General features: G+C 35.5%; 9 protein-coding genes and 2 long non-coding RNA genes across 23 annotated transcripts; 5 read left to right on the top strand and 6 right to left on the bottom strand.

Moving 5' to 3' along the window:
* Positions 1-10,817: 10,817 nt before the first annotated feature.
* Positions 10,818-11,995, bottom strand: LOC140977543 (uncharacterized). Its single transcript, XM_073442291.1, has 2 exons — positions 11,421-11,995; positions 10,818-11,330 (listed from the first exon to the last, which is right to left on the bottom strand). The coding sequence occupies exons 1-2, from the start codon at positions 11,805-11,807 to the stop codon at positions 11,049-11,051; spliced, it is 669 nt and encodes a 222-aa protein (XP_073298392.1). The 5' UTR covers positions 11,808-11,995; the 3' UTR covers positions 10,818-11,048.
* Positions 11,996-47,310: 35,315 nt separating this feature from the next.
* LOC140977866 (putative F-box/FBD/LRR-repeat protein At4g03220) lies at positions 47,311-49,197 on the top strand. The gene is made up of 3 exons (XM_073442595.1): positions 47,311-48,390; positions 48,477-48,665; positions 48,753-49,197. The coding sequence occupies exons 1-3, from the start codon at positions 47,311-47,313 to the stop codon at positions 49,059-49,061; spliced, it is 1,578 nt and encodes a 525-aa protein (XP_073298696.1). The 3' UTR covers positions 49,062-49,197.
* Positions 49,198-49,406: 209 nt separating this feature from the next.
* Positions 49,407-49,769, bottom strand: LOC140977694 (calcium-binding protein PBP1-like). Its single transcript, XM_073442438.1, has one exon. The coding sequence runs from the start codon at positions 49,767-49,769 to the stop codon at positions 49,407-49,409; it is 363 nt and encodes a 120-aa protein (XP_073298539.1).
* Positions 49,770-64,207: 14,438 nt separating this feature from the next.
* LOC140976729 (protein SHORT ROOT IN SALT MEDIUM 1-like) lies at positions 64,208-76,298 on the top strand. Of its 4 annotated transcripts, XR_012175309.1 has the most exons (20): positions 64,208-64,436; positions 64,573-64,668; positions 66,336-66,626; positions 66,936-67,033; positions 67,334-68,029; positions 68,126-68,183; positions 68,873-68,965; positions 69,045-69,100; positions 69,349-69,466; positions 70,496-70,707; positions 70,787-70,850; positions 72,217-72,390; positions 73,454-73,484; positions 73,565-74,661; positions 74,768-74,842; positions 74,984-75,058; positions 75,148-75,475; positions 75,653-75,873; positions 75,957-76,168; positions 76,221-76,298. XR_012175309.1 is itself a non-coding variant. In XM_073441003.1 (19 exons), the coding sequence occupies exons 1-19, from the start codon at positions 64,356-64,358 to the stop codon at positions 76,107-76,109; spliced, it is 4,011 nt and encodes a 1,336-aa protein (XP_073297104.1). In that variant the 5' UTR covers positions 64,208-64,355; the 3' UTR covers positions 76,110-76,298. The 4 variants fall into 4 exon arrangements, 3 of the variants coding, with proteins under 3 accessions (XP_073297104.1, XP_073297105.1, XP_073297103.1); XM_073441003.1 differs by having other exon boundaries at positions 66,942-67,033; positions 75,957-76,298; XM_073441004.1 differs by having other exon boundaries at positions 75,148-75,465; positions 75,709-75,873; positions 75,957-76,298.
* Positions 76,299-77,540: 1,242 nt separating this feature from the next.
* On the top strand, positions 77,541-92,907 carry LOC140976727 (uncharacterized). 7 transcript variants are annotated; one of them, XM_073440997.1, is made up of 10 exons: positions 87,143-87,498; positions 87,583-87,838; positions 87,940-88,201; positions 88,308-88,484; positions 88,551-88,658; positions 88,742-90,018; positions 91,567-91,622; positions 91,701-92,221; positions 92,355-92,614; positions 92,686-92,907. In XM_073440997.1, exons 1-2 carry the CDS (start codon positions 87,289-87,291, stop codon positions 87,817-87,819), a joined length of 447 nt encoding a protein of 148 aa, XP_073297098.1. In that variant the 5' UTR covers positions 87,143-87,288; the 3' UTR covers positions 87,820-87,838; positions 87,940-88,201; positions 88,308-88,484; positions 88,551-88,658; positions 88,742-90,018; positions 91,567-91,622; positions 91,701-92,221; positions 92,355-92,614; positions 92,686-92,907. The 7 variants fall into 7 exon arrangements, with proteins under 7 accessions (XP_073297101.1, XP_073297098.1, XP_073297096.1 ...); XM_073440998.1 differs by having other exon boundaries at positions 87,266-87,498; XM_073440995.1 differs by having other exon boundaries at positions 88,551-90,018.
* Positions 81,714-84,626, bottom strand: LOC140977542 (uncharacterized). Of its 4 annotated transcripts, none has more exons than XR_012175420.1 (5): positions 84,226-84,626; positions 83,861-84,124; positions 83,652-83,749; positions 82,463-82,540; positions 81,714-82,397 (listed from the first exon to the last, which is right to left on the bottom strand). It is a non-coding gene; the product is annotated as an uncharacterized lncRNA (long non-coding RNA). The 4 variants fall into 4 exon arrangements; XR_012175421.1 differs by having other exon boundaries at positions 83,861-84,278; positions 84,361-84,626; XR_012175419.1 differs by having other exon boundaries at positions 81,716-82,397; positions 83,861-84,626.
* Positions 84,717-86,012, bottom strand: LOC140976728 (uncharacterized). The gene is made up of 3 exons (XR_012175308.1): positions 85,795-86,012; positions 85,379-85,668; positions 84,717-85,290 (listed from the first exon to the last, which is right to left on the bottom strand). It is a non-coding gene; the product is annotated as an uncharacterized lncRNA (long non-coding RNA).
* On the top strand, positions 91,864-92,799 carry LOC140977693 (uncharacterized). Its single transcript, XM_073442437.1, has 4 exons — positions 91,864-91,927; positions 92,040-92,221; positions 92,381-92,614; positions 92,686-92,799. The coding sequence occupies exons 1-4, from the start codon at positions 91,864-91,866 to the stop codon at positions 92,797-92,799; spliced, it is 594 nt and encodes a 197-aa protein (XP_073298538.1).
* A 369-nt stretch (positions 92,908-93,276) lies between the features above and the next one.
* Positions 93,277-97,273, top strand: LOC140976726 (uncharacterized). Its single transcript, XM_073440993.1, has 5 exons — positions 93,277-93,657; positions 94,516-94,638; positions 95,298-95,394; positions 96,134-96,246; positions 97,027-97,273. The coding sequence occupies exons 1-5, from the start codon at positions 93,364-93,366 to the stop codon at positions 97,216-97,218; spliced, it is 819 nt and encodes a 272-aa protein (XP_073297094.1). The 5' UTR covers positions 93,277-93,363; the 3' UTR covers positions 97,219-97,273.
* Positions 97,274-97,481: 208 nt separating this feature from the next.
* On the bottom strand, positions 97,482-101,635 carry LOC140976725 (phytosulfokine receptor 1-like). The gene has a single exon (XM_073440991.1). The coding sequence runs from the start codon at positions 101,372-101,374 to the stop codon at positions 98,162-98,164; it is 3,213 nt and encodes a 1,070-aa protein (XP_073297092.1). The 5' UTR covers positions 101,375-101,635; the 3' UTR covers positions 97,482-98,161.
* Positions 101,636-119,979: 18,344 nt separating this feature from the next.
* On the bottom strand, positions 119,980-123,397 carry LOC140977692 (uncharacterized). The gene is made up of 5 exons (XM_073442436.1): positions 122,989-123,397; positions 121,681-122,898; positions 121,463-121,593; positions 121,308-121,383; positions 119,980-121,241 (listed from the first exon to the last, which is right to left on the bottom strand). The coding sequence occupies exons 1-5, from the start codon at positions 123,395-123,397 to the stop codon at positions 119,980-119,982; spliced, it is 3,096 nt and encodes a 1,031-aa protein (XP_073298537.1).
* Between the last annotated feature and the right edge of the window lie 20,782 nt (positions 123,398-144,179).

Here is a 144,179-nt window from a genome sequence, read left to right as displayed (position 1 = left end):
GAGGGTCTCACGAATCTATATTTATGAGACAGGTTGACCCGATCTATATTAACAATGAAAAATAATATTTCTAACATAAAAAAGTAGTTTTTTTTAATAACTCAAGTCGGATCAGAAGTCTGTCTCATAAAATTGAACTTTGAGAACGTCTCATAAAAATTTTTGTGTAACACAATATAAGGTGAGTTGTTTTCTTTAATAATCAATAATCTTAACACTTATATTGAGAGTAAGAAAAATACATAATGGGAACAATAATTGTAGAAGGAGATGCAGAAGATGTTACGAAAATGTACCAATATTATATAATATAAAAATAAAACAAAATTATCTCGACCTCTTGTTTCAAGTGACAAAATCATAGTCCAAACCCTTTAGACAACAAAATCTCCTATTGCCGATTGTAATAAATAAATAAAATTGTATTTTCTATTTCGAAATTTGAAATAATATTACTTTTATATCGATAAATATAGGCCAATTACCATTCCACGCAATAGCATAAAAATATATTGGGAATATTAATATATTTATACCACATACAAAATCTACCACAAGACCATACCCACTTTTTTTATCCCCTTTTCTTTAGGGTAGATCAAATTCTTCTCTCACACTCCATTTCAAGATTCTTGATCAATATTTTTTAGAAAACAAAAAATACATAAACATTTATCCTATCAGCATTTATAACAAAATAAAAATAAAAAAAATCCCATTAAATGTTCTAAATATTTTATTATAGTGATGGTGATAATAATAATGAGTAGGTAGTGATGGTGATAATAATAATGAGTAGGTCTCTTGTGAGACGGTCTCACGAATCTTTATCTGTGAGACGTGTCAATCCTACCGATATTCACAATAAAAAGTAATACTCTTAGCATAAAAAGTAATATTTTTTCATGGATGACCCAAATAAGAGATCCGTCTCACAACATACGATCAGTGAGACCGTTTCGCACAAGTTTTTGCCAATAATAATATGACAGTGTCTTGATTATTCTCATCGCAAAGCACATTTTTTAGTGATTAATTGTTTCGATTTAGTCGTTAATGACATGCTTAGAATATTATATGTTATAATTAGGAGACAGAAAATTCAAGATTTTTTTATAAAAGTGTGATAATTAGATGTGGTTGCCGGCCATGTGGTAAGGATTAAAACTATAAAAAAAAAAAAAAAAAGTAAGTTTCTTAAAAGACGATCTCACGGATCTATATTCGTGAGACGAATCAACACTGCTTATATTTACAATAAAAATAACAATTTTGACATAAAAAGTAATAATTTTTCATTTGTGACCCAAATAGAATATTCGTCTAAGAAAACTGACCCTGAGACCGTCTCGCAACAGCTTTCGTGAATATATAATAATTATTTGTAAGCAATCTTTAATGGTTTTAGCTATGAGTGTGGGTACAAACAATCAAGTCTTGAGATATTTATTTATAAAGGAGCAGAAGTAGAGCCCTATATATGTTTCAAATTTTGAATTAGAAAAAATAGAGGGCCAAGGCTGTGGACCAGAGAAATAAAGCAAGAAATAAGGTTCACTAGTTTGGGTACTACGTCAGGCATAACAGCTTTGTGACTTGTATTAAAAGCTAGGAAGACAAAATTGAAGGTTTGAACAAAGTAGTAAGTAGTAGTACTTATTTTACAGTTATTCCACCCACCGAGGCTAGGCTCTCATTTGAACCACTAATTAAATTAAATTAAATTAAATGGCATTTTCATTATTTATTATTTGGTACGCGATTTTGTACGTGTTACCTGCATATAATTTTAAATAAAATTTCACTAAATTAATTATAAGTTAGTATAAAAGTCTTACGTTTGATACGTGTGATAGGATAAATAAATGATTAATAATTAGAGTGATTAAAAAATGAGATATATGGATTAATAGTATGGTGGGATAAATAAAATGGTGTTTGGTATGATTTTGAAATGATGGATTAATTTTGTAAATTTTATTGTAACGACCAAAATGCTCCAAATGCTAATTAAATATGCATTCTTAAAATAATTGGATAGATAATTAAATATTTATTATTATAATTTACATTTATTAAAATTAATTTAAATATATTTATTAGAAATAAATTTGTAAATATGCATTTACTTTAATAATTAAAATTGCAATAATATTTTGAATGTTAATGTTAAATAAAATTTTAGTAATAATTAAAAAATTATTGTTTTTTCTTAAAATAATTATAAATATTTTTAAAATAATTTGATTGATAATTAAATATTTATAATTATAATTTATGTTTATTAAAATTAATTTAAATATATTTATTAGAAATATATTTGAAAATATTACTGTAATCATTAAACACAATAAATTAGAATTTAATAAATATTTATTTTCATAAGAGATAAGAGGATAAAAATGTGATTTGTGGTGTGTTGATAATTTATCCCACTTAATTTGTTAGATTAATAATCAAATAATTAATCATAAAATTTGGTCTTAAACCGGGTCAAAATGATTATTAATATATCTTAAAATTTTAACCAAACATTAGATAAGTTTATGATTATTCATCTATCCTTAGTTAATCACATCGACCAAACTCACCCTTACAGTACATATATTGTAGGCAGATGATTGATACAAATGCAACATATCCATGCAAATAAAGAGGTATTAGCAAGCAGGCAGGCACTCTATGGATTCGTTAAAACAACAATTCTTGTGAGACGATTGTACAAGTTAATTTTGTGAAGCAGATCTTCAACTCGATCCGATTTATGGAAAAATATTAAATTTTATTCGAAAAATATTAATTTTTTATTTTTAAGTATTATGAATCGAATTGACGAGTTTTACAAAAAAAAATATGAGATGAGTAATGTGAATATCAAATCCAATTCATTTAAGAGCTTTTAAAATAATTTATCATTTCTCACTTGTTCTTATTGTTTCTAAACTTCAGTATTTGAGGTTTATGACGAAAGTCTTATTTTTCACTTCAAATATGAATCAAGTTGATTCGCGAGACTGTCTCATTAAATATATATATGCTCATCTACATATACCCCTTTTTATCACATTGAATACAAATATATTTAAGTTTACTTGGTTTGATAAGATTAATAACCAAATCCAATCATTTGTTTAGATGAAATTTTGTGAATTGAGTATTTTATCACACATCAATTTAATCGTTGAATTAAAACTATAAAATTATCCTCTATATCTAGGAGTGTCAATCGGGTGGGTTGGGTCGGGTTTCGGGTCAACCCGCGAAAATTTTTTTATTTTTTTTCAACCCGAACCCGAAGCAACCCGAAAACCCCCAACCCGAACACGAACTCGTATAACCTGACTCAACCCGTCTAACCCGAATTTTATTTATTTTTTTTAAATTTTTTTAAAAAAATTCAAAAAAATAAAAAATAATAATAATATTTTAATTTAAACACATAATAACAAAATTTCCGATTTAAATTTGAAAGTTTAATCGTAGAAAATTAAAAGTATATTTACTAAATCAAATAAAAAATTGTTAAAAAAATAAAAATATGCAAAATAAATATTAAATGATGAAAATTTATCATATAAATATACAATCAATTTTGTTCAAACATACAATATATAAAAATATAGGTAATATTTTCAAAAAAAAAGTTCGCGGGTCAACCCGCGACCCAACCCAACCCAACCCGAAACCCGCCTAACATGTCTCTAACCCGAATCCACCCAACCCGAACCCGAAAAACCCCAACCCGAACCTGATTTTTTTCGTGTTGGGTCGTGTCGGGTTGACGGGTCGTGTCGCATTTTGACACCCCTATCTATATCTTTTTTTATTATTCATATTCTTTAATTATTGAAAAAACAAAAACAAAATTGTAATCCATCATATAATCACATATTTAATCAATAATAATATCAAATAGACTTCACTTCCATTTTTACAAACTACAACGTAAGTCCGATAGTCGGACAAGATCTCAGATACAAAATCCAATTATAACTATTTTCCAACTAAATCTTATATATAAATTTTTGGTCACTTAGATCTCTTGATCATAACAATAATTTCCTCCTACTCTAATTCTAATCAGATCCATCTCTAGAGTTCACGCACCTTTTGCCGTGACTACGGCGTAGTAGATAGATCTCTATAATAAGTAATTATTTCAACGTGCCTTTGAAGTTTGAAATGCTCTTATTTACACTTTTATTTTTCTATTATAATTTTTTTTTAAGTACTTCTTTTTATATTAGTATGATTTTATTACATTATTTTAATTACTTAATGATACCCCAGGGATGAACCCATCAAGATCAGGCCCAAACTCCCGGCCCATCTATAGAGCCCACAGGTGAAGGGCCCATGAGCAGCTCAGGTATTTTCCTATAAATATCAGGTTTGAGCGTATGATTTGGAATTCACTATATTGTTTTCATCAGCATCCTTAGCTGCTCCCCCCATATATCCTCGGTCTCTGACTTGAGCGTCGGAGGGGCTACGCCAGGACACCCTCCTGGCCCCCTTCTAACGATCTTATTCGTGATTTCAGGCTCAGTGTAATTTAAAACCTGCGTCTGGACTAGTGACACTTGCTGGAAGCGGACCCTAAAATTTCCCGTGAGTATCACTTGGCGCCGTCTGTGGGAAATCTTAAGTTGAGACGTAGAGATGGTAGGCAAGAAAGGAAGTAGAAGAGCTACCTCAGCATCATCGCGTCCTCAGAGGGAACCCGAATCATCTCATGTGGAGACGAGACAGGAACAACCTCGTCAAGAGACAAGAGCCGAGCAGCCCCTTCACGAGACAAGGGTCGAACAAACCCGTCCTAATGAGAACGTGGGGAACTTGACCCTAGAACAGCTGGACCAATTTATCGCCCGGACAGTGGATGAGGCCATGAAAAGGAATCAAGAGTCTGTGTTTGTAGAGGAACAGGCAGCCCGTCAGGAGCGTGAGGAAGAGGCTAAGGGCCACCAGAGCAGGGTTGAAGAGCCACAGCCCCACCAAAGGGGGGAGATTAGTGAGATGGGAGAAATGTGGAAGGAAATACAGATGTTGAGGCAGCAGTTGGGAAGCAGAGCGCCGGCACCCAAGAGAGAAAGTCCTTTTTCACTAGCCATTTTAGAAGAAGGGCTTCCTCCAAATTTTCGACAGTCTAATGTGGGTGAGTACGATGGACATACTGACCCCGAGGAACACTTGGGGAGGTTTGAGAATGCGGCCCTGTTACATCAATATTCAGATGGGGTCAAGTGCAGGGTGTTTCTGGGCACGTTGGTGAGGTCAGCCCAGCAATGGTTTAACACCTTGCAGCCCAACTCCATACGATCTTTCGAGGATTTTTCCGCTGCTTTCTTGCACAGATTCGCTAGCAGCAAAAAACACCAAAAAAACTATTTGAGCCTGTTTGTGGTGAAACAACAAGAAGCTGAAACTTTGCGAGAGTTTGTCCAGCGTTTCAACAACGCAGCGTTGGAGATACCAGCGGCCACTCCTGACATCATGATAAGTGCCTTTACCCAGGGACTTAGAGGAGGAGAGTTCTTTAAATCGTTAGTGAAGAAACCTCCATCAAGTTATGATGATCTGTTATCTCGGGCGGAAAAATATGTAAATCTCGAAGATGCCCAACGGCATAAGAGGATGGAGCAGCGACCTGGGAGAAGTAGAGTTGAGGGAGCGGAAAGAGGAAGTAGGAAGAGAGGCGCGGCCGAGAGGGAGGATGATAAGGCTAGGGGCAGAGGACAATTCTCATCCCATGTTCCTCTGGATGGGAGTCGGGACAAGGTGATGGAAGTGAGGGAGTCCGAGGGGAGGTGGGAGAAGTCGCAAAGGGTTGAGTGCAGTGCTAGATTGCCTTCGCGGGATAAACGAGAAGGATCCTCATCCAGGAGTCAACAGAGGTCTCGCTCGTCCCCTACGCGTGGTCAAGGCCCTCCATGGATAAATCAGAGGATCGAGGAGCAGAGAAGGGAAGGTCGATGTCAAGATGTCCCTCAAGAGCCCGTCGAACCGAGTAGTGGAATGAATGAGGATAACCACCCTACGAGAGGAATGCTTCATATGATCTCGGGGGGTGCTACTGATGGAGCCTCGGGGCGAGCTCGGAAGGCACGTGGGAGAAGGCTGGAGAACTTTGAGATATCTAGGGGTGCAGACTTACCACAAGACCCCGCCCTCAGCTTTGGACCGGAAGACCTCCGAGGTGTTGTGACTCCACATAACAATGCCTTGGTGGTAACGGCCACCATTGCCAATTATGATGTGGCGAGGATATTTATTGATAATGGAAGCTCCGTGAACGTCTTGTTCAAAAGCACGTTGGATCAAATGAAGGTGGAGGGATTTGAGTTTGAGCCGGTCTCCACCGCGCTGTATGGGTTTGCAGAACACGCCATCCTGCCTTTGGGTCAGATGTTCATCCCTCTCTCTTTGGGACACGAACCTCTGCGTATAACAAAGATTATGACATTTACCGTGGTGGACACCCCATCCGCTTACAATGGAATTCTAGGGCGACCAGCCCTAAAGGATTTCAGAGCAGTAGCGTACATATATCATCAGAAGCTGAAGTTTCCTGTGGGGAAGGGGGTTGGAGTCTTGTGCGGGGACCAGAAGGTCGCGCGTCGGTGTTATGAAAGAATCGTGAAGGAAGAAGAAAAGAAAGGTCGCGAGCATTCGCATGGAAGCTTAAGCTCAGTCTTACAGTTGTAGAGTCATTCGGAAAAGCTTCTAAGTGGGTAAATTTGTCCTGTGGAAGTACAAGAGGAGCAGAGAGGAAAGTTGGAGAATGCGCTGTGTAAGGCTCTAAAGAGGCCCGGGAACGCTTACCACCTTAGAGAATATTAATCTCGACTTTATTTTTGGTGTATTTCGTATCTGAATTTGTCTTACGTTATCAGTTGAAATTTAATAAAGCTGAGTTTTTATATTAAGTTCGTGGATGTTGTATTATGAGGATGATATGAAGTAAATTTTACCGACTTAGGCTGATCCTAGTAGAGGAGTCAGGGGTGGGAAGGTTGGAGCTTGATTTTTCCTGCTAAGGCATCGCCTAGCAGAAAAGTAGAGTTGGGTGGAGAGAAATTTTATTTTCCTGCTAAGGCATCGCCTAGCAGAGGAGCAGAGTGGGGGAGGAGAAGTAAATTTTATTTTCCTGCTAAGGCATCGCCTAGTAGAGGAGTTAGAGGGTGGAGGGTTGAATTTTTATTTTCCTGCTAAGACATCACCTAACAGAGGAGTTAGAGGATGGGGTGTGGAATTTTTACTTTACTGCTAAGGTGTCACTTAGCAGAGGAGTTAGAGGGTGGAGGGGTTGAATTTTTATTTTCCTGCTAAGGCATCGCCGAGTAGAGGAGTTAGAGGGTGGAGGGTTGAATTTTTATTTTCCTGCTAAGGCATCGCGTAGTAGGGGAGGTAGAGGGTGGAGGGTTGAATTTTTATTTTCTTGCTAAGATATCACCTAACAGAGGAGTTAGAGGATGGGGTGTGGAATTTTTAATTTCCTGCTAAGGTGTCACCTAGCAGAGAAGTTAGAGGGTGGAGGTGTTGAATCTTATTTCCCTACTAAGGCATTGCCTAGTAGAGGAGCAGAGGGCAGGAGAAAAATTTCATTTTCCTACTAATGCATGGCCTAGTAGAGGAGCAGAGGGCAGGAGAGAAAGTTAATTTTCCTACTAAGGCGTCGCCTAGTAGAGGAGCAGAGTGAAGGAGAAAAATTTTATTTTCCTACTAAAGCATCGCCTGGTAGAGGAGCAGATGGCAGGAGAGAAATTAAATTTTCCTGCTAAGACATCGTCTAGCAGAGGAGCAGAGTATTTTCCTGCTAAGGCATCACCTAGTAGAGGAGTCAGAGGGTGGTGAGGTGAAAATTTATTTTCCTGCTAAAGCGTCGCCTAGCAGAAGAGTCAGAGGGTATGAGGTGCAAAATTTATTTTCCTGTTAAAGCGTCGCCTAGCATAGGAGTTAGAGGATGAAGGTGGGCAATTTTTATTTTCATTCTAAGGCGTCGTTTAGCAGAGGAGTTAGAGGCTGTGGGTGGAGAATTTTTATTTTCCTGCTAAGGCGTCACCTAGCAGAGGAGTTAGAGGGTGAGAGTGGAGAATTTTTATTTTCCTGCTAAGGCCCGGCTAAAGTGTCGCCTAGCAGAGGAGTTAGAGTGTGAGGGTGGGGAATTTTTATTTTCCTGCTAAGGCCCGGCTTAACAGAGGAGTTATGAGATGATGAGGTGAGAGTTTGATTTTTCCTGCTAAGGTCCGGCTTAGCAGAGGAGTTACGAGATGATGAGGTGAGAGTTTTATTTTCCTTCTAAGGCATCGCCCAGCAGTGAAGTTAGAGGGTGAGGAGGTTGAAGTTTTAATTTTCTTGCTAAGGACTATTTTGGCAAAAGAGTCAAGGGCGCGGGGAAGTGTGAATTATTTGCCTTCAAAAGCTTAGTAGAGGACCTCGAAGATGGGGGCAACGAGAGCATACCGTGTTAGAAAAATTTATTTCGCTTGTCGATAACGAATGATGTTTGCCGCTGCGAAAATTACGGGGATCGACCTGCCCGGTCAGGTCGTGGGGGCTTGGGGGCAACGCCCCCAAAAGCTCTTCAGGAACCAAGGGGTGCGGGCGAAGGGAGAGTGCGAGGCGCTGTGCTGGGCGAGCTGGAGGCGCTGGGCGAGCGGGGCACTCAGCGAGGGCGAGGCGCGCTCGTGCGGGGCGAGGGCGCGCCGGGCGAGCACTTGGCGAGGAGGTGAGCTCGGCCGGGGCGAGGCGAGCGGGAGAGAACGAGCGCTCGACGTCGGGCGAGCGTGGAGGGGCGCTCGGGCGAGTAGGCGCTGGGCGAGCTGGGGACGCTGGGCGAGCTGGAGGCGCTGGGCGAGCGTGGCGCTCGACGAGGGCGAGGCGCGCTCGTGCGGGGCGAGGGCGCGCCGGGCGAGCACTTGGCGAGGTGGTGGGCTCGGCCGGGACGAGGCGAGCGTGGCACTCGCTTGGGCGAGGAGAGGCGGCGTGAGGCGAGTTGGGAGATGGCGAGGGCGAGCGTGACGCTCGGCTAGGGCGAGTAGGCGCGCTAGGCAGGACTGCACGGCGAGTGCTCGGCTGGGCGAGCAGACGTGCGTGAAAGGGCTAGCGTGCGGTGGGCGGCGTGTGCGCGCGGCTGGGAGAGTGCTCGGCTGGGCGAGCAGACGCGCACGGCGAGGGCTCGGCGTGGACGTGCAGGCGAGGTCTCGAGTGTGTGCTCGGCTGGGCGAGCAAGCGCGCGCGACGAGGGCTCGGCGTGGGCTTGTGGCGAGGCTTTGTGGAGGGCCGCGAGGGCTGCCGGGTGGGGGCGAGGGCAAGGCTTCGATACTTTCGGCTGGCAGGCGAGGGCGTAGGACGCACGGGCGGTCGAGCAAGGGAGGTGCACGCTCGGGCGAGGCGTGGGCAGGGTGATGAAGCAAGTGCGTTGAGCATAGGCGGGAGAGAGCTGCAGAATCGTAACTTGATTTGTTTCCAAATTTTTGGAGACTGACAGATGGCGGGAAGAAAATGCACAACTTGCACCCGGTAACCCGATAACAGCACAATTAATCGAACTTTGAACCTACGATTCAGTTCGACTCGGGAGGGGGAGTCTGGTGATACCCCAGGGATGAACCCATCAAGATCAGGCCCAAACTACCGGCCCATCTATAGAGCCCACAGGTGAAGGGCCCATGTGCAGCCCAGGTATTCTCCTATAAATATCAGGTTTGAGCGTATGATTTGGAATTCACTATATTGTTTTCAGCAGCACCCTTAGTTGCTCCCCCCATATATCCTCAGTCTCTGACTTGAGCGTCGGAGGGGCTACGCCAGGACACCCTCCTGGCCCCCTTCTAACGATCTTATTCGTGATTTCAGGCTCAGTGTAATTTAAAACCTGCGTCTGGACTAGTGACACTTGCTGGAAGCGGACCCTAAAATTTCCCGTGAGTATCACTTAAGTATCTGTCATATGTTTTTAATGTAATTTTCATTAAAATAATTTAATGTTTTAGTTATTCAGAATCTAATCAGTATGCATGTTTAATCGAAAAGCATCTTAAAAAATCAATTAACTGATAATTAATATCAATTTCGATCATTTAAACTTCCTTGCTAAAAGTATTAAGAATTATGTATATCTATACTATTATCTATACTATTATATTAACTGTGAGGACATGATAATAATTACTTAGAGAGGATACCAATTTTTTTTTTCAATTTTACCCTTATATGATATTAATATTACACTTTTGTTTTTTGTTTTTTTGGTTTTAATTTCAAAACACACTTTTATTTTTATTTTTTTTTATTTCAACAATTCAAATATCAATTTAGTCCTTCCATAATTTGTCAAATTTCACTTTAGTCCATCGATAATAATAAAAAAGATTGTACACATATGCATCGCGTGTGCATAATAACTAGTATTTTATTAAAGTTGAACACATGATAATAACTACTTAGAAAAGACACAAACTTTTCTTCCAACTTTACCTTATATGATACTAATATTACAATTTTGTTTTTTGTTTTTTTTAAATTTCAACGCACATTTTTATTTTTATTTTTTTATTTCAACAATTCAAATATCAATTAATGTCTTCCATAATTTGTCAAATTCCACTTTAGTCCATCGATAATGATAAAAAAAATGTACACACATCGCGTGTGTAGAGTAACTAATATATATGATTGAGATCGATTTGATTTATGTTTTCAATAAAAAAATAATATTTTTGTTATATAAAATAATATTTTTCAATAGATCTAAGATTTAAAATTCGTACTCCAGTAGATTTTTTGAAAAGTATTGAAATAAATAACAAAAAAATATAAAAAAAAACTTAAAGTCATAAATCAAAGCTAATTACAATGATCCATATGCCACCAAACACGACTCTTACATGTTTATCTTCACCCAAAATAAAAATTAAAAAGCTAATCTTAATCCTAATTGTAAGCAACCCAAACCATGTGTTCATAATAAAGGGAAAATTCCCGTACGATTACCTCAACTAATTAATTATTATTGTGATTGATTAATTGATGAAATCCAACGGCTACGAAGAGTCGCAGGAACTGAGATCAACGGCGCTGGGACCATCTTCGCTTAGAGTGTAGCATTCCGCCATTTGTAGTCCGGAACCCAATTCTTCGCGATGAAATCTTCGAAGACTCTCCAAGATCCCCGATTCAGATATCCCGATCTCACCCGTTTTAAACGACGTCGTTCTCCGCACTTTCTGCGGCGGTGATGCTTCCTTGTTTAGAACGCACGCCACCGCTGCTGGCAGCGGAGCGCGGACGTTGAACTTATATGACGAGCAATATTGATCATCATCCTGTCAATGAATACAAATTAATCGCCCTTGTTAACCATATATATTAACAATGGTGGAAAAAAAATAGTTTCAGGAAGATTGATTTTATACATCGGACGCAACAAAAGAGACATTCTCGAGCCTGCGCTTCCTGGAAAAAACCGCTTCAGCACTACACGAACTACTCTCCGACAGAAGCGCAATCTGATTCTCCTCCTCCTCCACCACCACCTCCTTCCTTTCTTCAACTTCAGCACCAGTTATTCCTCTCTTTCCGTCAACACATTTCTCGCATACCGCCATAGTGGGGCTCAAAACAGCACCGGTAGCAGCCCACGTCGTCGGTGACCGGCACAGTCCGCATAGCAAACATCTGGAATGCCTCGCCACCAGAAAGTTGGCGGAATGAACCCTAGCGTCGCAACCCCAGCACAAGCTCGCCTTGTCCGATCTACAGTAAATCGCAGCCTTCAATTCACACAACTCACACCTCTTCATCTTCGAGAAAGAGAGTGAATATGAACTCGTATGGGCGAAGAATTCGCAGATCGGTGGAGAAAGCAACGATGAACGAGGGTGAATTAATTAAAGAAGCAACATCTTTGCAGTCAACACCACCAACTCAAAGCCCCGTTTTTAAATCCAAATTACGAAATTGCCATGCCAGATCCTTGTGGTGGATGTAGATTGGGGAAATTGCGCTGGGAAGATATTCTTATTTGTGTGGCGCAAACGACAGCGTACTTGAAATGGCAGAGAGGACGCCACGTGTCAGACCTAGGCACCCGGCGCCTTCCCTTAATATATTTTGATCAGCTGTTGTGACGTGGCGAGATCTGATTTGCCTACGTAGACACTGCTGGAGACGTGAGGTCANACTTTCATTTCCTTTCCAACGACGATTCTCAATGCAAATCGTCTTTTTCTTCCCATCAATTCTCGATACAGATCTTTCCAATCTAAGCAAACTCAATCGAACAAATGACTGACAAAAATCTGATAATATTAACGTTTATTTCGATTTATTGCTTCTGTTTCTTCGACTCGCTTGAAGAAGAAAGAGTCGACCTACAAACCGTAGACCAAAATTTTGATTTACCCAACATTTTATTTGAGTCGACCAAGATTTGTTCTTGGTCGACCAAGCCCGACCAAGAGCTTGGGTTGAAGCTTGGTCGACCAGGAGCCGACCAAGCTGCTCTTGGTCGACCAAAGAGCTTGGTCGACCAAAAATGTTGGGTAGACCAAGCTTATGGTCTACCCATTACCAAGCTCTTGGTCGACCAAAGAGCTTGGTGAGCTTGGTCGACCAAAGAGCTTGGTCGAACAAAAATATTTGGTCGACCAAGCTTATGGTCTACCCATTTGCTTGGTCTACCCATGGTCTACCCTTATGGTCCACCCATTTGCTTGGTCTACCCATAAATGGGTAGACGGGTAGACCATGGATAGACCAAGCTTATGGTCTACCCATTTGGGTAGACTTAAAATTTGGTCTATCCAACATCGACCCAGCTTGGGTCGACCTAGTGCTTGTTGATCAGTTTTTGGGTCGATCATGGTGATTTCTGGGTCGGCCAGGTTACTTCTGGGTCGACCTTGTTGATATTTGGGTCGACCATGTTAATCTCTGGATCGACCAAGGTTGCTTTTGGGTCAACAATTTTTCTAACATATGAATCCATATATTTGACAAATATGACCGATAATTACTTAATTTTGAAGGATAATTACACAATTTTGACCAATGTTGCATGTTTTTAACATATGAATCACATAATTTCACAAGTATGTTCTATAATGTTACATGATTATGTTACATGTTATGACATATGAGTCACAATTTCACAACTATGTTACATGTGTTTTGACATATGAGCTACAATTTCATAATTATGTTATATGTTTTAACATAATAATCATAATTTCACAATTATATTATATGTTTTAACATACGAATCACAATTTCACAACTATGCTACATGTTTTAACATATGAATCACAATTTCACAACCAACTATGTTACATGTTGTTTTAACATATGAATCACAATTTCACAACTATGCTACATATTTTAACATATGAATCACAATTTCACAACCAACTATGTTACATGTTGTTTTATTATATGAATCACAATTTCACAACTATGTTACATGTTTTAACATATGAATCACAATTTCACAAGTATGTTATATAATATTACATGTTTTAACATATGAATCACATATTTAGCTGGGTCGACACAAAGTAGACCTTGTTGTTTTTGGGTCGACCTTGTTTCTTTGCTTTTGGGTCGACCTAAAGGTATATCCTACAAAATTCAACAAAAATTAAGAGAATAAGATAATTAGAATAGATAAAAATTAATAATAATAATAAAAAAAACAAACCTGATATAATTGTAGATTTTCTTAGTCAACCAAAATTAGTTGACCAAAATGAATTTCTTCTTGGTTTGGTCGACCAAAGTGAAATAATAATAATAAAAATAAACATGACATAATTATGAATTCTTCTTGGTCAACCAAAATTAGTTGACCAAGAAGTCGACCAAGAATTCATCTTGGTCGACCAACAAGAATTCTGGTCGACCAAGAAAATTAATCTTGGTCGACCAATTTTTATGGGTGGACTCTTATTTTTTCTCAAAGTAGATTTTTTGTCGACTAAATTGATTTTGGGTCGACAGATCCTGATTTGGGGAAAAAAGGGTAGATGACATGTAAATTTTAATGGGGGAAAGATGTGTGTCGACCGAGGAAAAAAAAGATGAGAATTAATTAAGTTAAAGAGTTTAATTACAGTTAATATAATAATCAAAAGTCAGCTCCTTGTTTCTTAAAAAAAAGTCAGAGTCCGTGTTTTTTAAATACTTTCTCTCTCACTCCTGCTTTTTTAATTGGCCCTATGAGAAATCAAGTAAAAAATTGTATATTTTGTTATTTTATGATTTTGAACATTTATATTAATTTTGTATTTTTTATGAATAGTGGTAAAAATCACATGTTAATAGTTTCATACTCCATCGGTTTTAAATATATAGTCAAATTTTCTTATTTAGAATTATTATCTTTATCTTTTACCAATCTCCTATCATCATTAAATACATGAACTAATTCCAACAATTTTTTTATCTTATTAAAATATTCATTAAATGAAGATAAAATGAAAAATTTTACTGTAAAATTTAATTTTTCAATAAATTTCTTAATTTGTGTGAAATATTTCAAAACACACATAAACTTAAATATATTAGACGGATGAAGCATTAATATTAAATTTGTAACTATTGTAGAATTACTTTTCTGAGCCATGATTGTAGTATTGAGTAGGTATCACAGTGATAAGTGGAAGTTATGCACTTAATTAGTGATAAGAATCTGGTTCAATTATGTTAGTTTTAGACATAAATATGCTTGATTTTGTTTAGTGTTGTGTTTGCCAGATAAAAGAAATTAAAAGATAATTGAGATGTTTAAAGGAGGAGATAAGACTAAGAAGATGAATAATGAAGAGTCTAAGGAATTCAAAAGATGTGTGAAGTCAAATCTCAGTGCCTGCCCACAAGCGCTTAAGCGTCAAATTATGGAGAAAAAAATCGTTGTGGCGTCGGCGCCTCAGTGCCAGACCAAGACCCCCAAGCGCTTAGGATAAGTACTTTAAAGTTCGTAGAAGAAAATTAGGCGTCTCAACGCCACCTGAAGCGCCAAATACTCCTGTGCGAAATTGATTTAGAGTCCGTCCAAGTATGTGAAAACTCTATCGCTGAGGGTTTTATTCGAGATATCATTAGGTCTTTAATAAAAAGGGTAGGTACATAACACAGAACACACGTGAAAACACAAGGAGAGAACGAGAGAATTGCATGAGAAAGATTTTGAAGGCGAAGAACTTGCAACAAAGACGAAGACACCGATTCTGGGGACGGAGAAGCAACTTTAGCTTCGTTACTAGTATTCTTATCTTCTTAAATTCTTTAGACTGATGTTTAGATCTATAAACATGCATTGTTTTTTATTTATATTACATTATAAACCAATTTTCTATTCTAGAGGAATGTCGTAGTTTGGTTGGAAACAATATTTGTGACTTTTTGATTTATATAAGTGCATTACTCTTTGTCTAATTGTGGTTTCTTATTCTTAATGCTTTCAATGTACTAATAATAGATTACTGATAATAATTGAGGTCGAGGTATTCTTTTGTTGATATAGACCTCACTCTCATACGCCATATTAATATCTTGAAATCGATTGGTCAGTTTAGCTGGATTAGTTGACTTGTCAGTTGATATTGTTTCATCAAAAACAACGTGAACAGATTCTTCAACATTTAAATTCATTTTGCTAAATACTCGATGAGCTTTGCTAACTGAAGAATAATAAAGAAATATACCCTTATCTGACTTAGAATCAAAAGCAGCCAGATGATTTTTACCATTATTGTTAATTAAGTATTATTAAACAAATATTTTGAAATAGGATAACACAGATTGCTTGCCATGTCAGATCTGATATGGTGTCTTGTCATGTTTATTAATCATTGATATGTTATGAGTATAGCATGCTTCACTGTTTTGGCCCAAAACTTTTGAAAAATACCAGACTCAGAAAGTATTGTTCTAGCAGCTTATTTAAGAATTATATTCCTCCTCTCAGCATTTCCATTTGCTGAGGTGTTCTGGCTATAGAGAACTCATGCCTGATTCTATGGCTTTTCTAAAAAAGTAGACAAAGTTCGGTTGACAAATTCAATTCTTCTATCAGATATGATTTTGTCAATCTTTTTTGATTTTTCATTTAATTGTTTTTTGAAAATTTTGATTGGTTGAATAAAAATTTGGTCTTTTGATTTTAAAAAAATTACCCAAGTAAACCTTGAGAAATCATCAACAATAACCAGAGTTTATTTCATTCTCCCTAAGCTCATGACTGATATAGGACCAAACAAGTCCATATGCAACAGTTCTAAGCTTTGGGATGATGAGTTACACCTTTTATTTTTAAAATATAATTTAATTTACTTCCCAAACTAACAAGTTGAACAGACTTTGTCTTTAAAAAATCAATTTTGGGCATATCAGTGGCCAAAGAATTATTGCTTATATTTACAATGGCTTTGAAATTAAATGATTTAACCTCTTAAGCCACAACTAGTTCCTTGGTAAGTTAGAAGCAATGAAGCTCACTGGTTCACTAGGTTGAGTAGTCCAACTGATTTTGTATGTATTGCCACATATGTCACATATCATTATAATGCATCCAGAAGTATATTAAACAGTATACAAATGTTTATCTAACTCAAATGAGTAGCCATGATAACAAAATTGACTTATGCTAATAAATTTATATTTAAGATGTTCAAAGTTAGTACATCTTCAATAATAATGTTATTATTAATGAGCTTACTTTTACCCACGGTTCTACTTTGAGAAGTATCTCCAAATGTGATTTAAGGTCCAGAATATTGGATCAGTTGGAATATCAGTTGGGATTCTCCAATCATGTACATTGAACATCCATTGTCAAAGTACCAAGATTAGTTTTTGATTACTTCAACATTCAATCGCAAATTAAAAATAACTTTTGATCCCCATTCCTGCTTGGGTCCAGACTATATTAGTCTTTTTGGAACCCAAACTTATATCAGTTTAATTGAACGACCACTTGTTGTGTTCCAAAAAGGTTGTACATATGCATGTGTGTGGTATGTTCTGTGTGCAGTAGATACAAAATGTTTGTTAGCCCAAATTCGTTGATTTTCCTGTATTTTTTCTGAACAAGTTTGTTGTTAAAGTATCATTTAAGCTTTCATTTCATTGAGTTATGCCTAACAAAACTGGTTTGGTTAGGCTGCCAGCTTATCTTAACATTGGAACTCTCAAACACATAATCAACACTAAACTTTCCGCCTTTACTCATATTTTCATCAGGTTTTGCAAATTAAGGGATGAGTTCTTTGTGTTCATTTAGCAGACTGGATCTAACAAAATCAATATACTTTTCTTATCAGATTTCCAGTTTTGGTTGATTACTTGTCTCAACAATGCTTTCATTGTTGTTGAAACCGAGATCAGTTTTGTCTCCAAATAGTTTCTGCAACTCTTGCATTTCAGCTAAGGAAACTGAAGACTTGTTCCAAGATGAAACTAGTTTAGTTAGCTTCATATTCTCATATTAACCTCTGGTTCTCATCATGTATTATTTCATTCTCAGTTTTCAGTTTAACATTATCTATTTTTAGACTCAAAATTTCACTAGACTATTCTCTGTCAGGTTTAGTTTGGTTGTCTTGTAGATTAGTTTGCTTAGCTTTAACTTCTTCGAATGAGAGAGAAATTCTTTGGTACTCATTTATCATCTCATGTAGTGCAATGACAAGAACATCTCTTGTGAAATCAGTTGAACTAAAATCGTATATCTGTTCACTTGTAGATTCCAGCTCAGCGTCTTTGTTATTAAGCACTTCACTTCATCATCATCACTAGAACTGCTTGAGCTTTCTGGTTCAGATGTCTTAAAGTCTAAGTCAGCCCACTTTGACTTTCTTTCCTCTTACACCAACAACTTATACTTCATTTTGAAGGAATTCTTCTCATCTTTAGATCTACTTCTGTCTAAGGACTGTTTGCCTTTCTCAACTACTCTCTTGTCATCATTACTTGATTTGGTAAAGTCAGCTATAAAGTGCCTAGTTTTGCCACAATTGAAACAAGCGTTGTAATTATCAGTTGATTGCCTCTTTTGACAAGATATTCGGTGGGAGCCTTGAAAATTGCCTTAATTCTTTCTTAGAAACTTGCTCAACTTCTTCACAAACAATGACATGGCATCGCAGCTCAATTGCTCGGCTTAATTCTTACTCAAAACTGATGGTTCCAGTTTTACTGCCGTTAAGGCCTTGGTCAATTGAAATGTAGACTGATCATCCTCTCTTGTTTGCAACTCAAACTCGTACGCCTTTATGTCCACAAAAAGATCGTGCAACTCCAGTTTATTCAAATATCTAGATTCTCTCATTGCCTTTGTTTTCACATCTTATTCCTTGGGCAAAAACACGCATCACTTTTAGGATAACTTCTCGGTTACTGTACATTTTTTCAAGTGCTCTCAGTTCAATTGTAACGTCCCGAAAATTTAAAGGTCCACGCAAACCACATGCATGCAATTATTAAATTCTCTTGTATTTTAATTAAATGTTTTAATTGCATGAATTAATTATGTTGTGCATATTTGCATGTTCAAAAATATATTTTTCTACATTGTTGCATTAAAATATATTTTCAAAGGTTATTCGAGTTGCGTTGCGATCGAGGAACGAAGACCGATGGCTGAAAAATAGAAAATGTTTTTATGAAATAGTTGTTTTTAATTATTTAAAATATGGGTGATGCTTTTTCTTATTTTTGAAATTATGGGGTTTTGAGGTGATTTTATAAGCCGGGACCTAAATTTTATCGGTGTCGGTTTTCAACAAAAAAAAATAAATACGAACTTTTTGACAACCCGGCTATTTAATTCACAAACTATTTTTACCAAAACTATTTTAATATTTTAAATAAATCTTAATTAAGACTAATGGGCTTAAATTATGAGCTTAATAAGCCTAAGCTTAACTAAGGGTTTTACTAATATATAATAAGCTAATTACCCCAAACCTTACGTACCAACTCACGCCCCAAAGTCTGAAATTCTCTCCCAAAATACCTCAAAACACACGGCACACTCAACACAGTTTGCAGAAGAAAAATCGTGAGGTTGCAAGGAGGATTTCAAGCCAAAGGTCTTGCCCCGTTCTTCGATATCGTCAACGGTTTTCTTTTCGTACGTTAATTACGTAAAGACACGCCTATTCTTTCCTTCTAAAACATCATCACACCATATTATATTTTCCTTCTAAAACATCATCACACCATATTATATTTTCGTACGTTAATTACGTAATTACGTAAAGACACGCCTTTGAATTATTTTCGAAATTTCATGTTTATGGGTTCGATATTTGAGTTGTTGATCACCTAAAACATGTTTATGTATTGTGTAAGAAGCTGCCATGATTAGGACTCAATCCAGTACTGTTTTTCACAAATATTAGAGTCCTAGTTCATCACCATATACCCTGCAAACGAAAAACACGAAAGATAGAAGCATGTTGCTGTCATGGGAAACAAGGGGTTCGGTTTTTGTCTTCACGGCTAGGCTTAGTGTTGGCTTGATTCCAGGGCTAGCCAGGGCCGTAGGGGAGTCAAGGGAAGAGTCCTAGCCATTCTAGGACTCGAGCTAAGGGGATTGGGAGGAGTCTTTGACAGCAAGGACTCCTACCCGAGAACATTCAAGGGAGGCGCGCAGGGTTCAGCGCTTGCTCGGGGGCGTGCGGCTTGGCCTGGGGTTCGAAGGCTGGGTTTGAGTGAGTCCTTAGGGTCCTATATATTGATCAGCTGTGGTGACGTGGCGAGATCTGATTTGCCTACGTAGACACTGCTGGAGACGTGAGGTCACCTGATACCCACCTCAGGTCATGTGCACCTATTGGTTTCTTTTTTTTTGAGTTGAACCATATAAATTTGGGGTTATATCCGATTCAGTACCTATTATGTTTGAAGTTAGAACCCAATATATGGAGAGAGAAAATATCTTGAAAAATGCCATTTATACCATTTTTCTTTATTTGATTTTAATTGATTCTCGCGCTTCTCAAATGGTATCAGAGCCTAAGGTTAATTTATTTCAAACACATAATTTACTATTATAAAGAAACGAAATGTTTGAGGAGGAGAATTTCGAAAATTATGAATCCGAACTTATGTTCGAGAAAAATAATTTACAAGGTTTATTCCAATATTTTGGAATATATACAAGAGCATCTAACTACTGTTAGATATCAAGAGAAGAAAGAAATTCTTCAGCACCCTCAGATAAACCTATGATCCAAACAAATAAGTTTATGAAAATAGTACCAGATTCTTCTAAGATCTCTTCAGATCTTAGGGAAATCCAGAAGACAGTACAAAATTATGACAATATGCTATAACTTGGTCATCTTCTCAAGAACCACCAAGGGAAAGTGTGGGATCTCAAAATATAAATATGAGAGAATCTTAATCTGATTTCCATACTGGTGGAGGATCACACCGAGCGGGAACAAGGACAAGGAGAAATCAAATTCCGTTGCACCAAACACCATGTGGAAGAACTATTTTAGATCCTATACATCCTTACGGGGTTATGCTTAACCTTGATGTATTAGATTTCAAAAACAGAGAAGAACTCATAGACGATTGGACATCTGCTATGAGAATCGCATCAGGAACATTTGATCTCAATAAAGAAGGATTCATTAAACCTTTAGAAATGAGTCTTATGGGATCAGTGAAAATTGCTTGGGACATGACTTCATTAGAAATGAAAGAGTCCGTCCTAGCTGGTGAATCTCTCAGTGAGATTGTTGGAAAAATGGCTACCTTATTTAAAGCACAATTTATAGGGGTAGACTATTTTAACAATCAAGATACAGAGAAGAGGAAGAAATATACTCAAGCTCTGTATAGTATTGAATTACGTGACATATGTTTAGTAGATGAATACATTATGTTATTCACTAAATATAGAAGAAATTCAGGAGTCAAAGAAGATATAGCCATGCAGTTATTCTTCGCCAAGATGCCAAGTCCCTGAAGAGAAATGCTCATAAGAGAATATGTACCAGGAAATCCAGATACATTGGCAAGAAGAGCCTCTTTCCTTAAAGGAAAATTGGCGGAATGGTGCCATTTGGCAGCATTACAAAAAAATTACAAACGATTAAGGGGTATTAACAAGTGTACTCCTTTGTATTGTAAGGAAAATGATCTTCCAACAATTATTGAGAGTAAACCAAAGAAGCATAAAAGGAAAAGTTTTAGGACTCATCTTTATGCTAGAAGTGGAAGAAGTGGTCTAGACAGAAAGCCAGATCTTACAAATCTGGACAAAGAAGCAGACCATCAAGAAGTAGGACATCCTCCCAAGCATCGAGTACATCTCGAAGCACAGGAAGAAGACCTACAAAGAAAACTTTTAGAAGAGCTCATACACGAGCTAATGAAAGTTTTAAGGATTGTAATTGTTGGACATGTGGAGCAAGAGGTCATATCTCAACCAACTGTCAAGAAAATGAAAAAAGAGGTATTAAACGTTTCGATCCAACTCCGGATATTGAAGAAGTAGTTTATTACCAAGATCTTATTCAGGTATACCAATTTGAAGACATTGCCTCAGATGAGAGTAAATATGAAGAAGAAGAAGTTCTAAGTCAGGGAGAATCCGATGGAACTGAATCGGAATCTGACTGAAGACGAGGTGTTTCGACATGAAACACATGAGGATTTGTCTGGTTTCTTTAGCCAGACAACAATATCTCAAAACATGGTCCAAAGGATCATGAAAGAAAATCATAGTCTACAGAGATATCAAGGATTCTCTGTAGGACAACTAAAAAAGTTCTTAGGAAATCTTGGCCTAAGAAACAGAAAACATCATCTAATCTATAAGGTCTTCAGAAGGGAAATGGCAATCCCAATGGAACTTACTGGAAATAGAATGGAGATGCAATTAATTCCTTCTGAAGAAATTAAGGAGGAATTACAAAAACTCAAGATAGAAGTAGCAAAGACTATGTTTTGGATTCATATTGAAGCAATCCAAATTATGATAAAAGCTACTTTCAAAGAAGATATAGATTCACCCATTGATATTGCTATATGCGATAAAAGAATGGGGAACCTTCAAGATTCTTTACTGGGAACTATCTCAGGAAATCTCTGTATAGGAAAAATTGTAGGAGTAATCTATCCAAGGATATCCTACAACCTAGCAGATCGAGATTTCAGTCGAGCCTTGATATTGCATCAAAATTTCAAGGAAAAAAGGCTGATGAAGGAAGGTAATAGACCATATTCTATTACCTATCAAATCTCATATGCTCTATCTAATACACATCATTCAGAGTTGTTTATTAGAAATGAGTTTATTGAGATATCAGAAATATTCGGAAAAGTTTCTCAGGCAATTTATCCAGAACGAGTTGAGTTTCCGGTAATACAGGAAACAGATATCCAAATACAAGACAAACCGATTCTACAAAGGAATCAAAGTCTTAGATTGGAATCAAGAAGACTATCTTTTCAAGGAGATATGATTACAAGCTACAGATGGGGAAAAACCCCTATCCAAGAAACCCAACAGGAGCTAAAATTTTTTTTCAACAATAGGAAAGCTTAGATGCCCAGAAGGGTGGAAGGAAGTCGAAATAGTATTTGATATTACGAAACAAAGGAATCAATTTCCTTGTAATACCATATACTATTTAGAACAACCTGTGATAGGAACTTACCAAGGAATGATCCAGGTTGGAGAATTGGAATTTAATATCACAGGAGTTCCAGAAAAAGAACCAGATCAACTAATTCTTGGACTAGAATTTCTCGAGGAACACAAACCTTGGAAACTTTAGAGTATGGAATGGAGTTTATGGCAGAAGATAAGATGTGGAAAATTCAATTACCACAAGTCCATTCTCCATATACATTCCAGTAGGAATGTTATATGAGCAATATAAGGCAGAATATTTTGCTGCTTATATTGATTCAGGTGATGGAATCTGTACAGCAAAACGAGAAGTTTTTCCAAATAGTTTGGAAGAAGAATTACCTAAGATTGCTGGAAGAGATTTTTCCATATGGATCTTAATCTTATGTAAAAGGGATTAAGATGAATGAAATCATGATTGGCAGTGCGGGGGAAACACATTGGTACAAGGTGAAAACACTACCAATTTATTTCCATAATACCGGAGCTGATATTTTGTTAGGAAACAATTTCCTACAAATGTTCAAGTCCTATACTCATGAAAATGAGACTAGAATATTAGTGTTTACAACTCTTTTTAACCACAAAATCATAGTCCAGAGACTACGAGAGGCATTTTACAAAAAATTGCCAATCCAATTTCGCAGCAAGCGTGGTGATTCAGGACAACTTCTGAACCCAAAAATGAAAGATTCCAGACGGTTCGGAGAAACAATGCACCAGTTAAGAGCAGATAAACATCTCCAACCAGAAGAAATAGAATGCCTTAAGATAGCTCTACATAAGAATGAAGTAGAGTTTGAATATAAGGTATCTTTAGAAGATGTCAAGAAAATGATCAAAGAAAATTACAATGAAGATCCTTTGGCGTGGTGGGACAGAAATCAACTCAAAGTTTGCCTTAAAATTAAGGAAGGCAAAGAGTATGAATTTGTCCGTTGCAAGCCTATCCCAATGAATATCATTGATCAAAGAGATATGCAGATTATAATCAAGGAACATTTGGACTTTGGTTTAATCAATGCAGGAATGTCACCATATAGCAGTTCAGGTTTTCTGGTAAGAAATCATGGTTAGATAAGACGAGGTAAACCCAGATTAGTTATTAATTATCAAGAAATTAATAAGATTCTGGAGTTTGATGGGTATTTTATACCTAGTAGAGAACATAAGTTGTATACGCAATGCTAAGATATTCTCTAAGTTCGACCGTAAGTCTGGATTTTACCAGATTAGAATGCAGGAAGAAAGTAAGAAATTCACAGCTTTCTCCACACCACAAGGACATTATATTTGAGAGGTATTACCAATGAGATTGGCTAATTCACCTCAGATATTTCAAAGAAAGATGGATAATCTTTTTAAAGATTATTTTAAGTTTATATTGACGATGTTTTAATAGCGTCTAAAGATATGAATGAACATGTTAAACATTTGGAGATTTTTTCCAATGCTTGTAAAAAAGAGGGACTGGTCTTATCTGAAAAGAAAGCAGTCATTGCAACAAGGAAGATTGAATTCATCGTAATTGAAATCGATGAGTCAGGAATAATTTTGCAAGAACACATAGTGGAAAAAGTGCATAATTTTCCAGAAAGTCTCAAAGACAAGAAGCAACTTCAAAGTTTCTTAGGAGCTGTTAATTTTGCTGGGATGTTTATAAAAAACCTAGCAAAACACATGAAAGTGTTTAGTCCATTGTTGAAAAAAAATGCTAGATTTATATGGACAGAGAACACACAAAGGGACTATGCCAATTAAAGGAGATTTGTAAGAATCTTCCAAAGATTGCTATTCCTCAAGATGAGGATGATCTGGTATTATACACAGATGCCAGTGATCATTGGTGGGCAGCAGTTTTTACTAAGCTCACACCAGATGGAGAACAACCAAGCATGTATTGTAGTGATTTATTCTCAGATGCAGAAGCCATAAGATGACATATCAACGAGAAGGAATTTTATGCAGTAAAAAGGGCTTTTGAAAAATGGCCATTATTTTTACTTGCAAAGAAATTCACTTTGAAAATTGATAACACACAGGTGAAAGCTTTCTTACGGAATAGAATAGAATCTAAACCTGAGAAGGCCAGATTATTAAGATGGCAGGCATTATGTCAAAATTATATTTTTGATATTGTGATTATTAAATCTCATGAAAATATTATTGCAGATTTTTTAACAAGAGATGGACAGCTGACATTGATGCTATTATCAAGATGCAGAGGCGTTTGAGGGAACTCCTTGAAATGATTCAAACCGAGTTCAACAAGTTAACAATAAACGCAGAAATTGCGGGAAGGCTTTAACAAGAGGATAAGAGAATTGTCTCTGACCGAATTACAGGATGTTTACAGGCATACACTCAGTTATGGTATGTGACACAAAGGCCTATCCTCCAAGGCATTGAGAAACCACTGGTTTCTCAAATGGAGAGTTTTCTAGTACAAGACTCTATACCTGGAGCAGTGGATTCAAATACCCCTAGCACAAGTGTTAAGTCGGGATCATCTTCAGATGAGTCGGCTGAAACAAAGATCGAGACTCCAGATTCTTATCTCGAGTCTTCAAGTCAAGCCTTCACGTCTCGGATTGAAGAGGAAGAGATCAATCTTAGGCCTCGTATTGACAAAGGCAAATCTAAGGTTGGTACTAATGAAGTTGCAATTTCTCCATTTTAGGTTTACCAACAGAATTGAGAGAAATTAAAAAAAAAAAAGAATAGGCATTAACCCAGCTACCAACAGGGTTGATGTTTCAAGAAAATATCCTAGGGTATGGATGAAGCCTAATTCATATCCCAAGGATGTTAAAGCCTGGTACGAATTCCGGGCTCTTGCCTCAATTTATACCACATCACCCAGCTTTCCGGAAATTTCAGGTCTACCAAAATGGATCCAGGAAGCTGTTCACGAAACTTGGGCAAATAATGATTATTTGTCCAGAGGAGATGTTTTGGGGCTATAATTCTTTAGTGCAGCACTAGAACCAGCTGAAAAAGGCTCTCACGAAGCCTTTCATTTAATCAAGTTAAGGAGGCCGTATACAAATATTCAAAAATTTATCAAGGACCCTCCGACAGAAGAAACACCCCTAGTTGCTTCAATAACTGAAGACGACATTTCAACCAGAAGAGCATGGGGATTATGGGTTTGTCTCACTGAGATTGACAAAGTCAAGTTTCCATTTAAGTTTTATCAAAATTATTTAAATGGATCGTTCCATTTAAATACAATGACAGGAAAAACTACAAGTTTTGCAGAAGAAATATTTGAAAAGAAAAGAAATCTTCTGTGGAACAGCAAGCTGCCGGCCAGTAAAGAGACTCGCCGAAAGTTCTGTAATATGGCACATGTAAGAAGATGGTCAGAAAACATCTGTCCTGAATGCCAAAACCAGAAAGAACCGGAACTCGGTAAAGGTTTTAAACCGAGATCTGATCGGAAACATTTTACCGAAAACAGGACAAGTGGAGAAGGACCACAAACACATTTTCCTCGAGGATACAAAAAGCCGAAGATTCCTCGACAAAGATAAAAGGGACATGTGACCAAACCCACTAACAAAAGAAAGACCACCATGTGAGTGGGGAAAACAGGACCACCGATAATTGGTGGTAAATGACAAAAGAGCATTGGATACTCTATTTTAAAAGAGGAATCTAATGAATAAAACAAGATAATTGGTCCCAACATTCACATCTATTAATAAGAGTAAGATGGGAATCAGTAAAATCACACAAGAACGAAACTTAAAATGTATTCTACAATCTTTAAAGTTTCGAAAAGAAGAATCAAGAGATACAGAGATTAGCTGCCAGCCCTTAGAAGTTTAGTCCAACATTTTAAAGAAAAGGGAGATGAAATTACAATGGATCTATTCCAAACTCATATCTACTGATATTGCAACCAGATTAAAGAAGAAGAACATGTTGTTGCTAGATTCATAATCTAGAAAAAAGACAAAAAGAAGGGACCACTCAACCACTGCATGGTCCATATGCAAGCTGTAAAGGCTTATCAAGATTTGAAGTCCGAGTTTCAAATCCGAAGAAGCCTTCTATAAATAATGCATGAAGAAGGAAGTGAAGATCATCGAACATTTTCTTCATTTCTTTCAAAAACCAATTGCAATATTTCTCCTTCTAGTTTATGTGTTTTTCAAGTTCGGCTACTATAAGTAGCTAAGCAAATTTCTCCTCCTCTACAGGAGGTTTCAATGTAATAATAAATTTTTGTGTTTGAATAAAGAAATCTTTGCTCTAGCCCCTCTCATGTATTATTTTCAAAATTTTATCTTTTACTGTACACTCTAAGGTAGGAAACGAATTAAAGTTGTGCCAAGTGCTGCTGAAGAAATCTGTGTCAGTAACCATCGGTTGCGATCGTGTGGTTGGACTGTGAGGAGCAGTTCGTAAAATATGGTGGATATAACCCGGTGGCACTCCGGTCAAAGAGGTAAAAGATTTAATTTAATTTTACGGAAGCATGATGGGCCTTTAATTTAAAAAAATCATATATATATATATATATAATTATTAAAATTATTCAATTTTCATCTGAGAAATCAAGTAAAAAATTGTATATTTTGTTATTTTATGATTTTGAACATTTATATTAATTTTGTATTTTTTATGAATCGTGGTAAGAATCACATGTTAATAGTTTCATAATCCATCGGTTTCAAATATATAGTTAAATTTTCATATTTAGAATTATTATATTTATCTTTTACCAATCTCCTATCATTATTAAATACTCGAACTAATTCTAACAATTATTTTTATCTTATCAAAATATTCATTAAATGAAGGTAAAAATTAAATTTTACTGTAAAATTTAATTTTTCAATAAATTTCTTAATTTGTGTGAAATATTTCAAAACACACAAAAACTTAAATATATTAGACGGATGAAGTATTAATATTAAATTTGTAACTATAGTGGAATTACTTTCTGAGCCATGATTGTAGTATCGAGTAGGTACTATACCAAAGTGATAAGTGGAAGTCATGCACTTAATTAGTGATAAGAATCTGGTTCAATTATGTTAGTTTTAGACATAATTATGCTTGATTTAGTTTATTGTTGTGTTTGTCAGATAAAAGAAATTAAAAGATAATTGAGATGTTTGAAGGAGGAGATAAGGCTAAGAAGATGAATAATGAAGAGTCTAATGAATTCAAAAGATGTGTGAAGTCAAGTCTCAAAGCCTGCCAACAAGCGCTTAAGCGTCGAATTATGGAGAAACAAATCTTCGTGGCTTCGACGCCTCAGTGCCAGACCACAACGCCCAAGCGCTTAGGATAAGTACTTTAAAGTTCGTAGAAGAAAATTAGGCGTTTCAACGCCACCTGTTTGGCGCTTAAGCCCCAAAGACTGCAGTGCGAAATTGATTTAGAGTCCAAGTATGCGAAAACTCTATAACTGAGGGTTTTATTCGAGATATCATTAGGTCTTTAATAAAAAGGGAAGGTACATGGAAAAAAACACAGAAGATGTGACGCAAACACACGTGAAAACACAAGGAGAGAACGAGAGAATTGCATGAGAAAGATTTTGAAGGCGAAGAACTTGCAACAAAGACGAAGACACCGATTCTGGGGACGGAGAAGCAACTTTAGCTTCGTTACTAGTATTCTTATCTTCTTAAATTCTTTAGACTGATGTTTAGATCTATAAACATGCATTGTTTTTATTTATATTACGTTATGAACCAATTTTCTATTCTAGAGGAATGTCGTAGTTTGGTTGGAAACAATATTTGTGACTTTTTGATTTATATAAGTGCATTATTCTTTGTCTAATTGTGGTTTCTTATCCTTAATGCTTTCAATTTACTAATAATAGATTTATTGATAATAATTGAGGTTGAGGTATTCTTTTGTTAATATAGAACTCACTCTCATACGCCATATATAATATCTTGAAATAGATTGGTCAGTTTAGCTGGATTAGTTGACTGGTCAGTTGATATTGTTTCATAAAAAACAACGTGAACAAATTCTTTAACATTTAAAGTCATTTTGTTAAATACTCGATGAGCTTTACTAACTGAAGAATAACCAAGAAATATACCCTCATTTGACTTAGAATAAAAAACAACCAGATGATTTTTACCATAATCGTTAATGAAGTATTGCAAACAAATATTTTGAAATAGGATACCACAGGTTGCTTGTCATATCAGATCTCATATGGTGTCTTGCCATGTTTATTAATCATTGATATGTTATGAGTTTAGCATGCTTCACTGTTTTGGCCCAAAACTTTAGAAAAATACCAGACTCAGAAAGTATTGTTCTAGCAGCTTATTTAAGAGTTATATTCCTCCTCTTCGCAACTCTATTTGCTGAGGTGTTCTGGCTGCGGAGAACTCATGCCTGATTCTATGGCTTTTCTAAAAAAGTAGACAAAGTTCAGTTGACAAATTCAATTCTTCTATCAGATACGATTTTGTCAATCCCTTCTGATTTTTCATTTAATTGTTTTTTTGAAAATTTTGATCGGTTAACAATTTAGTCTTTTGATTTTAAAAAAATTACCTAAGTAAATCTTGAGATATCATCAATAATAACTAGAGTTTATTTCATTATCCCTAAGCTCATGACTGATATAGGACCAAACAAGTCCATATGCAACAGTTCTAAGCTTTGGGTTGATGAGTTACACCCCTTATTTTTAAAAGATGACTTAAGTTGCTTCCCAAACTAACAAGCTGAACATACTTTGTCTTTAAAAAATTTAATTTTGGGCAGATCAGTGGCCAAAGAATTATTGCTCATATATACAATGGCTTTGAAATTTAAATAACTTAACCTCTTATGCCACAACTAGTTCCTTGGTAAGTGAAAAGCAATGAAGCTCGCTGGTTCACTAGGTTGAGTAGTCCAACTGATTTTGAATGTATTTCCGCATATGCCACCTATCATTATAATGTATCCAGAAGTATATTTAACATTATACAAATGTTTATTTAACTCAAATGAGTAGCCATGATAACAAAATTGACTTATGCTAATAAAATTATTTTTAAGATTTTCAAAAGTAGTACGTCTTCAATAATAATGTCACCATTAATAAGCTTACTCTTACCTACAATTATACCTTGAGAAGTATCTCCAAATGTGATTTAAGGTCCAGAACATTGGATCAGTTGGGATATCAATTGGGCTTCTCCAGTCATGTACATTGAGCATCCATTGTCAAAGTACCAAGCTAAGTTCTTAATTACTTCAACATTCAATCGCAAATTAAAAATAACTTTTGGCCCCCATTCTTACTTGGGTCAAGACTATATTAGTCCTTTTGGAACTTGTTGTGTTCCAAATAGTTTGTTCATATGTATGTGTGTGGTATGTTCTGTGTGCAGTAGATACAAAATGTTGTTTAGCCTAACTTCATTGATTTTCTTGTATCTTTTCTGAACAAGTTTGTTGTTAAAGTCTCGGTTAAGTTTTCCTTTCATTGAGTTATGCCTAACAAAACTGGTTTGGTTAGGCTGCCAGCTTATCTTAACATTGGAACTGTCAGACACATGATCAACACTAGACTTTCTGTCTTTACTCATATTTTCAACAGACTTTCCAAATTAAGGGATGAGTTCTTTATGTTCATTTAGAAAACCGGATCTAACAAAATCAATATACTTTTATTTTCACATTTCCAGTTTTGGTTGATTACTTGTCTCAACAATGCTTTCATTGTTGTTGAAACCGAGATCGGTTTTGTCTCCAAATGGTTTTTACAACTCTTGCATTTCAGCTAAGGAAACTGAAGATTTGTTCCAAGATGAAACTATTTCAGTTAGCTTCATATTATCATATTTTAACCTCTGGTTCTCATCATGTATTATTTCATTCTCAGTTTTCAGTTTAACATTATCTATTTTTAGACTCAAAATTTCACTAGACTACTCTCAATCAGGTTCAGTTTGGTTGTCTTGTAGATCAGTTTGCTTAGCTTTAATTTCTTCAAATGAGAGAGAAAGTCTTTGGTACTCATTTATCATCTCATGTAGTGCAAAGACAAGATCATCCATTGTGAAATCAGTTGAACTAAAATCGTATATCTGTTCACTTTTAGATTCCAGCTCAGCGTCTTTGTTATTAAGCACTTCACTTCATCATCATCACTAGAACTGCTTGAACTTTCTGGTTCAGATGTCTCAAAGTCTAAGTCATCCCACTTTGACTTTCTTTCCTCTTACACCAACACCTTATGCTTCAGTTTGAAGGAATTCTTTTCATCTTTGGATCTACTTCTGTCTAAGGACTATTTGCCTTTCTCAACTACTCTCTTGTCATCCTTACTTAATTTGGTACAGTCAGCTATAAAGTGTCCAGTTTTGCCACAATTAAAACAAGCGTTGTAGTCATCAATTGATTGTCTCTTCTGACAAGATATTCGGTGGGAGTGATAGGCTCATAATAGTTGTATTTTTTTGTTGTCATATCTCTCATTGTTACCACTTCCAACGTGCTTAATTGACACATTTTTGTGTGATTTTATTGTAGGTGAAAGTTTTCTGCTCTTGCGATAAATCTGGGCTAAAAAAGATGATTTTATATCACAATTAAAGTTGCCGATTTGATCTTAGTGTAAGACGTAGAGCAGAAAAATTCAGAATATGTTTTTGGATAAGGCGTGACCACGCCTAATGACTACTCCTCGGCTGCCTAGTGAGAGTTGAAGAATTTTCATATCAAGGAATAATACTAGATAGAGTTTTTTCCATAAAAAACCTCTATATTCTTGAAATATATTTTCTAAGTATTTTATTTTAGTGATTAGGTTATAATTATTGGGCTAATATATTTTTGGATAAAAATTTTTCCTTTCAACCTACAAAATCTCACGTGAGAAAGGAGGCAACAGATTTTTTTCTCATTCAACTCACAATTCCTTCCACCCTCATCACACGTTAAGAGAAGAAAAAGGCGCAAGGATTTTCTCCACACCTTTAGCCTAAGTTTTATTTCTGATTTAAGGGTTGTTTTTACTGTTTAATTTATCACTGTGAAGTATTCGTTCTTAAATTCAATATTCTTTTTATTCCAAGTATTTGTCGATTTATTATTTAATTATATGAATATTGTATATCGATTAATCTGCAATTTAATTCGATATATGATTTTCTACTGCTAACTATGAATTCAGTGATCCGTAATTGTCATGAATGATTGGTACATGAGTAGCATAGATTAGATGTGTTGTGCTATCATAATATATTTAATCTAAATAAACAACAAAACTGGATTTATCAATTGCAGCTATCTCGATTGTTAGATTTCAGGACTAACTGTTTTCACAAATCTAAAAGCTATCGTTAATTAATATGGAACGCTATCGTGCCCAGTTGGTTATTGATAAGTTTTGACTGGATGCTGGGTTCGGTCAATTAATTTAGGAAAACACATGAATTTTAGCGGCTATCCCTATAATTCTAAAGTTAATTGTTTGGAATAACTTGAATAAATTATTTGTTTGACGATGAACATTGATTTAATTAAATAGTAAAACTCCCTTGAATCAGATCTTTCTCGTATTAAATTCTTCATTTTAGTCTAGTAGATAAATTATCATTTAAATTTATTGTTTTCTTTTCTTTGATAAATTTAGTTTATTATTTTATTAAATTCATATTCAAAAAATCCCCCCTTTTATTTGTATTTTTACTCGAAAGAAATAATCTCCCGTTCCCTGTGGATTCGACCCTGCTCACTATTACACTAATTTTACTTAGAGAGTAGGAATTTAAGTTTGGTGGCTCAACGACAGCACACCAAATTTTGGCGCCGTTGCCGGGGAACGGTGCAAGGTTAGTTTTTTTTCGAGTTTTGTTATTGTTATTTTTTTATGTCTCGTTCTTTTTGCACAGTTGATTCATCAATAAAAGAAGAATTTGAGAATTTTTTGTTGTGAAACAATTCGAGATGTTTCATCGACAAGTATTCACAAGTTTTGCCCAACAAACCGCAGAGCCGTTCTACACAGCATGGGAGAGATTCAATTATTTAGCAACAACATTCAGGAATCATGATTTTTCTAACTATGTTCTTATTCGACTTTTTCTTAAAGGTTTGGATACAGTTACACGAAGATGGGTATTTAATGGAGCACTAACAACTAGTAGTCCACTACTTAGTCGACGTGAAGACAGTGTCATATATTTGCTAAATGATATGGCCGACTTTGACTACCATCAGTATTGAGATCTTTCACTGCAGAGTTGGAACCACCAATACACTCCAGAAATTAGCCAATCTGATTTTACAGACCAACTTTTCGAGCATCAAGAAGATGAGGGATATAGTCATGAAATAATCATAAGTCGATTGAATGATATGGTAAACAAGCGCGTGGCATTGAATGAGGAAACTGTTGAGCCTCAGTTTGAAGAAGTTTTGGAAGAAATATCAAACGAAGATGATGCACAAATGAAGTTGAGAGATGAACAAGCTCCCGAGACTATCGATTTGAGCTCATCGATAATATTATCATACATACATATAGGAGATTCTTGTCTTTCTCCATTGCCGATTTCAATAGATTTTGTTCTTCAAGAGCCAACGATGATATTCTCATCCCATACCTATTATTTAAAGTCACGTTTTGTTGAGGAGACGAGCTTACATTGCATACATCAAGCCAAACTTGAGGGCACATGGAACCAAGACCCATATATGGTGTCATATGACACGTACTTTGGGCGTCAGCCGCTCTTTGAATGAGTGCTTTTGAGGGTCAAGCCGACGACTAAAAATCAAGCGCTTTTGGGAGGCAACCCAAATTTTTGTTCTTATTATTTTTAATTTCTTTTAATTTTATTTTTTTTTCAAATAGTAAAATTTTTGTTACCTTTGTGCAGAAGATGTCTTCTAACAAAGCGTGATCACACCTTATAAGAATACCACTTCTGCAAAAAAAAAAAAAATTGTTCCAGTAGAGGTTTTTGCACAAGGCGTGGCCACGCCTTGTTGAAACACCTTTACTGATTTTTTTTTAAAAAAATCTCTAAATGCAGTAGATGTTTCCTAACAAGGCGTGATCACGCCTTGTGAGAAAACATCTTCTGATTTTGAAAAAAAAAATTTACGTTCTTTTATCTAACTGTATTTGTTCTCACCCATTTCACATCTTCTCTCAGCAGCTTCCATTATCTATCCACATTTTCCTCCGCCACAACAATAGAAAGCTTTGCTATACGATGCTCAACAAATATCGGGGGAGTTCTCTAACTTCCCTTGCGTTTTTACTGTCTGCATTGTGTATCTAATTTTTGTGTCATTGAGGACATTGCCACATATAAGTGTGGGAGGGGTATATAGCATTATTTCTCGTTTTAATTTCTATTTTTCTCATTTTTTGCATGTATAATTAAAAAAAAAAAGTACGGTAGAGTGAAGTTGTTTGATCCATAAAGCATTTAGTGTTTATTCGTTATCTCTCTCATTTGAATCTCGAATGCCTCTGATGCGAGTTTATGAAAAAAAACTAATGTTTTCTTTGTGTGCAATTGATTTTGCATTCTTACTACTACATTTATGGGTAGTTTCTCTTGATGATGTGTTGAAATGATAAGTGTATGGGATCTAGCACACATTCCGTTTTCTTTGGTGAGCTTTGAGCCTATGAGCAAACATTCTATCATGCTCCATTTTATTTGATTGTGTGTTGGTCATGCATTGTTAATTTTTCTAGAACTTGCATTGTTATACATGTCTTTGTTGATACCTTGTGATGGATTAGGTGCATAAACAAAGTAAAGGGCATTTGGTTCAAACCATTTTCTTTCGCATCATCAGTGCCGTTCTTTTGAGCCTACCCTGATTCATTTACCCCTAGTGAGCCAAGTTCGAGCCTGAGCCTATTTGTTGGAAAATAACCATGTTACAAGCCATGATAAATCTTTTTTGTTGGTTATTCCTCTATTTGAACCTTGAATTCGAGAATCATACAAACTTTTCGCATTTAGCATCGCTTTGAGCCAAGAAAGTGCAAATTGTTGAGATCAAGTGATTAATCCTTGAAATCGTTGTCTCAAAAAAAAAAAACTCCTTATGAAAAAAATAAATAAATAAAAGAGAAAAAAGTACATATTTATAATGAAAAGAAAAATGAAGAAAAAAAAGGGAGTGAGAAGGAAAATAAGAGCAACGAAGAAAAAAATGTTCTTGGATGTTATGATGAGATTGAAGATGTTATTGTTAGCAGGATGCAATTGTCTTTGTGGAAAGTGTGTATGTGTTCTTCAGTTCCATAAACCGTTGTACTTATTTCCTACCTGACCTCTAGTCACGGTACAACCCATTTACAGCCCTTGTTTGTGCATTTCAATTCATTCACTTCGTAGATGATATGATATATTTGCAAGTTTATGGTAAAAATTTTCAGTGTTTTTACATGAGAGTTCCTTAATACATACCTAGACACTTACGAGTGAAATGAACGAATCCTATGAGGAGTGTTTGGACTATATGCATTTTTATTTCTAAACATTCGGATGGAAGCAATTGCTCATGATGTTGGTAGTTAGATGTTTAACAACTAAATTGCTTTGGTGCATGAAAAAATATTTTACGGACAAGTAAATGAAGCAGAAAGAGGATAAAGAGTTGAGATAATGGATCGATTCTTGTATGCTTGAGGACAAGCATGGTTTAGGTGTGGGAGATTTGATAGGCTCATAATAGTTGTATTTTTTTGTTGTCATATCTTTCATTGTTACCACTTCCAACGTGCTTAATTGACACATTTTTGTGTGATTTTATTGTAGGTGGAAGTTTTCTGCTCTTGCGATAAATCTGGGCTACAAAGGATGATTTTATATCACAATTAAAGTTGCCGATTTGATCTTAGTGTAAGACGTAGAGCAGAAAAATTCAGAAGATTTTTTTGGATAAGGCGTGACCACGCCTTATGACTACTCCTCGGCTGCCTAGTGAGAGGTGAGGAATTTTCATATCAAGGAATAATACTAGATAGAGTTTTTTCCATAAAAAACTCTATATTCTTGGAATATGTTTTCTAAGTATTTTATTTTAGTGATTAGGTTATAATTATTGGGCTAATATATTTTTGGATAAAAATTTTTCCTTTCAACCTACAAAATCTCACGTGAGAAAGGAGGCAACAGATTTTTTTCTCATTCAACTCACAATTCCTTCCACCCTCATCACACGTGAAGAGAAGAAAAAGGCGCAAGGATTTTCTCCACACCTTTAGGCTAAGTTTTATTTCTGATTTAAGGGTTGTTTTTACTGTTTAATTTTTCACTGTGAGGTATTCGTTCTTAAATTCAATATTCTTTTTATTCCAAGTATTTGTCGATTTATTATTTAATTATATGAATATTGTATATCGATTAATCTGACAATTTAATTCGATATATGATTTTTTACTGCTAACCATGAATTCAGTGATCCGTAATCTCCCCTTTTATTTGCATTTTTACTCGAAAGAAATAATCTCCCGTTCCCTGTGGATTCGAACCTGCTCACCATTACACTAATTTTACTTAGAGAGTAGGAATTTAAGTTTGGTGGCTCAACGAGAGCACACCAGGGAGCCTTGAAAATTGCCTTAATTCTTTCTTAGAAACTTGACCAACTTCTGCACAAACAATGACATGGCATCACTGCTCAACTGCTCGGCTGAATTCTTACTCGAAACTGATGGTTCCAGTTTTACTGCCATTAAGGCCTTGGTCAATAGAAAGGTAGACTGATCATCCTCTCTTGTTTGTAACTCAAACTCGTACGTCTTTATATCCACAAAAAGATTGTGCAACTCCAGTTTATTCAAATCTTTAGATTCCCTCATTGCCTTTGTTTTCACATCTCATTCCTTGGGAAAAACACGCATCACTTTTAGGATAACTTCTCCGTTACTGTACATTTTTTCAAGTGCACTCAGTTCAATAATGATGCTACTTACTCGTTCATCAATTCAGAAATTGATTCTTCATTTTTCATTTTGATGCTGTCAAACTTCTGTGTAACAAAAGAGAGTTTGTTTTCTTTTGTTTGTTCATTTTTCTCGCACAACTGAATCGGTTTTTTCTAAATTTTCTTTGATGTCCTACACATTATGATTTTCCTGAAAGTATTCTTGTCAAAAGTTTTATAAAATATGTATTTAGCCACATTATTGAGGTTGGCTTTCTTATTATCATCGTTTGTCCATTCATCTCTGGGCTTTTCAATTTTCTGAGGTGCCCCATAAGTTATAACAACAACAATATTTTCTTTCATATTTGTCATTGGCCAATCAATAATTATGTGTCATATATCATCGTCTTGTGCAGCTAAATGAGCATGTATTCTTATCTTTCAACCAAAAAATTCTTCTCTGGAGAACATTGAGATTTTGTTGAATGAAGTCATTTTAAAAAATGTTCAGAGAAGAAAATAAAAATTTCTTTGATACCACTTGATAAGATCATATAAAGTATTTAGAATGGATGATTGAATTAACACTTCCTTAAATTTCTTTTTCCAAAATAATTCAATCTGGTTAGAAACTGAACTTGATATTCTTTATGTCAATATTAGTTGGCTAACAAAATATATGAGGAAAGAAGCCAAGCCGACAGATTAGAACACTTCAAACAATGACTTGACTATGTAAACTGCATGGTAAACTGAAAGTCAAATGTACGCAAATTTGTTTCTAGATGTTCTGAGAATTCAATATCTTACATCAACCTTCTTCCTTTTGGGAAGGCTCACACTAAAATATTTTGATCTTTACAAGAAATTTGCAAAAACTCAATTCAATTGGTCTTAACACTGCCAAAAATGAAACTCCTAGTTTGGACTTTGTAAAGTGTGCCTTAGTTTATAAGGAGTTTTTTTTTTTTTTGAACTTGGTAGCTTGAAACTTAGTTGTTGTAAGTGTATATCTTTTTGTTCTTGTAACTTGGTAACCTCGCGATCTTGTAATTTCATCACACATGCTCAACTGATCTGCATCTCTATTTACATATTCTGAACATCAACGCTCACAAACTTCAAAAAAGACCAGTTCCAAATAATGTGGTCATTGCTATGCCTTTTGTCCTGGTCATCATCCTTGACATTCATACAAAATGTAATGTAAATGATTATGGCTGTCTAAGCAAGGTACGGAAAAACTTATCTAAAAATCAGTTTAACCCTCTGATGTAAACTGATGTCCTTGAGACAGAAGAATGATAATTGATAAATTGATAAGAGCGTTAAGATATATTTCATTTTAGGTCCGAGTCAGTTCTGCTTAACTAGTCTAGTTTATGTAAATTAGTTTACTTATAGAAATAGTTAGTTCTATTTGGTTTGAAGTTCAGTTTAGCTTGGATCAGTTTTGACTTAATTATTTATTAACAACAAAACATAAAGTTTTGTTCCAACAATATCTTTCTACATTTATTTTTGAATCTCTCTTGATTTTAAATATCCGTTTGCAACCAATTAGCTAAACACCTTTAGGAAATTGGACAAGATTCCACACGTCATTGTCTTTCATGGATTTTATTTCTTCATTCATGATATCAGTCCACTTCAGTGAGTTAGAAGTTTCCATGGCTTGACAGAAGTTGATAAGATCATTCTCATTCCAATGCCTACTCATGTTCTTGAAATAATACAATATAATCATCTAACATTGCATTTGTTTTTTTTCTAGTGGATCTTCTTAATGACAAAGGTTCTGAAGACGCTTGAGTTTGTTCATCTGGAATAATGTGTTGAATGAGAAGATCTCCAATATTATCTTGATGTATTACTTCTTGGTCAAGATGAGGAATATGTTCTTGATCAATTCTCAAAAAACCACTTAGAATATTGACATATTACTTTTCAAAGACCATATTCCTAATCGTATATTTCCATACAAACTCAGCATCCTCAAAGAATCGGGCATCTCCCAGCTTGAAAACGACTTAGTTGTGGATCATAAAATTTGTACCCCCTGGATATTTCAGAGTATTCAATAAATTAACAACTAATTGTCCATGATTCTAGCTTCTTTTCATTAGGCTTATAAGGCTTTGCCTCATCCGAACATCCCAAACGTGTAAATGCTTAAGACTAGGCTTTTTCATGTCCAAAAGTTCATAAAGGTTTTGGTTGTTGCCTTAGTTGGAACCTTGTTTAGGATATATGCTAGAGTCTTTAGTGTTTCTCTCCATAGTGATTCTGGTAAGAAAGAATGACTCATGTCCATAAGCATTATACTACGTCTTTCAGCAACATCATTCATAGCAGTGAACCCGACATAATTTATTATGGGACAATACCTCCTCTAGGAATCTAGCAAAAAGTCCTGGATGTTGTTCACCTGAACAATCATAACTATTATAGTATTCACCACCACAGTCAGATCTAACACTTTTAGTCCTTAAGATAAGTTGATTTTCAACTTTAGCTTTATAGATTTTTGAATACATCCAGTGACTGTTAATTTTATGAATGAGATAAATGAAGTCACATCTTGAAAAATCGTATGTGAACGTTATAAAATAATGTTAATCATCATTCCATGACACCGAAAAGAATGGTCCACAAAAATCAGTGTATATAAATTCTAAGACGCTTGAACATTAGCTTCAAATCTTCTTTTATTAATTTGTTTTTCTTTTTACAATTTACACAATTATTAAAATCTATGTAATCTTAATGATTGAGAATTTCGTCTAACATAAGTCTCTGTATTCTCATTTCATATACATGACCTAATCTCTTGTGTTATAACGCAGCTGAATTCTCACTGATTAATTTTATTTTAGTGTCTCTACTGATTTGTAGAGATTCATTAAATAAATCAATAATATTTAGCAAATAAATATTATCATAGCATGATAAATACTCGAAAATGACTAGATTTAAATCGTGAAACTAACTAAATATCTCATTTCCGGAAGAACAAGAAAACTCGGATTTGTCTAACTTAGAAATGGAAATCAAGTTCCGCCTAAAAACCGGTACAATAAATTTTTCAACAAAATTCAAGTAAATTTCAATATTTAACAACAATCTAAATTTTTAAACTGCTTCAACTTTAATATTTGTTGTCATTACCGAGATAGATGAAACCATATTTAGAAGCATATATTTCTTAGCACACCCATCATGACAATTGGTGCATTACTTCTTCATACACCCATAACTTCCACAAAAATAACAGCCATAACCTTGAGAATCGATAAGATTCTTCTGTTGCTTCTTTTGAAGTTGTGTATTTGAAGCTTCCCTATCATTTCTTTTCTTTCATTTGTCATCTGAGACAATGTTTTCATTTCCAGACAAGTGATTGAACCGTTTTACTTTAAAAAAGGTCCAAACGGTTGGGCCAGTTTCACAGACGGTCTTGACTGATTTTGACCGGTTTGACAGATCCGATTTTGAAAACACTGCTTTGTGGTATGGGCAGAATGCGCACTTTCTGTCTTATCTTGCTTTAAATTTTCATCTTCCTGAACATAGTGTGATTTGAGTTTATTCAGAGATCAAGTCTCTTTCTGACAATTGTAGTTTACTTTATTCAAATTGATTAAACTGTGTTGGAAAAAATATTAAAATCAGATGCACTAGAAAGTCCTCATAGGTTTTCAAGCTTAAGTGCTTTCAATCTAGAAGTAAGATGAGACATTTTCATAATGCTCCCTTATATTGCTTTATCACATACCTGATTGAAACTAGATTTGCCAAGAGTGTACCAATTTCAGATTGTTCAATCTTTGCAAACCTCTTTCCAATATCCTCAAGAAATTCTTTAGCTTTAGAAATGTTATTACACATCATGCCCCCGAAGGTTTTTGGAATGAATTTCTTCATAATCATTATGCACATGCGATTCGACATCTCTTACTTTTCCAATTCCCTATTTCAATAGAGGTACTCATATATGCAATAACAGGGAGAGTCAATCATTAATCGCAACATCCAAATCTATGATTTTAAGAAATATAAGAATATTCTCGTCATGATTTGAAGTTTGAGCAATTTAATATAGAAATTGAATTAATGTTGGAACTGATATTCATATTCGTCATATCTGAGCATAGAATAAAACCACAACACTACATGATCAACAATTATACATATAAAATAATCAATTAATTCAAACAAAGTAAACCTCATAACATGACACCAAACACTCCATTAATATGCCATCTTTGGATTAAACATTAACTTATAAGTGATGTACTAGCGCAGCAATCAAACATTAATGGTAATTAACATGTCAAATAACAATTTTTTTGGGTCGATTTATTATTCACTTGTAAAGAAAAACCGAATAACTATCGTAAATATATTACCACGAGTACATATGTAATAATATTAAATATTAAACTTCATTTGGACTAATCAATATTCAAATAGATTATATACACAAAACCTGTTATATTTCAAAACAAATTAATTTACACAAAATAGTAATTTTGGTAACTTTTTGTTTCAATCAATCTATTTTAAAATTTATAAAAATTACATTATGATTATTTGCATGATTGCAAATTTAAAAACTTAAACCGAAAAAAATTGACTGAAATGGAGCCGGGTGTGCCCAAAATTGGGTTCCATTGTGCCTTCACTTCTGTCGTGACTGAAAGGAGCATGGGTGCACCATAAATTGGGCGTCTGGCGACTGTAACCCTAGTTTTGAATTTTTGAATATTTTATAATACAAAGACATAAGTTCGAAATTATCATATTGAAGCCATGAAAAATATGTTTGCAAGCAAAAAATGCTTTTTCGTTCGAATTGAAAATGATATGCATCTGATTTTTTTAAAAAAAGCGAAAAATCTCAATGATTTATCATGAGTGATTCTGACACCACTTGTTGGAAAATAACCAAAGAATAAACCTAGAATTCATCATGTCACATCATCAAGAATTTAAAAATAAACTATACCGGATGTGAGGCCCAATACCTAAACTAGGCCCAGCCCATTACCATTTAATTTTAAATACCCAAACCCATTTGATAGAAATCAGATCGTTCAATTCCAGCAAGCTTTTCGCCAGCCTTGCCCGTCGCTTTTCTCCATTTTCTGCTTCAGTCGCGCAGCGCCACCGGTGATCGGAGAATAGTGCAGCAGCTTAGCAAACTTTCTTCCTCCATTCTATTAGCTTCTTTCTTGCCTTGAATCGGAAGGTTGCAAGCTTGATCGGTCTTGTTTTTCCAGCAACAGTTTGTGTGAGCTTCGATTCGGTTCTAGGTAAGATTTTCGGCTTCAATTCTTAGTGGTATTTTGGTGGATTAGTTTGTATAGTAAAGTACTAAGCTTTCCCCTAATTTCCAGCTCGTTTTTCAGATCGTGAACAGTGTTTCCGGCGACATTTTCCGGCAAGCCATCTTTGCGAAATTACCGTTGTGCATTCTAGTTTCGTTTATTGAGGTATTAAGATTGAATTCAGATTGTATAAGATTTATATAGGCTGCCCGGATTTCGAATTTTAATCGAGCCGATTTATTTTGGTTTAGTCGTTTGGAATGCATTGTATTGAAGTGTATAGCGAATGTTTATTGTAGGTTTTATCGTTGGACGAGTTCATCAGGAAGTCCTTAAGAATTTACTGTGGTATTATAAGTTTATAATTGAGGTACGCTAAAACCTATATCATTATGACGCTTATATTGGTGTGTAAGAATATTCGGTGAAAGTTGTTTGCTATTACGTGCTTTGAATGTTTATTCTGATGCATTCATGCATAAATTATATTGACATAACATATTGAGCCTTGACTCCTTTGACGGCGATTTATGTTGATTCTGTTGAGATATATTGAGTCATCAGAGGGACGAGTGGGTTAGGATTAGCCACATTCCCAGATGACAGCTAGGGACGAGCGACTTAGCTACTCGCATTCCCGATGCTACGTGCATGGACGAGCGGCGATTTGATGCTGCATTCCTGGCACGGGTGGCCACTGTTACTGTTGATGATGCTATTCGTTTGGACTCCATTTGGTATCCGTTATTCCATTGTTACCATTCATGCATCGCATATCATTGCATTTACTTGGTATTATTACATGTCTTTTATATACGTCGTGATTTTACTGGTTTGTCGTACTGGGGTCCGACCCCTGTTTTCTTTTTATGTTGTGGTTGTTTTTGATGCCATAGCAGGTCATTCCAGGGGATTTGACGCGTCTGGTGGAGCGTCAGCGAGTGGTACCCAGTAGTCAGTCGGTTTGTGTCAGAGTTCCCAGATATTTATATATATTATGCTGGTTTGATACATTTGCCAGGGAGATGCCCTGTGTAGCTGTATGGTGATATTTTTTATGTTGTTTGGGATTTTAATTGTGGTATGTCGTGTCTAGTCCTGGCCAGTGCGGCTGTAGGATGTTTGTGTGGTTGATTGTGAACTTGATGTTATTTTCGAGCGTATATTATTGTTGTTGTGTTTTGAGATTTTTGGGATGTCCTACTTACGGGGAGGTCATGCCGAAATTTCTATAGGCCCTAATGAACGTTTCTAAACTCGTTTTCGCTGTTTACACCAATTAATCCTTATTGTTTGATAATTAAATATTAATTAAGTGCACGGGCCCTCACACCGGAAGCGTACCTGAAGCCAAAATCCTTAAGACTTTAGAACAAGAGGTTGATCTTCCAGATCTACGTGTTCTTCCTTGAAAACCCTTTAGTTTCTCCCTGGATTTATTTCTATTCATGAGATTTAGAGACAGGAGAACGTGATTCCCGAGATCTAGATCGAGACCACAACCTTTATATAGATATATCTTTTGATATTTCTATTTTATTTCATCATTAAAATTAAAATTACACTTTAATATCTATACATTAAAGATCCAGAATCTATTGGATACATTAAAACTCATTGACCAAAAACCCATAATCCGCATACAAGCTCATATAATATTAATTGATCTAACACTCTGAACCAAAAATCCAGTGCTTTAAATCCTTTGCCCATCACTTATAAGCAGTGAAGATTCATGGGTTTTTTCTTTTAATAATGTTATGTTGTGTTATCATCACGTATCTAGATTACTTAATTGAGATAACTGATTTTTAAAAAAAATGGGGATAATTACAATATATGTCCCTAAACTTTGTCCTTCCTCCTGATTTCGTCCTTTAGTTTCGCAATTGTCAATTAAATCCCTCCACTTTTGTATTATGTGATATATGTGAGTTCATTCCTCCCCAACCTAGAAGATGCGGCAACCCTACCTAACCCTAATTTAATAGTGCCCTTAATACGAAATTCCTCTTCCTAAGTCCACGATTTCTTCACCGAGCTCAGCTAGAGACGCTGAGGAAAGCACGATGAAAGAGCAAAATTAAGTGGGGTGTATTCAATGTAGATATTTAATGACTTTTAATGACTTTTTTTAAATGATAGATTTTCAAAGATTTGTAAACAAAATTTCATGGACTTTTGTAAACTTTTTTCAAGATTTTGATAGATATTTGCAAATATTTGATTTNTTCATGTCCCTAAAAATACTTATTCATTTAATTTATAGTCTATCCATTCCGAACGCTCTTCAATTGTCATTTTCAAGAAATCCTTCTTCTTTGATCTGGTGTTAAGCAAATCAAGAACCTTGTATCGAATAAGATTATCCAAATTTGGGACTTCCTCGAAAAATGGAGGCTTGTATGAAGATTCTTGTTTATCACTTTGTACGAATTCACCACTATTATAATCAAAGACATAATCATGTAATAAATTAGTTTCCTTATTTTCTTATATCTCAAATGTTCTTGCATCAGTGTCATCTCCTAGTCCAATTGAGTATTTTCCTATAGCAGTTCATGTCCCAACCACAATTCTCAAATCTTCATAATCCTCAAAAGTGTTTGTCCGATAGTGTTCATGTTTAGGATGAGACTGGTAAAGAATAAAAAATATCAGGTGTTAAAACTAGTTATAATTATAAATATAAATCTTGTTATTTTAACTCAAAGACTCTTATCTTAAAATAATCCTCCCATACTTCGTTTTTAGCCGTGAATTTCTTTGTAACGGAATCACATCCAAAACCAGAGTTATGACGTATAAGCTTACAATAATTGTTGTATCGTTGTTTGAACCACTTTAAACGACTTTGATATTGTGTAATAGTCTTTTCACATCCAAGTTTTTCATTTAGAGCATGAAGTATTTGTTTATCTATAGTTTTTTTTTGTTAAATACTCCATTTTTATCACGCCATCCTCGAATTGCACCATCAATCACATGTTTTAGCAATTCATTACTCTCTTCAGTCGTCCACACATTGTATTTTGCTTGTGAATCTTCCATAGATAGTATTAATTGCATGAGATATAAAAGATACAATAATAAGAAGCTAACAAGCATATACATTTTATAAGGTATTGACCAAAAGAAGCAAATAATAAATAAGTCTCCGACACAAAATAAAATCAATGAATAGTGATATGGATCAAACTCCTACAAAAACCGTCATAAAAAGCTAACAAGCATATACATTTTTTAACATATTTTGTTAAATTACCTCCAATTTGTTCATCTCGGTACAACATATGATGACCCATTGTTGATAATTTCTTAGCTTCAAAAGAATGAAATATAGAAATTGAAACAAATTATTTTTTTTAAGAAACTGATAGACCGAAGTCTTCCATGGTTGTTCTTTTCACATATACATAAATTTCCATGAAGATTTCTTTTTATTTTTCTAAAGAATTTATTTGATTTAAGAATTAATTATCCAAAAATGAACATTTCAATTTTTATCAGTTTTTTTTTAAAATAGCAAATAAAATAAATAATATGGTAAAAAATCAACAAATCATAATGATCCAAGAAAAGAATCATATATAAACAGATATAAACAAACAACGAACGGAACGAAAGAGATACATAAAAATCATAATATGTTTTTTTTCAAATCAATAATGATTCAAGAAAGGAATTATACCTCTGAAATTCGAGGAACCCTCGACTTCTCATTAGAGAGGAGAAAAACGTCGTTTTTGAATGAAGAATAGAGATATATGAGTGAGAAAGATATTTTATTCAATTAAAAGTCTACCAAAATCTCTAGTGTGGGTAGAAGATAATTTTTGAGTTTTTATAGCTGTATCTAGAGTTTTAAGGTTTGTACATAAATAATTATATTAGAATCATTGTAAATCTATGGAAATATTGGATACCTATAGATTTTTATAGATTTTAAAAAGTCAAGTTTGAATACCACTAGATTTTTTAAGATTCTAGAAAAATCTAATTTGAATACCACTAAACTTTTACAGAGTTTATAAAACGGGAAATTGGCCTTCAGTCCCCAGCCGTCGTTTTTTTTTTGTGTTCAGTCACTGGGTACTTTTTTACTACCACATTTCCACATGAAGTGTACCACATTTCCACATGAAGTGTACCACAATTTGTATGATATAGTACCACAATTTTGTGGGTAGGGAGTGAACCCAAAGAAATGTTTTGATTGAGGATTTTTCACCAACTTCCCTTTTATAAAAGTCTATGTTCAATACCTCTAGACTTTTAAACTCTACAAAAATCAATAAAAGTAATTAGTTTTCTAAGATTGAATACACCCCCTTACGAATAGAGCGGGATCACGTTTACAATTGTCGATGGAGATTCGCGTCGTGCTTTTTCTAGGTGTCGTAGGCTAAGATCGACGAAAAAATCATCGGCTTGAGAGAGGAATTTTGTAGAAATCAAGGTTATTGTTGTTGCATCGTTTAATTTCATGGAGAATGACTCGTGTGCTATTTATATTTGAGTGGCTAATATAAGCATTGTGTGTAATGTGTATATATACGATTATTATATTTTTACTATAAATATAAAGTTAAATAATTATTAATGGAAGCAGCTTAAAAATGGACGAGATTGAGATTGATAAATAAAAAGATAAAATAATTAGGAACATGATATGGTCAAGATTTTGTTAGATAAATGCATAAATCGAAGCAATCAAAATTAAATTGAGATAATTTAGGAATAGATTTAGTAAGAATTTAGATATATAAATAAATTCAAATAATTTACTATCGTACAATTTTATTATTAAAAAAAATGTGATTATCGATCTAAGAGTGAGTCTCATGTGAGACCGTCTCACGGATCTTAATCTGTGAGACGGATCAATCCTACCCATATTCAAAATAAAAAATAATACTCTTAGCATAAAAAGTAATACTTTTTCATGGATGACCCAAATAAGAAATCCGTCTCATAAATACGACCTGTGAGACCATCTCACACAAGTTTTTGCCTCGATCTAATTAAAAATACGAATAGGGATAAAATATATTAAACACCTAACCAATCAAATAAATCATTATTGGCAGTAAAATAAAATAATTCTAAGTATATATCGATTATATTGTTCGAAATATTACTAAAATTTATATAAAAATTTATATAAACTTCCTAATAAAATATTAATAAGTAAAGTAAATAATATTCCTACGACATTATTTTTAGAATAAAAAGGATATGAAAAGATTTTTATGTGATAGTAAAATGAATTCAACTGATCTCGTTTTATCAGCAAAACCATTTCGCTACTTTGAAAGCTTCAAACTCCAAATCGTAACAACCCGAGAATTTCACCAATCTCATTCAAACCGAATAATCGATCAAATCTCATTAAAACTCGTATCAAAGAAACTCCCACTTTCGATGAATGGGATGGAAACAAGATCCGCCAAGAGAAAGAAGTTTCTCAATCTGAATGCAGCAGAAGAAGGCACAGTTCCAACGAAACATGTTCAAATTCAGGACAGGATCAGTGATCTTCCAGATGACATTCTTCATCACATTCTTTCGTTTCTACCCATTAAATCCATTGCGAAAGCCGGCATCCTGTCGAAGCGTTGGAGAAATGTATGGTACTCGTTTCCCAATCTTGACTTCACCACTGCCAACGCTGTTGCCGAATCATTGTTTCCCTTTGTTAGGAAGCCGAAAATGAGAAGAAAAGAACGTTCTTGCTTCTTGAGAGGATCCAAGTACATCGACCAGATTATAGGCCTACTCGAGAAGCATTCGGGTATAAGGGTCCTTAAATTTCGGTTTGTCGTGAGTTTTTCCGGGCTGAACAGTCTGATTCGTGGTGCTGTGAGGCACGATGTACAAGAGCTTGATGTGGAGGTTTCTACGTTTGATTACTTCAACTTCCCTCGGAGTGTCATAAGTTGTGAAACGCTACGAGTTCTCAGATTAAAGTCCTTGTATCCTGGTTTTAGGTTGCCTCCTGCAGAGATCATGAAACATGGCTTCAAATCACTCTGTACTCTATCACTTTCAGGTCTCTTTTTACGTGATCAGCCATCCATACTCGATTTGTTCACTGATTCGTCGTTTCCTTCGCTTAAGAACCTGCATTTAGATGCTTGTTCGGGGTTGAAGAACCTCTGGATCAAGTGTCCTAGCTTAGAAGATTTATCTATAGATGGCTGCCATCAGATGCAAGATTTGGAGATTTCGGTCAAGAAACTCAACAGAATAAGGGTAACAAGGTGCTTCATTTGTTCAAATCGTACACGTGTTATGATTGATGCCCCGATGCTCGCCAATATTCTCTGGTCCGATAATTCTGTCACCGATGAAAGTGTTTTGCAGAACTTAACTTCGTTACAAGAAGCCCGTATCGAATTCTTCATTCGTCAAGGTTGTCAAAGTCCGGCAAAGATCAAAAGTGCATTGAATTTTCTGTCTGGAATCTCTCATTGCCACCAGTCTTTGAAACTTGAAAGCCAGTGCATCGAGGCATGTATAATGTATATATACTTTAATTTTCTCGACATAAAAGTTCGTACGTATATCTTTAAATTTTAGATCCTGAAAACGGACAGGTTTTATCAAGCAGCAGTAGATTTGCAGGAGTTCCATTAAGTCCTTTCCATAAACTTGGATCCTTGGAGCTCTTCATGACAGGATTTAACAAGCATAACATCCCCGGAATGGCGAAAATTTTCGGGAATTCTCCCACCATTCACACTGTCATTATCACCATTCGTGGTTATCGTCATCACGAACAAAGAGTAAGCCATTAATCTCCCACCATTTCTTTTGTTTGCGTTTAGTTTTGACGACTCGATCGGTAATAAACGATTATCTCTGAGCCACAGCCCTGGAATGAAGAACTATGGGAAACGTGGAGTTCTGGAGAGGAAATTAAGTACTGGGAATCACAAATCCAGTGCGTTAAGCCCTTTTCCCACCACTTAAAAGTGGTGAAGATTCATGGGTTTATCGAATGCGGACTCGACCTTAGTTTTGTGAAATTTATATTGAAGCATGGAAAGGTATTGCAGCAAGTGTTTCTTTACGCTACTGTCTGTTCCAAGCAAATGGATTCGCTTCTAAGAGAAAATTTCATATCTCAAATAATGGGTTTCTCAAGGGCTTCTCCCAATGCCAGCATTGTATTTCCATAGGCCTGCTTGATTCCCAGCTCTATCGATCTTCTGTTATCATTGAGTTCAGAAAATGCATGAATTATTAAACCTTGAATTTGCTTAGTTTCTTTTAATAATGTTGAAGTTATCATCACATATCTCCTTCAAAATTAGACGTGAGGGTGTAATTATTTGTAAGTATATATGGGACGGGACTTCTCGCGTCTACAAGACATGCTTGCTATCTTTTGAGTCTGATGGAAAACGAAAATGATCTTATATTATTCAAGAGTATACATTTCGAAAATATGAATAGAAAATTGGCATGTTCCCCTAATCCACCAATTGAACACCCATGAATCAAATCAAATGTAACAGAAAATGTTAATTCTGCCCATGATGCAAGAACTCCTGGTAAAGAGCATGTTCCAGCCATTCTTCAGATCTCTCCATTAGTTCTGGGCTCAACCTAAACATGAGTACACAGAACTCCATCTCCTCAATCCCCCCATCCCCATCAAGATCTCCTTCTTTGACCATGCTCCGCAACTCATCATCACTGAAACCTTTCAATCCAAGAAAATCCGAGTTTGTCTTCAAGCTCTCAAACGTGATCACCCCTTTATCCCTATCCATTAAAAGGCTAAACCCTTTACAAAGTTCTGCTATTAGCCCCTCCCCTCCTAACTTATCCGCCATTCTCGCCAAATTGTCTTGAAATCCATTCATCTCTCTCGCACCCTCCATTGATGCCAAATAGATAGATCGATGCATGAGGGCTTGATCATTCGAGATGTATATATAAGCTTTAAACGTATAGAATATGCCAGCCAATGTGTACGTATACACAGCAGACATTACATGTCGGTGTATGCTTTGGTTCTTGCTACCTGAAATTGCTAACCTCTTTCTCAGAAGAGGCCTTGACAAGCTGTACGCAGACGGGGATGTGTGCACAGCAAACTTTTAATAGTACGATATATTAATGTTAGGAACAGATATTGATCTGGTCTTGTTTAAGTCACATATTTTAATGTCAGGAACAGATATCCAACCTCGTATGAAACTAGCCCTGACGAGACGAGTTTAGACCCGATCAAACGGATCTCAAGCAGATCTTGGAGTTCGATGGATCGGATCCATATCAAGCGGTGTTTTATTAAGAATATATTTATTCTTTGCAACTTGCAAGAGTTGGATGTTTAGTTTATCAGGGAGCATTGAATAACATGCGGCTTGTATATATATATATATATATTATCTATTACATATCTATCTATTACTATTATTAAGAATCTCTATAATAGAGACAAAATGGTGTTTTGATCTGTTTTTTACTTTTCCAATTTTGCTCTTACGTGATATCAATATTACAATTTTTTTTTTAATTTCATCAAACACTTTTGTTTTTATTTTTTTTAATTAAAACAATTCAAATAGCACTTTAGTCTCAAGATAATTTGTCAAATTCCACTTTAGTCCCTCGATAATTATAAAAAAAAAAACTGTACAGACACGCACCGCGTGTACAAAATAGCTAGTAGATATAAATTGCATTCACGTGATAACAATAGCTAATGTTGGGAAGCAAGGAAACCGGAGTAGGAACTTGGAAACTAAATATGCAATGTGTACTTGTGTTTGCACAATATTTGATTTGCGGGCGTGTCAGGTGCGAAGTTGCACCAATTTGTGTGAGAAAAACAGTAAAATCTAACTTCTAACTATTCAAGCGAAAGCGAATCCTAAATTTGATTGTAGTTCTCATATCTTAAAACAAATATGTTGGAACATTTCATGTTCGCAATCTTGATTTTGATGTTAACAAAATTTGTTATTGTGTTTCTAACATATTTACTCAAGTGTAAAGTTATTAAAACAAGAAGCAAGCTGAAACTGAATTCTGCACAAACTGAATTTCTGGCAAGCTTCGATATTTTGATGATATCTCTCAATTGAATGATTCAAATAACAATCCGCCAACATAACTGATGAGAAAATTTAATTTGGAACAAGTCTTATTTCACGCTAGTTGGGCAAAATCGGATGTTATCTAGGTCAAACTGATCGTAACTGAACGCACGAAGACAACAATCAGTTGGGTTTGAGCAGCTGCGGTATTTTGGTTATATCTCTCAGCTCGGTTATCGAAATGAAGCGATTTAGTATGCGTTGGAAAGATAAGACGATGATCTACAAATCATCTTCAGAAGTCAAAGTCTGAATCGAAGATTAAATGCTGATAAAGGACGATAAAGCTATTAGTTTTGCACAAACTGAAATCAGCTAGGCTGATTTCAGCACACCACGGAAACTAAGTTCCCACTCACGACCCATGTAACAAGCTACACCAAGTAAGAAGTGTAGAACGATTAGTTCATAAGGACCACCGTTGTATAACCATTCATCAACGGATGCTGCTTCCCAGATTGGGTAAAAGTGCAAACCGATAGCTGCAGAAGTAGGAATAATGGCACCTGAAATAATATTGTTTCCGTAAAGTAGAGAATCAAAGTGGATTTGCCAATTAATCACGAAATGTGATGGTTCTTACATATCATTTCTTAATTTCTTCAGAAGTAATTCGAAAGATCATGCACCTTTCTTTCATAACAAAGAAATTATCTACTCCATCCGACTAGTTCCGGGTTCGACTGCCGGGCAACCCACTGTCATATCGAAATTATATAAATGCATTTTTTCTAGCTGACTAGCTGAACTGAACCAGCAGCTGACTAGCTGAACTGAAGCAGCTGCTGACTAACTCAACTGAACTGGACTAGTAGCTGACCAACTGAATTGAACTGAACCAGCTGCTGATCAACTGAACCAGACCAGCTGAACTGAACCGAACCAGTTGAAACTTAACCAGACCAGTTGAATTGAACTACATCAGTTGAACTGAACCAGTTGACCAGAGTTGACCACTCGGGAAAATGTCCAGTAAGGCGAATTTGACTGTTGCAATCTCAGAAACAGTACAGAAACTTTTCAAACGGTCATATTCTTGTGTCTAACGTATAGATCATTGTTGGGACTTATAAATACAACATTTTGAAGATTAAACAAGAGCTTTTGAAGAGGATTCAAAACATGGGCAATTAGCATACAAAAATCGGCTAGTTGAGAGCACAAGCCCTTGTGTGAGGATACATTTGAGATGTACACTATAAAGGATAAATTCTTCACACACAATCACTCACACATATACAAGAGAGTTGAACTTCAAAGATTAGTAGAGTGGGTCTTGCACAAAGACAATAAACTTGTGTATGTAGTCTTTGCATATGAGACATTAAACAACATGCTGATTGTGAGGTTCTGCCTATAATTTTGAGTGCTTGGAGTTCAGTTAGGCAGTAGCGTAAGTCCTAAGCTGAGTGAGTTTGTACAAATAGTTGTATAAATCAAATTCTTCTAGTGGATCCTTCCCAAGGGGAAGAAGGGGTGACGTAGGAGCATTTGAAATCTCCGAACATCCATAAACAAATTCGTGTCTATTTATTTATTGCATTTACTTATTATTTCCATTGTTTTGAAGATGCATTGTTGAAGCATTTTATATGTTTTTCAAATACTAAAATATTGCATACAAAGTGTTTGATAAAATGTTTCAACTAAAATATTTTTACTCATTCAACTTGCATATTTTTAAATGCTTTACAAAATATTTAATCGAATTCTACGAAGGATTATTTCGGGTATTTTCCACTTGTTTGAACACCAAACTCGATTTAATTCATCGGTGTTCAATATTTCAAAAACCGAGCTATTGTAGCTCAACGATTTTCACTCACAACCGACGCAAAAACGAAGAAAACTATTGAAATTTGAGGAATAAACCCCTGACATCGTTTATATTTTAAATAAATAGTATGAATTTACAAGATATAAAAATATAACAATTAAAGTTGCTGAAATCTAAAATGACAAGATCCTAGAATGCTAGAAATATACTGGAATGCTTAAAAACTAGTGCTTGAAGACTGGAAATCTACAGAGAGTATTTGCAGATTTTTTGTACAGAGAGTTGTGTGTCTGTCTGTTGCTTTGGCCGATCATTTTCTTCTGAATGCTGAGCAGTTTTCCTATTCTCCCATGATTCACGTTCTTCTGCTTTTCATCCCACGATATCCATCTCTTTCCTCCCACGATCTCTTCCCTTTTCACCGCTTTGCGATCGGTTTGAATTGATAAGAATTGATCCGCTGTGGACTTGTATTATTTAATTGAGCTTCATAATTTAATGTGGGCTTTATAATTTAATTATTTTAGCTCAAACAATTGCCCTGCAAGCATTGGCTCGTAGGCCAAAATGCTTGTATATAAAACCCATTTTGATTTTGTTTGATGACCCATTTTGATTTTATTTGATTTGGGCCATTTTGATTTTGTGATTTGGGCCATCCTTGTACGGGCCGAATAGCCCATATACTTCCCAAATAATTTGAATCTGCCGCTCATTTTACTCTCTTGAACTCGTTTCCAGGCTGACTGTCGCTGTGATTCAATTTCCTCCTCCTTCTTCTTCTCTCTCTGTTTTTTTTATAAGAAAATTCCATCTACTTTCTCACCTACTATGGATCATGATTTTACACAGGAGAGTCTTCCTACATCGAACGTCGTCAATGTCGCTTCCCCTGAAGCCAAGATTTTCGTTCCCAACCCAGTTGCTGTCGCTTTCGGATCTTTTGCGAGAGTTCAATTGAGTCTTATTCGACAAGAACGAATGCATTTCCCAGATTGAGCCGACTCGTGACTGCTTCGGTCTTTGTGGAATCTCTGGCTCAACCAAACGCATATGGAAATTCTTCGCCTTTTACTGATATTGGTAACCTTATTCCTTTTTCTTGAATAGTAATTTCTTAGCTCCTTGTTTATCTGCAAAATTGGTTAGCCACTATATTCATATCTATGTTCAAATTTTAGTATAAAAAATTACCTGATAATTGCTTATTGCCTTGGTTGGAGTTGCATCTCATTCTTCCCGCTTTGCATGACTAATCTTGAAATGTGCGAAGTCTTGAGGTATGTTAGGAATGAGCGTGAATTCTTGTACAAAGGGTCTTGTTTTGCCTTGACTCTTCTCCGAGAATTGCAAGATAAATGATTGTGCTTATTTGTACGGCCCGTTTGAGTTGTCCCTCTTTACTCATTTATGCGGTACTTTTGCGGGAGTTACTAATTTGGGGGCTGCTTGGCCATACACTAGCCTTTGTCTTGTGGGTGTCCTAGGGTTACCATTGCTTGGCTATATTGTGTGCATCAGCGGAGACCGACATCTTGCATAAGATATGTGTGTAGTGGTTTTTAATCCAGACTCATCTACTAGCTCTACATTTACCTCTGGTTTCATTTCCACATGCAGTGAAATGAATAGGTGTGTAGTCTCTTGTTGTATATGCGGTTCGCATGTTTGCTCTTCACAGGTAATACTGGATTGAGGATTGGCCATGGGTTGGCCACAGTTCTTTAGTGCATTCGACACTTAAGCCTTGGTGCCATTTGGGGCTTCTTGAAACACAGGTGACTCTCAACTCTTACGTGTTCTTACGTGCTCTTACATGCTGCATCCACTCAAGACGACTCCCTCGTCCCTAGCATTTATGCATTGCACTTCAGTTAGACCCCTTTCCCGCATACACGTATATGCATTTACACTTCAGTCGGACCCTTTTTCCGCTTACACATATATGCATTTACACTTCAGTCGGGCCCCTTTCCCGCATACACGTTTACTTGCTGTTCTTGCATGCGGTGGCTCCGGTTTATATTTGTTGACTATTGGTTTGGTGTTGTAGTTGTTGGATGATGGACGTGAGATGAAAATGAGTTGAATTTGATGTTGGATGTTGGTTGGGGGAGAAGTTTTCTGTTGATTCTTATACTCCGATCCAAATAATCCCACTCATTTTGATAAACCAATATGTTGGCTTAAAACTCCCCGCTCACAATCATTTCCTCCCCTAATTCCCTATCGAAGCAAAATGAATCCAATATGATAAAAGTGGCCTCCTGGCCAACTTTAATTGATCGTTTTCATTTTTGAATCATAACCAACAAATATTTACATTGGTGGCCCTAAGGCCTACTTCAAATAAACTCTTACAACATGAAGCTAAAACATACAAAAATGGTTGGTTAGCATATTTTTCTTCCAAAGTCAACTTTTGGGTCCTCTTGAGGTTCGCATAGCGCTCTTGTTATCTTCTATTCTCCTTTTATTATTCGTTGTTCCGCTCGGTGAGCTCAACTCCCCGCTCAGTGCGTTTCTTTCTTGCCATATTCTAAGTTGCCTGAATGCCTACTTCATGGGTCTGTCACTCAGTGGCCCTAAGGCCTACATCATATGACGTCTTGAAATAAAGAACTAAACCTATACAAAAATGACCCCGAAGGCCAACTCCATGCTGGATATCAGCCTTCTTGTTCGCTTTACTCGATCGTTTTTCTATTTATTCTCTCATACTTGGAAAATATTGCTTGAGATACTTGTCATTTATGCATCTTTTGTGTGGTTGGTCTTCTAAACTTGATAGCCAATATGCATTCCCATCCAGAATCTTGTGCACCTTAAATGGCCCTTCCCAATTTGAGGACCATTTACCTAAATCTTTGTCTTTTGTCCCCAAGGACAATATGGTTTTTCACACAATATCTCTTTCTTGAAAGCTTTTCTTGTTGATCCTTTTGTTGTATATCCTTGTCACTTTTTGCTTTTGCAACAACAAAGCGTTATATGTTTGGATTATCAATTCATCAACTTCTTCTAACTCCATAATCATTGCTTCAATGTAATGTTCAGGGGAAAGTTCGTTCTGCTTTGCCACTCGCATTGATGGTACCATAATCTCTAATGGTAGTACCGCATCGTGGCTAAAGGTGAGGGCGAATGGACTTACCCCAGTCGCACCCCTTTTCGATGTACTATATGCCCACGACGTCTCTGACAGTAGCCTTGGCCAATCCCTGGGATTTTCCTCCATCATCTTTTGTAGAATCCTTATCAACACTTTGTTTGAAGCTTCGGCTTGCCCGTTGGACTGTGGGTAATGAGGGGACAAGTTTATCAATTTGATTTCATAGTCTGCTGCAAACTCCCTCATATTTGAGCCCGTGAACATAGTTCCCTGATCTGTGGTTAGTGACTCTGGAATTCCAAATCTATGAATAATATTCTCTTTCACAAAGTTAATGACATCCCCTTGTTCCGCTTTCTTCAAAGGCACTGCTTCTACCCATTTGGTGAAAAAATCTGTGGCCACAAAGATGAACGAGTAGCCTTTAGACGATGCTGGGTAGATTTTCCCTATTAAGTCCATGACCTAGTCCTTGAACGGCCATGGTTTGACAACACTGTGGAGCACATCCGCCGAAATTCTTTGGATGTTCCCGTGTTTCTGTTATGGCTGGCATCCCTTAACATATTTGATGCAATCTTTCAGGATGGATGACCAATAGTAGCCATACCTCCTTATCAACCATCTCATCTTTACTCCAAATTGATGTGCTCGACATACTCCCTCATGAACTTGCTTCATGATCTCCAATGCCTCTGGGAGACCTATGCATCTGAGGAGCAGGCCATCTAAACCTTTCCTGTACAAATCTCCCTCCACTAAGACGTAATTAAGAGCCCTCATTTTTAAACCATGTAGAATATCTCTCCCGGTTGATTCTAGCACCTGTTTTATGTCATCCCTACAGTCACCAGCTGAGTTTATATCCAAGTTGAGCGTGTCTACCTGAATCCCTCTTTGTTGAATTGAAGGGTGGTTTTTCTTCTGATTTAACACTAGCCTGTGTGTAAGTTGTGGAGACATCTTCAATCTCGAAACAACATGTGCCAACTCGTCTGCCTCTTAATTTTCTTGTCTTGGGACGTGTACTAACGACACTTCCTCAAAATCATCTAGAAGTTGTGATGCTGCAGTATAGTACGGAGCCAATGACAAACTTGTGCATTTGAACTCCCCTGATAGCTGTTTGAGTACCAGTTGAGAATCCCCTGATATTAACAGCTCTTTCACCCCTAAATCTTTCAGAATTTCCAATACAATTACAAGTGCTTCGTATTCCGCCTGATTTTTGGTGCATGGAAAACTCAAATTAAAAGATAGAGCGGTTTTCACACCTCTTGGGGAGGTGATCACAATACCAGCTCCGGCTGCTGTTTCTGTGCTTGATCCATCGAACTTCAACTCCCATGGTCAAAATTCCACTACACAAACTGGAAAACCAACCTGCTCTCCAATAGACTCATCAAGTGAAGGATGATCAGCTAAAAAATCAGCTATAGCTTGGCCTTTTACTGATTTTTGGGGCTAATAGGTCAATGTAAACTCGGCCAATGCTAAAGACCATTTGCCAATCCTCCCAAAGAGGATGAGTCTATTAAGCATATATTTAATCAAATCGATTTTTACATGCATAATACAGTATTAAGCATAGCTTCTCAATCACAGAATATTTTACGTCTACTGGAGTAGGGAATCTACTCAAATAATAGATGACTTGCTCATTTCCTTCATGATTATTTTGAACTAGTAAACATCCAATTGACTCATGGGCAGCAGAGATATATAATTTAAGGGTCATTCCATACCTGGGAGGCATAAGAACTTATGGATTGGATAAATATCCCTTGACCACATCAAATGCTTTCTGATGCGAACTTTCTCATTTGAACTCCCCGCCGTCTTTGAGCTTCAACAATTGTGAGAACTCTTTTGTTTTCCCTGCAAGGTTTGAGCTGAAACGCCTCAAGTAATTTACTTGCCCAAAGAAGCGTTGTAACTCTCTCTTGTTCTTGGGTAGATTTGCTTCCATAATAGCTTTGGCTTTGTTTTTATCCACCTCAACTCCCCTCTGATGTACCAAATCCCAAAAAGTTCCCCACTTTCACACCAAACACACATTTCAATGGATTTAGCTTTAACTCATGTTGCCTCATTCTTTGGAAGCTCTTCCTCAAATGTTCGATGTGATCAGCAGCTTGTTTAGATTTCACAACGATATCATCTATGTACACTTCAATGTGGTGCCCTATCATATCGTGAAAGATCGATTTCATAGCTCTTTGATACGTGGCCCCTGCGTTTTTTAGCCCGAATGGCATGACAAGCCACTCACACGTACCAACAGCTCCTGGGCATCTGAATGCTGTTTTGTGAGTGTCTGCCTCTGCTATTTTGATCTGATTGTAACTCGATAATCGATCCGTGAAGGATAACAACTCATGCCTGGTCATTGAATCAATCAACATATCAGGTATCGGCATTACATACACATCTTTGGGAGTTGCACAGTTCAAGTCTCGGAAGTCTATGCATATTCTGACCTTGCCATTCTTTTTCATGACTGGCACAATGTTCGAAAGCCATTCGGTATATCTGATTGGTTTTATAAACTTGGCCTTTAACAGTTTCTCGACTTCTTCTTTCACTTTCAACTCGACTTCTTTTGACATGCGACGAGATGGCTGTTGAAATGGTTTAAAGCCTTATTTGAGTGGAAGTCGGTGTTCGACCAATTTCTGTTCCAACCCTGGCATGTCATCATAACTCCATGCAAAACAATCTTTGTATTCCTTCAGCATACTGATCAAATCATGCTTCAACTGCTCTTCCAGTAGCTTACTCACATACACCACTTTTGGATTCTCAAGCTCCCTCAAGTTGATCTCTTCTAACGGGTCTTGTACTTCGTGTTGGCCAACTTCCATTTGAGATGGCGTCATCAACAATTCATCAACTTGAAGTTCTTCCTCTTCGTATTCTCCTTCTTGGACAACCTCGTTTTCATAGGTGTCCTATGCTTCATCTTCCTCTAATTTGTTCAATAATTGCTGCACATGCGCCTTCCATATAGAGGTGACAGCTACCTCCTTTCCCTTTTGATTCAACTCAATCATCAACCTCCTCAATCAGTGGTTGAATTATCAGCCTAGACGGCACGATAACTGTAGGCTTGAGGATTCTTTCCAACACCGAGCTTGGAGTTGGTGTTTGCATGTATACTGGACTTTCTTTCTTATTATTGCTACGAATTCTAATGGGCCCAAAATCCCCATTGTAATACCTGGCCTCAACTGCACTCGCACTTGCCAGGAAGGGCTGTCCATCTGCTTCGACAACCTCCACATCGTCCCCTTTCCAGAATAACAAAAGTTGGTGCATTGAGGATGGGATGCACTGGTTTGCATGGATCCAATCTCTGCCCCACAACGCTTGGAAGTCGGCGGACGAGTTCACCACAAAAAATGCACATAAAGACGACATACTCCCCACTGTAACATCAGCGGGAATATTCCAATGGTCTTGGTGGTTTCCGCTGTAAATGCAGCAACCGAAACTTCTGTAGGAATCAAGTCTTCTTCCGTTTTACCCATATTTTTTAACATTCTTGCTGGAAGAACATTCACAGCTGAACCATTGTCAATCAAAACCCTAGACACTGGCTTCCCATTCACATGAGTTTTGATGTACAACGGCCTTATGTGCTTAGTCATGGCCGGTGTAGGCTTCTCAAGTATCACTTGTTTAGACTTATTTGGGTGATCCTCCTTAATAATCACTCTTGAACTCCCCTCAAGAAGTTTATTTGCGTGATATTCCTTTTGCACCGATTCCTTGGGTATCAACTCCCCATTCTCCTCTTCCATCATTTTAAATCTCTCTGGTAGTATCACCACTTGTGTGGTACAATCCACAGTGATGTGAAACTCTCCAATGCAAAAATTGATTGTTTTTCGTCTTTTATCATCCTCCTCACTTAACAGATCATCATTATCTTCTACAAACTTATCCTCAGTAGCCTATCTTCCAAACTTGTACTTACTCTCCACCTGATCCCTGGTGACTGGAATATCAATTGTGGGTTCTTTTCTCTATTTAGCTGACTCTTCTCTTCTTGCAATAGCTCTTTCTCTCAACAGCCGTCTCTTCTGAGTCCTAGTCGGTGGCCTAGGGAACCTTTTGTGCTGGGCCACCCTCCAAGACTCACTGAACTCACCTCTAGCTGGAAGGACGTACCTAGGCTTTGCGCTCCTGTTCTCAATCATTTTTCCTTTTGAGATTTCATATACACGCCGTTCTCTGCCTTGATCAGCTGATACTTTCTTGGTTTCCACCTTTTGCGACTCAACTTTACATATGTTTCTCATGTCCGAGTATCTCTAGTACTGCTCACGAGATGATTCCCCTCTGAACCCTTGATTCTCATGCACTGGTCTCTCGAAGAAATGTTGGTTCCTCGGCCTATAGGCCGCGGATTCACCACCATTTCTGGGGAAACGTTGCTAAGCCGTTCTTACTCGATTAGCACTATGCCTTCTATGAGCTTCAAACAGTTGACCATTCGGGATCTTGCATTTCTTGATTATTCGGTCCTTCACTGCAAAGGATCGACTTCTTTTCTCATTGAGAAGATCCCTCAAATTTGTCACATCACATTAACCAAAGCTATCGGGGGAAAAGGATCATTATCCGCTGCCATGGACTCTTGTTTGTTAGGAAACTTCACGATCCCCTTGTTAATTCTGTCCTGCAAAATGTTCTTGAACGCTTAACAAGATTTAGTAGCATGGTTGTAGGAGTTGTGGTACTTACAATACTCTAAACCTTTCATCTCTTCTTTGCGTGGCATCCTGTGATCAGGTGGAAAGGTGATGAATTTTTCTTTTACCAAAAAATCGAAAACTTCCTCGGTCTTTGACACATCAAATGTATACTACATATCTTTGGGGAGTTGGGAGCTGTTCTTCTTTTCAGGTTCTGCCGACTTCTTTTTTAGTAGGAGAACTGTGCAAGAACCAGCTGATTGAATTTCTGCCAATACCACATCTTCCACCTCCTGATAATAAGATCCCATAGCAGTTATCTTTTTGTATGACTCTTCCCGCAACAGTTCTTCGTATTCAGCAACTTTGGCAATCAGCTCAAAGAAGTACCTGAACTCCATACCTTTGAATTTCTTCCTTAATTCAAAATCCATCCCTTTTTGTGACATCTTCACGAACTCGGTCTCAGGTAGGAACACCTTGCACCTATTCTTCATCTTTTTGAATTTGTCGATAAAAGACTCTAAAGATTCTCCTTTCTTTTGGGTGATTCTGGATAAATCGGCAATACACACTTCTGGCTCTGTTCTATAGAATTGGATGTGAAATTGTCTTTCCATCTCTTGCCAACTCATCACTGACTTTCTGGGGAGTGAGTCATACCATGCAAATGCAGTCCCTGTGAGGGAATTCGGGAATAGCTGCAACTTTAAATTATTGAAGTTCTCGAGGTTGGCTAATTTCCAGCACTGGATGGTAAACCTTGCTATGTGTTCCATGCTGGACTGGCCATCCTTCCCAGAGAATAAACTGCAATCATGAACTCTATAACCCCTTGGGTACGGGTTATTCACATCTATGTAGTCTGGATATGGTTTGTGGAACTCTGGACGACCTATCTGTCTCAAAGCCGGCCCATACAGCTCCTGAACAGTTTCCCTCACCACCTCAGGATCGATCATCGCTGCATTTATGTTGGGGAGTGGATGGTGATAATAGTATGTCCCCCGAGCTTAAAACCCTACATTTAAACTAATACTACCTCCTGAGAAGCCCCCATCTACTCATGGATAATCCATGTGTGATATGTCATCATAAGCTCCTGGTTGGTACAGAGGATTTGTCACACTGTACACTTGAGTAACTGGTTGTTTCGAGCTCCCCACTCCATGAGCACGTGAATATAGCTGTGCTCTCCCCTCCTAAGGTTTCTTCTCTCCTGTGAGGTGGTGTATACCTTTTTTCTGGCTGAGTTGGGAGAGTGAACTTTGGGCGGCGGAGAACACCAGCCCTTGAGTTTCTTACTCCCTGGTCAAATTCAGGGACTTGGTCGCTTCCCTGATCAGTCTCTTTGACAGTAGTATTTTGCTCTTTGTTGGTTGATTGGTTTGGTTTACCCAATACTGTCCTCAAGCAATCAGACACAGCTTTGGACAGTGTTTGTGATATTTCTTCAATTTTCATTGCAGTCAACTCTTCAACCAAACAGTTTGAAATATGAGCATACACTTCTGGAACATTACTTGGATGCAAATCCAACTCCCTAGTCGGCTCTTCAGTAGCCGTCTGCTATGTCAACGGAGCGTGAACCTCTTCTTAGTTTGGTTGAAATTCCCCATCCCCTTGATTGACGTTTTATTTCCTTCTTGGCGGCATAATAGTGGTCCCACCGGGCGTGTCAAAAATTGTTTGCACAATATTTGATTTGCGGGCGTGCCAGGTGCGAGTTGCACCAATTTGTGTGAAAAAATAGTAAAATCTAACTTCTAACTTTTCAAGCGAAAGCGAATCCTAAATTTGATTGTCGGTTCTAATTTCTTAAAACAAATATAACGCCAAAACGAAGAAAACTAATGGAATTTGAGGAATAAACCCCTGACATCGTTTATATTTTCAATAAACAGTAGGAATTTACAAGATATAAAAATATAACAATTAAAGTTGCTAAAATAAAAAAATGACAAGATTCTAGAATGCTAGAATTATACTGGAATGCTTAAAAACTATTGTTCGAAGACTGGAATTTAACAGAGAGTATTTGCAGATTTTTTGTGCAGAGAGTTGTGTGTCTATTTGTTGCTTTGGCCGATCATTTTCTTCTGAATGCTGAGCAGTTTTCCCACTCTCCCATGATTCACGTTCTTTTGCTTTTCATCCCACGATCTCCATCTCTTTTTTCCCACGATCTCCTCCGCCTTACGATCGGTTTGAATTGATAAGAATTGATCCGTTATGGGCTTGTATTATTTAATTGAGATTCATAATTTAATGTGAGCTTTATAATTTAATTATTTTAGCCCAAACAACTTGTTTTAAAAAGGTTGAATTTGTTTTACCTCATAAGATTGCATAAGATTATATAAATAATATGAAGTTAATGGAATTTTGAACCATCTAAACTAGTAAATCCAACAACATATTTACATGTATATTAAATTTAGTATAAAATATAAGTTTATCATATTTGTTTTTTAATATAAATATATATTATTGCATATATCTATTACTATCTAATAAAAATCTCTCTAATAGAGACAAAAAAGTTGGTCTGTTTTTTGATTTCTCAATTTTGCCCTTATTTTATAACACAATTACATTTTTGTTTTTATTTTTTTTTTAAATTTCAAAAAAACTTCTTTTTTTAATTTTTTTTAATTACAACTATTCAAATAGCACTTTAGTCTGTCGATAATTTGTCAAATATCAATTTAGTCCCTCGATAATTATAAAAGTCAAATATCAATTTAGTCCCTCGATAATTATAAAAAAAATTGTACACACGTACCGCGTGTGCCAAATATCTAGTCTAATATAGTGGTTGAGTGTTGTTTGTATCCGTCGAACCGGTTAGCTATCAATTGGCCCGTTGACATGTTATGGGTCCGATTCAGGTCACGGGGTGTGTTAAGGCTAGTGTTCTAAAAAGCTCGCTTAAGCCTCGCTTAAGCTTTAAGCTCGGCAAAAACGCCTCGCTTCGGAGAAAGCGGAAAAAAGCGATCAAAGTGTAATTTGATCGAATTAAGTATAATTAAGGTGGTTAATTAAACGTGCTTAAGTACAATTAATCGCATCTATTTATTTTTTTAATTTTTTTATTTTGAAGGTATGTCTTTTTATTTTAAAATAATAAATTATGTTTATAAATTTATATGTTTATTTTTTTAATTTTAATTATGATTAAGCGTGTCTGATAATGATTTGACAAATATTTAACATTTTTAATGTGGTCTAGTTGTAAAAAAAATAAAGATTATAATTTTGATATTTTTATGATTTTATAAATATGAGAATTAATGCATCAGACTTAAATTTATCATATTTATGTATAATTTTATCTATTTATTGGTTTGAGATAATTACAATTACATTAAAGATAAAAAACGCTTTTTCACGCTTAAGCCTGTGCTAATCTCGCTTAAACTTGAAAAACTTGGAGCTCGACATCCGCGTTTCGGGGCGCTTCACGCTTTTTAGAATCTTGGTTAAGGCACATACACGATAGGGATCGTTACGGTCCCATCTGGTCCGAAATTGAATTCTTAAATTTAATATGAATATTTTAGTTGATCAATTTGTTTTTTTATTTTTTTTTTATTCAAATTATCAATTGTTTGGCTGATGGATAAATGAGCAACTAAGCCTCACCAAACAACATAATAGGGTTTTTGTTTCTGTAGTTGTACGCTTGCTGCCGTCGCCAAATCAAAAAATCTCGGGAATTGATCGTTTCATAGCTTGCTTTTCTATCGATTTTATGTTGTGTGAAGGGAAAGATGTATTCTTCTCGAGGAAGCAATAATACCTATGGCCAGAAGCATCCCTACTCTTCCCAATCTTCGTATGCCTCTCAAAACGTATGTTTCTATGCTTACGCGGATTATGTGTATCTATGAATTCTGGGATTTTGTATTTCAATCCTTGAAAGGTACGAAGGGCGAAGCGTGTGAAACGGCCATGTTTGTAAAATTCGTTTGATTTTTGTTATTGTAGTTAGGCTCTGCATATTCAGGCCATCCTTCGGCTGCGGAAAAGCCGTCTCATTATGGGGGACAGTATAGTTCGGTTTATGGGTCCGCCGCACAGCAGGTTGTATTATCGCCACATGTTTTTGACCACTTTTTAATCCGCGTTTTATCAGTTGGTATTCGACCCAACTTCATATGAAGAACGTGTGACACTACAGATTTTGGGACAATCTATTTAATTATTTGCTATTATTTCATGCCCATGACATGTGTTACTCTCATAAATTGTGGTCTGCACAAAAATAGTTGCTTTGGTCCTTGCGTTGCTGCTGCTTTTGTGTTTCAATGCCTGAAATGTTTTGGATGTGGCCTTTCTGGAACGATAAAATTGCAATTTCAATGCTTTTACCTTGAAACAGTTCTTGAAACCTCGTGAATATTAACAGTTGTTATTGTTATTTTCTTGATAAATACTGTCAATTTGTTGCAGGTGAGAACAGTTTTGAAATCACATGGTCAATATTTTGTGTTGTTTCGCATTCTTCAAATCAAATGGGTTAACCATATTTGTTCATGTGACATTGTTGACAAGTCTTTGGTCTCTTTCTGTTAGTTTAATTGGACTAGTGCTTGTTTCATCGAGAATTGATGGTCAATTGTTTTAACTTGATAATATGGTATGGTACCATGGTTGATAGATTTTGTGATCTACTTCACTATATGTTCTTTGTGGTCGCATCACATCATTCAAGCAATAACATCAAGCCAAGTCTGTGCAACAGTGATAAACTTCTTCAATTTGATTTTAATTCAGTGTATGAAAACATGAGGCATGGAATGAGGAGACTGAAGTACATAGATTTGTTTTCCCTTTTAAGGATTAGAATTTGCACTTTCCTTGAAAGGATAGCAATTACTGTGATACAGAACATTGAATTGGTTGTAGAGATGAGGATATAGTCTACTTCAATCTTAGGAAGTTCTAATTTGTGGGTTAATGCATAGAAGAAATGGTACATTCTTTTAGGAAAGCGGATCATAGGTGCCATTTAAATGGCATTTTAACTCATCTTAACTAAAAAAATTAGCAGTTCATTTTTTATTGTTATTTGGATATAAGTTTTTCCACGTTGATGTTATTTATAATAGAGTGGTATTGCATAATGGTGAACGAAGAAGGGAGGTTTATCCCCACCTGAGAAGAAAGAGACGGAGGGATGAAACTATAGTTGTTTGAAGAAACTGGAGAGAAAAAATATGCGATTTTTTAGTAATAATACTTTAAATAGTTTATTTGAAAAGTGATAAAATGATGTGATTTAAATTTTTGAAAAAACTTTATGGAATGGAGCTTTTTTTTATGTATAGACGAAATTATAAATTTTTCGGTTGAGTTGAGTTTGAGATCCCAAACAAACAATACTGTTGAGAAATAGGATATATCACCTAGAATTCGGGCTCACATACATCTGAAATGCTGGAATATGTTCTTTGATAATTTTTTACATGTCCTTTATAGCTGCTTATCAAGTTCTGTTACAAACTTACAGGTTGTTTTTTCTCAAGATTTTTCCCTTATATCACGTTTGACTTCTCTTTCTTAGACTGAAGAACCTCACTCCAACATCAATCATGTTATCTTTAGCTCTAGCATCTATCTCAGTTCCTTATGTATCTTGTTGTCCATTTGATTTAAGCTTTTGAGAGGGTATGAATGGTTCAATCGACTGTATTGTTGTTTCATATCTGGTTGGTTAAAATGGTGTATTTACTAGTTACTGTCTACAGATATCTCCAATGGTTGCAAAGGGATCTGCAACAACCACTTTAGAAGGCCGGAGTAATTATGGATCGTCCATTCCAGACTCACCTAGGTTCACGTCAAATGATTATGTCTCATCTTCGAGTCGTGACTATCGGCAGAAAGTTGACCAGCTGTATTCTGATAGAATATCTGATTATCCCTCCATTGATAGACATCAATATGATGGACGCCACCGTTCATATGTTGGGAGGGATTTACCTAGTGAAACCGTCGGTAGATACACTGGTTCAGTTGCTTTTGGCCAAGAACATCAGGTATTGAAATTGAATGTTGTGATTTACTTCTTTAAATTATTGCTTTTGTTACTTTGGTCTAAGTTATATAAATTGGTAAGTTGAGCTTGGTATAATAATCATTTTTTTGTTTCCTTATCCTTAGGGATGATTTATGTGAATTTTTTTATGTCTGATTGATCCGTTTTTGTGTTCATAATATATGCTTAAATTGTTTATTATTATATTTTAAGTTCTAATCTAGCTGTGTTTTGTGACTTTCGTTTTGCTCTTTAGGATCAAATATCTAACCTTTTTTATTTGTACTCTGTTGATTTTTATTGTTCACACTCTAAGATGTATGATCGTCTGGAACAAGCAACAGTGCTTAGGCAAGAACAAATGCTAAAGGCTCATACAATATCTTCCTCTATTGAAGGTGGAGCTAGGTAATGTACTGTTAAGCTAGTATCTTTTTTTCCCTTTTTTTTGCATACTAGTATCATTCTTTTTGGAGTAGATGAAGGTGTCAGTTTCATCAGTTCTCGTCTTAGGAACTAGGTGATGCTAATTTTATGCACTCCACTCATAAAACCTCTGATCATGTGATGAGATTGAAACTTAATTTAGCTTTGCAAATAGTTATTTCTGTCAAATGAAGGCACCATTTTATGATAGTGGACTGGCACACAACAAATGTGTGTACGGTTTCATACCATCAGTTGTGCTGAGCAAAAAATTTCTGGCAGACAAGCTGATTACCTTGCAGCGAGGGCCCTAGTACATCGTCCTGCCCAAGATCCTATTGCATACGGTGGAAGAATTGATCCTGACTTGCGTAGTTTAGCATTGGTTAGTGGGTCATCTTATAGTGGACAGCATACTTCGTCAATCTTAGGAGCAGCTCCACAGCGAAGTGTCGATGATCTTATTTATGCTCAGAGTTCAAATCCTGGCTATGGAGTTAGTTTGCCTCCGGGTAGGGACTATGGAGCAGGGAAGGGCCACATTAGCACATTGCTTGAATCAGATTACCCAAGCAGCATGTTGGCACACGTTGGTCATCCAAGAGTTGATGATCGGAAAGATAACAGGAGTAGACATGGTCGGGAGCTGGAGCAGAGAGATCACGAGAAGAGGGATTACTTGCTCGAGCGAGAGAAAGATAGAGAGAGAGAGAAGGAGCGACTACGAGAACATGAGAGAGAAAGAGAAAGGGTCCGAGAAAGAGAAAGAGTCCGAGAAAGAGAGAGAGAACGAGAGAAGGAACGTGAAAAGGAACGGCAACGAAGGGAGAAGGAGAAGGATCGAGATCTCAAACGGAGCCTGGAATTGTGGCGTGAACGTTCTCCCCCCAGACTCTCCAGGGACCGTAGAGGTTTCTCACTGGCAAAAGATGTCAGATCTGTGCGGCGCGAATCCCCACGTCATGAAATTTTGCATAGGTGGATCATGTTTAATTGCATTCTGTTCTAGTTATGTGTGTTACACAGCTTATCAATCTTGTAATCTACCTAACTTGGTGTTCTACGATGCTGAAGGCCTCAATCCCAGCATCAATCTCCTGTAAGAGAAAAGAGGAGAGAGTACGACTGCAAGGTAAAAACAACTATCCCACAGGCTGCCTGCTGCAGAATAGTCGGAGAAATTGATATTAAATAGCATTTGACTTCTCTTCGAGAACCTCAATTCAAAATTTGCCTGTCACCAGTTCATTCCTTATTTCAGACTGTCATGACTGAATACTATCACTTCTGTCTCTTTTATTCTTGGAAAGCCTACTTCAGTGTTCCATTTGCACGTTGATATGTATCTTTTCACTGCATCTCAACGTCTCCAGTTGGAAACCACTTTGACTCCTCTCGCCTTCCTTCTTTTCGTAAAGTTCTTTGAGTCTTCCACGTGTGGCATCAGCAATTGCTTTTTGTACGGTTGAATATTTTTTTAGTTTTTAGAGCTCATGGTTATGGGTTTACTTCTTGTTTTGTTGACATTCTTCATTATTTCTCATCAAATTAGAAGCTGCTTGCAATGCGAAATTCTTTGGTATTTTCTCTAATTCACTCTCAATTCTACGTTGTTCAAATCTTGTAGCTGCCACTAACGTAGTTGCGTTGATGAGGATATACTATTTTTCCTCTTTATAGCTTCACCTGGAAACCTTTTGCTTTTGATGATGTAGAGAAGATGCCAATGTGTTTGAAACTGGACAACACTGTTGAAATGTATTCTGGAATCCATTTACTGATAGATGCACCCACCCTAATTCATGGCATTTTTTGTTGTAGATCTTTTCATTTAGCTTTGTAGAAGTTGAGAGGGATTATTTGTCATTAGATAAGCGATATCCTCGGCTTTATGTATCTCCAGAATGCTCAAAGGTATTGCCAGTTCATCTAATCAGTATAATTTTCTTGCTTTGACCTCTGCTTATGACTTCACTTTGTTGGCTGGTTGTAGGTTACCGTTAATTGGCCGATGAAGAATGTGAGGCTCCACTTATACACTCCTGTGAGGTAATTTACCCTACGGCTTCTTCTTCGGTGTCGTTATTCAACATATCATCTTGAAAATAAATTTCACTTCCGATCACGTTGATGCTTTTTATTAATATTGTTATAAAGATTGTGCTTTAGCGTCATTATTCTGATGTTGTAGTCTCTTAAATTACACGATGATGTAATAATTTTAAGTTATATTTCGACTAAAAATTAGGCTTTTAGAAATTTGAAAATGATAATAATTACTATACTTGATGAAATAGTTTTGAGCATGACTTTGTTGAAGAGATGACATCCACGGAGAGGACAGAATCACCTAAACAACTGGGAACTGATGTATCAGTGACAAAAGCAAGAGGAACTACAGTTTGGAATGCGAAGGTTAGTTCATAAGCATTAATTTATGCGTGTGTAAATGTATGTCTGTATGCATAAATATTGTGGTATTTTATATGCCATGGCTACTTAAAAATTTATGGAAAAATCTACTTTTATGTGGGACGTTCGGTGCCTCAAAGCCTGGAAAGACCCAGATTCTGTCTTCACAACGTAGATCGGCTCTAGTCATCTTACTGAGATTTTAGGCCATATTTACCACCAAAACTTTCTCCCATATTCCACTTGAGGTGAGGCTGCAATTCTGCAAATGGAAAACGTAATGCCCCTTGTTGCATCCATTAAAACTTACTGTAATCCACTCCAATTCTCCAGTAACACCCTAGGACTGAAATCCAGTCCACTTCTCCAATAACACCCAAGTGATGACACTGCCACTAGATTTTCTCAGATGCCATTTGTAAGGACACCTATCATCATAGTTTAGTGCCAGTCAACTCACTCAACCTGCTCAATCTTATTTAAGACCTAACAAATGTGGCTCACAAGCCATTCACTTATTTCTCCAACAACAAATGGTTTGTCATTACACTTCCCTTCAAGATTTAGTTGAGGTTTACATCATACAACTTCAATTTCATGTTAAAAACGGTCGGTACTGAAATTTTTGGTACATGTTTCCGGGGTACTTTTAGTTTCTTGAGCTTGCTTTAACGCTTAAAAGTTCTCTGCATGAATCACATAGTCCAATTAAGTTAAAAGAGGACCTGCAACAACTTTTGATGGTTCATCTAATCTCTTGTATTCCTGTTAATTCTAGTGTTTAGTAAATTGGAGGACATTATGTTGAATTGTTATTTGGTTTGCACAATAATCCTCCCAAAAATAAGGGGGTGATCTTAAGTTTATGTGCTATGCACTAACCTTTTTGTATATTTTTAATGTTATTATTGGATTTTGTTTACAACAATTATCACTGCGAGAGCGGGCATTAAGGGAATGTGATGATTATATGCCAACCTAAATTTTTTTTTGTAAAACCTAATTCTTCTCTTGCTTTTTCTCTGGTATCAGATTATTCTGATGAGTGGACTGAGCCAAAATGCTCTGGCAGAGCTGTCATCTGAAAGAAACTATGAGGACCGTGTACCACATTTTTGCAATATGCTTAGATTTTCTGTCCTTAAACGTAATAATACTTTAATGGCAATTGGGGGCCCATGGGATGCAATTGATGGTGTTGATCCAGCATTTGATGACTCCTCATTAATTCAAACAGCTCTGAGGTTTGTCTCTTGAGTCTTGAGGAATTTTCTTGATTTGTTTTTTATTTTCTAGATTGTTCTGAAATGGTTCTTGTGTTAGGTATGCAAAAGATGTGACTGATCTTGATCTGAAAAACTGTCAGCTCTGGAATCGTTTTCTCGAGGTAGTCTTTTATCTTTTCTGTCAATAAGCTACGTTTAATTTCAAATTGAAGACTCTTATAGTGCCATTAGATCCAGCCTAAGATGCACGGTATTTTGGTTGCTCGTACTGATTTCAAACTTTGAAAAGAACAAATAATTCATTTTTAGAAATATGTTTTCAATAAATAACCTGATATTTTTGTTGTGTACCTTTAGAACAAGCGTATCTAAGCAGTTATTGGAAATGTGGCTCATAATATTAGAATCGTTAGTTGTCAAGTGTCCCCAAAGTCCAAACAATATTGCTAGAGTACCCACCATGCCTTGCACCTTTAAAATGCCATGAATGGCAGTTCTACTCTGTTTCTGCAGAAGATAATGAATAGAAATGACTATAATATTCAACAAACATTGTCTCTCCAGGAGTTAGAAAACTCATCTAGATTGTTGTTATCCTCAAACTTATTTGCATGGTTCAGGTAACGGTGTGAATTGACTTGACATTCTAGATTGCCTTATCGTATAACTCTCTTGTTAGACAAATATTGCAGAAGCTCTGGCTTTGTTTATTTTGCCTTGAAGTTCCACTTTTGTGATTCTGTGGTGTTTTTTTTTTCTTCTCCTTTTTTAGCTTTTATTCTGGCAAGAACATGACTGAGTCAAAAGAGTTTGACCATAAATAGTTGCATTCCATTATAATAATACTCTCGATAGAAAACTCTTATTCGTTAAAAATGCTGTTTTATCTAAAATGGTGAGTTCTTTCGGTCCTTGGAGTGAAATTTATTTTCTAGGCAGTTCGTAAATAATTCAATTTCATGATGAATTTGTATGTTACTTTCATTTGCCCCTTACACCTGAGCGTGCAAGTTTTAGTTACACTTGTTGAACAAAGAGAGCAACCAACAAAACCTTTATAACATGGTAATGAGTGGAAATAATTCACATAAGTAGTTTCAGAATTTGTAAACGAGGGAGTATGCCTATGATTTTCCTATCAAATCAAACGTTCTCATGAAATTGACTGAGATGTTTGTCGTTAAAGTCCTTATTTTATCTCTATAAAAGTGCTAGGGTTTATGTTTGTTCATCGGAATGGGGAGGCTGCAGTTCTCTAGACGTTGCTGCATTTCCTTGGAGGAGTTTTTAATTGAAGAAAAAATGATAAAAAAATGTACTTGTGAAGTTCTTGGTAGATATGGCGCCATAATGATCAAAATTTCAAATATCACTATAGTACCTCAATTTGAGCCGATTTGCAATAAACAACTAGAGGATGTTTTCATTCTTAATTTCCAGACATTTTTGACATAGTAACTCTTGACATGTTTGACATAGTAACTCTGACATGTTTGCCCACTTGTCATAAAATATTTTGATGTGCAGATTCATTATCAGAGAGTTGGAAAAGATGGGCTCTTCAGTCACAACGAGGTAACTGTGTTGTATGTACCTGATTTGACCCAGTGTCTTCCTTCCATGGATTCATGGCGAGAACAGTGGGCTAATCACAAAAAAGCAGTTTCTGAGAGGGAGTTGAAGCTCACTATGAAGAAAGAGGTATGAGTTAATTTTGTATGCATCAAATTATTCGTCCTAAACTTTACAGAATATAGAATCCTAGAATTGTATCATGAAGAAATCGAATAGATATATTTATATACACAAATGTGAAGCTGATTCTTGACTCTGAATATCTCTATCTACACATATTTACTTACAGTTAGCTTCATTTATATTCTTGCCTTTTCATTGAAACTTTTTGTGCAGACTATTTCTTATCTCAAAATTAATCTATGAACCTCATGCTTGATTGAAATTTTATGCGTTGGAAGGCATGCATTGCTTCGCTTTGTTTATTGAGTGAGATCCCTCGCTTCCTCTTTGATCTGGAGTTCAGAGACTGCTTTTGTGCCCTGATATTCAAGGACTGTGGATGAATTGCATTGTTTTAGTCAATCTTAGAGAATACATTATTTCTGTTAGGCATAAGACTAGTATAGAGCGTATCCTCCTTTAGAACTACGATATTAGATTGCATCAATTAGAGTAATACTATTAACAGAGTATAACGATCTTCTAAACTGCTGCTAGGCTATATGTTATCTGCCTGAAACCTTTTTCCTTGAGAAACTGTGGCCTAAAATAACTGTGTAGCTGGGTAAGAATGTCATGGCTATATGTTATCTGCCTGAAACCTTTTTCCTTGAGAAACTGTGGCCTAAAATAACTGTGTAGCTGGGTAAGAATGTCATGGCAGATTTGCCATTCACTCGGAAAAGGGTTGGACTGGGTTGGTGATGATCATATACATTGGTTGGTTACAAGTGCCACCCTCTGAAGAGAACGTATAGAGCTTTTCTGAGCCCATTCAGTGGTCACAACATGCATGTGCAATGAATTATGGTTTATGTTTTACTTGTTAAGCTAGAAACAGGTAGTATAATATGCTTTTTCATTAGATTATCCTTGTAGTTCAGATATTGAAATTATGGTGTGTACTTTATTGAGCTGTCCAGTCTTATTATATTCTCGCACTACTCATCAACCACCTCAGCCTTGTGTGTCTCTTCCATTCTGTTTATAATTTTAAGGTATTGATTTTTTTTGGGTTACAAATTAGATAACTGGTGACAAGGAAGGAGGCACAAAAGGTGACAGTCTTAACTCTGGAACTGTACATTTTATGTTTTATACATTAGATTTACTCACATTTCTTTTTGTTATAATAAAGATAAGAAAAAGCTACATTTGAAAGATGGAATGTCAAAAGCTGGACAACTAATAAAGAAAGAGTCTTATTCATGGCCGTCTGCAGAGCATAAAGATGCTGACACGACGGACGTTGAAGGGAACCTGGTTTCAGAAGAAGGCGATGAGAAAAATCAATTTGTTGAAAGTAAAGAATTGATTGTAAAAGTTGAGGAGGAGAATAATGTTGCAAAGAATGTTCAAGGAGAAAATTTCAGTGCTCAGACAGCTGTTGGCTTTAAGCCTGGAAAGAAGAAAATCATAAAGAGAATTGTGAAGAAAAAAGTTGAGAATAAGAAAAACTCCACAGAAAATGCTACTAACAAGAATGATGAATTGAAGAAAGGGGATACTGAAGGAAATAGGGTTCTTTCTGAAGAAGTTGGGCAACAGGAGGGTTTATCAGCTGAAGTTCCAGCTATTAAAACTTTTGCAAGGAAGAAGATCCTGAAAAAGCCAGCGAAATCTGCTGATAAGCAAGACACATGCAAGACCATTGAGGGTAACACAGCAAATGAATCAGGGAGCACCCTGGATAAAACAACGGTTAAATCAGAAGATAACACTTGTACCGTTGTCCAAGAGGGTAGCACCAAAGTTACTGTAAAAAGGAAAGTAATCAAGAGGGTCCCAAAGAGAGAGGCTGCCTCAGCAGATACTGGCAGTATTGTGGCTACAAAGGACATGGAAGAAATAAAGATAATTCAGCCAGATGACAATAAAGAAGCTGTTAACAGTGAGATAAAAGAGAGCATCTCCAAGGATAAAAGCAGTCCCAAAATGAAACAACAAACAGTTATTCCGAAGAAGCAGGAGAAAAAGGAAGAGAAGAAGGCAGACAAGAAACAATTATCTGGGTCTAAAATTGGTACTGATATTGCGAAGCAGAACGTTTCTCAAAGTGACAATCAAACAAAATCGAATGAAAAGGCTAAGCCCAAGGACAAGAAAATAGGGAAAGATCGCCTTGAAAAAGATGAGTGCAAAAACAAAGATGTGGTGAAAGAAAAGAAAAAGAGCGATGATCCCCCTCGACATCCTGGCTTGTTTCTTCAAACAAAAGGGAGTAAGGATTCAAAAGTAAGTATCATGTGCAACACATTGTCATTGGTATCTGTATAATTTACTCCAGGTGTTCTGTGCTTGTGCACCAGCATGTTCAGTGGTATTTTCTTTGGTCTAACAGCTCCAGTCATTATCACTTTCGCTGGATTCACTCTTGGATTATAGTGGCAACGATATTGAAGAATCAACCTTTGAGGTTTGTCTCAACTGTTGTTTGTGTGTATAAATAATCTGATACTTTGACCAATGTTACATTCCATGCCATGTTACATGTGTTATTCAGTCTCAGTGTTTGCCATATGAGGTACTGAATTGGACTTTAATTTCATTTGTGCAGTTATCATTATTTGCAGAATCCTTGTATGAGATGCTACAGTATGAAATGGGTTGTCGTCTGTTGGCTTTCCTTCAGGTTGTCTTGAGCCATCACTCTTGTTAGTTTGGAAACTAAACTGAGTTTATTTATGTTTTTCTCTTTCTTATCTTCTTTTTAAATTTTAGAAGTTGCGCACTAGATTTGTTGCAAAGAGAAACCAAGGAAAGAGACCTAGAGAGCAAACTTCAAAGGAGAAAAATAAGGATAACTCATCTAGCAAACGCGTTAAGACAGAAGATGTCGAAGCAACAAAGGGTGAAAATAATGACAACACTCACAAAGATGTTGTCACAGAAGAGGCGAATATTACTAATGAGGTTGCTGAAGATAAGGTTGAGGATGAAAATGAGGAGCAAGAGCCTGAGGAAGAAGATCCAGAGGAAGAACCAGAGGAAGATGAAGAAATGACTGATGCTACGCCACATCTCAACTCATCTAAAGAGGCAAGTCCGTGTACTACTTTCTTTTCGCTTCTGTGTAATGTGAAAGGACAAAATTTAAGAAGACAAGAAAAAGGTAAGTTTTAAATGTTATAGATGCGGATGGGCCTCTTCTGCTCTATGTATGCTATCTTCATGCTCAAGGCATTTTCAATTCTTTCAAGTGTCATTTATTGTTATTCTCTATGAGATGCGGAGAAGACAGATCATAGCATTGTTAGTGAATCCATTGCTCTTAAAAAGCAGAATCGACAACAGGAAACCACTACTAAAGCTTCAAAGACCGATACTAATATGGACGTGAGCAACAAGGGAAAGGTAGCTGAAGAGGCTTCGAAGGCAAACAAAGTCGACACGGAGCTGCTTCAAGCTTTCAGGTTCTTTGATCGAAATCGGACTGGACACATAAGGGTAAAATTACTTTCAACTCTTATCCTGGAATGGAGTCATCTCAAGTACATGATTATTTGACACATACTTCATTGGTTTTTCAGGTTGAAGATCTGAGGCTGATAATTCACAACCTAGGGAAGTTCCTCTCGCACCGGGATGTCAAAGAACTTGTGCAAAGCGCACTCTTGGAAAGTAATTCAAGCAGAGATGACAGGATTCTATATGATAAGCTGGTGAAGATGACAGACATTTGAATGAAGTTTTCAAAGTGTGCTCGACACTTGGTGGGTTATCTGTCAGCCGGACTTCATTAGTTCCACTGTTTTTGGTTGGTCTCGTTGTGAGAATTTTGTTTAAACTCTAAGTAGTTGATGATCTTTGTCGGATGACCAGTTTTTCTTTTTTTAACTAAATTTTATTTAAACTACAAAACATGGTCTTTGCACCGTTTTTAAGATGAGTCAAGTGCGTAGGTCCCGCCAATTTGTTCTCGTTTCCAACTCTGTAGAAAAAGTTGTTTGTGGTATATGTAAACTTTGTCTAAGATATGGATTTTACGTAAATCCAAGTAACATGCATCTTTTATGTATGTGCGAATGAAAATGAAAGAATGTTTTTTGATTCGATGAATTTGTTTACATTGGTAAGTTTGATTCGATTTATATGGTTTTGGATTGAAATATATCGATGAATCATACATGGGACCTGACTTCAAATTTTAAAAACACATTATATATATTTATTGGATTATTGCAAGAAAAAACATACAAAAGAAAGTTATGCCAACACAATTTTCTTTATATAAAAATAAAATTACACATCATGTGTAAAAATCGCTAGCATATAATATAATTAATTCACAAGTTCATTCAACCAATTATTCATTTGTGGTAATTGTAAAAGAATAAACTTTAATAATATATCTAATCAAGGAGGCAGCAACGGTTTCACTATTTATAACTAACTAATTGCTGTAATTAATTACTTTCATGGTTTCCCAAAAATGTTCAAAAACACGAATTAAATGATGGGTGCATGGAAAAATAAAATAAAAAGAACTTGTGTTCATATTTAGTTCTCATAATTTCAGTGGTTCTATGATTTATCACTTCATAAACCCTAATGTTGTATTTGGATATATGGATTCGGATTTTGATTATAGTTTTATTTCTAACAATGAAACAATAAATAAAATATTAAATACGTATATTACTTAAGTACACATTAGCTACATAAAATATAATGGATTTTAAATGACTCCAATATTAGGTGAAATTTAAGTTCATTTTAATTAAAATGAAACGCTATATAAACATATAAGGAGAGATTCAGAGTTTATGGTTTTGTTTATCTAAAATGACAAAATATATTTGAAATATGTCAATCCAAATACAACCTTGTTAAATCTATTTATTTATTTCATCATAATTCATAAAGAAAACTTCTTACAAATGTAACTCACTGCTACTTTTGACATCTTCTTTGCATTTATCTTTTCCCCTCAAAACTTATGCAACTCAAAAACACAAAATTGGAATTTTTATTTTATTTTATTTTTCAAATTTAAATAACTATAACAAAAATATCTATTCTCAAATGATATATTCTTTTCTCTTATGAATTCCTTCTTAACTTTAATTTATTAAATTTGTAAATAATAAATAATAATTAAAGTTGCNATGCCGCGATCCCGCTCCTTGCCGGAGACGCTCGACACGCAGGCGACGGAAATCGGGAAATTCATACGCAAGATGAGAAACAGTTTCTCGGCCGCGATTACGAAGCGCATATCGTCTTTGAAGAGCGGGGAGGAAGACGATTACGACAAGGTTAATGTGACGCAATTCAATTTGGTTGGGTTGAAAGTGATCGAGAAGCTCAAGGATAACAAAACGGAGCTAAAGGGAAGAATAAGCTTCTTTTCCCGATCGAATTGCAGGGATTGAACCGCCGTCCGATCCTTCCTCCGTCAGAGGAACCTAAACTTCGCCGAAATCAACGTTGACGTATACCCCGGGAGGGAGAAGGAGTTGAGGGAGAGGACCGGCACTGTATCGGTTCCGCAGATATTCTTTAACGAGAAACTGATCGGCGGATTAATAGCGCTAAATTCGTTGAGGAACGGTGAGATGCTGGACAAGAAATTGGAGGAGATTTTGAGTGTGAAGAGACCAGATGATGCTCCGGCGGCGCCTGTGTATGGGTTTAACGAGGACGCGGAGGAGGAAGAATCTCCGGTGGACGAGATGGCGGCAATTGCGAGAGTGGTGCGACAGAGGATTCCGATTCAAGACCGTTTCGTGAAGATGACTTGGATTGTGTTCGCAACAAGGTACACTTTATTCTCGCATCACTCTTTTTATTTATTTATGTGATTAGGTCATTTGTTAGATGGTTTATATATTTATATTTTTGTGCATAATTATTGTAAAAATTAATATTTTTTATAAATAAGATCGGATCGAATCGGATATACATGGCATAAAATTGATTCATATAACTATATCATATAAGGATATATATATATATATAAAAGGTTTCTTATTAATTAAATTATTTAAGTTACTAATTTTGAGGNATATACAGTGAAAAAGTATGATGAATAATAAAAATACGTTAAAAAATAAAAAAAATATATACTTTGGCTAAGACCAAAAACTATGGGAATAAGTGTCAAGATTAATGCCTATGTACCCACATAAATATATCTTATCTCCTTTTTATTTTTTTTTTAAATTTTATAGAGACATTTCTTTTCTTTATTTCATCATCATCATTATCATTCAAACATTTATATAGAAATTATTATTTTTTCTTGACTATTCAATGTAGAGAAAAACGGTTCAGAGACCTCATTCTTTGTGGAAAACAAATTGAGTCATAATTTTAATGCAATTTGGTTTGGTTTGAATCCAAAATGGAATGTGTCCTAGCTCCACTTGGAGAAATTAGACTTTTTTTTTTCTAATCTAGAATTTAAGCAATAATTTATGGATAATCAAGGTGAGATATGTACGTGTTTTTAGGGTCTACTATCTATATTGAGATCTTTAGAGTGACTAAATTTTGATGGCATAGTCTGTTTTAATAATTCTTTCATTTTTCTATTTTTTTTAATTCATATATCAAAATTATAGTGTAGTTTTTCACTATTTGTTATAATTATATTTTGATCTTCATTTAAATATAAACGAAATTAATTATAAAATTTTTTTACAAGCACGCAACACGAGCGTCGGTGCACTAGTGACTAAGAAAAAATCAAACGATAAATATTAAACTACGCAATTAGATAGTTGATTTTGGTACATTCGAATCTTTATTGATAAAAATAGGCAATTGGAGTAAATATATTTTAATTTAGATGAGCATAAAGATTATTTGGACATGTGAAAATCTTATATTTGCATCATTAAAACTTGAATTTAGAATTATCAATCACCCCCACTATCAACTTAATGTGTAACATGGAAAGGTGGTTGTTCTTGGCATGACTTCTCCATCCGTCTACATTATCATGTTATTTTCCCTCTGAATAGTTCATGCTTTGTGCATATTGTGTTAAATTTTTTTTTTAAAATCATGTTTATAAAAATCTGTGAACATGATAAACAATATGCGAAAGTAGATCGAGAGTTACTTACGAACATCGAATACTTTGTAAGTTTTCTGTTTTCTTTCAATTGAAACCTTCTAAGCACTCCAACACTATCTGTAGATGGTGTATTTTGTTCTTACGAGGTGTGCTTAGTGACCTTAATCACCGGTATTTATAGGCCTCTCATACCATCAATGAGTGATTGCGAGAGCCTTATTGTCAAAAGAAGAGATGCATGCTTGTCTCAATTTTCTAAAGTTGAGGCGGAGCATGTACCTTTTTTCAAAATTGTAAGCTATATTCTTCTTCTGATATGAATTGATATGTGTCACTTTTTCTTACATTCTTCCACTTGGCTCATATCTCATTTTCCATAAGAGAAAACAAAATACATGAATCATGGCGATAGGTCATTTTAAAACGAGTATTATCTTCCATGTATCACAATGCATTATGTATCTCAAATTTGTATAACTGAATGAATAAACCCTATGTTTATTCGAGGTCCAACTTTATTGATATTTCTCGAATCAATGAACGTGTACAAAATAAATATGAGAAAAATATCACATCATAGTTTCATTAATTTGTTTTTACAACAAAATTACATAAAGGAATCAAGTCCGATTCTTTCTGTATGATCCTTAAATTTCAATGGTGACATGGCTTTAGTCAAAGGATCTGCAAGCATCAATTCAGTGCTAATGTGCTCGATAATTAATTTCTTACCTTTAACACGTTCTCGTATGGCCAAATATTTAATGTCGATGTGCTTGCTTCAACTACCACTTTTGTTATTTTTTAGCCATAAAAATAGTAACTGAATTGTCACATTATATTCTTAATGACCTATATATATAATCCATAATGCGAAGCCTCGAAATGAAACTTTTCAACCATACACCATGTGAGGTTGCCTCAAAACAAGATACGAACTCATCTTCCAGAGTGGAAGTAGCAGTCAATGGCTGCTTTACACTTATCCAAGATACAGCTCCACCAGCTAGCATAAAAATATATCCTGAAGTGGATTTTCGTGAATCAATGCAGCCAGCATAGTCTGAATCAGAGTAGCCAATTACTTCCAAATCCTTAGTTCGTCTGAACATAAGCATATAATCTTTGGTCTCTTGAAGGTACCTTATCAATTTCTTTGCAGCTTTCCAATGGCCGAAACCTGGATTACTCTGATATCTTTCTAACATCCCAACAACAAATGCAATGTCAGGTCTAGCGCGAACCTGAGCATACATCAAGCTTCCGATAGCAGAAGCATAAGGAATGTTTTTCATTGTTCCCGCTCTAAATCATTCTTTGGGCAACAATCTTTCATCCGATATCTCTCTAAAACTTTGTTGATATATGTTTCTTGAGACAGACCTAGAATACCTCTGATTCGGTCTCTATTTATCTTAATGTCAATTACATAAGATGCATCGCTCATATCCTTCATATCAAAGTTTTTAGAAAATCACAAGTATATCCTAAAATACACAATGACGCACATGATCTATTTAAACACCTACATAAGAGTAGACGAATTCGCTCCATTCACTTCTGACTTCATCATATTAAGATTGGTTGTAATATTGGTTCTTGATTGATCCTGCAAATTACAATATGCATTAGATTAATAAGATCATTCATCCAATGATAGTTGGCAAAACCTTCCCATTTAGGTTAGACTTTGCCACATGCACAAGGGAGTCGTCTTGTATATTAGTCTCAGACCCAACAGTGATGTTATTCACATCACCTACATTCAGGAATAAGTCAAAGAACCAAACTATGCCACATCTTAAAACACAAATGTTCTGATTCAAAAAAAACACAAATGATCAAATTCTCTTAACACAAATGTTCTGATTCAAAACAGCAACAGAAGGTAGAAATTGAAAACCTGTTGGTTGGCCAATCTCATGATGATTAATCCTAGTCATACCAATATAAATGAGGAAAATGCCATTCAGATCCCGCAAATAGTGAAAGCATGATACGTGTATTGGGTTTTCAATGGCAAAGAAATGTTCTAGAGTCTACATCACAGATGCAAAATCACCATATCTCATCCTTCGCATGTCTTATTGACCATAGTATTACCCAAAACTTTCAGTCATTCAGTACACAAACACAATGAGGCAAATATAGCTTCTAAAAGAAAATATTTGTAAAGTTTATAACAAGAAACTTATATCAACAAAGAAACAACAAAACTGGGCATATATCATACAAATAAAGACCAAATCATATGCAAATAAACAACAAAACTAAGCAATCATAAACAACAAAATAAAAGGCAAAACAACATATCAATTATCATAAAATGCATATTATCATATGCATATATATCTCAACGGAAACAAATTATCCCAACAATTAATTCTAATAGCACAAATTTCAGAATTAATAATTATATAGATTTCATGTGCACATATCCCAATGGCAGCAGTTTATCTCAATAATAAACCAGAACATATCATAAAGAAGAAACTTACCATCTTCTCCAACTGTGGATTTACAGATTCAACTATCTCTTTCATGTACATCATCACACAATATCCACATTTAACAGAACTACTTTGTTTTAGATTACCCTATATATAATGAAATTGAAAAGTTAATGCAACAATCACAATCCAAATAATAAGAACTATCCATTCATGTCTTCATACATAGGCACAATTCATACCGTCAATTGTTTAAAACATGGCCTTTGAGAAATACCCTTCGAGACATTGTATTTTTTGACCCCACTACATTTTAAAAAGTAAAAAATTATATTTTTTTCCATATTTATAAGTGAATGCATTCAAAATCAACATAATCTGCTACTTACTTGGTCACTATAGTTTTCCATGCATCGTCTCGGTTTCTGTTAGTCGTAGAGTCCAATAAATATATCATATTTTTATCTTCATTGATGATAGTCAAGATCCAATGGTACCTACAATAATGAAAATATAGCATTGACTAGTATGTAGTAGAAATCAATAAATAACTAAACTCTACCAGTGTTGTATGGGATAAGGCAGATGCTGTCTCTACACACTGCTTCCAACTTATCAGCAACATGTCGTGATCAGTGTTCTAAAAATCCCCGCTAAGGACCGCCTAGGCGCGCTGGACCGCCCCGATTTTAGGCTAGTCGAAAGTTCTAGGCGCCACCATATTAATCGGCCGCCTAGGCGATTTTACAATTAAAAATCCGCCTAGGCGGTTTACACTTAAAAAAAACAAATTATGATATTCCTAATTATAGTATATATGCATATCACCGCTTAGCCGGATTTCTATTATTATAAACGTTGATTACAAGTTCTTCCGGTTGTGAGAGAAATTAGAGTACTTTTGAGCGAGTAAGTACTTAATTGATTATTCTATACTTATTATTATATATTTTTAAATATGTATTCAATATTAATATTTTTTAATGTAGATCCATACTAAGAAAAGAAATAGACTAGATATCCGAAGGTTGAACAATTTAGTTTATGTTCAATTCAATGCCAAGATCATCAACAAGAAGAGGAGGCAAGAAGAAAAAGGAGTGGATGTTCTACTTGCTAGTGAAGCAACTATGGCACAAGGATGGATTGTTGATGGTGGAGATGAAGACGTTGAGACAAATGTTGAAGATGTAAGGGAACTTCACGAAGAAGAATTTGTATCGGATGAAGAGGAGGAAGAAGCCATGAATTTTGAGTTTGAATCCGATACAGAAGAAGTATTGGAAAAATATGGAGATGAACTAGAAGAGTTAGATGTTTAGGTTTAATATCAATATATTATGTTGGAAAAAATGTTGAACAAATTTAATTTTCATTGTACAACGGTTGTAGTAAAGTAGTAAACTGATGTGGATGATTCATACATAAAAATTTATTAATATATATTTATTATTACAATTTTAAATTTTATAATAATATATATTTCATATACAAACATAATACTCATGAACAACTTAACGAATTTAAGCTTTAAAAAAAACCGCCTAGGCAACCGCCTAGGTCCCGCCTAGTCGCCTAGGCGCTAGGCGGTAGGTAACCGTCCGCCTACCGCCTACCGCTTTTTAGAATCACGACCATCTTTGCCAATCGGGCATGTAGGTATGCTTGCCTAGGCCCCGCCTAGTCGCCTAGGTGATAGGCGGTAGGTAACCGTCCGCCTACCGCCTACCGCTTTTTAGAACACTTATCACGACCATCTTTGCCAATTGGGCATGTAGGTATGCTTCCGGGATCCACAAATGAAATATAATCAGCCCTGTCTTCTTCTCTCAAATATTTGTAGAGGTGACTGCACTCAAATATTACATAACTTGGTTATAAATGTTTCAAAGTATGGACAAGTTCCACATAAATAAAATATTAAATATGCAAAAAACATAGTAAGTTAGACATAACATACCCCTTGTAAACCAAAATTTGTCTGGCGCCTATCTCTCTCATCTCCATAAAGCGTAAGATATCTTTTCTTTGCAACCATATGTTTTTAGGACGTCCAAACACAGCGCCCTCAAACTCTATATATGGTCTCCGATTCATTCATCAATCTAACAGCATGTGAGTAGATATACTTGCATGCCGCGGGTAATGTTTTTTCAATATCCTTGAACTTGTCGAGCTGACCGGGAACATCCGAAAGAGCAAATAGTTGAGGTTTCCCCTTCTTCTACAATTTAGAATATTCATACAAGTATTCTAAACTAAACCATTGTCCAAGCAACATATATGAAAATTTCAAACACAAAATCAAGAGAAAACTTAAAGTACTTGTGTCGTTGGAAAAATTATCAACTCTTTAAGCCAACCAACAGTGGCTCCAACTGCATCATTGATGATTCTTGGTCCAGACTTAATTGGGATTGGAAGTTCTGCTTCTTCATCTAAGACAACATCAATAGATACCTTGAATTTTTGTTCCCCAAGTGGAACATGGTGAATCATGATATTTGGACCTCCTTCTCATATTATTGTGCCATACGTCACCATGTTTTCACGTTGTTTTACAGCCATATGACATTTTTTTCCCTTTTAGGAACAATAAGATATTATATATATAAATATATGATTGTGAAAAAAATAATTTGACTTGAAATCAAGAAATATAGAACCTTCATATTTGAAGTACCGCATTCATAACCTTCTTCCACATCATCTGACAGTTTTGGGTCTTTCATGTCTGAGCACTTGTTTGATGCTGCGGTCTCGGAAGTTCGATCACTGATGACAGGCATAACACTAGCNTTTTTGTTCCCCAAGTGGAACATGGTGAATCATGATATTTGGACCTCCTTCTCATATTATTGTGCCATACGTCACCATGTTTTCACGTTGTTTTACAGCCATATGACATTTTTTTCCCTTTTAGGAACAATAAGATATTATATATATAAATATATGATTGTGAAAAAAATAATTTGACTTGAAATCAAGAAATATAGAACCTTCATATTTGAAGTACCGCATTCATAACCTTCTTCCACATCATCTGACAGTTTTGGGTCTTTCATGTCTGAGCACTTGTTTGATGCTGCGGTCTCGGAAGTTCGATCACTGATGACAGGCATAACACTAGCAAGTTGAGCCTTCAATTTCTCTAATTCTACCTTTAAACTCTTATTTTCTTCTAATTGTTCTTTGAAGTTTTTGACTATGGCTTTTGGGACTGATTCCCTCTTCTTTCTTGGAGTTTTAAAGAAGACTTGAGGCTTTACAAACCCTCCCACGCCTCGAACCCTTCCATAGCGTTCTTGGCTTCCTAAGGCAGTGGTTAGCACATCATTCATTCCAGAAGATTTGAACTCTCCTTCGACTTTTTTTTTCCAACAAGTCATCCTACAATTAGAGACATAACAAATCAATCCAAAAACTACCGTTTTATTTATCTAGGCAATATGGAGATTGAATAAAACTAAATATTTACAATTTTTTCGACGACTTCTGATGTCTCCACGTTTGTTATGTTGCCAGATTTGTCTTCACGGGCTTTACGCCAAAGCACCAATCTATCAACTTCATCATCTTCAGCAATTATGTCTCTCTCTCTACAATTCCAAAATTTATCAGCTTAAAAGCATGAAGAACTTGATGAAAATGATAAATAGAATGCTCTATAGCTTACTAGTTCAGCCTCCAAGCCGATGTAACCCTTGCGGGACATTCTGTGGTGATATTTACAATGCATGGTCAGTTTTTTTGTTTTTCGTGAGTAACCTACATCATTGGGTTCTTCAATTAAGTATGAAAATTATTAATTCTTAAAGAAAACATGAAAATTCTTAAAGTACCCCCATGATGGATCTCGTCTCTTAAAGAAAAAATTGAAAATTCTTAAAGTACCTCCCATGATGGATCTAGTCTCGCATCCACAAATGCTTTCCAATCTGCTATTGGGAGCTGATACTGACTTGGTGGAGAAATCAAATTTTCAGGATTTTTTCTATTCGGCGAAACAAATCTGCTAGTCAATTTTTTTTTTTAAATCTCGCCACTTTTGAGCTGCTGAACTCATCACATCAGACTCACTTTGTGGCGCTAGTTCGAAGACATTCTGCAAAAAAAAATATTAGTTGGTACTATTTCATATCGTATATATCTACATGTTCAAATGAAAATACATACATGTTCAAGTTAATATGTACATAAAATGCTGATAAAAAATATGCATATGATACTAAGATTAAAATCATCATATTACTCTTATCAACCAAGATCATCAAAATAGCACGGAGTATAAAAAAAAATATGTATCAACGTAGCAAATTCTGAAATGACAAATTATTGTATATGTCAATCCTTGATTAACAAATTCAAATGAACAACAAAATTTAATCATGTACTTTCCGAGATCTCTTCCCACACTTTTTGTTTTATGTTTTCTGGAACATCAGGCCAGGACTTTATATTGATTGGAACCATGGATCTTGCAATAGAGCCAATGTATGATTGTAAAGCCCTTCCATTTGCATTGTATGTTGGCCTCCCCATGTCATCATAATGAATCTTCGTTTTTTTCCCCATCTTGCAGCTGCAGTTAGTTTACCCATCAATGTAGGTCCTCTCTTGTTCTTCTGCACATCTACAAGACGTTCTTATTCATTAGTAAGTCCATGCAGCTCTGCATCAGTAACTCCAAGCGGCTTATCATCATTTAATTCTTGTAGCTCCTCAAATTCAGTTTTTTTATCCTCTTTTTTGCGACCCATTATGCTCTCCGCTGCAAAAGAACATGAATGAAACCAATATTAAAATCTACACAATAACATGGATAATTAAAATATCAGCCCTATATATTAAAAACGGACCATGCATTGTAAATATCACCACAGAATGTCCCGCAAGGGTTACATCGGCTTGGAGGCTGAACTAGTAAGCTATAGAGCATTCTATTTATCATTTTCATCAAGTTCTTCATGTTCTTAAGCTGATAAATTTTGGAATTGTAGAGAGAGAAAAACATAATTGCTGAAGATGAAGAAGTTATAGATCGGTGCTTTGGCGTAAAGCCCGGGAAGACAAATTTGGCAACATAACAAATGTGGAGACATCATAAGTCGTCGAAAAAATTGGAAATGTTTAGTTTTATTCAATCTCCATATTGCCTAGATATATAAAACCGTGGTTTTTGGATTGATTTGTTATGTCTCTAATTGTAGGATGACTTGTTGGGAAAAAATTCAAAGGACAGTTCAAATCTTCTGGAATGAATGATGTGCTAACCACTGCCTTAGGAAGCCAAGAACGGTATGGAAGGGTTCGAGGCATGGGAGGGTTTGTAAAGCCTCAAGTCTTTTTAAAACTCCAAGAAAGAAGAGGGAATTAGTCCCAAAAGCCATGGTCGAAAACTTCAAAGAACAATTGGAAGAGAATAAGAGTTTAAAGGCAGAATTAGAAAAATTGAAGGCTCAACTTGCTAGTGTTATGCCCGTCATCAATGATCGAACTTCCGAGACTGCAGCATCAAACAAGTGCTCAGACATGAAAGACCCAAAACTGTCAGATGATGTGGAAGAAGGTTATGAAAGCGACACTTCAAATATGAAGGTTCTATATTTCTTGACTTCAAGTCAAATTATTTTTTTTCACAATCATATATTTATATATATAATATCTTATTGTTCCTAAAAGGGAAAAAAATGCCACTTGGCTGTAAAACAACGTGAAAACGTGGTGGCGTATGACACAATAATATCAGAAGGAGGTCCAAATATCATGATTCATCATGTTCCACTTGGGGAACAAAACTTCAAGGTATCTATTGATGTTGTCTTAGATGAAGAAGCAGAACTTCCAATCCCAATTAAGTCTGGACCAAGAATCGTCAATGATGCAGTTGAGCCATTGTTGGTTGGCCTAAAGAGTTGATACTTTTCCAACGACACAGGTACTTTAAGTTTTCTCTTGATTTTGTATTTGCAATTTTCATATATGTTTCTTGGACAATGGTTTAGTTTAGAATACTTGTATGAATATTCTAAATTGTAGAAGAAGGGGAAACCTCAACTATTTGCTCTTTCGGATGTTCCCGGTCAGCTCGACAAGTTCAAGGATATTGAAAAAACATTACCCACGGCATGCAAGTATATCTACTCACATGCTGTTAGATTGATGAATGAATCGGAGACCATATATAAAGTTTGAGAGCGCTATGTTTGGACGTCCAAAACATATGGTTGCTAAGAGAAGATATCTTACGCTTTATGGAGATGAGAGGGATAGGCGCAAGACAAATTTTGGTTTACATGGGGTATGTTATGTCTAACTTACTATATTTTTTGCATATTTAATATTTATGTGGAACTTGTCCATACTTTGAAACATTTATAACCAAGTTATGTAATATTTGAGTGCAGTCACCTCTACAAATATTTGAGAGAAGAAGACAGGGCTGATTATATTTCATTTGTGGATCACGGAAGCATACCTACATGCCCAATTGGCAAAGATTGTCGTGACTTATCACGGCATATTGCTGACCAGTTGGAAGCAGTGTGTAGAGACAACATCTGCCTTATCCCATACAACACTGGGTAAGAGTTTAGTTATTTATTGATTTCTACTACATATTAGTCAATGCTATATTTTCATTTTTGCAGGTACCATTGGATCTTGACTATCCTCAATGAAGATAAAAATATGATCTATTTATTGGACTCTACGGCTAACAGAAACCGAGACGATGCATGGAAAACTATAGTGACCAAGTAAGTAGTAAATTATGTTGATTTTGAATGCATTCACTTATAAATATGAAAAAAAATATAATTTTTTACTTTTTAAAATGTAGTGGGGTCAAAATGTACAATGCATCTGAGGGTATTTCTCAAAGGCCATGTTTTAAACAATTGACGGTATGAATTGTGCCTATGTATGAAGACATGAATGGATAGTTCTAATTATTTGGATTGTGATTGTTGCATTAACTTTTCAATTTCATTATATATAAGGTAATCTAAAACAAAGCGGTTTTGTTGAATATGAATATTGTGTGATGAGGTATATGAAAGAGATAGTTGAATCTGAAAATCCTCAGTTGGAGAAGATGGTAAGTTTCTTCTTTATGTTATGTTCTGGTTTATTATTGAGATAAACTGCTGTCATTGGGATATGTGCACATGAAATCTATATAATTATTAATTCTGGAATTTGTGCTATTAGAATTAATGGTTGGGATAATTTGTTTCCGTTGGGATATATATGCATATGATAATATGCATTTTATGATAATTGATATGCTGCTTTGCCCTTTATTTTGTTGTTTATGATATGCTTAGTTTTGTTGTTTATATGCATATGATATGGTCTTTATTTGTGACAGTGGTGTATATGATATATGCATGGTTTTGTGGTTTCTTTGTTGATATCAGTTTCTTGTTATAAACTTTACAAATATTTGCCTTTATAAGCTATATTTGCCTCATTGTGTTTATGTACTAAATGACTAAAAGTTTTGGGTAATACTATGGTCAATAAGACATGCGAATGATGAGATATGGTAATTTTGCACCTGTGATGTGGGCTCTGGAACATTTCTTTGCCATTGAAAACCCAATAGACGTATCGTGCTTTCACTATTTGCGGGATCTGAATGGCATTTTTCTCATTTATATTGGTATGACTAGGATTAATCATCCTGAGATTGGCCAACCAACAGGTTTCCAATTTCTACCTTCTGTTGTTGTTTTGAATCAGAAAATTTGTTTTAAGAGAATTTGATCATTTGTGTTTGTTTTGAATCAAAACATTTGTGTTTTAAGATGTGGCATGGTTTGGTACTTTGACTTCTTCCTGAATGCAGGTGATGCGAATAACATCACTGTTGGGTCTAGGACTAATATACAAGACAACTCCCTTGTGTACGTGGCAAAGTCTAACCTAAGTGGGAAGGTTTTGACAACTATCATTAGATGAATGATCTTATTAATCTAATGTATCTTGTATTTTTTACATTTCAGTTTGCAGGAATTAATCAAGAACCAATATTACAACCAATCTCAATATGATGAAGTCAAAAGTGAATGAATCGAATTCGTCTACTCTTATGTAGGTGCTTAAATGGATCATGTACGTCATTGTGCATTTATGATATATTTGTGGATATATTTTTGGGTTGTACGTACTTGTGGATACATTTTTGGATTATACTTGTGGATATATACTTCTGGATTGGTAGATATACTTGTGGATACGTGGATTTTCATCATTTTTAGATGGATAATTTATGAATCAAATGAATATATTTTAAATTATATATGTGTGTGTGTGTGTGTGTATAGTGGTATTATTGTATACTAATTAAATTATTTTGATAAAGTGAAAATTATGTTTTTACTTCACTACTTTATTAAATTAGTGTGGTGTGATCAAGAATTACTTCGTTAAATTAAAATTGTGTTGCAATAAAATATGATTATTTATTTCAACACTAAACTAAATGATGAAGTAATAATCGTCATGTTAAAATTGTGTCGAAGTTAAAGAAAGAATTTACTTCACCACAACTCAATAATTGTGAAGTCGTTCTTTATTAATTACTTCACTATAATACAAAAAATGAACTCTTTTAAATCACTACTTCGTCAATTAATGTCAATTTTGAAGTAACAAAATATTAAATACTTCAACAAATAAAAATTACGGTGAATTTATAGAATATATTTATTTCATCATAGTTCCATGACAACGAAGTCGTTCGCATCAATTACTTCACCAAAATACAACACCTGTGAAGTTATACAAAACATTTACTTCGTCAATCAATGTAAACCATACAATTATATATAAGCTTTTACTTCTGCACTTTACGAAATCGATGAAGTAAAAAACGTTTTACTTCGGCATCGGTCTAATTCCAGACCGGTTTTTTCCTTCATTGAACCGGTCAAACACTTCGCTAATTTCTTGGGTACGACTTCGGTTATAATGCGAAGTAAAATGGTAACCTATTACTTCGCGTGCGTCTACTTCGGCAATTATCTACCTATAACTTCATTGAATATGAGAAATAAATCAAGGAAATTCTACTTATGATTTCTTAATATTATTGTGTTCGAACTTCAAACTTTAAGTTCCTTAAACAAAACTTTCATAATTTTTTTTTAAAAAAAAATTCATGATATCAGATTTTTCAAAAGAATGAAAAACAAAATTTTCAAAACAGAAGTATCATGACTTTGATACCAAATGTTAGAATTTTTTTATTTTAAAAATCATGTTTATACAAATATATGAACATGATAAACAATATGCGAATGTAGATCGAGCGTTACCTCCGGCCATCGAATAATTTGTAAGTTTTCTGTTTTCCTCCGATTGAAACCTTCTAAGCACTCCAACACTCTCTGTAGATGGTGTATTTTGTTCTTATGAGGTGTGTGCTTAGGGACCTCAATCACCGGTATTTATAAGCCTCTCATACCATCAATGAGTGATTGTGTGAGCCTTATTGTAGAAAAAAAGCGCACGCCCATTTCAATTTTCTAAAGTTGAAGCGGTGCATGTAACGTTTTTCAAAATTGTAGGCTACGATCATTGCCATTTCTTACACGTTTGTTCTTCTTCTGATATGAATTGATATGTTCCACTTTTTCTTACATATTGACCACTCACTAGGCCATTGAGGTTGGGAAGCAGCTTGCAAGAAAGCATTTCATTCACCACGTTTTCGGGTAAGATCATACGCACTTTCAAGATCACGGGATCTTTCATTAAGAGCCTAATTTTGACGTAATGATACATATGTGTAGGGAGAACACATTTGAGGATGGAAACCACCTCTACCGGTTCCTTGAACACGAGCCATTCATTCCGGCCACAATTTCCGAGGCTCGGTTAATGATTTGGAGCCTAAGGCCGCTGCTGCGTTGAGCCAGAGGCTCACCTGCATAATGTCAGATATACTTGAATCCTATGCATCTGATGATCGACGCCATCTTGATTATGTTGGCATCAGCAACAGCGAAGAATTTAGGAGGTATGTAAATCTAGTGGAGGATCTGCAGAGAGTGAATGTAATGCATCTCTCGACAGATGAGAAAAGCTGGCATTCTTTATGAATCTGCACAATGCTATGGCTATTCATGCAGTGATTAGAATTGGTAGTCCCGGGAACATGATCGATAGGAGATCCTTTTTTAACGAATTCATGCACGTAGTTGGGGGCTATGCCTACTCTTTAAGCTCCATCAAAGATGGCATTCTCCGAAACAACAGAAGACAACCATTCTCATTAATAAAGCCTTTCAGCAGCGGAGACGCACATTTGGAGGTAATTATAAGATTTTTCGTGTTGATTTTATATATGAAGAAGCGTGAAATGAATACCCTTTTGTATTAAACCGAACATAGTACAAGTTCTCAATAAAAGAAGGAATCAAAACTTAGACACGATTGCAAAACAGTTATCTGCTTGTGCTCGGTTCTGAAGTTGGCTATGGAGTATACATCAAAACTGAACCATGCTACTATGTTTATGCTGCTGGCATTTCCTGAAGTAAATCATTTAATCCATTTTGGACTGTGCAATGCAACGAGAGGAAGCCCTTCGGTAAAATTCTTCACCGCACGAGGCATTGAGTCCGAATTAAGATATGCGGCCAGGGAGTTTTTCCTACGGGACGATCTCCAAGAGTGCCGTTCGCCTCTCAAGAATGATCGAATGGTAAGTGATGACCAACATTTCTGAACAGAAGATAAAATTTAGCATGAAAATTGAGGTCCTTTAATTTGCAGGTACGTGGAGATTTTGGGCAGGAAAAAGAAGTGTTAAAGTTCATAATGGATTACTTGGATGCCAGTAAAAGCTGGTCTCTTGACACATCTTTTGAGCGACGGAGGCAATATTAAAATAGTTTACCCCAAATTTGATTGGTCTTTGAATTGATTCCATTGTTTTCCGATGCCAAATAAATGATAGGAAGGAATGTTTATTTTAAAAAATCTAGCAAAATTACACCCACGGTACATCACAATTTCTCTCTTGTAAAATCAAATTGAGTAAACTTATATCTTTAAAAATTCTATATTAATAATCTTTACAAAATTGTTTTCACATAGTTAATCGAAATAAATCGATGTATTTAACTTGAAATCATCTCCAAATTTAGATAACATTAAATTAATTTTTTCAAGAATGTATTCATAAAAACTCATTATCAGATTCTGATTTGTAATAATTTTTAAAACTAATTAATATTTATTTATGTTATTTCTTCTACATGGCCAAGGTTGATTATAAGAAAAATAATTATTTTCTACGTATTTATTTATGAATGAAATATTAAAATATAATGAATAAAAATAATAATAGTAATATTAATAGTTGAGTTGCGGAGGGAATTCAGTCCCCCGCCTACTATTCCCGCCTAATCTTTGCAGAAATCCTCCGCCAACACTCACACAAGCACTAAAATGGAAGCAAGCGGCGCTGCTCCGACTGGATGCTACAAGTGCGGCCGCCCAGGACATTGGTCCCGCGATTGCCCTTCCAATCCTAATTCAGCCGACCCGTCTGTTCCCGATTCCAATTTCAATCCCAACTCTTCTTTGCATCACCCCAGGCCACCTGCAGCTGCACATAAACCTCAGAAGGCGCCAAGGACCAGGCCGAAACTGACTCCGGACCTCCTCCTTTCCGATGCTGGCATTGGACACGTACTCCGCCATTTCCCTCGTGCTATCAAGTGCCGTGGCCGCGGCTACGAGGTCAAATCTTTATATTACATCCTCACTTATCTTTGGCTGTTGAGAAAATCATATATTTAACTATACCGTTGCGCGTGAAATTAGTTTTGTTGGAAATTAAATTGGGATAATTGGTTGTGTGCAGCTGTTCGCTGGGGACGGAATCTGAAAATGGAGTTTGAGAGGCAATTTTTTTAAAAAAAAGTTTTAGGGGGGCAAGAGCAAAAATTAGGCCCTAGTTAATGAAATTTAAAAACTGAACGGGGCGTTAGGGTGGCTCCGTCAAGGGGCCTGTTCAGTGTAATAATGAAGCTTTTGATATCCTTCAATCGTGTTTGCAAGAACCTTTTGATTCCATTTCCCATCATGTACAACATAGTTGTCGCATCAGCCATACACATAGTGTTCACTCTTTTAATTTGAACTATTTGATTGGCACATTTGGAAATATGAATTTTAATGAATTAACTTTAGGGCGACCAAAGATAAGACATTGGCAGGACGAAAATGTTACCGACTTATGTATGCAGATAAGTTACTTAGTTGAATCGTGATATGTTCTTGAAACAGAAGTTGCATGATATGTTCTTCATGAAACAGAAGTTGCAAAAATTGGACAAAGAGCACTTTTAAAACAATTGAACATCTTTTTTTTATAATCTACGATTTGTCGGATGACTGCTCTGCGTCCTCCACAGAGTCTACCCCAATCTGTGGTGTCTACTAGTGTACTTTTTCCATGCTACTTCAATGAAATTACGTATATTAGTTTAAACGTATTATATTTTAGTATTTTAAACATAAAAGAAAAAATAATAAACCTCCAGCTTTGTGGTCTTTTTGGGTCAGGTCTTTCAAGAATGCTATTATTTAGTGTAGGTTGACGATCTGGGACACCTGCTTGGACTATATGCTGAATGGCACTCGCGTTTGCTTCCCTACTACTCATTTGATCAATTTATAAATAAAGTTGAACATGTTGGTGCCACAAAACGTGTCAAGGTGAGCACTTATCTACTCATGTTATTCTCATCCGTTCATCATTTCCATCTTCTATTGATTGCTACAATATTGGATTGAAATTAGATGACATTATTATTATTTGAATTTCCCGGCAGCATTTATCAATCCCAAAATCTGTAAAATACCTGCTAGCTTGGGAAACAAACAAATGGCCTTTTTTGGAAGATCTTGTTCCTTTCTTAGTATTTAGTTTGCTTTTATGGTTGTTGAATATGAAATTATTACCACCGAATGTAGATAAAACCATCCCAAAGAATAAAATTCTTCATTATCTGTAGCATGTTAGTTTTCATCTTGATTTCAGACAGTTATAAGTTGAAGGCCACCAAAGTTGAAAGAAAGGAGTGAAAAATAGAACACACCATGCAATTCCGGTAGCATGATCTTATTCTGCTCTAACCACTTAGATTTTATTTGCATGAGTAATTTTTTGCTCTGCGAATCTCTAAATTGGCTACACTTTCATCTTAACATTGAACAATAATGATTAAGAAACTCTACTTTTTTTACAGTTAATTTGTTTGATCAATCGGTTGGAGGATCGTCAGTACTATTGTCAGAATGATGGACATGACAATTTTATTTCTGTGAGAAGGGTGCTTTCTTTAATTTTTTTATTTTTCAATTCCTTCAATTAGGTCTGCCTTAGAGATTTAAGAGACAGGGTTGAAGATGGAGTAGACCCTACAAAGCTGCGTGAGTCAGAGGTCATTAAAGACTCGATCAATGAACAAGGTAAATCAATAATCACAGTCTATATACTCTTGTGTGAAGGAGTTGGTTCAGAATGCTCATTGTGCCAGAGGCCGGTTACATGGTGCAGAAAATCAAAAGTTTGAAATATTTTTAGTAAAGAATGTTCCTAACAAATTAAATTAGTTTTAACAATATTCTTATTTTTGCAATTATATGTATTACACATGCATGCACATCTGTATGTGTGTGTATCTATATATATTTATTCATGTAAAAGCCTCTTGTTGAACGTGCAAGGAACATAGTGTATTTGGATGATGGAACTGGTAAACATTTATATCTTATTAAATTGGATGCTCAAATTTTTGACAGCTGAAGTCTCTAGATGAGTTGGCCTTGGAACATCATAGCCAATTAGATGAATTTGTCCTATGGCATCAGAGCCAAATTAATAGAAGTCTTGTTTCAACTCTAATCACTACTGAACTACTAAAAAGAGTTCTAAATGACAGGCTTCATGAAAAAATGATAACACGTATTTTCCTATTAGAGTAGTTCTGGATCAACATTAAACGTCATAAAATTTTAACAAAAGCTTTTTAATGAAGTGGTTGTTCCACAAGAAGAAAGCGTAAGTGAGTTACAATGCCTAGCAATTCGGTGTTGAGTCTCTTCCACAGTGTCCTCATTAGGTGGTCATTAGGAATTGCATAGGCTTTTTGCTTCTTTGACCGTTGGATTTTGATGCTTAGCTGATTGTTGTTATCTACTTTCATAGATACTCAAGGCGACGTAGATGAGTCAACTATCTTCCAGGAAAATTTATTACAAAACAAAAACACAAATAGTTGTCAAGATATTCTTGATGGAACCTGGAAAAATGCCACTGAGGTGAGTATATAATCTGCGTATTTCCTTAATGTTCCTTTGTTTGGTTACTTGGGTGAAGCCATGAAGAGTTGTAGCTTTAGGTTTTTGGTTTTTCTGAGAAAAATGCTAGCAACTCAACCATCTGCCTTGCGGGTATCTCATAGTAACTGGGCCTACCAGCTGACATGTGTGTTCTTCTTAAACAAAATCTACTATTAAAATTTTCATTTCGAAGTGTTTGACCAATGGTCAGGAGGGTGATCTTCCTCCTAAAAATTTTCTGGGCGATCGGGCAAGCTTGTCATACAAGACTTATACGGTGTGGTTTACGTGACTAATGTAGTTTGCAGGTTATTGCGTTCGTCCCTAGTTTACCCAGTGCGCATCAAAGTGTAACGGCTAAGGGGTTAGAGTTGATCGTAGTTGATATTTATCATATGCGTATGTATTATTTTTGAGAATCTTTTTCCGTTAGTTTCTAGCAGAGATGTCAACTAATTTAAAAACTTCAGGAATTTTCTCCATAACTTATAATTGTGTGTCTTACCTAAAATATGCCAAAATATGTCTTTTACTTGTGAACCTGATAAATTTCTTGTTATCTTGGTTTAACAAGAAAGGTGCCATCATTAAGCCGAACAAGCTTAAAACCATTTCTGAATGAACTGTACATATTTTCAATCTTTTGTTCACTTCCAAAACAAAAGTTTTGATACATAAACAACTTGATGTATGGATTAATTATAAAAACTTGTGTGGCTTCTACATTTACCATACAATGCCAACATAAGCAATATGCAGGAGACTTCTGATTCTTTGCAAGTAGAAGACGCTGCAGCTAATGTACCGGCTAATCAGAGACCTGGCAGTAGTGCTGCTAATTCTAATCCAACGCAGATCATGTCGGAGGAACAGAGAGCTCGCATTGAAGCCAACAAGTTGAAAGCACTAGAGAGAGCTGCTGCTAGAGGCCGTACTTCACGACCTGTTTGATGGCTCAGCTTTTCGGTCTGAATTTTGGAAATGTGATGTCTTTTGTCTGATTTGTAACTCATTTTTATGTGACTCAAGTTTAATGTTGAAGTGGCATGATGACTCCAGGGTATCTATATGTTTCTGCTTATAAATACACTTGATAGTGTGGACTTATATATGGATTGCTTGTGTCGACAGCCACTTCATGCTTCTTAGAAATATTACTCCACCATTCTGTTTTGTAGCATTCACAATTCACCTCTAACTATTAAAAGCGACGAGTCTGAGACGATTTTACTTCCTTTTTAGGTTACAGAATAAAAAGGTCATAACAAAATTCTTGTAATTTTGTAAGGCAAATGACAGATTTGAATAAATTAGTCAATATTTACTTTAAATATGACAAGAATTGCTTTTCCAATTGAAGGGGCCACCGCATGCGACGTACTTCCCAAGCACCTAAACCTAATGGCACCCAGTTTTCAAAATTCACCCAAAAATATCCACTTGACCGGATTAAAGTAGCAACTGCGATGTACGTAGGACAAAATTTGGCGATTTTCTTTGACTATGACAATTCCATCGCATACTTTCAACCACCAAATAATAACCAACACGTTTTTTTACCAAAACAAAATTTGGTCTTTCTCAAAACAGAAAAAAAGTGGGTTTGACTACTACAAGTCTGCAACACAGCATATATACCTCAAGAATTTGAAATTGTCAACTCCCACAATATTTTTCAATGAACTAGATCCATCTTTAGATTTCTCATCTAACTAGATTCATGAATGAAAAGATCATAAGGACGATTGGAACTCTGAAAACCAATTTCTCTGTAACATATTCATAACTGTAACAACAAAAAAATAATTCAAATTCATAGACACATGTCTGGGAGTAACATCTTCCGTATTCATTGTTAATGCGAAAATTATATACACTGGATTTCATAACTTACTCATGATAAAAGGGGAGAAGATTCATTGGGTATAAGACAACCAGTCTTGCACTGATGTGATCGAAAGCTAGTCGTCGAGTTGATGTTGTCAAGCCAAGTTACTAACTGCTGAGTACAAGGCCTTATCCTAGGACTCTCATTCAAACAAAGACAAGCAATCTCGAATACGGCTAGCATCTCCTCTGCGTATTGTTTCTCATAAATAAACAGATCAAACACTTCGATTTCCCTTTTCTCCCTTTTCATTTGAAGCACCCATGAGATTAAATCTCGGTAATCTTTTGGTCTACACATGTCCATGGGTCTCTTGCTGGTTAAAAGCTCCAAAAGAACAACCCCAAAACTATATATATCTCCCTTGTAAGTGGCAACAGATGCTTGGCTATACTCAGGAGGGATGTAGCCTAATGTTCCGACAAGATCCGTTGAGACATGGGTGTCATATGGAAGAATGAGCCTTGCAAGACCAAAATCAGCCAAACGAGCTTCAAATTTCTCGTTCAAAAGGATGTTACTCGACTTAATATCTCGGTGGAGGATGTGAGGTTCACAAGATTGGTGCAAGTAAGCAAGGCCCCTTGCTGATCCTTGCGCAATCTGCAACCTGGCTTTCCAATCCAAATAGGGAGGGCCATCATTTTTCTCATGCAACCAATAATCGAGGCTGCCATTCTCCATGTACGAGTATACTAGCAGCCTGTCATTCTTGTACTTGCTATATCCCTGAAGATGAACAAGATTTGGATGCTGAGCTCTCGAAAGAGTCTCAATTTCAGCATGAAACTCCCTCTCCATCTGATAATACTCACCTGAAAGGCGTTTTATCGCCAACTTCATTCCACAAGGAAGGACGGCCCTATAGACCAAACCGAATCCCCCACAACCGATGATATTTGATTGATCAAAATTATCAGTAGCCTTCAAAAGGTCATCCAGAAAAATTTCTTTATCGTTCTCGTTCTGACAAAGGATAACAAGACTTGAACCTAAGTTGTCAAAATCCTTCTCATTAGCAATAGCGTCCTCCATTTCTGGATCCACGACTTTTTGCCTTTTCCCCCGTAAAATAATGACAAAGGTGATAGCAAGAAAACTGAGAGTTCCTAGTCCAATTCCAACAGCCATTGCTATGGTAGCACCTCTTGGTCGTTTCTTTGATTTTTCAGGTGGTATGTTGGAGGCTGGGACACAAGGAGAAGCATGTTCACCACACAGCAGTGGGTTCCCTTCAAAGCTTGAGTTGGGAAAGGTACTGAACTGAACTCCAGGGGGAATTGGCCCGGAGAGATCATTGTGAGCGACACTGAACTTTGACAAAAAGCTAAGGCTACTCAAAGAAGGCGGTATTGTTCCATTTAAATTATTGAAAGAAAAATCCAAAGTCTCAAGGCTCCTCATGCCAGACAAACTGCTTGGAATAGTTCCAGATAAATTATTGCATTTCAAATCAAATATATGCAACTCTTTCAGATTGCCGAAGTCTGGCCAGATTGGTCCAGTAAGAAAGTTATTGCCGAGTTCCAGGGTAGGAGGAAAGCTCAGGATTTGTTTATAAGGGTACCCTCTGAGACTTGTGTTCTTTTTCACGAAAAATGTAAAATCTGGTGAAGGTTCCTCCAGTGTAATATCACCGTAGATAAGGGTCTGCAGAGTAGTAAGTTCTTCTGGAATGTGCCCAGTAAAAGAGTTGTTTGACAAATCCAAGTAAAACAAAGATGAAAAGTTTCCAAACCAAGACGGTATGGTACCCTCCAAGAGATTCCATGACAAATCCAACAGTTGCAATTTTGTGGAGCCTTTCAACCACTGGGGAATAATACCAGTGAGTCCGCAATTAGCAATAACTAGAGCCCTGAGTCCCGAAAACTGTAGACTAGGATAACTTGGCATTGATTCACCATGAAAATTCAATGTAAGAACTAGAGTGGTCAAGTTCTTGCAGTGTTGTAAAATATCCAGTGCAGCAGTAAGGTTCAAAACACTAGAGTTCGAAAGGGAAAGGTCAGAAAGAGACTGAAAATTCATGAAACTTTCAGGGACTTGCCCCTTGAAGTTAATCTTGGCGAAATTTATGGCTTCCAATCTTGGACAGGCTGGAAGGTTATCAGGGATCTTACCATGAAACTGATTAGTAGCTAAATCAAGTGAAACAAGATTAAGCATTGCTGTACAGTTGAAATCAATGGTACCAACTAAAGAATTGTTTCTCAAACTAAGAGAAGTAAGAGTTCCTGAACTTGTCAATGAATTTGGCAGCGTACCATTAAAATAATTCGATTGAGCTGAAAAAGATTTCATATTCAGGAAGTTGTGAAAAACATCTGGAATATTTCCTGAGAACTCATTGAAGGATAAATCCAAGTGAACAAGATTTGAAAGATTACCAATGAGGCCACTGAGCTGCCCAGAAAACATATTTTCTTGAAGAGCCAAGTTTCTCAAATTCGAAAGACGGAACAGGTCTTCAGGCAATCTGCCAGAAAGAACATTTGCGGCAAGAGTAAAATCCTGCAATGAAGTACAATTCCCAAGTCCCAAAGGAAGACTCCGACTGAAATAATTGGCTCCCAAATTCAGAACAGAAATCTTGGTTGAATTGCTGCAAATCCCAAGAGGAACAGGACCAGTTATCGAATTTTCAGAAACATCAAGAACCCTGATAGAGGGCACGTTTATGTCGCCAGGAAACCAACCAGAAATGTGATTATAGCTCAAATCCAAGACTTCTAACGCTGGCAAATGGAACAGTGATCCAGGGATGGGGCCCTTAATAAAATTGTGAGAAAGATCAAGGGTTCTGAGCTGGTCCAAACTTCCTAAAGATTCAGACAGATTCCCGGCAACCCCTTTCCTTCCAAGATCCAACTTAACCACCCTACCGGTGACATTAGTATCATTCAGACCAAGAGATGACGAGGAGTTGCAAGTGATACCTGCCCAACTGCAGCAATCGCGTGAAGATGAATCGATGCCCCATCCTTCAACTCCCAACTCCAGGTTCTTCCAGAAACTCACTAATGCATCCAAATCATTAGGGTTGCATATCAAGCTCTGAGAATTGATGATCTTGGCTTGTAAAGAAAACCCATAAAACACAAAGATAATACAAAATTTCAGCACAGTCATCTCACGAAAATGGAATAAAAGGGACAGACACAACACCACCCTCAAATCAAGAATCTGTGTTGCCATTCTTTTTCGATCTAAGAACATGCAAGAAGAAATTGGACGAAAGGAATGGTAATTAAAAAGAAGAGCTTTACCACAAATGCGGAGTGGGGTTAGGACTAAGCGGAAGAGAGCTACAATCAGTAGTGTCAGAATTATAAAATAAAGACAATAATTACTACAGTTGGGAGGAAGAACTGATTTTATTTTTGACTTCAAGGACAAGAACCACTTCGCTGGTCCAAATGAGGCAGCTGTAGAGTGGTGCACTGCTGCCTTTTCTTCTCCTCATATATACCCATGTATATATATATAATTATATATATGTATATGTATATGTATATGTATGTATGTATGTGAACTATGCTATGTATGAATGATCTTTTCTATTTCATAGGGATCTTGGTCCTTTATTTATAGTTCTTGCATTAACCGGTCTTGAATTAGGTGTAGCTATATCACAAGCTCATGTTTCTACGATCTCAATTTGTATTTACTTGAATGATGCTACAACTCTCCATCAAAGTGCTTATTTATTATAACTATTTCCTCACTCGGAGCCCTTGACTTCAAATCATAATGCGACCTATGGCTTCGGGTTCCACATGAGCCTTAGGACAAAAAAGAGTATAAATGTTGAATAGGATCAAGAAGGGCAGTTGAACTCATGGCGAGCCTTCTCAAGCAGCTGCTTATACTCCTGCATATTCACGACTAATGGTAGCAACATAGTGTGGATGCTTTTCACATCCGATCAACAACTTCTGCCTGCGTTCGATCACTCTCAGCATTCCCAAACACAACGAGCTCCTCTGTTGCGACTGCAGCTGCTGTGAAACCTATTCGTCTCTAATATCTATATGCACATATATATTATATACATAATATGCACTAGACTCATAGTGGCTAGTGGCTTATTTTTAATAATAAAATGGATTTGCCTAGCAACTCTAGGGTAAATTTTTTTAAGACTGACCCTAATTTATTTTATTGAAATGATTCCTATCAAAGCAAAATTGACTTGATTGATACATAACATGGACAGTTACCAATTTCACATAAAATAAATTTCAAGATATTTAATTGAATCGTGTGATGAAGAGAGTCTACTTGTCCCCTTGAACTAAATTTTTATAGACGATTTTCAATAACTTGTTGATCTCGCTTAATCGATTTATTTTACTAGATTTATTGGTTGTTACTTTCCTGGTTTAGTGTGATAAGGATATCTCATTTTAACAATGAATCAAAGCAAAAAAAAATAGAACTGACCCGAGAGATCAATCTTCATGCAAGGAATGTGGGAAATAGTCCCGGAAGAAGAATAGCCCCGAAAACTAGCCGACTGATCCCCTTGATCATATAACTGGGAGAGGGTAAGCCAAGCTTAGATGAGAAAGATTGACTTTTTTTAGTGATTTTGTGTAACCTCAATTACTCATTATGTAGGAGAGATGGCCGAGTGGTTTAACATTATAATATGAAATGATTTTCTGGGCTTTGTCGACGGAACGTTTCCCAGTCCTCCTCAGTATATTTGTTATGCCATTTTGTATCGTACGATAAATGAATTCCATTTGTGTATGTGCTCCCGAGAAAGATATGGTACTCTATTCCATTACTCAGTATTTTTGATGACCTGGTCGAGAGAGTACGATACATCGGTGTAAAAGATTGAGTTGGATCTGTGAGGTTGGTTATAGGAAGGCCTGGTCGGAAGGTGTTCTTGCCTCTATCATTAGCTCGGGTAGTCGTCGCTTCTCATTCTTCATGAGCTGATTGACTCCTCATTAAGAAAAGCAGTTGATCATAGGCGATAGCAATCTACGAACCCTTTAATGGCTGGCTGTCCCAGCAAGGACAGCGAAGGCGCAGCTGTGGCAGAGACAACAGCAAAAAAAAAAGCACTAGTCTACGAAAGCCTGCTCCTACACCTCCAGATCAAATGTTTTCTCGGAGAAATTATTAGGCGTGGTAGGAAAAAGATAGTGTGAGTTGGGGAGTGAGTCCTATCATTAAAAGTAAACGCATACACCATTATATTTGGACATCTGACTTCAATTAGGAATAAATAAAAAGGAATGAATAAGTTGAAAAGAAAAAATGATAGAAAAAAATCAAGAAAATTTATGTGAGACAGTCTCGTAATTAACTTAATAAGACGAATATCCAATATGACTTAATTGTTGAAAAAATATTATTTTTTAAACTAAAAATATCGCGTTTCATTTTATGTATGAATCGGGTTGACAATCTCATGAAAATAAATCCGTGAGATCGTCTCATAAGAAGTATCAGACCTAAGATTTTGAAACCTGAGCGCGTACAAAAAATGATGCTCTCAAAGCTTAATATTTATATATTTTTTCGTAACTATAATAAAATTTATAACATGAATTCTAAAAATAAATAAATGATACACAAAATTACATCGACCTAAATATAATAGGATTTATAAACTAAATAATGATTATCAAATCTCCCATTATCTCATGATGTTAAAATTGCATTCAAATCACAAAATTTACTGTACACAAATTTATAAATTCATCAAAATCCTTAAGAACAATAATAGAGCTATTTATAGCAATTAGTAATCATCACATGATTCCAAAACACCAAATTTTTATTTTTAAGAAATATTTTTTAGTTAGTTATATATTGACAAATCATATGAATAATCAAATAATCATATAATAACCGAATAAATCGGTCCACATTTTGTTTTATAAAATTCTAAACGTAGAAATTGAATTCTGGAGCAAGACTAATTTTAATTCATATATCTATTTTTTTTTTTAAAAAAAAAAATCAATTTACGATTACAGTATTTTATGACTTTTCAACAAATAAAATTTCGATTTACAATAGTTGATGATAAAATTTACCTTTCTAAAAGTCTCATTTTCTTATATGACGAGTTTTTTCTTCTATTCAAAGCTAGGATAATGGGCAGCTGGAATTTGGGGAAGAGACGGAGAAAATTTGTAAAAGAACTTTGTTCAACTATTTATTTAAGAAAATGACCTCCTCGTGTGTATTTTAAATACATATGATGAGATCATTTTTTTAATTAAATAGTTGAACGAGTTTAAAAAACAAAATACGCTGGAAGAGAAGAGTGGGGTGACTACCATTTCTTTAGGTCTCCTAACTATTTCACGTACTAAATTTGGAGACAATCCCAATAGAGTAAACTTAAGGCCATAATATTTTAGTTAATTTTTTATGTACAAAAATATAAATGGATTGTGGGCTTCCTTATTTATGAACCAATATTACTTTCTTTTTTTTTTTAATATTTTAGTGCCCCAAATTTTTTTGGGCTAAGGCACTAAAATACAAATTACACCATAGGTCCGGACGTGCTCATAAGAGATATGCTCAAGAAAGACATAGAAGAGATCAAATTTCAAAGGAGCTAAATAAAAAATTTTACGATATTAAAAGAAAAATAAATATAACATAATTTTGGAAATTTTCAAGATCCGTAATCTTGATTTTAATGTTAACAAAACTTGTTAATTTGTGTTACTAATAATCTACCTTAGTGTGCAGAAGCTAGGATCAGTCATGAGCTGTTTACATCGCAAACTGAAGACCTAACTGATCGCACAAACTGAATCAGTCTAACTGTTACGTCAATTGAGCAGTCCAGCTGATTGTCCAGTCGATAGGTGGTTCAGCAGGAGAACCTCAGAAACCTGGCCAGCCGAAAGAGTGTTCAACTGATGAAGAAACCCAGCTGATCAATTCGACCGAACGAGAGTGAAATCAGTTCAACTGGCGAGTCATTTGATTTCATCAGCCCAACTGAAGACCAGTTCAGCTGACCAGTCAGAAGCATTATTCAGAATCTTTTCAATTGTAGATGAAGACAAACTCTTTCAATGGATTCCAGCTGTGCGTGAAGGTACAAAGCCTTTGTCAAGTCAAAGGACAATAATGGACGTTGCATCAGAGCATTAAAGACAAAACGCTTCAGAAGGGCAGTCGAAAAGTCGAGACACAAAGTCCAAGAAACAAATTCAAGATGCAACGGATACAATAAATAAGTCTCTCTGTACGATCAGTCTTTCCCTCCTATATAAAGAGGAGATCAGTGAGGACTCAAAAAAAGACATCAATATCATCAACAACAACGCAAATAAGAGAGAAAAGAAAGGACACGCACATTGCAAATCAGCTTTCAGAAGCAATCAGCCCAAAGGGACACTTCAACATATTATCAGCTTAGTATAGAAGCTTTTATCCCTCAGTGTGTCAGAACATCCTTGTTCAGTTCTCACACACAAACACTCTCAATCACTCAAAAATCGTCTTGCACAAAGACGTTAAACTTTTGTATGTAGTCTTTGACACATAGACGTTAAAGAAGTGTTGGCTGGAGGTGCTGCCTTCAGTCGTAGCTAGGAGTTCAGTTTAGACAGTAGTGTAAGTCCTAGCTGAGTGGGTATGTACAAAGTATTGTATAAATCAAAGTCTTCTAGTGGATCCTACCCGTGGTGGTAGAAGGGGTGACGTAGGAGCAGTTGAAGTCTCCGAACATCCATAAACATATCTTGTGTATTTAACTGATTAACTGTTGTTTTCAAATTGTTTTGATCAGTTAGAGTATTCGTCAGTTCAGTTGTCATCATAACTGAATTGATGCAAAAACTAATCTATTCTTTTTCAGTTATTCAGTTTACATAAGTTAAAATATTTTTTAATAACAGTCTTGTACACAAAGGATTACTTTGAGTTTCTTCCGCTTGGTTTTAAACCAAACTCGATTAAATTCATCGGTGTTAATATTCTTAGAACACGAGCTATTGCAGCTCATTGGAGAATATAGCGTTCGAAATGCTTTCGAAGGCACTAGCACACTCGATCTTTCAATTGGTATCAGAGTAGGTTGTTCTAAGAAGAACATTTGAAGAAAATTGTGTTTTAAATTTGTTACTTTAAAATAGCGTTAAAAGCTATTTAAAAGTATTTCATATAATTTTCAAAACTATTTGAAAATATTTATATGTTGCTCTTTAGCAAAGATTTGAGTGGATTGATTCGGCAACTAACGTTGTAACCACTTTACTAGACTCTTAGCTTTGGGATTTTAATCAGCCTGCAACGGGATGAGAATCATCTGCAAAGATGCACAGCTAAACTGCTCGCTGAACAAGATTTCAGTTGCAAGCCTATCAGGTCAGCTGTTCTTCAGACGAAACTCATCCATTTTGGGATGTTGGTCGATTTAATCACCAGCTGAACTCCACGTGAGCCTAGTCAGAGTCTCCTCGATCAGTTGAGTAAGCACAGAGGTCAAGTTCAAAGCAGTCTAACTCGTTTCTCTAGCAAATTGTATTCACAACCGATGCAGCACTTCAAGCAGTCAAGCAACCAGTTGATGGTATATCCAGTTCTGTCGCATAAACCAACTGATATCTGATGTTGTTTAAATTATGCTATTGTTGTAGCAATTTTTCCTTTTTAATTGATGTATGTACTCAGATGTAAATATAAAGAAATTTATTTAATAAACATCATGTTTGTTCAGCTGTGTTTCGTTGTGACTGAATGGATATTTCCAGATCTCTTGCCTACATTGCTTGAATGATTATAACCTCTGAATGAATGACTAGATAAATATCTTTCAAATACGGGTTTTCATTCAGTATCTGAGGAGGAGTTTTTCTTTTACCCTCAAACTGAAAAATCTTTTTTCAATCAGATTTAAAATTCAGTTGTTGAGAAAAAATTTTTTTCCGTCAACTGAAAAGTGTTTTCTTAATACATTTAAGGGTTTATCAATTCAGTTTTGGAGGGAGAGTTTTTCTTATCCTCTATCTTTAAATGATTTTCAAAACTTCTTCAATTCAGTTCTTGAGAGAGAGCTTTTAACGATGTTTGAATGTACTAACACTTGAACTGAATATATTGTGCTTAACTGCTCAAGTTTTGTGATCATCAAAAAGAGGGAGATTGTTGGAACTTTTCAAGATTCGCACTCTTGATTTTGATGTTAACAAAACTTGTTAATTTGTGTTACTAATAATCTACCTTAGTGTGCAGGAGCTAGGATCAGTCATGAGCTATTTACATCACAAACTGAAGACTTAACTGATCGCACAAACTGAATCAGTCCAACTGTTACGTCAATTGAGCAGTCCAGCTGATTGTCCAGTCGATAGGTAGTTCAGCAGGAGAACCTCAGAAGCATGGCCAGCCGAAGGTGTGTTCAACTGATAAAGAAACTCAGCTGATCAATTCAACTGAAAGAGAGTGAAATCAGTTCAACTGACGAGTCAACTGATTTCATCAGGCCAACTGAAGACCAGTTCAGCTGACCAGTCCGAAGCATCAGTCAGAATCTTTCAGTTGTAGATGAAGACAAACTCTTTCAATAAATTCCAGTTGTGCGTGAAGGTACAAAACCTTTGTCCAGTCAAAGGACAATAATGGACGTTGCATCAGAGCATTAAAAACAACGTTTCAGAAGGACAGTCGAAAAGTTGAGACACAAATTCCAAGAAACGAATTCAAGATGCAACGAATACAATAAATGAGTCTCTCTGTACGATCAGTCTTTCCCGCCTATATAAAGAGAAGATCAGTGAGGACTCAAAAAAGACATCAATATCATCAACAACAACGCAAATAACAGAGAAAAGAAAGGGCACACACATTGCAAATCAGCTTTGAGAAGCAATCAGCCCAGAGGGACACTTCAACGTGTTATCAGCTTAGTATAGAAGCTTTTATCTCTCAGTGTGTGAGAACTATGTTAGCAAATTCGAATTCGAGACAAGAGAGGACTATTTGTTCTTAAGACGAATTTTCCCCACACATGGTGCTCAAGAAATATGATAATCATCTTCTAAGATATAACGACTTCCAACTTATGATAGTAGCATTACAAATCATGAGTTCCATAAACAAAAATTGAAGTAAACTCTCTTTTGAGAAGAAAAAGAAGAAGCTCAATATAAATGCAAATGTTTTTCTTTTGTTTGATCATTTCAAAGTTGATGTTATTTTTTTCTCTCAAGTATGTTAATTCATTTAAAGGAATTGATATTTAAGTCATAAATCTCGAAATTGTGACCAAAATACACCTTTTGGAAGCAAAGATCCATGGAAACTCGTAACTCTTGTCAAACAGCGCCGCCCTCACGCTTCTAGAAAATTCCAGGGCACAGATAGGTGCTTAAGCGCTTCGTTTACGTAACAGGAGGCACTTAGGCACCACTGGGTTGTTCCAGGCTGTATTTGGGGCACTTAGGTGCCCATTCCAAGCTCCTCCCTTGACGCATATAACAATCGTTTATAGTTTTTTTCATCTTCTTTTGCTTAATATCTATTAATTAAACTTTAAAAAATTCCAAAAATCTCCCATATGAAATAAAATAATGCATGAATGCATGTGACATCGAAAGAGAGTTTACAAAGAAAAATCATCGCATCAGGAGAGGTAGCTTTTAGCTTTGAACCTTCCTTAATAGAATATTATCGGATTTACATGACCACGAAGTGAATATGATATCTTGAATTTCTTGGCTTTTTGTGTAAAACCCGACAACAATACCTATACAAAAACTTTCTTATAATGTATTTTTGGTTTTTCGGTTGTGTGTGTTTTGACCATTAAACACATTTTTGGCTTCATAAGTTTTTTTTTGAGGCGGCATGTCCTCACACTTACTTAGGTGGTCTCTCATTTGAAGACTATCCTATCATACTCTGTCATTTACCAGCAAAGAAACTATTAAAAGTACAAACTTATCCTCATTACATTTGTAGGAACAAAAATTTCCATCATATGAATGAGAAGAGAGTATGTTGGAAAGTAAATTTCGGTGATTTAACAAACTGAGCGCTTATTAGATCAAACTAACTGATCAAGAAGACTGACGGTAACTGATCAAAAGATGCGAACTGACAGTTGCCTTGACTGAAGATTAATGCGAAGATAATCAAGGGCAACTGAACCAGCTGAACTGAATTACGCAGACAACTGACTGATCAATTGCTACAAACAGTTGTGAGCTTATCAGCTATTGTTTTTCAGCTGATCTTTCAACTAAACACGTCAAGAATAAAGACGTTCAACCGACAACAGTACAAAATAGACTGCAACTAATAGTGGGAGTGCCGCATTTCAGAAAAAGGTGCAATGTACGAATGTCAGAAGAATATTGATGTGGCAAACAACAGATAGAAGAGATTCAAATTGTATTAATTATTACCGTTGAAGAGAAGCCTATAAATAACAGAGAAGAAAAACTGAAAACATACGAAACTCATGACTTACTTGCAATCACTCTGCTGAAATTTTACTAAGATTCAAAGCTCACACTTATCGTATTTATTGATAGCAATCAGGCTATACTTCGAGCTTTTTTGCACAAATATTCGCTGTTGTAATACTTGATCTTAAAGAGATCAGTTGTGCTGAATCTGTTTCTAGTTCAGTTGAATGCTGAGAATTTCAATTGTAAACTAAGAGTTTCAGTTTGGCAGTGTTAAGTCCAAAACTGAAGTAGGTCTTTGCAATTATTTGTATCGATCAAAGTCTTTTAGTGAAAATCATATCCTTGTGATAGAAAGGGTGACGTAGGAGTGATTGAAATCTTCGAACATTCATAAAACTTTTGTGTTCTTATTTCAGTTTACATTCTATCTTTTAGTCAGTTTATTTCCGCCCACTACTTGTTAACTGACTGATATCGACTGACAAGATTCCCGAGTTTCAGTTTATCACTAAACTGACTCAATATTGTTAAAAGCTGTGAAAATCATTAAGCGTTTATTCAACCCCCCTTCTAAACACTCTTTCAGCTCATACCCGATCATATCAGAGTAATTATCAAGTGTTAGCACATGTTCTCATAATTTAATTATCATATTGAAACAAGATCTTGGGATCGCCAATTAACAAGAATATGTTGTCATTATGAAGCCTTTATTTTGTAAATTTTAAGATCATTTCTCTTGACAAGCTATAGACTTGATCTCCATCCAAATCTTTTTAATATGGATTTTTCAAGTTATCTCATGATTTCACTCAATCAAAATTGACAACACTACTGGAGATCATGTTTAGCATGATATATTGTATTTGACGTACATGTTCAGACCTATCATCAGTTCATTTAATTTCTGTATTGTATTTTAACATAGTATTTCTGCCTTAAATATGAAACTCCAACGCTTTGAGTTATTTAGAAGACTTTATGATATTTTTGAAGTTACACAAACTTTGAAATGCGTAAAGCGATATTAAACTTGAATTCTAAGTGTTAAAATTATAAATCCAATTCCAAGAATTAATTTTTTTCAAACTTGGATTTAATCCAATTTCTTAAAGAATTCGAAACAAACTTCTAATATAATTATAAAGATCGAATTTTAAATGCGCAACTTAGAAAATCCCAACTCAAGAGTTATATATTAAAAATTTTGGATTTAAGGACGAAAGCTTGTAAAATTCACATGTAAAATTAAATTAGAAAAAAAAAAGAGAAAGATGTAGTTCAATTACAGTTGTCAAATACTTCCCTCACAAATTTGGGCAAACATATATTTATCAGTTCTAAGAGACATATCTCTGAAATTAAAATTCAAGATATTATATCCTGTTAAGTTTTGATTTAAGAACACTTGCTTGAACAATTTAAAGTCTTCCAAGGTCTTATAAACTTAGAAATCCAAAATTCAAAATTTCAATATCTTGTTAAATTTGGATTGAATTTTAAATTTAAGAGGGATTGTTTAAAGAACTCAAAACTTTATGAAATTCTAAGAAATATGAACTTATAAATCCAAATTCATGATTTTATATTTTGTTAAGTTTGTACTTAGTCGTTCTTAGTTAAAGAAATCAAACCTTATACATTATTATCAAAATTGACAACATTGTATTCTCCAAGTCTATCACTTCACTTGTCGTTGAATTGTATAAAAACTTCCAATTTTTCCAAATTTAAATATTATAACTTAGAAATATAAATTTGGGATTTTAAATATCTTGCAAATTCAAATTTAGCGTATTTGCTTACAAAATTTGAAATTTGGAATCTTGAATTCCATTTACAATTTGAATTTTAAGCATAAAAGCTTATAAAGGTTAATTTAAGATTTAATATCTTGAAAATTCGAAATTTTAAGCGTACACAACTTACAAAATTCAATTAAAATCAAACAACAGAGAGTACAAAAATTCATCAACACATATACAACACATTGTAAATAATTGAGACATAATTCTTACGTCCATCATAATCCACTAAAGCTTCATAGTTCATTTCGCAAGAGAGACATCTTTATCTTGTACTGTCATCAATGAATATAATAAATTATTTTTTTTCTCATATTTATGGCGCCTTATAACTATCCAATAAATGGATTAAGACCATATATATTTCAATGCATATCCTATTTGATGCTGTAAAATTTTTAGACATATAATTGATTATTCATAGCCTAAATTTAAATCTTGACTGTCATTGATTAACTGTTTCTTTAGTTTCAAGAATTTTCATAAAATCAATACACAAAGTATTGAATTCTTGAGCCAAGAAACTATTTAAATTGACTTACTCATATTCATGCATTTAGCATAATCTTCATGGTTCATAATTTCCAATTTTTGCATATTGTAGAGAAAAATTAATATATTCCTAGTTTTTCAATCAAAAAATTCAAAATAATGTCACATTTAAGTATTATAACAAAAAATAAAGCAATGAAAAATTTCAAAACCTGATATTTAAAATTAAGAGATTCACAAGTCTTCGTATTTTCATAAGATCGCATAATTTTAATTCGTTCATGTTTCATAGTTAATACATTTTCAAATAAAAAATAAAAAAAGCATATCAAAAATCAAATTCGTCTTATTGTTGATGAAGATTTCTCAAGAACGCCTTCACAAAATCTGCAACCTGAAGAGAACAAGACTCAAGAAGTTATGTTAGAGAATTCTAAGTCGAGGTAAGAGAAAATATTTTGTCCTTAAGACGAATTTGTCCCGCACATAGTGCTCAAGAGATATGAAAAGACATCTAACTTCTGATAATAGTACTACAAATCACGAGTTCCATAAACAGAAAATGAAGTAATCTCCCTTTTGAGAAGAAAAAAGAAGAAGAAATTCAATATGAATACAATTGCACTTCCTTTGTTTGATTCTCTCAAAGTTAATGTATTTTGTCTCACAAGTTTGTTAATTCATTTAGATGAATTGATATTTATGCCAGTAATCTTGAAATTGCGAACAAAAGATACTTTTTGGAGGCAAAGATGAAACGTCCACTATTTTTTTTAAAATCATAAACTCGAAAATACTAAATAAAATTACTTAACATACCATAAATCATAATAATTTAACATTTGAAATCTCGAGTGCCCAAAAACCTCTAAATCGTCAACTAACCAAAAATCCTATGGCGACCTTTACAAAGATCAACTAACAATAAAGCAAAGCATAAAACTCCTTAATAAAATCATTAACATAAATCTTTATATCTTTTATATAACAAAAAGTCCCTCGGGAGTGTACTGCCGCACTCGATCCACTCAAGCGCCAACGCCTCCTCAAATCATCAAATCCTGCATCATTCAAACTTAGTGAGTCTAATGACTCAGCATGTTTTAAACATGAGTAACAAGTAATATATATACAATCATATGCATTAAAAATCATACTTTTATTTTAAATAGCTTTTAATCATAAATAAATCGTAAATCGTAAAATCATTTAATTGTAAAGCTTTCAATCCTTTATCATTTTGGTTGAAGTTTAATCCTTGAAAGTGACTAGATTTTATCCTCCGGTCGATTGATCAGTCTTCAGCTCCACATTGCCCATGGGGACGGGCATTAGGCTCGCCATGAAAATACGATCGCCGGGCTCCCTTTGGGGCCTTTTCCCTCACGACATCTCCACAAAATTGTAAGTTCAGCGTTCCTTCTTAAAACGGATCCCCCACATATCATATATCATTTGTCACAGTCAATTCACATCCCTCAAAATATTTTTACTTTTCTTTTAAAACATAAAATATCATAGCTTTCCAAAAATAGCATTTTAACAGTAAAAATTGCACAATTTTACCATAAATCATAAAATATCATATTTTCATCATAATAATCATTTTAAATCATTTAACATGAATTATGATCATTCGGGAAGTTGCCAAGCTTTTATGCATTACCCAAGTGTAAAATGACCGTTTTGCCCCTAAACATATTATTTCTCGATTTTTGACTTTTTCTTATTTTAATGACATGAACTTATTCCAAATAATTATTAAAGCTTAAATCTAATTTTTCATAATTTTATTCAGCTTAATTTGAGAATTTTCAATTTAATTCCTATTTAATTATTCGTGAGACGTTTAATTCCTGAATAAATTCAAACTTTAATATTTGCTTCCCAAACTTTGAACATAGACTTTTTATTACCTAAAATACCATTGTGAGCCTTGAACCACCCCCGTGGACCCATGGTTCGAAACTTTGTTCATTAAAACTCGATTTTGACCCTTAAGAGAACCTATTGAGCCATCTCCCTATTTAGTCGAGCCACGCTCGAGCCACCTCAAGCCAGACCCTAGCCAACCCATCTAGGTATCCTACTAACCAACCCTGACCCTTTGAACCAGCCCCTACACGCCGCACAAGCCCTGCACCGAAGACACAAGAGCTGCACGCAAGAGCTTCTCACGCCTAAGACTCCTAGTGACCCTAGGACTCTCCTACTTGAGCCACCACCAAGCCCACCTGATCCTCACCAACCTTGGACCATTTTCAGCCCCAACCAAGCTTAGCCCAAGCCCTTGAACCCTGTAGCGAGCCCGCGCTCGAAGAACAGCAGCCGCGTGTCCCTTCAAAGCTGTGGTCGAGCCATCAGCGAACCAAGCCGCACCAGCCCCTGACCCGACCCTTGAACATCTTCCATAGACCCTAAAGGACCAACCCTGAACCTCCCTGCCTTAGCTGCGAGCCCCCTTGCTCGAGACTTACCTGATCGAGCATGAGGAATAGTCCCAATTCTCTTGGACTCTTCCCTAGCGTTTCCCTTGAGTCCTAGCCATGATAGGACTCTTCCTAGGACCTAACCACGACCATCACGACCCCCTAGCCCAGCCCCTGCCGAGCCATGCATCGTGCTGTCCCTTGAATCAAGTGCACCAATCCAAACCCTAGGATTCTTCTACCATCTCTCGTGTAGCCTATAAGCGTGTTGTCCAGCCTTCGATTCATCTTATATTGTTCATGTTTTAACCATATTTCATCCTACTTTGACAGCGTACTCGTTGGAATTCATAACATGATCGTATATGCGTAAAAACTTTGAAAACTTTGAAAATAATCTTCAAATCGTTAAACCATCGTATGTAAATATTTTTCATGGAAAAAAAAATGGAAACATACATATTATGATTTGAATGATGCGTTAAAGGGTTTAGAAATCATGCCTTTGCGTTTTAAAATGCTCGAATACGTGATCGTCGGCGAGGAAGGACGATCGGGAGACGAAGACTCCTTGCTTTTCTTCCTTCCTAATTTTCGAAATTTGGTGTGTGAAAAGTGTGATTTTCAGCTGCAATATGGTGTTTTGAAGCACCAAGATAACTTATTTATAGATTTAATTGCATGATAATGGGCTTTAGTTTTGGGCCTCTAAGTATAGGAGCAATTGGGCCTACACAATTTAGTTAAACTGGGTCCAATAACTCCTATTTAATTAAAACATAAAAGTTTATAAAACTTAGTTTTCAAAAATAATATTTTTGATATTTAAAACCCCTTGTTTACCCAAAACCGACATCCTGGATAAAATCGAGCTCGACTCGTAAAATAATTCGAATTCTATCATTTTTAGAAAAATTAAATTATTTTTAATCATATTAAGAAGCCTTGAAAATATTTAGTGAAAAATATTTATTCTTGTCTTGGTCGTCCCCGGTCTCTTTTCCCCTGCCTATTATCGAATATTCGAATAAAATCCTTCAATTTCACGAAATCATGTTATATAATCATTTAATTATGCAATCATACCTTTAATCATTTAATATGCATCAAATAAACATTAAAATCAATTAAATAAAACAATTAAACAATTCAAATAATTTGCATGCATGTGGTTTATGTAGGTTTGGTTTTTCGGACGTTACAAAATATCTATAAAAACTCACAACTTTTGTCAAACAGCATTGTCAGGTGCCTAGGTGCCACTTTACTGGAGCCTAGCCGCCTTCCACATGACACTGGAAAAATTCCAGGGCACATAGTGATGCTAGGTGCCTCCCCTGCGGCATGGATTGTTCCATACCACACTGGGGAGCCTCATTCCATGCGCCTTAGCGCATAGAATAAACGTTTGAGTTTTTCTTCATCTTCTTTTCTTAATTTCTATTTATTAAACCTTAAAACATTCCAACAGAGTAAACATAATCCAGTATTTTAATTATTTTTTTAAAAATAATTTTGTTTCATATAATTTTAACTATTTATATGGTATATCATATATTTTAATTCGACGAGATAAGACCACTACTTTTAACTTTACTATGAAAAAAAGACCACAAAGAATTTTATAACAAAGTGCAGCATGAATCTTCATCTTGTTAATGTGAGTGCGTTTCATTAGAAATGATGGTTTGTCACTTTGGTGGTGTAATTTAAATACAATATTTACTGGCAATGCTTTATTTTTATTAATTACAATGTCCTATGAATTTACATTGCTTACATTAGCCAATAAATCTTTATTGATAATTGTAAATTTAGAATGAAATCATTATGTGTTGGGGAGAAAATAAAGCGATTTATAAGAATTTTTTAGCATTTGATAGTGGACTTTGACATTAGGCTCCAAACAAAAGATTTTGTCCCTTTAATTACATCATAATAAATAGAGTCCACGAAAGGTGGAAGGTTTTGAATTTTGAGACGAAAATTTAGAATCAAATACTTATATCTTATATGAAAAATCAATTCCATTCAAGTTTTCTTACCTAGAAAATCTTTAGATAAAATACTAATATTCTTTCAGAAATTTTCCCTGAGTAATGTGCTTGGATAACAAAAAAACTTTTAGTCGAAAATATCTTAGTTTTATTTAGAAATTATTTTAAATTTAGCTATTGAAATAAAAACATTTTTATAAGTACTCAAATGATAAATAAAATCCAATTAAAGGATCAGTTTTTATCAAGATTTTTATAGAATATCTTCCATTAAATCTAGTGAATTTATTATATTTAATTTATTAGTGAAATTTTAACGAGTTAATGTATCATTATAGAATTATGTACATTTTTAAATTTGAGAATGGAATTTTCTATGACAATTAGTTTTTCAATCCAATGATTAACTAAACGAGAAAGGGTTAATGTTAAGATCAAAATATTTTAAATGGGAGGTTGAATAAACTTTTCAAAATTTCTTCTAAGCTTAAGTTAACTTTAACAGTTGTTAGCTGAAAGTAAATGACACAAGATATATAGAAGTTCGAAGATAAAATATTTTTACGTCTCTTCTTTTTACAATCAAGGAAGAAAATCACTTGTAATAACACATTTCAGCCACGACTTATCAAATCCCTATACTGAAACTCTTAATATCTCTTCTACAAAAATACAAAGACAAACTGTCTATTGAACCTTAGGTCTAGACATATACAAACACAACTATCTTGAAAGAACAATTTGAACAACTAGAGTTGGTATAACAAGGTATGTGTGTGCAAGGTATGTGTGTGCTATGTAGCAGCTTGAAGATTAAAACAATCAAGAGTGATCAAGATCTTTGACAAGACATATTATAATAGCTTCAGTAATCTTCTTCAGTCTTGAAATGTGCTTTTATGTAGATGAACACTTTCAACGATCACCTGTACAAATATCCAAGGCAAAAGCAAGCTATCTTTTGTCTCGGTTTTATAATACTTCGCAATTAATGCACATTGACATATATCCAAATACGACAATTAACGGCTTTTGAAAAGTTGATTCATGAGAGAGAAAATCATACACATATTTTTGTTTATTACGAGATATTCTTGAACAACCGGAGATTTTGGTTAATGTGCATATTGATTTGTTTACTAATCTTCTAAATTGTCGAGCTGGTATGCACCATATTGTCTTGATGCACAAACACGTCAACTAGATACCAATTTGCAGCTTGAGCTCTTTACGTGGTCCGACTTGAGTCTTGAGAGCAGTTTGATCTTGCAAAGAGATATGCAACCTTACACAATAATAACTAGATATAAAAATATGTAGTCCAACTAGAGTCTTGAATAATAGGTTGTTTGGCTTGACTTCATAACATCCATCTTGAGACCTATAAATACAAGAAAATAACAGTTGGACCTATATCAGCTCGATATTGTTTGTTATCATCAAAACTAAGATATTTTCAAACTAACAATTTTCTCATTTTAGGCGATGAAAAAAATTAAGCTGCTATATACAATACAATATATTTAAAACCAGTTCAACATAATTAGACAAAATTTAGAAGGATGAAGTATTGCATTGTTACAAAAATTTGTAGAAATTTAAAAACCTATTACAACTATAGTACCTAGCTATATTCTATTCTGGCTACTTTCACTGCCACCCCTCTCTTTCTTCTGGCTTAATCATCCTGTCTTCTCATCTTTTCTTCATATTCCCTTCTTCTCTGCTCTTCAAGCTTCTTATGATCTTTTCCCTTTTTGGCATCACCACACTGCATAAAGTCCATTATTTCCTTCAGCTGGGCACCAATGGTTGATTGCATGTAATTTATCCAGGCATTCATTTGTTGTTGAACTTAGGTAAGTTGGTCGGAAAGCTCAGTAGAAGTGTAGGAGGTAGGCGCTTCAAATTATCAAACTAGATAGCACGCCGAGTCATTATGGACCAGGGAGGAGAGGTCTTTGAGGACTTGAATACCGAAATGCTCGAAAGAGAAAATGTGGGCGAAGTGCTTAGTCTAAAAGTTTCCAACTTGCATAAACACGATCTCCATCTCAGATACTGAAGGCATAAGTGGCGAATCATTGGTAGCTTCCTCTTCAATTCCAGACAGAAATCCATGATTGCTATGCTCGGATTAACTAGCTAGAATCATCTGTAGACTTGTTGGGCAACTCATTCGTTGAAGTATCAAGAATTTTCAAAGGAGTTTCTCCATCAGAAGATGAGATGAGGGGGTTGATTTCCTCGTACATATAATTAAAATCCTCCCCATTTTGAGTTGTAGGAGAAGAAGAAGCCGGAATCTGGGTGGTGTTAGATTCCGGCTCAGCCATTTCTTGCACATCTGCCTCCTCAGACATGGCTGATTATTGAATTAAATGAACGAGTGGATGACTTGACAACATCAATTAATTCAAAATAGTGTAGAGACTTGACCACCTCATCTACCGAAGTTAAGGTAATTTCTGGCAGAGGTCACATTTGGTTCTCACTGGAGGCAGTTGGTGGCGGAGAGGTCGGAACAGTAGCATAAATATATNTGTTCAAGAAGGGAATGCCACCACCCTCTGTTTGGTCACCTTGACCACCAGATTGATTTTCTTGCAGAGGCTGGTCACCAGCTGGATCCTTTGGTGGATCAAATTCAGTTTGAATCTCAATACCCACAATAATTTATTGATAGTTGGAGTTTCTGCTGTACTGGTGTCACTTTGATGCATCTGGTGGTCATTAGTCTGAGTTGTAACAGGATCTTCCTTAGTTCGATCTTCATTATCTTCGATCGACAACTCATATTCTTGTCTTTTCACTTTAATTGTCATGGAGATTGAAATGAAATTTACCTCCATTTGCCGAATAACTACAGAGTCATCGCGAGCTTGAGGACTGTGAGGGTCAAAATTGTCTCTATTTTGTTTGATGATTTCCCTCAAAAAACTTTCTCGGATCTCTAGCCCGATGCATTCCCTTCTCTGTAAAGCTTCAGATATCTTCATTTTCTGCCCAAGACAAAATATTGAATTCCAGTTCAGCAACAACCATCACATTCTTTTCTTTCTTGGTCAATGAATTGTGAACCACTGTCCGACAGTCCACCCCATGGTTCGTCAGAACTGTCGCGGAACTCGTCGCGGCTACCACCGTTCCAGTTCCAATATATCGTCACGGAACGGTCGCGGCGCGGACTTACAAAAAAAAATAATTTCAAAATGTTAGTAAAATTTGTGATCGAGCAAACTTTGACAAAAAAGTTCAACTAAAATAATATTGTCAATTAAGGCTTGTTGTGTATTTTACCTGGAAATTTTAGAATTGAAGTGAGCTATGATCAAATGCAAATGCTAATACTAAAATGACATAATATGCATAAAACACACACAATAATGATGAAAACATACACTAAACTAATGCAATAAAACACGTAAAAACAACCTATATCAATTTTGTAGAAATATATAAATTACATTATATTAAAATATATAAAATCATTAAAAATTAATAATTCAATACAAATTATTTTACAATACTAGCACATTAAAAAATATATCGTAAAAATTACACCTTACCAGAGCTAATACCATGAGGAGTGACGGGGAGGAGCTAAATCATCAATATTTTCTCCCTGAGTATCCAGTTGATCAAATTGATTTCTAACATGTGGATATCGATATAAATTATCACCAAGTTGTCCTAGGGATATTGATTTGACTGGTTGGATGAGTGGTCATTGGAATGAGATGAATGACTCTGTAAAAGTGTTTCGTCACGTCGACTGTAATACCCGAATCCACGATATCCACTAGAACTAGCAGCCGTACTCGAAAATCCATACTCAGGACCACGACGTCCAAAACCGCTCCTTATAGATGATGAATGATTAGGAAATCTATTGCGAGCACCATCAAAATAACTCTCAGATTCATTGTATCTATCACCGATATAATGAGACGATCCATAATCAAATCCACGATGTCTAATTCCACTTGTATCGGATGCTGATGTATCAAAAGAATCATGTCTAGCACTATAATCACCATAATATCCATATCCAGATGATTGATTTCCAATCGGATCATACCCAACATGTTGAGAGTCCAAATTATAACTCATCGATCCATAATTATCTCTCATTTGAATTTTCCGGTTTCCCCCCAATCCGAGGGATCTTATATGTTCTTCGACACCCATATATGGTCGAGAAGATCCAGCTGAATGTTCTTTATCACTAGCACTAGAGAATTCTGACAAACTTGCCAAGAAGCGACGTTGTTCCTCAATCCCAGGGCGATAACCATGATCAGTATCTTGTGTTGCATAATAATTTTCATCACCTTCTGCCCATGTCATACCTTGGATATGATGGTCATCGTGACGACTTTGATCATGCGTTGTATCTTGTGATCTATGATGCTTTCCAAGTCCTTGTTGATCATTTCCATCATCTGAATCATCACTATCTTCACTATCTTCTCCATCATCTCTAGATAGAATTCTTATTTCTTTTGATTTTGTTGACTTCTGAACATTTTTATTCTTTTTTGCACGACTCTGACCGTTAGTAGTTGTGTTGTGTTCATCGGAATGTAATTCTTGAATTCCTTCATCTAGCCATGCCAAATCGCCATCTTGTAACACCGGCGGTTCATTATCCCTTATCCACTCGCTTAAGATATCATCATCATGAAAAATGTGATTGAGGTCTATCGGACTGTAATAGTCATCTTCTTCTTTTCTACATGTCAAATTTCGTACCCTGAGCCGCATGTTGTAATGAACATAAACTAATTTGTGCAGCTTCTCTACAGCCAAACGATTACGAAGCTTTGTGTGTACAAGAGACCATGTACTCCAATTTCTCTCGCATCCCGAAGATGAGCATGTTTGGCTTAGAATTTTGATTGCAATTTTTCTAAGGTGTGGAGCATCGTCACCATAGTCATTCCACCATTCAGCTGATACAAAAAAAATAATTTTATATACATTTTGTAAATTATAAATTCTTTTGAAAAATACTAAACCTGGGAGAGATTTTTTCACAGCCATTTTTGCGAGTGGTGATCCAAATTCACCTGTCTGATCAGTGAATAATTTAATCTACAAGAAAGAATAAGAAAAAATCATTATGGTTTATATTTCAAATATATAGTAGGAAAAATAAGAAAAAAAATTCTACCTCACTCATCGCCGAAGCTTGCGCACTTAAGTCTGGTTCAAGTCTCTTTATTACAACCTTTAATCCTCGTTTGACCTCATCAGTATAAACACAAGTTCCAGAATACTGAAGTAATGGATTTAGAAAATATGCTGAAATAACATTTACATAATCACAAATTAGAATGACAAATATATAAATGACTTTGATTATATGCTTTAAATAAGTTATATTGTTACCTGCAGCATGCAAATGTTGGTGTAATTGATTGTACCAACGATTATCGATGACATCCCAATATGATTGCCAATCTTTAGTATTTTCTTTTATTGCCAATTTTGCCCGATCCATTGCTTCATAGATAATTGACATTGTTGGCTTTTTGTCTTGATCAACAAGTTTCAAAACTTTTACAAGTGGTTCCATTGCAGCACAAACATCACGAGCTCTCTTCCAAAATCTTGCATCCATGATAATATTAACAGTTTTTTCGGCTATTTTTCTTCTTCTGCTGGTATTATTGATTTCTTCCCACTCCGCAGAAGTGCACAATCTCTTCAAATCTGAAGTATGCCGAACAAGACTTTCAATAGAAATAAATTCTGTAGCAAAGCGGGTTATTCCTGGTCTTAACAATTCACGATCATTGGTAAATGTTTTCATCAAATTCACAAGTTTATCACTGTTGTATATGAAACTTGTGATTTGTTTGGCTTTTTCAATACACTTTTTTACCTTTTCCATCTTACCAACATCTTCCAAAATGAGGTCAAGACAATGTGCTGCACAAGGAGACCAAAACAAATGTGGTCTTTCCATCATCAATTTTGCACCTGCAGCCTTATTTGCACCTTCACTATCAGTAACAACTTGCACAACATTTTCTTCTCCAATCTCGTCAATCACTTTATTCAATAGAGATAAAATGAAATCAGCTGTCTTTGTTTTGTTGGAGCAATCAACTGAACTATGAAATACCATATTACGATCACAATAAATCATAAAATTGATGATCGGATGCTTGTTGCGCGTGCTCCAACCATCACACATAACTGTACACCCGTACTTGGGCCATTTAGATTTTAATGTATTCAGATAATTATTTATCTCATCCACCTCATCTTGTAAATAAACCCCACCAATTTGGCGTCCTGAGGGACCTTTTATTCCAGTTCCAGCCTCTGCAATGGTATTAATCATGGATTGATAATATGGTCCACTATCTGCTGCATTGAATGGAATAGCATTGTATATAAACCATTTTGAAACAGCTTTCCCAACTTCTTTGACTTTTTCAACAGCAAACCAATTTTTTATACTCTTACGTTTTGAGGGAAACATAAATGAGTCAATCCCTTTTGATGGTAATTGAGATCCATCTTTTACACTAAAGCTGCGAGGCATATCTCTTTTTAAACCAGGATTTAGGCCAAAAGATGAACTAGCACCAGGAAATCCTACAATTATAAAATTTAAGATTAGACATGCGAAATAAATTAATAATGTATGTACACACGAATTAATAATATTGTTTATATATTGTTTACCTAGACCGTGTTGGTTACGCATTTCCTCCTCAAAAACGCTTGTTTTACGGCTTTCCTTCATGACTTTTCGCAATTCTCGAGTTTCAATATCTTCTGAAGCATCTTCACTGCTACTATCACTTTCCAATCCATGTATACTTTGTTGTATTGATTCTAATACTTTTTCTTTTTTCTTTTTCAATAAATTTCGTTTTGCCTTCGAATCTTGGAGATGTTTTCGTAACATCAAAGATATTTCCTTGGGAGCTTTATAACATGTTTCGACATTTCCAGTAACGTGTGCAATATGCTCTTTTAATCTCGTAACTCCTCCGGTTACAACTTTTTCACAAAATTTGCATTTTACTGTCTTTCGATTATCACCTACCATATCACCGAATTCCCAACCAATATCGGGTTTTGGAGCCATTCTACAAAATACTTAAATTTACAGATTCACAACCCACTTCATTTTTTCACTCTCTAAATTGACAATATCAACCAAAAATATTTATTCTATAATTTTACAGATAATTTATCAACGTAAATTTAAATACTTTTTAATAAAACTAATGATTAACTAAGTGAATTATACATAATTAACTAAGTATACGACAAGGCCACAATACATTAATTAACAAAATTTCTTTTTTTTTTTTTTATCATAATCAACTACATTTATTAGTGGAACATATATAACATTATTATTATTAACGTAAATACTTCAAGATAAATATCACCTTAGTTAAAATTTGTCGATAATTAGCTTCCAAATCCAAATAAAAGCTTCCAAATCCAGATTACAAATATTTGTGTACAAAGGAGAAACGCAGCAACAAGAGAGGTTTTTAAATAGAGAGATGATTTTTACGATTTCTTAATATGAAATAGGAAGATAGACTTGAAATTATTGATACAAATTATTGATTCTTTTGCAAGTTGTCTGACACTCTTTTCTTACTCCTCTTTTCCTACTCTCGGCACTCTCGGTCCATTGTTTTAACTTTTACTAGTCTTGTCCCCACAGGCCAACTCATTAGTTTTCAAATTTCTTCTGTGCGTCCAAGTCTTCTTCATCCATAAGCTCATCCAAATTCATTTTGAACAGCCGAACCGTTCCATTCGCACCGGCCGTTCCGTTCCGGCCGAGATATCGCCTATTTCACGACACAAAATGGCGTGACACTACACTCAACGTTTTGTACTGGAACTTTGACGCGCTAGGGGCCGTTCCCGTTCCAGAACGACCGTTCCGGCTTTGACCCGGCCTCTCCGGTGAACCATGGATGCAACTTCTATTTCCACTATCTTCACTCCATTAATCACGCTCGAGATCGGACAGCTGGAATGGGTGGTGGGCGGAGATGCTCATAAACATGCTTAATGAGCTTTATTTTCTTCACCCTTGTATTTTCAGCCTTTTCTGGTTTCTCCTTCTTCTCAACTTCCTTATTTGGGAACAGAAAAAACTTGTTTCAAAGGTACAACTCCCTTGCATTTTTTGTGTCGTAATGGGAATCAGAGGACAACACAAGCTTCCTCTAAATGTTTTTAGCCCGAGCCTTGGCTGGACTGGTCTACCTTTTGGCTTCATGTTCTTCCCATTTCTATTTTTTAATAGAAAACAGCTCAACACCGGTTGACAAGTTCTTCTTCTTGAACATCTCCACAAAAGAATCATCCATGACTTTGATGGGGTGGAGCGCTTAACATCAACAAGCTCGACTTTGTGCTGCTCGAGCAGATAGCAGATAGGAACATAAAAATTGTGAGACTTACTGTCTCCCATAACCATGGCATAAATAATACAAAAAAGAATGTCAAACCATCGAATGCTGATTCCAAATGCGATTGAAGCCATAAACATGAATTTTTCCACATAAACTAATCAAAAGAGTCTGCCTTGGGTTGCAGTGACTTACTAACTAGGTCAACCAGCAGCCTAAATTCCACCTAATTGAGTTCCTTCTTGTTGCATGTAGAAGAGAGAGGGAATCTACACAGCGAGAACTCAGTTCTCTCTGCGAGGTGTTGCCCTCCGGGATAATTGCACATGTGAGAAGACCATTTTCCGAAGTATCAAAGCTCTCTGTGAACGTATTTTGAAAAATGCTGAAGTTAAGATGTCCCATTGTTGTAAGAATGGTGCCATTATCTTCTTCGGCAAAGGCGAAGAACTCATCAAGGATTGGTTCAGAAATACGAGTACCACATACAAGAAAATTCCTCTATCCAGCTTCCAACATCTTGAACCTAGCCACCATGGCCTCATCTTCCAAGCCCAAAAGAGTGTCAGAGTTGATGATAAAAATGCTGATAGAGTAGCGTAGCTAGTCATCTTGATGTATTTAGAAAGGTGAAGGAACTTTGTGTATAATCTGTTAATAAAGTTAGAAGATACAAGAGCAATGTGCAGCTTGATTTTTTAAGAGTTGTAGAAGAAATGATGTAAATCAGACATCGAGAATATATATGATCTAGTGAGACATATATGTCGGTCCACCTGTTTGTATATCTGTGGCTTATTTGGAAATTGAAAATTGTAAAAGTTCCGTAACCAGAAAAATGGTATAAACTCTCTTTCTTTATGAAGGAATAAACGAACACAAAATGAATGCAAAAATGTATTCAGAAAATTTCAGAAAAAATATGTTCAAATTATTCTTTTGATCTTTTATTTAATGTTGTTAATTTGCAGAGACATGTTTATTTCATAATTTTAGTGTCTATTAGTCTAAAAGTATGATGAAAATCATCAAGAGACACCGTTTAAGAATACATTAATCCATGAAAACTCGCATCACTTGCTAAACATAACTTTAGACACCACTTTTTGGGTACACTCCTAGGCGTCTCCCTTTTTCATTCGAGTTTTCTTCATTTTTTTTTCTTTGTTTAATTTCTATTCATTAAGTCTACAACATTCCAATATCTGGTAACAGTGTAACTAGGGCTGTTCCTATTTGGAGGCAAAAGAATCGTAAATTTATTTATAAAATTTATTATTTCTAAGCCGCTCAATAATTTTTTTTCAAGATAAATTTATTTTTCACGAGACCAATATAAACAAAAAAACATTTTTTATTCCATATATTTATTATATAATAGTGTAATTGGACCAATATAAAAGCCTATTCTCTAACTCATGGAAGTTTTATAGTGAATTAAATGAAGAAAATAGATGAATATTTTTCAATTGTTCATGTTGCTTATAAGTTATTGTTGGTTATCCTTGGTCTGCTGGTTACAATAATAAATGCAAAACGAAATTTCTCAAAGTTAATGTTCATCAAAATTTTTCTTCTCAATCAACCATAGTACAAGAAAATATTGAATGAATTGGCTATGCTATCAAATCAAAAAAAAATTACTGAACAATTTGATTTATATTTTTAGCTCTAAAACTCTAAGACAATTGTTTTTAGTGATCATTATTTTATACATGTTTGATCTTATTACTCAATTATAATAAATATATATTGATTATTGTGTATTGTTTATTTTTTTATATTGTCTTTAAGTTGGAGATTTAGTTCAAAAAATTTATTGTGAGTTTAAAAAAAATATGAATTCACGTTATGATGTAGAACCTCTTTTTAAAATTAGTCTCGAGCCTAAAAGTTTTTAGGATCGGTCTTGGGTGCTACTATAATTTTTTAAATCGTACAATAACACAAGCACCATGTTTCGATTGCTCTATTAAGTAGACACAATTATTACACACCCAACATAAACTATGGAATTGAAATCCAACCGTGCCCATTCATAAACAAATGCCATTTTCCAAATAAATCAACGCCCCTTTCTGAAATGATCCTGCCCTTCCAAGGATTATAAATATACATCATTTTCAGAAACAATTTATCAAGTTTCTTTTTGAATTATCAAAGTAAATAAAATTTATTCTCTGATTTCTTATTTGGGAAAATTTATTGATATTGTTGTCTTTCAATTTTGTTTTTATTTTGAAAATCTTGAAAGAAACTGTCATTGTATTCAACAACAATGTAGTGAGGACTATGAAATCACATTCAAGACAAAATCGCATCTTTGAATATTTTGTCTAACAATTGATTGTATGAAATTAGATTGAGAGGGTTGTTTAATTTAATCGAGTGGGTAAAGTTCATGATAATTAATGGTATGTTTATCAATTAACATACACGTTTTTAACATTAATGAAGAGGGAGTGTAAATCCACAACTGATTCTCATTTCTTGAATCTTTATATTTATCAATGAAATGATTGATTAAGATTATAATTTAGTTGTAATTTACAACTAAGTTGCACTAAAATATATTGTACTTCATATGTGTGTGTTTGTGTAACATTGTCTTTTCTTTTTTTTTTTCTTGTTTTTTGTTTTTTCAATAAATTGTTTCTCATTGTCACATTTTAAGATTACCTGATACAATTGATAAAATTACTTCAATCAAGCATTAATCAATATTTATAGTACAAGCTAAGCGCCCTCAATTATGCAAATTAATAACTACCAATATTACTACAACGATGACGTTAAATAACACTACGAAAATCGATAATACTCATAGACAAAAATCAAGCACGACACTGGAAATTTCAAGCAGCCGGGGCATAATCATAGCCTCCATCATCGTCATCTCCGTCGCCTTCTTTTATCGGATGTGGAGGGTAATAATACCCATCCACCGTCGTTTTATCGTCACTCATAACTTGTTGGTTATGATGAAACATGGACATTTTGCTCCCAAATTTGTTTATGCAGAAACAAAGAAATGTTAATAAAAGGATTTGTGTGGTTTTTTTGTTAGAATGAAATGTGGGAGTGGAGGCCATTTATATACAAGCAAGTGATAAAGGTGAATTATGTTAGCCATGTTGAGGCACGTGGGTAATGGCGGTCTTGAAGTTTGAGATTGTGGATGAGCCCAGCCGTCGATATGTGTCGATCGTTCATTCGTCCACGTCGGAATCCACTTGACAAGTCAGATTGTATAGTTGGAATTTGAATATAATGTTTAGAATCCTTTTCTTTTAAAAAAGGATATTACTTTTCATAGTTGTGGAATAATATTTATTTTGGCTTCACTTTTAGTTATTTATTATGAATCAAATCTTAAAGATGTGGATAGTTAAGTTGGCGACACATGCTAGGTTTCACTTAATATACATGAGATGTACTATAGATTACAAACCTTAAAAAGTCTTTTCGAAAAAATAAATTAAATGTAATAAAGTTTATTATATTTACATGCACGAATGAAGTTGGGTACGTACACCAACATTGAAGCAAACTTGATATTGTATACATTATACAATAATTAAATTCTAGATGCAGTACGTCATAGTTGACAATCTTGTCCTAATTAGGAAAAATAACAGAATCTTTAATAAGACATTGTTTAATTTGATTTGAATTCAGTTAACATCGAGTTAGATTATAGAGAGAAGAATAAATTTTTTTAAACCTTGTTAAATAATGTGACTGATATTGATTGTATTAAATATCAATATCATATTTTTTTTACTTTCTTAAAAAACGATCGGACCACATTATTGTGTGGAAACGGTTTGATGAATCTTATGATTACTTTATACTCAAACAAGAAATTTAAATAAGATAAATAAATAAATACAGTACGGAAATAAACAAGTGATGTTTATCGATGTTCGGAGATTCAAACTCCTACGTCATCTCCTCTTCAACTTATGGAAGGATTTCGATAGAAGACTTTGGTTTTACTAAACTTGTAACAACCCGCTTTAATCTTATCAACTGCTAGATTAAAAATTCTAGTAACTTCTTACAACGATTGAGATACATAATCTAACAATCGATTTAGAAATAAGATGATGAATTCTTCTACTCAAACTATCGAGAAACTTCTCAAATGATCTTGGCAAGAAACGGTCTAGTAGTTTGACATATACCTTTGAAGATACCTGATGATCTTAATAAATATTCTTTGGAGCGAGGACTGATGAGTAGTGAGTAAGTATCAAAGTGAGAAATACTCGTAAGTGTTCACAAGAATGCAAGCTTGAATAGTCTACATCTTTTTTTTTCTTATGTGGCATTCTCTATATAATACCTTGTGTATTTTTCCATTCAACGTTCAACTGTAGCTCAATAAATGAAATTGATGTTTTCGTTCTTACTTGTTTTATTGTACATTTTATTTAATGACCGGATAGACATATACCAAGTGTGATAGAAAAAAACAATCGACAGTATGAAGTAACTAGATCTGCACGTGGAGTTTTGTGGAAAACATTATGACCTTCTGACATCCTGTTTGTTGGATATGGTCAGTCAACCAAAGTTTCTGGAAAAGTAGGTAAGATCATTGTAAGATGTGTGAACTCGATTGTTTATAGATATTCTTGGATACAGTGAGCGATTGAGAAGTTTGCCACAAACTAATGCGTAGCAGGAGGTCGGGTAGCTTAAAATTACTAGACCCTTTGAAAGGATTCTATTAACGTGGTTGAGTTCTTGTGATACAGAGCAAACGATAGCTTGATTTAATACACTAAGTTACTGTTTGTCATTACCAAAACTAAGGGATCTAATAATTTCTTCCTTTTTGGTAATAACAAAACCTAAGCTCTAGATATAATATATGATAAAAAGAAAAATGAATTTTATTGAGATAATGAATTTAATTGTCACAGATAGAGAATAGTAAAAAAAATATTACACTTACGTAAGAAAAAGGTCTATCTCCTAAACGAGGAGCTTCCACCACCTCTATTATGATATTGTCTCTTCTTCTCTTCTGCTGCTGCTCTTCTTCTGGCTTTGTCTAGCCGTTGTTTCCTTCTCTATTATTCTTTCAACTTTTGGCATCACTTGTTTGAAAATGATCTAAAATTAATTGCATGTGCCAAGGGTAGCCAGAAGACCATCGATACGAGCCCCAAGTTTTTGTTAACTGCCCAGACAAAGTGACTATATCATCGTTGGTGTGCTTCTTTGAGCGTTTGAATTCATCCATTCAACTTTTCATATCTGATTTTAGTTATGGGACATTGTGCATGACAGCTTGGCGAAGATTAGAGATTATGAAGTCGAAGGCTAGTAGACAAGCATCAAAGTCAACCATGAGTTTCGAACCTTCTCAAGATGGAAGTTGACCTAAGAAACCTGTGCATCAGCCATAATGTGATCAGGTTGACTTGATGGTTCAACATCAAAAGTGTCTTTTGAATCCGACCGGTTGTCTGTATTGTCATTTTCCACCTCCACATACTTCAAGTCATCTGCTCCAGAGGTGCCTTCTCAACTTGGGAGGATGGGAGAGGCATATTTTTTTATTTTCAAACTTGACCTGCGAAGAAGAGATATGAGGAGAGTCAGCTCAAGTAGCTATCTTTGGAGATGATGGAAACTGAGGAGCTTCTTCTTCAAAAAAATCTCAGAAGATGCATTCTTGAGACCGGTATCTTGTTCAGTTTTCATTCAGATAGAACGGTCACCAAAAAGGTTGAAATTATTCATAGATTTCATCACATCATCTAGTGAAGTCAAAGGTACCTCAGGTAGGGACGTCTCCATATTAGCAACCGTGGAAGGCCCTGTTTCAGGGTTAATAGGAGAGGGGATAGAAAATTGTACCACCGGTTGGGTTTCCCCAGCAGTTTCAGTAGAAATATTGGTCGTATTGAATTAGTGTTAGAATATGGCTCTTCGATCGCTGACCATTCTACTGCAAAGGAATGACCCTCTCTTTTTGGGATAGCTAATTCATCCTCTTTTCTTTGATCTTATTCTTCTTCCATGCAATTTTTCCTTGAGGATTTCTTCCGCCTCTCTGGCATAAACCTCAATAGTTTTGTCTAGATGCATCTTGGTCAGTTCAAATTTCCTTCGGTGATCTCTGATCTTTGAGTTGATGGTGATAACATTGTGCTCCAGCTTTGAAATAACAGTAGCATCATCGAGAGCATTGCGACTGTTGTCATAAAAATTACTTTTTTTGTTGATTAATAATAAGCCGAAGAAGACACTCTCGCAGTTGAAAATCAATGAACGTTCAATGAACGAGAGCGACTTCTATCTTTTATGTTTAAGCTCAATCCAGAATTTGTGAAACGTCCACTATTCGTTTTTCTTTAAAATATACTAGAAAATATTTTTTTTCACCTCGGCCGAATATATATACATATATATAGACATGTATTTTTAAAATAATTTTGAAGCATTTAAAAATAAAGCAACCAACCATTATTTGAAAATCCAAGGGAAAGTAATTCGAAACATAAAATCGTAAATCGTTAACAAAACCTAACTTTAATATTTTCAGAAATAACTTAACCCTAACATTATCTCAAAAACCTCTCAAAATCATCATAAGTTATAAAATCTTAAAAGTACGTAAATCATTGGCATAAGTCATAAACATAAGTGCGGAAAACTGGCGTTGGTCCTCGGGTTGTGTGCACCTTCAGTCCAGCTAGATCAACCATCAAGTCCTCCATTAACATCAACAGCATACTCACCTGTATCGATCACACCTAGTGAGTCCATTGACTCAGCAAACCTTAACCAAGATAACAAGTAATATATACACAATCACATGCAACAGTGAAAATACTTTTACTTAAAATAGCTTTTCATGATCATGCATAAATTTAAACATTTTTCCTTTCATCATAAACATTTTTCTTTTCATCATATACGTATACGTTTCTTTTTATTTAATTTGGATCGTTAATTGCGACTTTCGTGTTAGCTGAAGGTCGATGGATCCATCTACGTGTAACCACGGTACTGAGCGGCGGGAACATCAGCGACACTCTCACCCATCAATTGAGCATTGACCTTACATATAATCGTATCATCATAATCATCGTATCATCTTATTAGTCACAATCAATTCATCACCTTCAACTTTTCATATTTCCATCACTTATAAAATTCGTGCACATATACATCATTTTTTTTAAACCAAGTATGTAACATATCTTTTAGCATTAACTTTTCATCATAAAATTCAATAAACATTTGAAATAAACGTTTTAACATATTTTACAACATTCAGGGCACTGCCAAGATGTCTAACATTTTTAGGTGTAAAATGATCGTTTTACCCCTATAAGCATAACTTTCCATATTTATTCTTAGACCTCAAAACGACGTCCCAAATCATTCCAAACTTAACCTATTACCTTAAAACACTCCCTTAAATATTCCTTAGGCTTAAAATTTAGGTTTTCGATAATTTGATCGATTCGTTTTTAAACTTAGACGTACATCCCGGTTTTGACTCCTATAAACTCGAAACTTTTCCAAACTTGCAGCCAAGCTTAATAACACCTAACTAAACCATATATTCAGTCCAAACGAAGCTAAACACGACCCATGAACAAGCCTAGGAAGCTACTGAATTTTTCTGCACTTAATTTTCTAAACCCTAGCTTGATCAAACCTTCATGTCCCTCGACTTCAACCCTTAACCACAACGTCCAGACCTTAAATCCCCATCCTAGGACCACAAATGAACCCTAGACAAGCTATTGGAACCGCCTATCCAGCACCTGCACATGCAGCCCTAAACCCGTGCACCACCTTGCCTCACGCGACCATCCTTCACCCTATGGCCGTTTCTCCTTGCACCAGCCTTTGACAAGCCATCTAGGAACATGACTCGACCACTTAGGGACCCTCTGGATGTGACCCTACAGCAGCTAAAAGCCGTGCCCCTCTAGGAATGCCTAGCCGAACCCTAACTCCATATGCTTCCCAATTTTCTTTCATCCTTGCACCCCTATTGTCCATCCCCTTTATCATGCATCTATGGACCCTTAAACATGTGTAAAAATATTCCTTCAAGTTCTCTTACCATGGCAGCCTCTTTGTGCATCATTAGGAAGAGTTTTAAAAAAAGAAAACTCTACTTTTATGCATACTAAGCCATAAAAACGAAAATAAAATAGTGCATCATATTTTTCATGCAAACATAATCAAATATACATAATATGGTGTGAAAGATGTTTGAAGGAAGATTGAGGCATGCTTTTGCGTTTATTACGCACGAAAAACGGCTTGCGATGCGAAGAACGTCGGCGGGGAGACAAGGGATGCAACCTTGCTGATTTTTCCTTCAAATTTCACGGCTTTCCTTCAAGAATTTTGTGTGGTGTGTGCTGCTGATGGAGAAGAAGAGTCCTACTACAATTCCATGGAGTGAGGCGCGAGTTTTGTGGAGGTTGGGGTGGGGTTTAGAGCCTTTTATATTAATTAAAATATAAGTGCAAGCTTAGGCCTATTAATCATAGCATAATAGGCTCATTAAGCCCATTAGTGAATATTTAAAATTTTTGGTTTAAGGAAGTTCGTGAAAATATTAGCCGAGTTCTCAAAAAGTTCATATTTTTGTCAAAAATCGAATACCGGTTAAAAATACGATTCGGAGCGTAAAAAACCCCAAAAGGTGCCATTTTTGAAAATACCATTTAAATAATAATATACTTTAAACAATTAAAAATACTTATTTAATAAAATATTTTCCTTAATATGGCCCCCGGTCTCTGTTCCTCGATCGCAACTCGAATAACCTTTAAAACACAGTTTTATGCATTCTAGTCGAAAACCATAATTTAAACATATAAACATGCCTAACATATTTACTAGATGCAATTAAAATAATTTAATTAAAATACATAAGAAATTTGATAATCTTGCATGCATATTGTTCACGTGGACTTTCAAATTTTCGGGACTTTACAATTTGGCATTCTAGAATGACCAACTTCTCTATAAGATCTTCCTCAAAATGTTTTTGAACGGTACTGATGTGTGATGTTCAAACCACTCATCGAACATCTTCAGTTTTCTTGCTACCGCATTCAATCTTGTGAGAGAATCAAAGTGACATCTATCTAAACCGTTGTAGGAGCTTTGGAAGATGGTTGTATCTTCTCCTTACCCTTGTTCTTAGGCTTCACTAGGGGAAGGAGGAGCAGTTGAAGAAATAAATCCTTCAGAGATATGGATGCCAACCACCAGTCGCGTGAGCTGGACTTGTGGAATTGATTCCGGTTGAGTAACCTAGGACACAAGCTTTATTTTCTTCTTCTTGGGCTGCTTAGCCTCATCCGACCATTTAGATGGAGCGGTCGAAGTCCTGCGCTCGGTAAAAACTTATGTAAGAGGCACATTTTCCATGTCATCATCTTCATTGGTCTCGGTGTAGAACATTTTCTTCTTCATCGATGCCCTAGCCGATGTTTCCTTTTTTAGCTACTGAGCCATTTGCTCAGATACGGCTGCTATCTCAGTGGTTGAAAATGAAACATTTCTCTTCGAAAGATCAGCAATAGTCACAACGTTGAGCCATTTCTTCATGCCCAATGTATTGGTGATTCCAAAGCTCACCTTCTGCAAGGTCGAGCAGAAAACAAATCTGCAAATCGAATCCTTCAGATTGCCCCTTCCCTTTACCAATTCACACAGTGTTCCGAATAAATTTTTATTCCAATTGATGACAATATTTTGAGGCAATCAATGCAATTAAATTTTTCTTGAATAATTTTTTCATTTTAACAAGAAATGCTTTGGCCAGTAGTCGAAATTCTACTTTTAAATTTTGCTTCTCAGTCGAAATTGAAATGGGATATCCAGACAGAGAGAACCCACTCCTCCATATGTCGATGTTGCCTCCTGGTAGATCAGAAATTTTCGTAGACCGGTTGAGGGCAGTTCTAGTGAGTTCTCAAAGAACTCCTGAGAAATAATGATGTTGGAGCCATTGATAGTATAAATTATACAATCGTGCTCAATTCTAGTAGAGAAATAACTACTTCACTATAGTCAAACTAAAGATAAAACCACAAGAGAAGAACTTCCTCAGACCGGAAGCCTCAAGTATCTCAAGAACAGATGAGATAGATTCATTCTTAATGGAGTAAATATCTTCAAAATCAACTGCGAGACAGGTCTTTTGTATAGGCATCTTGAATCTGTAGAAAATCTTTTCAAGAGCAAGTTAAAGGTAAAAAGAGTTTTTTTGATAGTAAGGAGAGTTTGAAGGCAAAACAACTTCAAAACAGATGTGAGTGTTAAAGATTTCTAGGATTGAAGATGAATTATATATATGTTTTGATGAGACAGCCACAACAGAACAAGTATCAATTCAACTATGGATTGAAATTTTAAAATTTGAAAGGAATGTATAGAGACGCCGAAACTTTTCACATTGATAATTGCATATTTAATCGATGGAATATCATTGTCGGTCAATATTTTAAAGTTTAAAGGGTATATCAACCATTTTCCTTTAAATCACATTATATTTAATAATGAAGTCATTTAAGTGCTAGCGGTCGGATAAATTATAGCTTTAAAAAGGTCATTCAACTATTTTGATTTGAGACTTTTTGTACCGGCTGGATAATTGTTTTATCATGTTTGAAATATTTTAACTTTATTTTAGTACAATGAAATGATATGGAGTATTTCTCCTAAACATATAGACTAGGATAAATCTAACAAACATAAAATATTTTTGAAATAAGAAAAATTAGTGTTTGTCAACGGTTTGGTAAGAATATATGTTGCTTGTTGATTGGAGGAGATGTATTTCAGTCAAATCTCCTTTCTGTACAAGAAGAAGCTGTAAATGAACTTGCTGAAGATGTGGACCGAGACTCTGGCCCTGGACAACTAGCTGTTGCTGAATTCAGTGGGAAAAGGAAAGGGAAAGTCCAAACTGTTGCTGAATCCTTCTCTCCTGAACTGCCGATCGCAACTCATGTCATTCTTGAGAATATAATGTCCAGTTTGACGGATCTCGAGTCTAAAATCTATCAAGTCAAGTCGACTCAATTTCTCCATTCTTTAAGCCTAGACACTCTAAAATGATCATACCATGAAAGACTTAAAAAAACTGATCAAGGGAGTATCTGCCCTGTTCACAACTGTTGAAAAGATGAAAAGAGAGACAGTCACGACTTCTAAACTGGTCACCTCTCAGGAACTACTTAGCCAGCAGATTGATTTTGTGCACACGAGCTTGTTAAAGAAAATTGATATTGTGCAAGATCAGCTGGCTGAACTGTCCGCAAAAGTCATTTCAACATTCCTTCTATTTTCTAAGATGGTGGGTGTTGACAAAAAAGGGAAGAGTAGAAGAAGGCAGAATCTAGCAAGAAGAGAAGTGAACTAGATAGTAAGACTGACAAAGGATCAGCTGACGAGAAAGCCAAGAAATTAACAAAGTTTGATATCAGTTAGTAGTCTGACGAAGCTTAATGTTGTATATATTCTTTTTTTTCGAAAAATTTGTACGAATATGTACTTACCTCTTTCAAAATTAATGAAAAAGTTCATTATTATTAATGTACGGATCTATACATTTCAGAAGACTTATTTTATCTACACAACAGTTTCAGTTAATCATTTCAGAATTCTATGTTTTGTCAAACACCGAAAATGGAGAACTTGTTGGAAATTAAAAGTTTCAGATTTTCACAGACCAATCTATAACCGAACTGAAGACCAAAACTGAACAGTAACTGAACTGAAAGCACGTAACTGATCTCAGAACTAAAAAAGACCTATTGGACTGAAATGGACCAAGTAGAACTAAAGTAAATAAAAGTTTTCAAAAATATAAATAAAGTCTCAAGACTGATGATTCGAAGATAGACAAACTGACCGATATCAAAAAACAGAATTGAAATGATCAAACTAGAACTGAAACCAACAGAACGTCTAAACTGAAAGGACATCAATTAGAACTGATATAGACCACCTGAACTGATCAGCCGATCAGTTTGACTCATGATCAATTGGCCACGTCATCAGTCATAAGTTTGAATCTCAGCAAACAAACTGACACTCTGTACCATCAAAAAAGAAGAAGCATAACAGTCTGATACATCGTACCATTGTCAGAAAAGGACGTCTACATGGACTAAAAGACGATTCAACATATATTATTCATTAAATGTATTCAAAGTGACCTTTGGAATCGAATTCTATGTATAGCTGAGGAATTCAGTTGTGGAAAAGGTTAACAAACATTTTACGAACAACCATATCAACGAGAACAATCAGTTATCAGTCAATTTTGATTTATTCTTAAGATTACATTCAGTTTGCAAATCGCAATCTCAAGCTCACACTTCACTGATTTATTTGTAGCAATCAGGCTACTCATTTGAGCTATTCAGTTATCAAATAATTAGTGTAAGAAAAAAACTAAGAGTTTCAGTTTAATAGTGTTTAAGTCCAAACTGAAGTGGGTTAATGTATTTTATTGTACTAATCAAAGTCTTTTAGTGAAAACCTATCTTTGAGATAAAAAGGATGACGTAGGAGTATTTGAAGTCTCTGAACATCCATAAAAATTTTCGTGTTCATTTATTTTTACTTTCATTTATTACAATACTCTAGCCAAACTATTCAAATCTATCATTCAATTTATTTCCGCACTATTTTAGTTAAATAATCGATATTGACATACAAGATTTCGAGATCAGTTCCTCAAAGAACTTACTCACATTTGAAAAATAATTCAAAAAGCCTAAAGTATTTATTCAACATTTTCTAAATACTTTACCCAAATTAACCTATCCTAACACTAATCCTCACACAAAAATACATTCCGATCTTCACGAGATAATGAAGAAGGGATTGATTGCTTGCGATATGTCAATGCTAACAAAGCTCACCCGATAACTCTTCGTTCTTTAATGTTGGAGGAGTGCTTCTCAGTGGGTATGAAAAATGAAAAAAATTCGAGATGGGGAAGCGAGTGTGAACCTGCGATTGACTTCCTTGTTGAATTTCGAACTCAGAGCAATGGATCTTAGGCATAATTTAGTCGACAATTTGGGATTACAATATTGGCCAAAAGATAAACGGGTCAGGTTGTGATTGGAGGATTGTGGTTTATAGTCCGTCTCACACAAATGACTCGTGAAACGGTCTCACATGTGTTTTTGTCTTAAATAAATACTAAATATTAAAATAACTTTGTATTTATTCTGTTTTTATTTTTAAACTTTTTTAATGACTAATATATTAAATATAAATTTTATAGATAATATTTATTTTAAAATAAATATTTTTTTAGTAGCGAGATATATTTGATAAGATATTACCATTGACTTAAAAAGTTAATTTTTAAAATTTAATAAAAAATTGAAGATATGGAATAATATATTTTAAAAAATCAGAATTAATAAAACAGCATTTCTTTCGAAAAATTAAAAATAATATATAAATTAAAATGAAAATTAAAGTAACAACATTGAATAATACTTTAAATATTTGTCTTGAGTTTTTTTATTTAAGGATATCTACGAATTAATGTTTTAGATAACTTTTTTAGAAATCAAGATTATTTATATGAATTTACTAAATACAAAAGCAATCAAATCAAGGGTATAATGGGTAATTTATATTACAAAAATTCAAGATGAAGTCTATTTAACAAAATGTTGTATGTGAATAACACTTCACCAACAATAGAGCTGTGAAAATGTGTTATGCTCGTCGAGATGGCCCGTCCAATCATATAAAATAAATAAATTGAGTTGACAATATCTCAACCTACCGAAATGCAGGTCGTCATGCCCCGTCCTGTCTAATAATAAGTTATGGGCTACCTCGGCCCGCCAATTTAAATACAAAATTATATTGGGTCGTTGAATCAACCGGCTCGTCCCATCACATAAAATAATAGTTGAGTTGGTAGTTTTGCGCCATCAAAATGGTGGATTATGGGCTACCTATTTCATTGACTCGTTTTGATAGTATTATCTAATAATAGTATATCACTTGAGAATATGCACCACCGAGGCCATCTGAGCTGACATGGTGTCGATCTTGGAAGAAAGCTGAGTGTGGACTGAATCAATCTTTGAGGCGATATTGTTGTGAACTAAGTCCATTTTCTTATAAAGAGCTTTAAGAGAACTGGATAGTTGGGACATTGAAGTGCAGTTCTCTCATTGAGTCTATTTCAACGAACAAAAAGTGAACGTCTTTGGATAAATTTTTAATATCCTTGACCACTTTGTCTCTGAGATTTTCAATATCAGTGTCATTAAGTTTTTGACCTGTCTTGACTTGATATAGAAGAGCATTGTTTCCAGTAAAATTTGAAATGATTTTGTTCATTAGATATTCATCTCCTATCTCTAGGTCTGGTGATTCAGTAGTGACATGCACTTTAGGATCAGAAAATATAATCAACTGGTTATCTGGCTCAACAATGTCAACCGGTTCAACCGTTTGAGAACATTCAGTCTCAGTTGCTTGAGATTTCATCAGGTATGATGTGGCAACTGAACTTTCAATGATTGAAGATGTCGGTGCAAGACTGTTTTTGAGAGTTTCAGTGATATAAAATATCTCCGGAATTAAGACTTCAGCAAAAAGAGCTGATTCTTCTTGTGCCAGTGCTTCAATTGTCATCTTAGGAACATCAAATTGTAATATTTGTGATGTTCTAACCAATGTTTTCAGAATTCGATCAACATCAGTCAGTGGTGCTTCCTTAACCAAGTCAGTTGGAAACTGGACATCTGAGGTTAAATTGAGTGACAAATCAGTTGAGGCATCAACACTTTCATTGGAGCTGGAGGAAGGAACTAATGGATTCTTTGTTTCCTATTGTTGATCTTGAGTGAGTTCAGTTGATTTTGTAGAAAATTTCTTGCTCTTCGTATCAACTGGAATGTATAGTTGTTGATCCATTTTCCAGAACTTGACTTGCATTTGTAGTGAGATCAAATCTTCATCCAACTGTGTGAATATAGTTCTGTCATCATGGGCACTGAGACATGTTTGATCATAATTTTTATTCAGTTCCTCAAAGTTCATGGTTAGTTTCTTAATAAGCATGAGGTTGAAGAAGTATTCCCGCCTTTCCAGAGCATGAGTAACTGATACATCTTTTACAGCTTTCTTTATTATTTTCTCCAGAGCAATTAAATTCTTCATTGTCGTTTTATTTTTCAGTTTCTTAGAGGGGTGACTGTGCGAAACTGATACCATTCATCATAGAATCTTGTCTTGGTCTCAGCATATTCATTGACTTCGTCCATCAGGAGACAGGAGGTTAATATGAGTTTGGAAGGCAGCTACAGGTATGAACTGCTCAGCTTCTTCCATTTTTGCTTTGACTTTTCCTTTGGCATTTTAGAATATATGAGGAGGCTAGGAAAGATTTAGTAGATTCAATAGGATCTTTGATTACTACATCTTTGGGCCTTGCTGCTGGTAGAATGGTAGGTGGAGCAACTGTCTGAAGAGGGACAATTATTCCAATTAGAGTTGACTTTTCATTGGAGGCTTCCTTGGCATTAGTTTTGGGCAGTTGCAGATCAACTTTCTGAACTGTGGTCTCCTGCTTTTCCTCTTTCTCAATAGGAAAAATTACCAGTTTGTCAGACATTGAGATTGGTTTGGCCTTAGTGGTCTTGGCTTTCTTGATAGGTGGAGAAGGTGTAGCTTCAGTATCACTGGTATGGATGATTAACTTCCTCTTAGACTTGACCTTGACAGCCTTAGACTGACTAGTTTTGGCTTTGGTGACATTTGTTTTGGAGGGTGTTTTATAAAACTATTTTTTTTTTCACCACTGCCAGTTGGCTATATGACAGTTTAGCAGTGAGATATTTGGGTCGCAGAGATAAAATTGATGAGGAATCCAACATCCTTGTCTTATGCAAAGTTTTTGAGTCACTTAAGAGAACCCCAATGTCCTCAAGTCCTCCCCGAAGGACTATTGATCACAAAATTCTCAGAGGAATGTCAAAGCCAAATGACTGTTTAGGAGAGTGGAACATGGCCTTTAGAATGTTGAATAGGATGGAGGACAAATTTACCTTAATTCCTTTGACTATTGCGGTCATAACTTGAAATTTTTCCGATGTGATTGTAGCAAAGGATCATGCTTTAGCCAAAAAAGATTTCGCCACGATGTCACACAGTATTTGATAATCCAGCTTCATTTCCTTTTTAGGGGCAGAGGCTTTGATTTCTTTCCCAGAGCTAGATAAAACAATCATCATTTCTTCAATGTATGTGGCATCAATGGAGGCGAAGTTGGTCACGCTATTAGAGGGCAACTGAAAGATCTTTCCAAAGAAAGCCTCATCGAGGATTATTTCATTTCTTCCAATACTGAATAAAATCTTTCCATCACTGGTCACTTTCCCTTTTTCATAAATATTCAGTAGCTCAGGAACATTTATGTCCAACGAGGAGCTCAAAAAAAATTTGAGTCCAGATGACTCTAGATCCTTGAAAACTTTTGTAAATGACGCGTCACCCATGGCGTGGACATAATCGAAATCAACTGCAAGAGAATTCATGATGTAAGAAGTTGTTGCGGGATCTGCCATTTTTTTACAGTATTGTGAGATTGTAAGATCGGGTTTTTGGTTATTCAAACGTTTGAAAGTGAGAATATGAAAGAATGCATAAAGATTTGCTGGAAAATATTTTGAGTAAAAATAATGTAAAGAGTCTAAACTGAACATATGTACTGTGACTTTTTGAAATTCCTTTTGACACATGACAAAGAAAGAATTTGAATTGGTGAATGCTAATCCTTGATATGGATAGATCAACAGTCAACACATATTGATTAGGGACTTAAACTGAGTTAAGAATTCGTTCGACTAGATGATAAGATCAGTTTTTTCCGAGAGCCCACTGTCTCAATTTAGTTGAGATACTAAACAGATATTCAGTTGATCTTAAAGGTAACTGACTTCTTTCTTATCAGTTGACTTTCGTAGACTCAAGATTTCCCCTGAATAAGATATTAAGATAAATAAATGAGTCCTAAAATATTTCTAAAGAAAGAAAATTTTCTCAGGAAGTGATATGGTGAAGCTTGTTGTTAAATTGAGACATATTCCAGCCTTATGTCTTTTCTCAATGCAGGTCTCTGATTGAGTGATGTATGATATCAATATGTTTGGTCCTAGAGTATAGAATTGTATTGCAGCTGATTGATATTCTGCTTGTCTTGTCACAGAATATTGGTGAATCTTGTGCAATGATCCCATAGTCCTCAGCTGTTGTTGAATCCAAATTAGTTGAGTACAACAGCTTCTTGCAGCTAAATATTGTATCTCTTGTATTGTCACAGAATATTGGTGACTCTTGTGTAGATATTGAAATGAAAATTTGCTTTTTGCTAAACCATGAGATTAGTCTATCTCTTAGGATCTGACATGCTCCATTAGTACTCTTTTGATCTAGCTTGTATCATGCATAATCTGCATCTGAATGTCTAACTATAGTGAAGAAAGAGCTTTTAGCATACCATATACCCACATTTTGCGTGCCTTTTAGATATTTAAGAATGCGCTTGACAGCTAAATAATGATATTTTTTGGGATTAGACTGAAATCGAGCACACATACAAACATCAAATACAATATCAGGTCGACTGGCAGTTAGATATAAAAAAGAACCTATTAGTCCTTGATACATGGTCACCTCAACTGATGTTCCCCTTTCATCTTTGTCTAATTTAATGATTAACTCATCGGGGTTGCTGATGCGCAACATGTTTCCAAGCCGAATTTCTTGAGCAGTTTCTTTGTATACTTGGTTTGACTGATCAGTTTCTTTGTATACTTGGTTTGACTTATGTAAGTATCATTATCCAATTGTTTCACTTGCACACCAAGAAAGAATGTTAATTCACCCATGACACTCATCTCAAACTTTTCCTGCACCAATTTAGCAAACTTCTCACATAGTTTGGGTTTAGTTATCCAAAACTAATATCATCAATGTAAATTTGTACTAATAAAGTGTTCTCCTTTAAATACAGTCTTATCAACAGTTCATATCACAAAATCGTGGTCAATTAAAAATCTAGAAAGTGTTTCATACCAGGCTCATGGATCCTGCTTTAAACCATATAATGCTTTGTTTAAATGATAGACATGGTCAAATAATTGATTGATAAAACCTGGTAGTTGTTCAATATAAACCTCTTTTTGTAGGTGTCCATTCAAGAATGCATTCTTTGCATCCATCTGATAGACTTCAAATTTTTTGTAAGAGTCGTAAGCAATAAATATGTGAATGGCTCCAGTATAGCAACTGGTGCATATGTTTCATCATAATCGATTCCTTCTTCTTGCCTAAATATTTGGGAAATTAATCTTGCCTTGTTCCTGATTATGGTTCCATCTTAATTTAGCTTGTTCCCTTGTACCCATCTTGTATCTATAACTGATTGATGAAAAGGTCTCTCAGACATGATTTTTAGTAAACTGATTGAGGTCTTCTTGCATTGCATCAATCAAGCTACTGTCAGTCAAGGCTTCGTCAATGTTTTTAGGTTCAATATTAGAAATAAATGTGGCATATAATAGTTGATTGATCATTTGCCCTCTTGTTCTAAGAGCATTTGGATTGCCTATTACAAATCTAGGTGGATGATTCTTGTTCCAAGATTCATTAGTGTGGTCGGGTGGAACTGAATCAGTTCGGTTGATTTCAGTTAGATTTTGCGATGTTGAGTTGACATCAGTCTGATTGGCATCAGTTGGGATCTCATCATATCTTTGTGTGTCATAAGGTTGGTCAACTGAAACATCATTCTGTCTAATTGGTTCGTCGAACATCTCAGGTTCTGGAGATTGGAGTGTTTTTTTGTGGGTTTCATCTTCACTTTCATTCTCCAGATTGATTTCTTTAAAACGATTGATCAGTTTGGTTGGATCAGTTGATTGATCAGTCGTCACTGTTTCGTCAAATACAATATTCACAGTTTCTTGAACATTTAGATTTCTTTTATTGAACACACGATAAACTTTACTAACTGAAGAGTAGCCAAGAAATATATCCTCATCAGACTTAGCATCAATGCAGTCGGATGATTTTTACCATCGTTGTGGATACAACATTTACAACCAAAAATTTTGAAATATGATATCACTGATTGTTAGCCATGCTATATCTCATATGGTATCTTGATATGTTTGGAATCATTGATCTATTTGAAATCATTGATCTATTCTAAGTGTAGTCAGCCCAAATTTTTTGAGAAATTCCAAAATCAGCGAACATTGTTCTAGCAGACTCATTAAGGGTCATATTCCTTCTCTCAGCAACTCCATTTTCCTGAGATGTTCTGACTGCTGAGAACTTATTCTTGATTCCATTATTTTCCAAGAATAGAGAAAAAGTTTGATTGACAAATTCAGTTCATATATCGGATTTTATTTTGACAATTTCTTT

This window comes from Primulina huaijiensis, chromosome 5 (assembly GCF_012295235.1).
Source record: "Primulina huaijiensis isolate GDHJ02 chromosome 5, ASM1229523v2, whole genome shotgun sequence".
Lineage (NCBI taxonomy): Eukaryota > Viridiplantae > Streptophyta > Magnoliopsida > Lamiales > Gesneriaceae > Primulina > Primulina huaijiensis.
Note: the sequence above shows the minus strand (reverse complement) of the source record. Positions and strands in the feature narration are given on the sequence as shown.

What these genes read in the sequence shown, in the direction of transcription:
- LOC140976727 (XM_073440997.1), top strand. Translation starts at nt 87,289, where the DNA reads ATGGTCGAAAACTTCAAAGAACAATTGGAAGAGAATAAGAGTTTAAAG. An exon ending in GCGACACTTCAAATATGAAG is followed by an intron (nt 87,499 to 87,582) that starts GTTCTATATTTC and finishes TGTTCCTAAAAG; the next exon opens with GGAAAAAAATGCCACTTGGC.
- LOC140976729 (XM_073441002.1), top strand. Translation starts at nt 64,356, where the DNA reads ATGTATTCTTCTCGAGGAAGCAATAATACCTATGGCCAGAAGCATCCC. An exon ending in CTTCGTATGCCTCTCAAAAC is followed by an intron (nt 64,437 to 64,572) that starts GTATGTTTCTAT and finishes TTGTTATTGTAG; the next exon opens with TTAGGCTCTGCATATTCAGG. An exon ending in TTGAAGAATCAACCTTTGAG is followed by an intron (nt 74,843 to 74,983) that starts GTTTGTCTCAAC and finishes TCATTTGTGCAG; the next exon opens with TTATCATTATTTGCAGAATC.
- LOC140977692 (XM_073442436.1), bottom strand. Translation starts at nt 123,397, where the DNA reads ATGGCTCCAAAACCCGATATTGGTTGGGAATTCGGTGATATGGTAGGT. An exon ending in CCAACATTTGCATGCTGCAG is followed by an intron (nt 121,594 to 121,680) that starts GTAACAATATAA and finishes ATGTTATTTCAG; the next exon opens with CATATTTTCTAAATCCATTA. An exon ending in AAGCTTCGGCGATGAGTGAG is followed by an intron (nt 121,384 to 121,462) that starts GTAGAATTTTTT and finishes TCTTTCTTGTAG; the next exon opens with ATTAAATTATTCACTGATCA.
- LOC140977693 (XM_073442437.1), top strand. Translation starts at nt 91,864, where the DNA reads ATGCATCTGATGATCGACGCCATCTTGATTATGTTGGCATCAGCAACA. An exon ending in AACAGCGAAGAATTTAGGAG is followed by an intron (nt 91,928 to 92,039) that starts GTATGTAAATCT and finishes CTATTCATGCAG; the next exon opens with TGATTAGAATTGGTAGTCCC. An exon ending in CTCTCAAGAATGATCGAATG is followed by an intron (nt 92,615 to 92,685) that starts GTAAGTGATGAC and finishes TTTAATTTGCAG; the next exon opens with GTACGTGGAGATTTTGGGCA.
- LOC140977866 (XM_073442595.1), top strand. Translation starts at nt 47,311, where the DNA reads ATGGAAACAAGATCCGCCAAGAGAAAGAAGTTTCTCAATCTGAATGCA. An exon ending in TTGAAAGCCAGTGCATCGAG is followed by an intron (nt 48,391 to 48,476) that starts GCATGTATAATG and finishes GAAAACGGACAG; the next exon opens with GTTTTATCAAGCAGCAGTAG. An exon ending in ATCGTCATCACGAACAAAGA is followed by an intron (nt 48,666 to 48,752) that starts GTAAGCCATTAA and finishes TCTGAGCCACAG; the next exon opens with CCCTGGAATGAAGAACTATG.
- LOC140976725 (XM_073440991.1), bottom strand. Translation starts at nt 101,374, where the DNA reads ATGTTCTTAGATCGAAAAAGAATGGCAACACAGATTCTTGATTTGAGG.
- LOC140976726 (XM_073440993.1), top strand. Translation starts at nt 93,364, where the DNA reads ATGGAAGCAAGCGGCGCTGCTCCGACTGGATGCTACAAGTGCGGCCGC. An exon ending in GTGCCACAAAACGTGTCAAG is followed by an intron (nt 94,639 to 95,297) that starts GTGAGCACTTAT and finishes TCCTTCAATTAG; the next exon opens with GTCTGCCTTAGAGATTTAAG. An exon ending in CCTGGAAAAATGCCACTGAG is followed by an intron (nt 96,247 to 97,026) that starts GTGAGTATATAA and finishes AGCAATATGCAG; the next exon opens with GAGACTTCTGATTCTTTGCA.
- LOC140977694 (XM_073442438.1), bottom strand. Translation starts at nt 49,769, where the DNA reads ATGGAGGGTGCGAGAGAGATGAATGGATTTCAAGACAATTTGGCGAGA.
- LOC140977543 (XM_073442291.1), bottom strand. Translation starts at nt 11,807, where the DNA reads ATGAAGAGGTGTGAGTTGTGTGAATTGAAGGCTGCGATTTACTGTAGA. An exon ending in TCTCTTTTGTTGCGTCCGAT is followed by an intron (nt 11,331 to 11,420) that starts GTATAAAATCAA and finishes ATTCATTGACAG; the next exon opens with GATGATGATCAATATTGCTC.